Source organism: Sceloporus occidentalis, unplaced genomic scaffold, assembly GCF_023333645.1.
Source record: "Sceloporus occidentalis isolate IW3139 unplaced genomic scaffold, rSceOcc1.0.p SCAF_157, whole genome shotgun sequence".
In the NCBI taxonomy this organism is placed as follows: domain Eukaryota; kingdom Metazoa; phylum Chordata; class Lepidosauria; order Squamata; family Phrynosomatidae; genus Sceloporus; species Sceloporus occidentalis.
Window position 1 is genome coordinate 1,415,446 of NW_028317137.1, and position 126,650 is coordinate 1,542,095.

Sequence of the window (126,650 nt, forward strand, 5' to 3'; positions counted from 1 at the left end):
GACGTTGCCATGAGCTTTCTCCGCGGCGTCCCTCACCCTTTGTAACCTTTGGATGTGGCGGTTGGTCTCGAGAAGCGCCTTCCTCAGGCCGAACACGGAATGCTGCGCCTGTCTCATGTAGGAGAGTGCCAGGGAGTCGCACTTCTGGGAGATCAGGTCCCGGTGGAAGGGTGGAGGAGCCGCGCGTTCTTTCTGTAGGCTCTTGGAGACGCTCTGAGGGCTCATCAGCCTCTTTTCGGTGTTTGATGGAGCGCCGGCGTTAAAGGGGAGCATCTGCAGGTTCTGTGTCAGCCGTATCGTCCGATATGAGGCATCGCGCCATGAGGCAGAGCCCACCGGCCGGGCCGCCATAGGGACTGAGAAGAAAGCCCCTTAGTGAGCCGCTAGACAAAAGAAATAATAAAGTCTTCCTAACGAAAGTCCTTGCATAGGGGGGCATCCCTCGGGTGTGTAGCACCCTGGCACCTGCCCCAGGTATACCCAATAAAACGAGGGATGGACATCTCATCCAGTGAGCTTGTCCTGCTCGGGCTGCGCTGGCCCTGTATAATGTATACTTAAACTAGTGCGATGAAACATGGCATTAAAGGGACACTGCAGCCATCATCAGCATTTTAATGAATGGGCCCTTTAAATCGTTATGGTGTATTCAGCAAACGTACCCGCTCACTAAAGTGCATGCGCATTGTACTCACTGCCAGCCAGCTCCCTCGCTGGCTCATGTTCCAGGGGGTCTAATGAGGCCCCCAATGTGTATAGAAAGCACTTCAATAAGCAGACAGTGGCGTGGAAGGGGTGCCCGCTTCAGCAAACAATTGAAGAATACTTAGAAAATACTTGAATATGCGATCCTCAATGGGGCAGCGGGGGGGGAACATTGGAGTGTCCCTTTAACTATACATTATACAGGACCAGCTCAGCCCATCTTCCAGCCACCCTCCATGATGTATACAATAGTGAGACTTAAAGAGGTCCTGCAACCTTTTGTTATTGAGATGTCACCCGAAGACGTTGTGGGTCTATTGCTACAGAGTGAACCGGTCACCCGTGTCTTACCTGTCGTCAGCTATTTCCTCTTTGCCGCTGGCATCTGCCCTGTGTATCCGTCTCTTTGATGCCCTCGCTGTCCCTTCCCCCCGGATCTGTGTATGTGTCTCTCTGGATACCGTTGCTATGTACATCTTGTTGCTCTGTCCCTGTGTTATGATGTCATCACAGTGTCACGAGATGACACATTCACAGACAGGGTAATAAATCCAGTGGCGGCTCCCCCTCTATACAGTTAGCACGGTGTGCTGGTTCTATGAACCTTCTAACCCCGTGGGCTGACACTTTCTATAATATATATATATATATATATATATATATATATATATATATATATATATATATATATATATATATATATATATATATATTAGTCAAATTATACCTTTTACATTCCTGATTCTTGGGATCCCTAAGCAACAAGATTTCCTGGGCCTCGTCAAACACAAGTATTAAAATAAATTCACGATGAGGAGTGATCGGTTGAAAAGTCCGGTATTAACCCTTCGTGTGCCAGAGGGGGGTGCGCAGTTACGCTGGCAGTATTAAAGAGACACCCCAGTCATCATATCACATGCACTTTAATGAATATGATAGCTGAGAGGTCTCATTACATTTGCATGGAGTCTAGTATGATCTGCAGACCCCCCCCCCCATATGCATCGTTTTCTACTCTTCTACTAAAGTCTCCAATAAACGACCGCAATACAAATACAGTTATGTTTATTCAAATTGGATATATAAATTAGAACGTGTACTTTGAGTGCTCCCTAAACATCGATCTGCGACCCTGTGCTTGGATGACCCATAGAATATACATTTAGTGTCTGTTATTGCATGGCATGGATCTCATTATGTTGCAGATACATTAAGGCGTGCTGGATGTATGTAATGTGTGGTGTTGTAGTGACACCGTGTGGTCAAAATTGATATTGATTTTAAGTAATAAAAAAAACATAAAAGAAAATGTTTGTTCAAGACTTTTAAATTTAAATTGACTATTGATTCATTTTTTTATTGATATTAATTTCTCAAACTATTTTGAATTTTCTAGCAATTAAGATGCTACTATAATTTTTTTTCACGTGCATTTTATTTTGCACTCTTGGTCTCTGTATTTTTATTCTGAACCCCTAGTGGCTTCAGGAGGAATTGCAGTGAGAAAGGTCTCAGTCCAGAGTATTCCTAATTATAGTTCTTATACCTATTGTATGTATATATATATATATATATATATATATATATATATATATATATATATATATATATATATATATATATATATATATATATATATATATATATATATATATATATATATTACACATCTTATTTTCTGTAGGAATATATGTGATACCTCGCATCATCCTGGCTTGAGCAGCACAGAAGTGTAACTTGCCATCAATCATAGTTGAAAGCAGCAACAGTGTAAAAACAGTAAAATTTTCAGCATTTGCCCCCTGTGAGGCAATTCCAGCCATGTGGTCTACTAGTGACGCAGTCGTTGACGTAAATAAGATATGCTCAGGATTTTCCATAACATATGTACAGAAAGGCAACATCAAACAAAAGGAGCCCAGAAAGGATATAAATGCAGCCTGAAATTTTTGTTACTCGAGTCAGCAGCGGCATATTCTGGTCTAGTTGGACAGCAGCCCCTCTTCCATATAACAAGGGGCAGATCGACCTGTTGGGTGATCAGGCTCAGTGGCGTGTCGCTGCTCCATGGGCCGGCTACGGAGAGCAGAGATCTCCCTCGTAGACCAGTCCCTATACACTAGTCTGCACAGCCTCAATAATGAAGTCCATGCCCACCAACCATCCTTATCAAGGATTTATGATGTCCTACCTGGGTGCTCAGCTTGGAGGACAGAAGCCATGGAGGCAAGTGGTGGGAGGCAGCTGGGGTGCTGCTCTGGGTCAGGTTTAGCCAAGGTTTGTTTGCTAAGCACCCTGGTGGACATTTGTGGAATTGCAAGTTGAACACAAGACAACTTTAGGTGATGGGCCTAAAAAGGTTTAGACAAAAGGAAATAGTGGGGTGAGGAGAGGAGGTGCTGTTAACACCTAGTTATTTAGCCGAATGCACATAGTGCTGAAACAATGCGGAAAGAGTCCAGGAGCTGACAGTAGGAATACCAATACAATCTTTACTGAGGGATTGTGGGAAATTGAACATTTGTTAGTGTGAGAGTATGTTATTGTATGGTGGTAGACCGCATGCACGTACGCGTAAGTGTATGCTGGAGTGTGCGGTGTTAGCGTGAGTGTATGTGTGCCAGTATTTGGTGTCAGCTTGCGTGCGTCTCAGTGTATGGTGTTAGAGTATCAGGGGTGAGACTAGGATTAGTGGTGCGAGAGGGAGAGGAATTGCCTCTGTGTATATATGGGTATGGCGTTAGAGTGAGAGAGCGTTAAAGCGAGTTTGTGTGTTACTATGTATGTAACTAACCCTAGGCTCACCTCTGTCACCACTACTTGCATCGTGGATGATCATATTAAATGAAAGAGACACTCCAGCAGGGAATGAGTGAGAGTGCCGGAGAAACACAGAAGAAATAATATAGCTGAAACGAAGCAGAAGTCTGAGGGTCTCTTTGATGTTTTAAGCCAATCAGAAGGCAGGGGGGGCAGGAAGGCAGGTAACATTCAACCCCGAGGGCAAATCCAGTCACGTGGAGAAGTGGCCCAACAAATAATGTACCCAACCTACAACCTAAAACAGACAAACCTTCAGGTACTTGGCCAAAAGTGTATAAATCAGGGCAGTCGGGGGGGAAGTTGGCCGATGCCCCCCATTACCCCGTCTTCCCCTGATTTCAGTGTCTCCTGCATTTTAGGGACTGTGCCCACCCCCCTGCCAGCGAAGATACATTTTCTCCTGTGTCCTGGTCCACCAGTTCTGGTCTACGGATCTAATTCGGAAAAAGTTAATTAAGCGCAACAGTTTAATTTCAAGTAAGATAATGAGGAATTAAGGGCTGACGAGACTTCCTCCAGTGTTTAGATAATTAGTGACACGACACCATGTGCAAAAAAAAAAAAAAAAGTTTCAAATGACGGTGCGTGTGTGCGGTAAACAACTCATTAATTACCCCTCCACGGGCTTGTTAATTGGGAACTGATTTATGCTGTGAAAACGCATCCCTAAATGATATTTAAAGCTCTAATTAATTACCTTGAGGCTAATGAGGTGGTAAGAAGGTATTCCTTATAGAATCAATTTTCATCGCTGTCATTAGTAATGAAAATATTGACTATTGTATCTATTGTAAAATATATATTCACTATATAGGAGTATATTTAAATATAATATTAAATATAACATTAAATACATTTTAAAGTCTGTAATAAAGCTCTGCGGAGACTCAATTTATCTGCCTCACTTCATTGTCTTTTTATTATCTTTTTTTGGCTATTTTGTTTTATATATAGATTAGGAATATTTATTATTCTGTATTTATTGTATTCTGAATCTGGCTAATTATTTTCTATAAGAATTGTTTTAAAATGTAGAGCAGGGCATTAAATAAAAAAAAAAAAATGTAAACACCTTAAATATTGTGTTACTTTCTTTATTTTCTAATATTTTAAGGGAGATTTTTGATTGGTTAATTTGCTTTGAGATTCAATTCGAATATTTGGTTCAGATTCTATTCAAGAGTTGATTCGACCAAAAAATTGAGATTTACCTTCACTGTGTCACGTACAAGTAAATAGGAGATACCGTAGTCAGGTAGGACTCCAAGACAGAACAAGTTCAGACAAGCCGAGGTCAGGATTCCGGAGAGCAGGATAGCCGATAAACGTAGCCGAAGTCAGGATTCAGGAGATCAGGATAAACGAAGAACAAGCCGAGGTCAGGATACAGGAAAACAACGTAGTCAGGCGAGCCGAGGTCAAACACAGGAATCAGGCAGGTAAACGCTATCTGGGTGCTAGCACAAGGCATAGACGACCATCAGAAGGCAAGGTGAAACTGGTCTGAGGGGTTTAAATGGAGAACCGCGGAGGAAGTCTGAATCTCCCATCAGCCCCTCATGACATCACTTCCGGTGTCTGTGACTCGCGGCCATCTTGTGGATGGCGTAATCTCCCTTCATAAATTCCTCCAGTATGTGAGTTCGCCACTAGAGGTCGCGCATGCGCAGCAGCAGGACGCCGTGTACCAGGAGGTCTGCCTCTCCTGCGCGGCACTTCAGAGGAAGGCAGCGGAAGCGGCCTTGCGGTGGAGGGGGGTCTCCCTCTCCCTCGTGGTGGCTGCTGCGGAGGTGGCCGTGCGGTGGGGGGTCTCCCTCTCCTCCGTGGGGGCTGCTGCGGAGGTGGCCGTGCATTGGAGGGGGGTCTCCCTCTCCTCCGTGGTGGCTGCTGCGGAGGTGGCCGTGCGTTGGAGGGAGGTCTCCCTCTCCTCCGTGGCGGCTGCTGTGGAGGTGACCGTGCGTTGGAGGGGGGTCTCCCTCTCCTCCGTGGTGGCTGCTGTGGAGGTAATCGTGCGTTGGAGGGGGGTCTCCCTCTCCTCCGCGGCGGCTGTTGCGGCAACGTGGGAACCGAGGACAGGTGAGTAACACACTGGACTTTATTAATCAATTTTACCCGAGTAAAAAGGGATGAGACAGATAATTAAACTTGAGATCAAGGAAGCAGAATGACAGACACCTTAAGATTGACGTGTTGTATGATGGCCACTTTAAACCTAAAAATGTGTTACATATGTATAATCATTGTGTAATAATAGTGTAATTGTCTGGTAAATTATATTAGGTGACATGTTTGACGGCTGATCAATAATATTCAGTGATACTAGAAAAGGTTGTCCCCTATCTCCACTTTTATTGTTAAGATGAAAGGATTAGCAGGTAGCCTTTTGGATGTAAAAAAAACATCATCTCACAAAATTGTGATGATTACATTTGTACATTTGTTGGAAATTTGGCTCAAAGGAACAAACAAATGCCAAACATCTAGATCTTTAATGAATTTGTAACGGATTTAAAGCATAAAATCCAATTATTTGTATACCATGGGAGCAGCCATCTTAAATGTCATGCTTGGAACTAGATGATAGTTGAAGAGAGCAGGGTGGAAGAAGAAGAAGGGAGAGAAGGGTAGTTTTAATCAATCAACTTATGTTAAAGCTATGATGGAGAGAGTTCCCCGTATCTACAGACTTCGACTGCCAGAGAATAGAGTCATCAACTGCTAGAATGAAAGACAGCAGCGCCATCAACTGTCAGAATTACAGACAAAAGGCTGTGTTTTTTTTATTTAAAGTTGTATTTACGCAGCTCTTTAGCGATATGACCGACGCTTCTCTGTTTTCCTTTGTAATTCTAACCATTTGCTGCGCCCAAATATTTCCAATAGTGCAGGTTTTTACTTCCAGGGCAATGAAAGTGTCAATCCATCTCAATGACCCACCTGTGCTAAAGCAAGTGCCTCTCTGCCTTACACCGCCGGCTGATTTTGCCGCGGTTTGGCTATTTTCTTAAAACCTTAATGCATTATTAATGCCAGCTTCACAGATCAACGGATCAACAGACACATCTCCTAAACCCCTACCACCGGGCAGCGGAATGCATAAAATATCAACTTCACGAATAAATAACGAATAAATAAACTTCTATCTCCTGTATTACATGAGATTCAAAACAAGGCACCGAGGCTAGCCAGACACAACAGAATTCCTCGCCGTCCGTCTCATTAGGATGGAAAATATACAGTTCCTCCCGTGAATGCTGTCTAAGGAAACTGAATATAAATTAATGGTAAATATCTGATTGATGCAGAAATTAATCTGACGTCCTTTTGAAGTTAGGAAGGAAATAGTTCTGAGGGGTGCTGACAATAATAGGGAGTATTTTGGGTATTTTTCATACCGGGTTAGTGACGGCTGTGATGGGACGACCTGCTTCCTTCAGTCTGAGACCAAACACAGAAATGCCTGCGTAACCCCAAGTCGTTCATTTTGGGGTGATCCAGAGGGAGCGGCGATCCCAGGGTATCGATGGATAGCCCGGGGTCCCTAGATTGTTCGGTCCAAATAACATTCTCAGACTAGAAGGGCCAAAAGATTCTTATCTGCATTGAAATTCTTTGTTCCTATCTGGTGTCTTGAGAAGGTTAACACTGCTTGACCGGTGTCCTCTTTTTCAAGCCTGTGGTTTTTGAGGATATGAATATACATAAGATCTAGCACCGGGATGTGACCTGTGATGAGGACAGGGGAATATAAGGTGTCTGCTCATAATGGAAAGACTCATTGAAGTCATTGATACCTACGGAACGTTTAATGAAATGTTGGTCCTAAAGCCAGGCGTATGACTGATAATGTAAAATAATCATACATTCCACTGTAACTTTTTGGTGTCGCTCCTGGTTTAGTAATTGTCAAGAGAAGGACACCGAGGTGAGATGATCGCGTGAACCTCTTGAGTGAAACTCCCCGGAGAAAGGAATTGTTGTTGACACATTATAAAAAAACCTGGTGCTCGGATTCTTTAGGGTTCATTAAGGCAGGATCCCCGAAGTACGCAGGTGTGTAAGCGTTATTCTGTTATATTAAATACTGTGTGTCGACTTCATGGGCATCGGTAAAAATCACCCAACGTTTTTCTACGGACTTGCGGTTGAAGATAGGAGCTGAGACTCGGCTTCTCTACATTAATGAATGAAAGATATTTCATATAAAATGTGTTAATAGAGACCCGGCAGATCCTGGAGCTATTATAATAAAGGACAGGGAAAATAAACAACTGACAAGTTACAGTTACAATAATATCAACGCACATTAAGACAAACTGGTACAGCAGGGGAAGAGGGCCCTGCTCCGGTGAGCTTACAATCTATTAGGAGGTTCAGGGGGAACGGAAGACGGAGGGAAAATAACTGTTTGGGTGAGGAGGGTTTGATTGTAGCGAGGGTGGTTTGGAAAGTCGGTGGCCTGGAGATCTTGAAGGTGGGGAGGACGGTGAGGATTTATAGGTACAGCCACCCCCTGTCATATAACATTTATAATAAAATGATTAAGATAATGCTTACAAATAAGGCTGCTTTCTTTAAAAATAGCTAAAAATATTTTGCCAATCCTGGTGTCTACAGAATATTTAAAGCGTGTTCTCATGAAATAACTGGTTTGTCTTGCAATAATATTTCTTGATACAATTGTCTCCTGCTTGAAAAGCCTACACCATATAGATGTAATTGTACTCTTTAAATATTATATAACTCATTAATTACATATCTATTATTAATCCCTAAAATTTTGAAAATTGAATTGTAAAATGTTAAAAGTTTTTAAATCAATCCGAGCACAAAGAATTAGTATATTTATATTATAATACTATCGGTTCCCTGAACATAAAATCGTACTGGTTCAGGAAACTATCCTTTTTGATGCATGAAAAAAAATGTAATAAATGATTTATTTAAATGCGATTTAAAAGCACGGATCTGAAGCACAAATACTGGGGATTCCATCACCTTATGTGGCCATTTATTGCTTAGCGAACCACCTCGTCAAAGTACCCCAATCTTGGTGAGTCCTATGGAATCCGAACATTTGAAAACAGGAAGTAACGAGTACAAACGAAAATGTCTTCCCCCAGTCTGCTGAAAAACTGTTTCGAACTAAAAAAATTATAGATTTTGCATTTACATTTTTAATGTTACAAATACTAATTTCTTTCGGTGTGACCCGTGTTTTAGTTATACTTTCCCTGTAAATGGGTAGCTAAGGGTGAATACAGATTTAAACATGAGGTGATGCTGAACGGGTCGTGTTCTGGTGCAACTGGTCATAGTAGAGCCACAAACTAAAGGAGCCAAATAATCTGCCGTCAAATTTTGTAGTTTTGTAGAATTATGAAAGAAATTTCTATTAATGAGGTCGAAGAAGGTTTATACAGAGGGCATGAGCTGTACCTGCTGATTATTAATCATATTTGTATTGATGTGACCTCTCCACCTTCTCGTGTGTTACAGGGAGTATGCAAAAGTTGCATAATGGAAACCATAGCATTGTCTCCTCGTTTATCATCGTTGGCTTTGAGACCTTACGAGAGATGGAGCTGCTCCTCTTCTCTCTTTTCTCTGGCATGTACGTACTCACCATAGGGGCTCACTTAATAGTAATCATGCTGGTGGCTGTAGATCACCGCCTTCACAAGCCAATGTACTTCCTTCTGGCCAGCTTCTCCCTGCTGGAAGTCCTGTACACTACGGTCACTGTCCCCAAAATGTTGGATGCTCTTCTCACCAGGCACAAGGAGATTTCATATCCCTCATGCCTTACACAGTTTTACCTCCTCTTTGGCTTTGGGGCTTCGGAAAATTGCCTGTTAGCCGTCATGGCTTATGATCGCTACGTAGCCATTTGCCGCCCTCTGCATTACGCCACTTTGATGCCCAGCAAAACTAGCATCCGTCTTGCTGTAGGTGCCTTGGTGGGTGGACTGTTGGCCGCTTTTCCTCCTGCTGTCTGGATCTCCACCTTAAATTTCTGCTTCCCTAACCTAATAGACCACTTCTTCTGTGATTATGCCCCTCTACTAAAGCTCTGCTGTGACGATACGTCAGCTGGGGAGTTTGCTTTCATCGTCATGTCCTGGAGTGTTATTTTAGGCTGTTTCGTGCTTATCATGGTGTCGTACAGTCTTATTATTCTTGCAGTCCTTAGGATACCCTCTAGTGATGGACAGAAGAGGGCATTTAGCACGTGTGGCTCTCACCTGGCCGTGGTGTCCATCTTTTACGGCACTGTCATCTTCATGTACATACGTCCAACCTCCCACATTAGGTTTCCAATGGACAAAGTGATCTCTATCTTCTACTGTGTGGTGACCCCACTTATGAACCCAATTATATACTGTCTAAGGAACCAGGAGGTTAAGGGGGCTGCAAACAAAGCATGGCATCTGATCATGCACAACAAACATGACATCATGGAAGGTAAGAGGAAGATGCCCGAGAGAAGAAAGAAATTAACACACACGACGCAAGATAGTTCTCTATTTTCAGGGCTGGTTTTCTAAAATAAACAAAACATAACAATGCAATTTTGTATTTGTTTTATAATTCATTTATTATTCCTTCCGGCTTTTAGACACCAAACCACAAGCCTGGGCCTCGATAATTTTAGTGAATTTTCCCTTCTTAGTATGCTATACACTTACTATAAAAGTACTTCAACATTGTGCCATTCTTCATAAATTCTGGTTGTCCAGTCCCTAGAATAATTTGACACCTAAAATTATTTTAGCAACAATAGACATACCTGGGAACTTTCTCAGTAATCTGATGAAGCAAGGTTTTTGAGGGTTGGGGGTAAGAATGTTTGTTTTGAAAGTTTTCTTTTTACGAATTAAGAAGCCCAAAACATAAAATTTTCCTGGGTTAGCATGTGTGTGTTACTATAAGGTGTTAATATTTGTAAGCATGTGATGCTTGAATGTGTGTGTCTGTTACAGGTGGTGTTTGAGTGTGTAAGTGTGTGGTGTTAGCATGAGTGTTGGTGTGTTAGTATGTCATCGTATGGTGTTGGACTGTCAGAGAGAAGCCTTGTTAGGGGCACCTGGGAAGGGGAGAGATGAGCAGGAGAAAGGATGTGTGAGTGTGAGTGTACAGTGGTAGAGCGGGTGTTAATGCGAGATTTCCTGTTAGTATGTTCCTGTTAGACGCCACTAACCCAAGGCTTGCTGATCTTCTCATAAGGTATGCTTATTGGAGGATCTTAAAGAGGAATGATGGGTGCAGCAATGGGGCAGACTTGGGGTGAGCTGATGGGCCATGGGGGCCCAGACATTAAGAATGTACTGGACCCCAAGATTTCTGATGGTGGCCCTGCTCCCAGGTACCTTTATAGCACCTCTAGCAGCAGATCCTGTCCTACAATGTGTGTCCACCTTCTGGATGCATATGTCTACTTGCTGTAAGAGCTTAAACGTGTAGCTTGTAGCCATGTCCCGAGTTCATTCCTGGGCAAAGGTGCTGCTGTAAGGTCCCTTGGTTGACAAATAGCACCCCTGAGGATAGCACAGGGGTGTAACTAGAAGCCACAGGGCCATGATGCGAAAAAACTGCCCTGTGGGCCCCCAACTTCACAAAGCAACTTCTCCCACAGTGCCACCTTTGCCCTAAAATCTGGTCTGTGTCATTATTGCCCCAAACAACATTCTCCAACAAACACTCTGGCACTCATATGTAAACACACTTACACAAATTACACATCCTAACACACACACACACACACACTTATTCATACTCACACGTACATATTCATTCTAACACACACACACACACACACACACCCTCTCACACCACTCACACTAACACACACTCCATCTTACATAACTTACACATCCATGCTCACACACACTTATTCATTCTCACACGTACATATTCATTCTAACACACACACACTCCCTCTCACATCACTCACACTAACACACACTCCATCTTACATAACTTACACATCCATGCTCACACACACTTATACATAGACATCCATGCTCACACAGACGTATACACAGATGTATACATGCACATTCATGCTTGCTCACACACATGCATACTTTCTGAAGTATTTTGAACCAGTATGAGAAGACAGGAACAAGTCGTCACAGGGGTTGCCCCGGGCCCCCTAGAGGCAAAGACCCCCTTCACAGCCACTGGGATGGCACCTTGCAGACCGGTACCCTGGGCAGCTGAATAAATTTGGCCTTTTGGATCAAGTGTTGGGTACTAAAGTCTGTCAAACCTGATATTAATTAAACTGTGCCCAGAATTCCACCATGATTGAGTTTATTGAGGTTAGTGAAGAAAAGATCATTACTGTTGGCTATTTTCAACAAAACAGATAATGCTCTTCAGAAATCAGAGGCACTAAGGGACCTCATTAATTATAATGAACACAATGCAGCTCTCAATGCATCATCTCATCATAAATATGCCGATGTACATAGTTATATATATATATATATACACATATATATACAGCGTATCTGTGGCTGTTGGACACACTTATTGTATTTACATGCTCAAATTCTATGTGTAAGGTAAGTGTCTGATTTGGTGGGGTTTACTGGAAGAATATACATTGTGAGAATTAATATCTACTATACAATTTTTGGATGTGATCTTCAAAAATACAGCGAAAATGGTGCAAATGGAAAGGTTGCTTTATGGTGTCCGTGTTATAGCTGGTTGTTTTTTACTTTTTACCAATTTGTATCCTACGTGCGTTTCAACACAATTATCACCCGACTTATGTTCCTTCCTAAATTCAATATGAACAAGCGCAAGACCTACTAATATTCTGGTGAATGCAGGAGTGGGAGCAGCCATTGGAAGGAGTATGGACTCCACTTGGCCAGGCAGACAGCCGGCAGGTCCAGTTACCTGTGTTAGTTATAGTTCACCCCTGTTTATCTAGGGATAAATAATCTCAACACTCCAGTCCCCATAATCCTCTGCCAGCCCCACTATGGCTGATATTCCATTTTTTTTTTTAATCTTTTTATTTTTTTTAAATCTTTTTTATTTTTCTGGATTGAAGATTACAATGATCAGAGATTGAACTGTTTTTAATTCTATAAAGTGGTTACCCCAGTGTAAGATTTTGAAGGGAAGCTCCCACCAAAAGTTTTTATAAATAAAATGCGTTCAGGCAGCAGCATATCAGCCGTTAGTATGAGTTCTCGCTCTGTTATCTGATCCCCGATCTACTAGACAAACACCCCAAATCCTTATCATACTGCCTGTGGGAAACAATAGAATGGCTCAGTCTTAATTACCTGCTCTATGGAGTCTATGGAAGAAGGACTTCATTAGCATTGCCATAAAGTATCAGCTCAGTGTGGTGAAAGTCACACAAAATATCACATGACTGATAAGAATGGCCGCCTCCAGGTCTGCAGATAAAGGGGGTTTATTGGGACAAAATGAGATAAAACCAGGTTTTTGCCAATGTGTATTGACATTACTGCATACACCAATTAAGCATTGCGACAGCACAATTATAAATTAATTGGGATTTAACAAAGTACAGGAGAGAAGTTTATTTCAAAGGAGGAGAAATCTTAGAATCTACGCCTTATATAAAATCTAATCTACGCCTTATTTACAAATATACATTATATACATTAGCAGATCACAGAATTTGGCCTTTGTAGTAATCATACTTTTCGTCAGTAAACGACTACACAAGGTTTGATTTGTGAACAATGGCAATCTTATTAATCTGTTCTTTCTCCAACCATTATAAGGCCACGGGCGCTCGTGAATATTATGTCCTCTCACTATTATTTTATATTTCCCTCATTCAGGATACACATGAACCTCACATCTCCTTTTGAATTTGTCCTCCTCGCTCTATCGGATTCCGAACCCCTACGCATTCCACTTTTCCTCCTATTTCTTCTCATTTATCTGGTCACATTCTTAGGCAACCTAATGATGTTGGGCGTGATCGTGGTGGACCCACGCCTCCATTGCCCAATGTATCGACTCTTGTGGTGTTTCTCCTTCATGGATTTCTCCTTCTCTTCCACCACAGTCCCAGGGATGCTGTTCCATGTTTTATCCAAAGATAGAAGAGTTTCTTTTGAGTCGTGCATTGCCCAGGTATTCTTTTTCCATGCCTTTGGGAACAGTGAGAACCTGTTGCTCTCTGCCATGGCTTATGACCGATATGCAGCTATTTGCCATCCTCTAAGATACTCCGCACTCATGAGTACCCGTACATGTCTGTCCTTATGTGGTGGGTGCTGTATAGGTGCCTCATTACATGCCTTCCTTCACGCTATGGTAACCTCTCTCCTGGATTTCCCACGCCCTGCATTTCTCCCTCACTTCTTCTGCGATATCCCACCTCTCTTGGACATCTCCTCATCCGATACGACGTTCAACCAGCTTCTTATCTTCACCGAGGGCTCAGTCGTGGCTCTTATCCCCTTGTTGCTTATTGTCCTCTCATACATTCGCATTACATTGTCCATTCTCAGCATCTCCTCTTCCACTGGTAGGCAAAAGGCTTTCTCTACATGCGCATCCCACCTCACTGTCTTTGCCCTTTTCTCTGCCTCCGCTGTGTCCATGTACTTCAGACCCTCATCTACAAACTCAAGAAAGAAGGGCCAACCCGTTACTCTCATGTACACTGCGGTGACCCCGATGTTCAACCCCTACATATACTGTCTACGGAATAGCGAGGTTAAAGCAGCTCTTACCCGAAGGTTACTCAGAAAGAAGGCAAATACCGTATTGGCTCGGATATAGGCCGCCCCCGTATATAGGCCGCACCCTAAAAGTTTGGTGCTTTTTTTAAAGATAACGTTTTTTTCTTTAAAAAAGCACAAAAAAAACATGCTGCCACTCTGTCTCTTCCCCCCCCGAGATATGCTGCCACTGTCCCCCCCCCCGAGATATGCTGCCACTCTGCCCCCCCCCGACTTACCAGAGGAGACTCCCGGGTGTCTGGCGGGGGACATCTACGCAATACGCGTACACAACTTCCAGTGCTGGCACTCAGCTGATGTGTCGGCACCGGAAGTTGTGTACGCGTATTGCGTAGATGTTCCCCGCCGGCCCCGCAAGACACCCAGGAGTCTCCTCTGGTAAGTCTTGGGGGCAGAGGTAAAACTCACCGTCCGCACGATGCGCTTAGACAACCTCCCGTGCCGGCACCCCCCCCCCCCCCGGGAAAGTGCTGGCAGGGGAGGCTGTCTGAGCGTATCGGGGAGTAGGATGCAGGTCCCCTGCACCGCTGCGGGGGATCTGTATCCTAACCCTGCCCGGCGCCTGAGACTGCATGTCCTGGGCGTCGGGTGCTAGACCCCGAATATAGGCCGCACCCCCACTTTAAAGACTTAAAGTGGGGGGGAAAAGTGCGGCTTATATTCGAGCCAATATGGTAGTTAAACAAAGAATGTGTTAACCCTTGAAGAACATCAACATTCCGTACCAAGACAAAGAAATATTCTTCTTATCCGGAGACCATTTAGGTCTCGTGAGGTTCCTTCAGCTTCAGACAATACAATAATGGTGCCATTAAATACCCATTAAATGTGTTTTGTTTATCCACCCTTTATTTTTAAAATTGTAAATCATCCTCATGTGAAAAATAACTAAATCACTAAAATGTAAAATAATCATGTTATTGTTTTATATACACAAATAACTATTGTATGTGTTTAAAAATAATAGAATAACTGCTTCAAGGTGATCTATAATAATTTATTAATGTGAATTAAGAATTAAAAGGGAAATACACCATACAACAGAAAATATGCAAAAAGTATTAATATAAATATGTAATTTAATGTTGTTATGGGTAAATATTTTTTGAAACTACAGAAATAAATACAGAATGATGATAAGTTGTCTAAAAGCCATGACATTTCGAAATCGCGGCGTAGATAAAATGGGTACAAAGTACTTTTGCACAATGTTAACAAATTAAATCCATCCGCCGCTTGGTTTTTAAGTGAGAGGGGTGATAATCCATCTTTGGCAAGTGATGTCCACACAGACACTTTGTCACTCCAGAGTCCTCACATTGCACACATGGGATTCGGGGACAGAATGTAACAACAGCCGCTAAATATTTGGTTTACGGAATGGAACGTCTAATGAAGACCTGCACCTCATCTCCAGAGGTTGATCCCCTGAGTGCTCTCCGGACCCCAGGACTTGTACACTAAGGCGAGGGGCTGAAGAAGAAGAGAAAATTGTAACTCAGGTCTAGTCAAAGGGTCGGGGCAAGAGGAATACAATCTGTCAAAGTTTAGCCGGGAATAACATGGGAAACACATGGGAATAACATGGGAATAACCTAACCAAGGAAGCAGCCTGAGTACAGAGAAGAAGCTCACTGAGTAGCACAGAAGACGAGAATAAATTAGATAATTTTTCATAATGAAAGAGCTAAATGTATCATATATTCACCGTGTGAATCAGCATTACTCAGAGGGGGATTGGGCAGCCTTTGGGCAAAGTGAAAACCGCTAATTGCCGCTCTACCAGGCCATAATAGCAATATTTTTTCTGATGAAGCTGCTGGGGGTCCAAATGCCATCACTCATAGCTGATGCCCTCTCCTTTTTGGTGTTATCTGCTCTCTTGCTCTTCACTTCCCTTGTTCCTTTCTTTTTTCTCTCACATCTATGCTTGTCCTGCCCTACTTTCTGCGGGTTGTTGAACAGGTTGCCCAGCCTGCATTATTGGCTTCATATGTTTTGGATTCATATTTTGCCCCAGAAAGAAATTTAACTGGGATATGAAACAGCTCCTTAGGCTGGCCATGTATATGAACCCAGCAGACAGCTGTTGAGAACTAGAAACGTATGAATTCTATAAGTTAAGGACTGTAGACCAGGGCAGCCGGGAAGTTTGTGGAATTCATTATCCGGGGTTATTATGTGACCCGACCTGTAGTCATACATTTTACTGTAAGTCAAACTTAAAGGTAAGGCTTGGCCACCTGGTTACTCATCTGTTCCCTGACTGGCACCTTGGTCCTGTTAATATACAATCATCCCTACTCCATCTGCGTCTGTCGATCTATTCCCAACGCACCCTAATGGTTTATAATTGGCTTGACTGGGAGATGTCTTCCTCTGGGGTCTCACGCGCTTTATAAACCTGGACTGAGAGGAGACGCAGGATTTATAACTCCAGGTCTGAAGCTGGAACTAAGGTCTATGTGTCTCTCACCTACTAGGTATGTAGCAGCCTGGCATCCACCACAAGGACCTCCGTGTCATTAGACTACGTGGTGGTGGCAGCGGGTTCTGTCATTTTATCTGAGATCGCTTCTGCAGCCCTCTCTGTCTTTCCAATATCTTTCTATTCCATCTCAGTCTCATTTACAGATTTTTAGGTTTGAAGCATGCAGTTGGCTTCTCATCAGACTGCAGAGCAATGGGGTGGGTGGCATTAGTCGGATTTTGGTACTTGGTGATCATAATCAATATATATTCCCTTTGACCACAGAGCTTACAGTCTAATTTGTTCCTTCGGAATAACCCCCTAAAGAGGTTTCAGGAAGTTATTCCATGGCACTGGGCTGAACTCTTACCGGCTGTCAAATTCTATGTTTCTGATCTGTAAATGAAGTTAAACTAGAATTCAGATTTTGTAGAAGAAATGACTTTCCTTGCAGACTTGTGTCTGATGCTAAAATTGTCCGTATTCAGTTTCTGCCATATTTAGGAAGATAGGGCTGCCACATTATCCCAAATTCTTACCCCTGTATACAACATATCAATTGGTTCACTTAAGATTAATACAATAAGACTTTCTAACCAACGTATCTAACTGAATAAGGCAGTTAGAAGAATAATGGATTTCATTTACACAATTTCATTAATAAACCAATTTCTTGCCGTTTCTATACACATTATCGGGGCTTTTAGGGCTGTGGAACCCTGCGATACCTTCATACCCAGCAAAGATTCTGAGCTCCTGGAAAAGAGGGGCATTTGGAAAGCATGTCATTGTCTCACCTTGCCTTATTTATATTGTCATACTAGGCATTTGTGACCTATTCCTGGGGATGAGAGGACGCCGGTGGATGAAACGGAGACTGGTATTATTTTTCTAGTTTTTTTATTGATTCGTTCCGCTTTTCTTGCGACTCCTCTCTCATACTTGTCTTCATTTCTGCAGATTTTCCCATTTTCCCCATCCGCAGTTCCCCCTCTCTGGTATCTGTGTTGGATGTCGTGGTCCAGAATGTGATCATCTCCAGCATCTCACTGCTTCACGCTGGACATGGAAGGAATGTGACAATTGTCATCTCTTTACTTCATCTGTTTTGGGTCGTTCGGAAAGCGCAGCTCATGTAACCATCCTCTCTGTAACCTTTATTTTATCTCACGGTTAATATGACGGACTCTGTGATTTGGTTTGTTGGTTGGGTAACTTTCACTTACATTTTGTTTTCAGAGTTATTTTCTGGCAAAACGTCATCTATAAAAGCCTTTTTTGTTTTACTGTTTTGTGTCATGTAAAGGATGCGTATCATTCCATCAGACCTCTTTTAATGATGATATTCCAGAAGCAGACGACGGATTTTTATAACCCTTATTGTTCCATCAGACATGTCACCCCTTATCATGAGACCCTTTCTGACCCCATTGTTCCAGCCCAGTAAGTTGCTGCCGTAGATATGGAATTTATGAACCAGACGGCAGGAAGCTTCACGCTTTTGGGTCTCTCTGAGAAGCCTTACCTTCGCCTTCCTCTCTTCTCTGTCTTCCTGGTTGCCTATATCCTCTGCGTAGTGGGGAACTCTTTAATCTCCATACTCATCCTAACTCAACCCCAACTTCACTCTCCCATGTACATCCTGCTTGGCAACCTCTCTCTAGTTGACATTTGTCTGACGTCGCTGACCATTCCCAGAGCTCTCTGTGGATTTCTTTCCGGAAACCCCTCCATCTCCTACAGTGGCTGCTTCCTGCAGCTTTTTCTATTCCACATGGTAGGGAACATGGACAGCTTTCTTCTCGCTGTTATGGCCCTGGATCGATATGCTGCTGTCTGCCAACCGCTCCGTTACTCGTCCATCATGAGCAGAAGGACGCGTTTCTGCTTGGTGTCTACTTCATGGTTTATCGCCAGCCTCCATTCTACATTGTTCACTGCCATGACCTCAACCCTTTCTTATTGCGATTGGGTTGTCCATCATTTCTTCTGCGATGTCCCAGACTTGTTGATGCTCTCCTGCACAGATACCTATGCTCAACAGATGGTTGTCTTCATCGAAGGCTCCCTTATTGTCATGGGGCCCATGCTCTTTATCCTGGGCTCTTATATCTTGATCATCAGGGCGGTCTTGAAGCTGCGTACATCTGAGGGCCGGAGAAAAGCTTTCTCCACTTGCTCCTCACACCTCATGGTGGTCATCCTCTTCTATAGCTCTGTTATATTCATGTACTTTCGCCCGAGCATTCTCTATTCCCCAACATCCGATCATATCGTCAGCGTGGTTTATAGTGTCATTACCCCCATGCTCAACCCATTTATATATAGTCTAAGAAACAAGGAGGTCAAAACTGCTGTGAAGAAGGTGATAGGCCGTAGTAGGAAAAAAGCAGAGAAGTGGATGCAAAATGGAGAAAAGGAGGACTGTTGATGATGTATTTTGCCACTTTAGCCTACCATTTACCCAGTGCCCAAATTTGTCCAAAGGCATCCAGGGCATTAGGATTCCCTTTGTACAGCGCCGTGGAATAGGTTGGTGCTATATAAATTAATAAATGTTAACTCCAGTGCCGCCAGCTTGAATGTCCGTGTCAAGAGGACACAGGAGAGAAATTGTACCTTCTATGTATTTCTCACAATGCCCAACATAACCATCTGCCCCTTCATACTGTCCGTGCCTACTACAGAGACAACGTGCCTTCCTAACACCAGAATTGCCGGGGGCATTATTTTGGGGCATGCTACTATTTATTATTATTGTTACTATTATTTAACAAGACATTTTCACCTAGCAAAAAGAAAGTTAAAGCATCTTTTAACACCATATTTGGGCTGCTTGCTTTACATTTATACGGCAGGTACGACGAGTTACTCGGAACATAAAATGACTTGGAAAGCAGCCCCAATTTATAATAATTTGAAGGGGGAAAAATATATGAAGACTATGGGAGCATCGAGTTTATTATCCAAATAAATGAAATAAAATGATAAAATAAAAAGCGCCATCTGTTGTCTGGGTGCACGTTATATCTATTATTATTATATTCAGTGTCTTTATATTTGCTTTGCTTAGGAGCTATGCAAGTAAGTGTTGTGTGTGAAGGACACGTGCAAACGGAGGACCAGCAGAAGAAGAACTGGTCATTTCGGTCCAGTGGGCTGAAATTTAAGTTAAATAAACACATTTTCTTTAGATACTTGGACCGCTGTAGCTGCAGATATATGTGACTTGTTGGGTTTCAAAGATGAAAATCTGCATCGAAAATCGCCCCACCGATCCAGAAACGTCACATTCTAACCCGAATCATCCTTAAATGAGACTCTCACATGAGCCCAGGGCAGAGCCGCTGGAGGTATAATCTCATGATGCTCGCCATCTCTTCCTCCTAATTATCTTGTCTTATCTGTTGGGATCGAGCTCTCCGAGGGCAAGTAAGACATTTAAATCTGGAATCTCATCGCCCATCACACCTGACTCTGTTTATTTATTCTTCCGACGTATTCTTTTTTTTGATAGTCGTCTCCTAAACTCTCTGTAAAACTCTTGTTTCTTCCTCCAAGACACTTCTAGGCTATTCTGAATATTTTTCCTCGCATGGCTCCGACTCATTCGGGAGTCACTCCAGTTCTGCTCGCTCCGCTCTCACAGCCTTTACTGTGTTTTTCTACTTTGTGTTTATTTTTTTCGTGTTTTCATCCTTTTTATTAATTTCTCTTAGTACATATGCTTTTACCCTATGTCTTGGATCAACACTCTCTGCAAACAATTTTTTTATCTAAAAAAATAAGACATGCCTTTATAATTGCTGTTTTTAGTGAATATTTTTTTTGGAAATTGCAATAAAAAGGTGAGATTATTATTTAAAATGTTTGATATATTTTTGTATCCTAACAATAAAAAAATAAAAAAAAAATATTAAGTAGATTATAAAATAAAAAATCTTAAGATTTTTAATTTATTAAAATTTTTAAATAATTACAAATGACATTAGAGGAAATTAACACCATTTTTTTTACATCTTAGAAGAGGAAAGCAGAGGCTGTCTATGTAGGGTAGGGGGTGGCTTTGATCTAATTAAGTTATAATTAAAGTCTCTGAATGTATAGAGCGTACGTATTCCTGTGATCTCTATTACTAATAAATTCACTGATGCTTTCAGCCAGTGCGTTCATTCCATGTGGCTTACAAAATGTATTTAAAAAAATTAAATAGCTGGCAATAAGATCTATATATATATATATATATATATATATTTTACACATTAAAGAAGAAAATAATAACTACTGGAGATGTTTGGTAAAGGTAACCAAGAAGAGACCGTCAGGTTAGAGACGCCATCTCCCATTGGCTACACACAGGTCTGGCTAACTCGAAAACGTCTGTCTGCTACCAGTTCTTTGTTCTGTTCCCTCTGTCTTCCCCTCATTCACGATACTCGTTCTTTCTCCGGTTCTTTCAGCGATGTTCTTCTCAAACTCTTCCCTTCGCTACACGTTGCTGGGATTTTCCGATTTCCCTTTCATGCAGCTGTACCTGTTTCTGATTTTCCTGATCATGTACCTGCTGACCGTCCTGGGGAACCTTGTTATTCTGTCCTGTGTTGTGTTCGACCAACGTCTCCATTCCCCCATGTACTACTTCCTTGGTAACCTCTCGCTAGTGGACATCTGCTTCACCTCGTCCACCATCCCCACCCTGTTATCATCATTCGTGACGGACGCACGGTCCCTCAGTTTCCCAGCATGCATCACGCAAATGTTTAGGTTCATCACCTTTGAAAACCTGGAGAATAACCTCTTAGCTGTCATGGCCTACGATCGTTACGTGGCAATCTGTAGCCCCCTGCAATATACCAAGAGGATGAGGTCTAGCTTGTGCGTTGCGCTGGTGTTCACGTCATGGGTTGGAGCTTTCGCACACTCCCTTCTTCACACAATCAAGGTCGCCGCTCTGGAGTTCAATGGCGTGAAGCAGATCAGCCATTTCTTCTGTGAAATCTCTCAGCTCCTGTCTATCTCCAGTTCAGACACCAGTATTAACTTCTTGCTCATCCAGACGGAAGGGGCGGTATCGGTTGGCATCCCGTTTATTTGTATCACGATGTCCTATACAAAGATAGTGGTGGCCCTTGTCCGGTTGCGTTCAAAAGGTGCTCAATTAAAAGCCCTGTCGACGTGCTCGTCTCATCTGACCACCGTGTGTCTCTTCTACGGGACAATTGTGTCTGTTTACTTCCGTCCCTATGCCAGCTCCTCGGGGGTGGGGGAGAGGGCAGCAACAATAGGATACACGCTGCTCACTCCAATGTTAAACCCATTCATATACGGGCTGAGAAATAAAGCAGTCAAAAGCGCAGCTGGGAAGGCATGGCAGAGGAAGCTTTTGGCAAACTAAATGATGTATAAAGTGAGTGTGATTACTCGGGAACTCTTGGAGTTTTGTCAGGAGAGTCCGGGGAAGAGCTGCTTCTCGGGGCCACGGCTGTAAATCTCTGGGTTACCGGAGCGGCATTTGGCAAACCCACTTCCCTGTTATTCTCCACCCACTCCTATACAATTTAATGGGCTTGGGGATAGCCTCGCCCACATATGTAACTAGCCCCACCCACATACGAGGCTCCACGTAGCCTGAAAATTCCCCGGTATGCCGACGACAAGGGAAAGGCCAGTGGTTCCATCCCGGTCCTCAAGGCACAGCCAGTCCCGGCTTTTGTCCTACCTTTTGTAATAGCGCGAGGGCGTTAGTAAATCCTGCTGCGTTGGCAGGACTGGGTCGGTGCAGGCAAAGTGTCCGTACCTGGACCCCAGGGCCTATGACAAGGCTTGTGGAAGTCATTGCTGCTTATGGGGCATTTAGTTAAATGTCCTTCTAAAAGAATGGCAATAACAATGTCTTGGGCTTCAACCAATGACCCATGCTTTGTAGGTTGGGCACTCAGCTATTTTTTTATATTTTTTTTGCATATTTGAAATATTATCCCTATTAAAGAAATTAGCATGAATGCACGGAGGACAATGAACAGCCACCAGGTGCACTCTGTTACATTTTAACGTGTGAGGCACATGCGCGGATGCGGGGAGCGCAGAGAAACTCATCCTCACCGAGTTTGGCTAACGCTTAATCCTCACCCCCTCAGCTCTCTCCATGTTCAACTACAAAATGGGTACAACTTTCTGAACATAAGGAAAAAACACAATGAATGGCAACAAGCAATATTTATTTCGTGCACCGATGAAGTCTGCATAGAGCCAGACCACAATACAAAACTTGATTAACTCATTGCTATTAAGTGAACCATTTTGTGTACTATCAAAACGAACAAATCTTCCACTACCCCCCCCACCCCCGCTGCAATTTGCAGGGTTAGAAACCAGGTGGAAGAATTTAGAAGCCTCTTTCTTTTTTTTTTTTAGAAGTAGGGAGGGGGGACACTCGTGGTGACGGAAATAAGAGCGGAGAGCTGGGTGCCAGCGGAAGGATTTCTGCATACTTCCCAACCGCAAACGGGCAGCGCTACTGAGCATGTGCATAATTCTGCGCGTGCGCACATTCTCCAGTGTCCCAGACACCAAAGAATGAAACCGGGAGATTGTGGGCTCTCAGGAATGTCCCACACCGAGCAGGACAGTTGGGAGGCATGATTTTAAGAGCTGTGGCCGCCTAGCCTTTGAGTTTTTGTCAAACATCATGGAAATTTCTCTATTTGCATAAAGGTGATCCGAGACATGGAGTCTGCTCCGAATAGTCCACGGCCCCTTCAAAGTGCTCAGTATCTGAGATTTGTTAATAATAACAAATTTTTAAAAATTCAATGTTTACTTTTCTAAGACAATTTTTCTTAAAATACTGTAAAACTAATGTTTAGTAAAAACCATCCCGGGAAACGTGTCCACCTGCCAGACGGCCCCGCTGTGCACACAGCGCTAGATAGCGGCTCCCACCCCTACAACACAGACAAAAAAAAAAAAAAAGACAGCATTATTGCAGATACTCAGCGCTACTGTAACTCGTTTTGTAAGACAAACCGCTCTATACTTGTTTCCGCTCGCACACAAAACATACGTGATGCATACGTGTAAAAGTTTAGTTACAGAGACCGTTAGATGCCTCAACCCTTTCGTGCTTCGGGAAGCTTGCAAGAAAATATTTACAAAAAAAAAGTACCAACAACCCCTTACTGAAAGTTCTTTCAGATGTTTTTTTTTTTTAACGCATTCATCCCCGCAGGGTTTTAGGAAAAGCTGCAGTCCCACTGATAAACCCGGCAGTCACCATGGAAGCCAATTGTAACTGGGATACAGTGTCTTTGATTTGGACCAACATACCACACCAAGAGATTTGAAGGACTCCGTATTCCTCTCTGCAGAAGCCCCCCTGGCATCCAGTTTTGCCCCCCGTCTCTGAGCACAATTCCCATGGACAGGTGATTAAGTCTTTACTTTTAGAATCCTTGTTAGAGAGGTTATGGTTATTGACAAGTTTTGTTGATGTCCAGGAGAAAAGCTATGGTATGGTCCAAACTAGAGTCTATCACAAGGACCTTTGTGGGCAATCCTGGGTTAGGGGTCCTAGTTCCACAATTTAGGAAAACGATATCTATTTGTAGGTCCAACAGGCCCCAGCCCACCTCTGCCCCTTGCAAGCGTCCTTATGTTTCTGGAAGCAGCTCTCCACCCTGAACTTACGGCCACAGTCTTCACAGGAGTACAGGTTGGCTCCGTGGGTCTTCATGTGCTCCGTTAGGTGGTGTTTGAGTTTGAACTTTTTGTTGCAGACGGAGCAGCCGAAAGGACGCAGACTGAAGGTAAGCATGATGTGCCGATCCCGCTTCGGCTTCACGGCAAACCGCTTGCCGCACAAACAGCCGAATTTCTTTCCATCCGGAGCCGCCACAAGCTTCACGGGCGCATGGATGGTCTGGGCTTGGAGGGCATGGGCAATGATCTCGTTGCCATGGAGGTCCAGAGGCTTGGAGAGAGTGAACGACTGCGGTTCGGTGACGCCGTGCAGTTTCCGCGGCAGGCAAAGAGAAACGTCGGAGGACGAGGGTGTGGGGGGAAAGACGAAGCTCAGGTCGGACGAGTACTCGGACTGCATTTCTGCCACCTCAAAAGCCTTCAAAAAGCGGCTGTCCTCGTCAACCTGCTCCTGCTTGATGTAGAACATTTTAGGGCTACCTGCAGAAGAAGAGGAAGGGAGGGAATAGGAGCAGCCAACAGGGATAACTTCTTCCAAGGCATTTTCTCCGCTTTGATTGTCTTCCTCTTCCTCCTCCTCTTCCTCCTCCTCCGAGACCCTTACTTTTATCACCTCTTCATCGTCGGAGCAGCCCAGTGATAGCGGCGCGGGGGGCAAATCATCCCTAGGAGGCTGGAAGCTGCTGCTGGGCGACTGGCTCTCGCTGGCGCGGCTCGACCACGACTGGGGCGGGTGAAGTTCTCTTTCCTTCAGGAGATCGGAACATCGATCCACCACTTGCCACATCTGGAGGCCGCTGGCTACCAACAGATGAGAAGGCAGAGACTCCATGTCCAGACATAGCCTCCCGGAGTAGATGAGCTGTAAGAGGTTCTCAAAGGCATCCGGCTGAATGACGCTGGGGAGGACCAAGCAGCTGGTGTCGTTCAGGAGAAGCTTGTCGTGAAAGTACGGCGACGACGCGGCCAGGACGGTTTTGTGAGCGCGGAAAAAGCGTCCTTGAACCTGGACGGAAAGATCACAGAATTTCCCCTCCAGGCGCTGTTTGTTGAGGGTATCGAGCAGCACGGAACTGTAATGCGGAAAGTCTAAGCGCACTCTCTCGCTGCCAGGCATGGTAACGTCTAAAGACAGAGAAATGAGACAGATAAACACGGGAGGAACAAAACTTTCACAAAGCCGACAGTCTGCGGTACGGCGGCTCACATTCCCGATATCAAACTCGCCCGTTCTAGCCCCAAATCTGAAAAAGTGGCGTTATCACCATAGCAACCGACAGAGCATCTCTGCTGCTTGGACCATTCCAGCTTTGCCTCGATGACACGGCCACGTTTCCAAAGCTCGCATGCAACCCCCCCCCCAGTGACTTATTTCAGACCGTTACGCAGGAGCTTGCGATCAGACGGGATGTGTGACCGGAAACGCGCCCCCGGCAGCGTGCAGACACCGCGGGGCTGACACGTCCGTTCAGTTTAGTTTTAAATATTTAAATACTGTCAGCAAATATTATTTTATGCTTCGGGGGCTTAACCCGCAGCTCTTTGCGAATATCCATATGGCAGCTGAACGCAGGGACGCAGCCTGTAATACGCCCATATTAATGCATTTTTTTAATGGCCAGGTGGTAATTATTGGTATTTTGGGTTTTATACAGTCTTGTATAAGACTGGCCAGGTGGCAACTTTACTGAAAGGGTTAACACAAAACCATTAAGTGACAGAGCTATAGATGTGTGTGTATATATATATATATATATATATATATATATATATATATATATGCACAGAGGTACACGCCCACAGCCCCATACCCTGGCCCCACCCCCGGTAGGTGTATATATAGTGTGAGTACCGCGTATACTCGCCCTCAGTCTACCCCCCCGAGCCGTCATTATTCTCTCTGTTACCTGATCCCCAGCAGCGCCGAATAAATCAGCCCGAGACTGCAGCCGCCACGGGGGCAAACATGGCCAAACCCTGGGAAACGACAGCGGGACGAACAGGAAGTAACCGTGGGAAACGCGACACGGGACAAACATGACCAACCCACGGAAACGCGTCACAGGGAAGCGCTGCGGCTAACGGCGGGGGGGAAACAAGGACGGAGATACAGTAACCGGGCGAGCAACCGAGGAAAAGAAAACAAGATAACGATATTTAACTGGCCGAAAGCGGCTCACTCAGCGGACCGGAGGAGACTGACCCGTAGGAAGCCATCTAATAGACGCGAGGATGAGAGACAGCAGACGAGCCGCCACAAGGACAAACAGCGACTAACCATGGGAGAGCGGCAGGTGGACGAACACATTAACGGGGCTGGATATAACAATAACCCAGGGGCGTACCTAGAGTATTTGGCACCCGGGGCGGATCCTGTAAGTGGCAACCCCCCCAAATGTAAAGACATCTACAAAATTATGTTGGCAAGAATATTTATTGCACCAATTTGTAAACTGTATGTCAACTGTAAACAACAAGAAATCTGAAAAAATAAATTAATAACTTATAAGTAAAATAAATACGTTTAAATAACATTTACTGAACATATAATAGTGCTTTCTTTAATAACCCTCCAAAAAAACCAGCGTCCACATTTCCCACATAGAACCTGACCAGCACCTAAAATCATTTATTCTTTCACACAAATTATTTACACATTCATTGATGCATTCTCACAAATTCATTAATTCTCTCACTCATTCACACAATTCATCCACACATTAATCCATTCATTTTCGCTCTCTCATTCTCTTTATTTCAATATTCTTGCTACCCCTTTTTTTCTGCCCTATCTACCCATTCTCACCCCCTTCTGCCCTATCTACCCCTTCTCACTCCCTTCTCCCTATCTACCCCCTATCCCCCCATCTCACTCTCTTCTCCCTATCTACCCCCTCCCCCCTTTGAAGTTCACTTACCTTTAAGGAGTCCTGTGGTGGGAGTGCAAGGCCTCTGTCTCCCTGCTCTGCCACTGTATGGAACAGTATAGAGTGATAGGCGTTATGATGTACTTTAGAGCATAATTATATAATGAAAAAGACATTGGAAATGGTACAGCATAACACCCATCACTCTCCCACACTTACCAATCCACACATACCATTCCACAGATTCCACACATACCAATCCACATTTACCAATCCACAGATTCCACACATACCAATCCACACTTACCATTCCACAGATTCCACACATACCAATCCACATTTACCAATCCACACATACCAATCCACAGATTCCACACATACCAATCCACACTTACCAATCCACAGATTCCACACATTCCAATCCACTCTCACTGAATGATTTCCTACCTTTCCTCTTTTCTTCTTACAGCAGTCAGCTCCTTTTCTTCCTCTTCGCTCCTCTTCTTCTGTGTTCTTCCGGTTCAGAGTGCACGGACGGCGCTGGGCGCGGCTTCAGTGTTGTGCGCCGGGATCTGACAACAAACCCCGGCGCACAGCAGCAGTTGCCGCGAGGGAGCGGCATCGGAGGTCTTTAACAGACCTCCGGCTCCTTTGAGTGATTTTAAGCCGGTTCAACATGCTTAAAATCACTCAAGGGAGCCGGAGGTCTGTTAAAGACCTCTAATACCGCTCCCTTGCGAGCCTTCTCCTCCAGCGGCGGACATTACTGTCCATCTCTGGAGGGGTGCCGGCAAGTTGGCACCCCTCTGATGAGCGGCACCCGGTGTGTACCGCCGCCCCCCGCTAGGTACGCTACTGCAATAACCCCAGCTCTGTATATATTAATATAATCCCCCAGTGCTGTATATATTAATATAATCCCCCCGCGCTGAATATAATAACCCGAAGTGCTTTATATAATAATAATAACCCCCAGCGCTGTATACAGTAATATAACCACCCAGCGCTGTATACAGTGATATAACCCCCAGCAGATTATACAAAGGTCTGCTCCTGGGAAGACATTCCTGGTGGAATAAGTCAAATGAAGAATGGTTGAGGGGAGGGGGGGGGCAGCAGTTTAATGTTGAAAAATGCAAAGTAATGCACTTGGGACCTAAAAACCCAAAGGCAAGATATAGCCGGTGACAGCCGAAGAGAGAGACCTGAGGTAATTATCTCCGAGGACGTGAAGGTTGGAGGTGTCAGACGTGGGGCTACTACCGGGTGACCCTACCGTGACGGGCGTGAAAACTATCCCTTAGACTCAGTCTTTACTCTCCCCGCAGGGCCCGGAGCCCCTACATCGTAACCCAGACACGACCCCAAATGTTACTCGCTGTCACCACCAACTTCTATTAAAGGTTTTACAAATACCTGAGGAGGCTTCGGTAACCCCCCGAATTACTCGAATTCTAGAGAAAAAATGTATAATGCAGATTAGAAACATTGTAACGAGATAAACCCGCCTATCCCCAAAATCTATGAATGTAAAATCAGAGCACAAAGACAGAAATTATTAATCTATATTTAATGTGAGCAAAAAGGGTCACAGAGACAAAAAATAACGGTAAAAGAGACACAAAAAGTATAAAAATAAACACAAACAAAATTCTGTGGGACTCACCAGATGTAAAAGTCCTTTGTGAAAAGTCATGGAGGAAATTCAAAGCGCGTCCCTCGGATCCCCGTTTTTATAGGAATTGCCCATTTGGTGGTACATGGGGGGGCGGGGTGTAGCCCGGGGGCGCTTTATGGCACCCTGAATGAGCAAACCTGGGAACTCTTGGGGTTTGACCCGGAGAACTCAACACCCAGATCCTCGGGGGCGCGGTGTCTCTTTTAAATGGGGGTGTTTCCTGTGATGCCAGCGGGAACGCCTCCGACATCAACGGGCCAGCCCACTGACAGCGGTACGGCCCTCTGACGTCAGGGCAGTCCTGGCCGCGTCCAGCCAGGGTAGGCTCCGGGTACAGATCGCTTGTAAGTAAGGCGTTCAGGCCACTGACCTTACCTCATTGCAAATAATCACACCGGTAGGAAAGAACAGCGGCCCCATGGGGTACACATAAGGTTGGCTTTACTGTATCTGTTATAATAAACTGTAAAATGAAGTATTTGGGAAAAGTGACAGATCTACTATCAGACGGAAACATATACATGAATATATAAAATGCACACATGCAATGCCTCAGATTTACCTGCAGGGGTCAGCACTGCTCTTATGTACATTGAGAAGCTATAGGATCAAACAGCTGTAGATGGAAGGATCTTGCTCTTGCAATCCCGTGCATATATTATTACTATTATTTATTGTTTATATAGCGCCATCAAATTCCGTAGCGCTGTACAATGGGTAGACAGGACGTAGCGAGCAGTATGTAACATAACAGTTTGACTTACAGAGACAACAGCTGAGGAGGGCCCGGCTCAAAGGAGCTTACAATCTAGTCTGTCTATCTATCTATCCTGCATCTTCCTCACTAATTAGGAGTTTACCAAGGAGGGCAATAAGGAGTCAGAAAAGAATAGGTTCATCAAAATGTTTGGGGACATACAATCCCATAGCCTGCAGCTGGATGTGTGTATGCAGGGGTGCAATACTCAACAGCTCCTCATTGCTATGTATGTTATTTCCGTCGATTACTATACTTTATCAGAATCGCCCGTGCTGTTTAGTTCTTTGTGTTACATTGAACATTTTTTGCTTAGAATAAAACTTGTGTATGCGTAATATTCAAATTCTTTTTAAGACTTCATGAAAAGGTTTTCTATGGCTGAGCAGCTGCACCCAAGCGGAAGGTCACTGTGCACAATGCCAGGCGTCAGCTGGAGTGGTGTAAAGCCCACCGCCACTGGGCTCTGAAGCAGTAGAAACATGTTCTCTGGAGTGATGAATCACGCTTCACTTTCACAAAGTGTGATGGACGAATCTGGGGTCAGTGGAAGCCAGGAGAACGCTACCTACCAGAAGAAAGCCACCTGCCAGGATGCACGGTGCCTACTGTAATGTTTGGTGGAGGAAGGGTTATGGTCTGGGGCTGTTTTTCGGGGTTTGAGCCCCTTAGTTCCAGTGAAGGGTAATATTAATGCTAAAGCATACCAAGACATTTTAGACAACTGTGTCAACTCCATAATAAGGCACATAGCTTTGGAATGGGAAGTCCAACAAGCTCATATAGGTGTGATGGTCAGGGGCTGTTTTTCAGGGTTTGGGCCCCTTAGTCCCAGTGAAGGATAATTTTAACGCTACAGCATTCAAAGACATTTTTACAACTGTGTCAACTCCGTAATAACGTACATGGTTTTGGAATGGGATGTCGAACAAGCTCGTATAGGTGTGATGGTCAGGTGTCCACATACCTTTGGTCGTTTTGTGTATATTAAAAAAAAAAAAAGGACCTCCTGCTCCTCCGCAGAATCCCTCTATGTATTTACAAGGGTGACATCCAAGAAATTTAAAGGGACCTCTCAGCTATTATATGCAATGTAATATAAAAGTGCATATGATGGCTGGAGTGTCTAACTGCTCCATGATAAATGAATGAGCGTATCGCTTCGTCAGGTATATGGGTGTCATAGAGGTAACAAGCCAGTTCTTTCGCTTTATCTCCCTTATTAACGGTGGCTGCAAAATAACCCCCCCCCCAAAAAAAAAATCCTGTAGATTTCCCACAGGCGTTAAGAAATAATTTTATCATAACAGGACATGAAACGAAAACTGTTACGTTGACAGCTAATAGCTTTTCCATTGATTTAAAAGGAATTCTAATTATGATCTGATTTGTTTATAATTCATACATATGAAAGCCAGCGGCAGAGAGATAATTTCATGCTATAATGAGTTAAAACAGAGAAAAAATAAAGCTCAAAACGCTCCCTTTTACCAGTAACAAGCGATGGGGCTGGAGAAAATAACGGCATGATGACGCTCTTTTGGTGGGCATGCGCATCGCTTACGAAATTTTGAAAGAAAATGTTTTTCTTTGATCTCCGGATTATTTCAGGGTATACAGTGTGGCTCCAAATATTGTAGTAATCGACAAGATCATATTCACTGACATTGACTTAACTTAAAGGAGAAGTCCCATGAAAAAAATGTATTTATATATATATATATATATATTGCTTGAGTGATTAAGACCGAGCCATTCTATTGTTTCTCACAGGCAGTATGATAAGGAGTCGGGGTGTTTGTTAAGTAGACTGGGCTCAGATAACAGAGCGAGAAAGCATGGCTAATATGCAGCTGCATTTTTTATTCAAAAACTAGAATGGTTTTAAAAGGAATGTTATTTCTAAAAATGTATTGTGATGTAATAATATATAATCTGATGCTACTAATTCTAAACATTAGAACTTGAATTGAATGCAGCTTTAGAAGTAGCATTCCCAATGCTTATCAGTCCCCTAGCCTTTCCCAGAAATAATTACCTATTAAATCATGTAACATTTTGCCTCATTCATCATTTTTCCCAGGAACAGGTTGTTGCCATAGAAATTGAAAAGGCTTTTGATACATTTTTGGGTTGTTTTTATTTGAAGCCTCGGGGGGGGGGGGGGGGAATAGAATGCCAGATCTGCTTAGCACAATTAATGATTTGTCTAAGTGGAACAGCATCTTTAATCCAGTTTTACATTTTATTTGTAGCATGACCCAGCAGAGGAAAGTGTAGCAATATATATATATACATTATATATATATATATATAAACAAATACAAAACGGAAGCACTCACCTGAACTAGCATTAATTATAAGGGGGTGCTGCTGAAGACCAAAATCATACACAATCTCTAAATCAGCGCACACACATCAAATAGATTATAAACTCTCATGACTGTAGTTAAAGCTACTTAAAAACACCTTTCTAAGATGACAAAATTGGAGTTTTAGTCACATTATATGGCCATATTATGCTAAGCCCACCACTACGCCAAAGTATTCCAATGTAGGTGGGTCCTGACCTAAATACTGCTGCTTATATGGAGCTAAATCTTTGCAAGTACATTGCTTACCAGGAGCCAAAAGGCCTTCCTAAACACAGACACTCCTGCAATGTATAGTTTCCAAGGACCTCACAAATGGAGCACCTGTGGTGGGGAGGTGAGTGCTGCCTTTTTGTATTTGTTTGTATTTGAAGCTCTGACCAGGCTTTTGGTTCAGCTCCCCTCCCCACCATTATACAATAATCATCAAATAGCTGTTTGCAAAGAAAAATGTGTCCCAATCTCGATGTACTTTTGAAAATTAGCATAATTAAAAGATCTTAATTAAAAGATCTTAACCCCCCGGTTACTGATATCCCCAGCATTCCAGCTGAGAAATACAATCACCTTAAACACAAAGATTCTCCGGTGAGAAAAATAAAATGAAAAGGATTAAAGGAGATAAGGGGGGGGGCATTCAATATTCAATGACTGGTGGTTTTGTATCATAAAGTAATGTGCCCCAAAATGTGTGCACAATTAACACAAAATAAACTCCGAGTAAATATAATGCATTCCATCTGGTTGTCCTTAGGAGGGTCCGTCCCTCTGTGGGACCCTTTCTCCTCTCTCCCCTTTCTCCTCTCGTTCCAGGGCTGTCCTCGGGGATTGCGGTCCCTTTTTGTCTCCTTCATGCTCACAATCTCTTCATCAGTGAGAGAAGAGGAGCGCTGGAGTGTGGCGTGTGAGGAAGACAGCTAAGCAGGAGTACTGCAGGCCCATCCTAAATTTGGGACCTGGGGCTGGAGTCCTTCTTGCCCCTCCCTAAAGGCAATCCTGTTGCAGAACAGACCTGAGTGCTGTGGTGGGCAGGTTAAGCCTTGCACCTTCTGCCCCCGGGGGATGCAAGTAAAGCCAAATGGCCCCATCAGCCCCGGCAACATATGAACCGGCACACATATGAACACACACTTACACACATACACATGCTTACACTTCCTCATAATAACTAACAAGCACTTATAGACTCCTGTTACACATCCATACTAACACACACTTACACATCCATACTAATACACACTTACACATCCATATCAATACACACTTACACATCCATACTAATACACACTTACACATCCATACTAACACACACTTACACATCCATACTAATACACACTTACATATCCATATCAATACACACTTACACATCCATACTAATACACACTTACACATCCATACTAACACACACTTACACATCCATACTAACACACACTTACACATCCATACTAATACACACTTACATATCCATATCAATACACACTTACACATCCATACTAACACACACTTACACATCCATACTAACACACACTTACACATCCATACTAACACACACTTACACATCCATACTAATACACACTTACATATCCATATCAATACACACTTACACATCCATACTAACACACACTTACACATCCATACTAACACACACTTACACATCCATACTAATACACACTTACACATCCATACTAATACACACTTACACATCCATACTAACACACACTTACACATCCATACTAATACACACTTACACATCCATACTAACACACACTTACACATCCATACTAATACACACTTACACATCCATATCAATACACACTTACACATCCATACTAATACACACTTACACATCCATATCAATACACACTTACATATCCATACTAACACACACTTACACATCCATACTAACACACACTTACACATCCGTATCAATACACACTTACACATCCATACTAACACACACTTACACATCCATATCAATACACACTTACACATCCATACTAATACACACTTACACATCCATACCAATACACACTTACATATCCATATCAATACACACTTACACATCCATACTAACACACACTTACACATCCATACTAACACACACTTACACATCCATACTAACACACACTTACACATCCATATCGGGTTATCCTCAAACCTTAATCAGTATAAGGTACTGCAGCACATGTACGTCAATGGAAGTTCAACCCACAAATCTTAGTGTCTTAATAACTTTTAAAACCCAGCAGGAGGCTCCATTAAATTTTATCTCACGGGCCGTGGAACTGCGCATCAGATCTACCGCATGCAATCTTTAGGAAAAACAGCGTGTTTTAGTAATACACAAAAGTGTCAACTGTTATCTATCGAGGGCGTGTGTATTATCTCTCATTTATGTTCTATTTATCTTATATTGCGCATGCTTCGTGTGAAATAAGTGGCTATATTAATCTGGAAGTTCTGTCACGTTAAAGGTTGTTGCACGTTTCGTTACATGCTCTAGATCCAAGGAACAGATAGTCCCAACACGCTTATCCGTGTTATCTGACATGTTGTTAATGGAACATCGATGACTTGCCCATTTCCCGCGTTACAGAAGGACTCCGAATTCTCTTTTTCTTAAATGTTTTATATTTACACATAACGTCAAAAAGAACCAAATACAATCAGAATATCTTTACTGACACATTCATTTCAGGGCAGGCAGCTCCTGTCACCAGGGTGAAGAGGGGCCCTGCGGGTTATGGCATCGACCTCTGATTTGGGTAGAACTACCCCCTTCCCGCCTCCCTCCCCATCCAACCGCAAGTTCCATGCGACCTTTGAGGCCAAGGTATTTGTAATCTCCCCGTGTCACAGGAAGCGGAGTTAGATTGTAAGCTCTTTGGGCGAAGGACATCACTCGTTCGGCTCCACGTGGATTGACAGGTTTAGCGAAATAAATAAAGTTCAATAATAATAATAATCATACAAACTGAGCGATCCTTAGTCTCCCAGATCAGCTGCCCATGTAAGGAGGTAAAATGTACGATGTACCTGTATAACCAGCTGGAAGGATTCATCCCCAACCCCTGCATGAGGCTTCCTCCTGGAAGCCACCGGCATCTCTTGCTCCAACAAGCTGCATCTTTCTGGAACCATTAGAATGCCTTCAATCCCTGATCTCAAAAACAGCCGTGTTCAGGAAATATCAACCGTTCTTGATACCAACAAGCTACTTTATTCAAGAACCCCATACGTCTTTACTATCCTCACTAGGACTCTTTCTTCACTCCAGCAAGCTGCTTTGTTTGAGACCCCTAAATTTCTCTTACTCCACCAAGCTGCTTCATTCTGGATCCATAGATATCCCTCACTCCACCAAGCTGCTTCATTCTGGATCCATAGATATCCCTCACTCCACCAAGCTGCTTCATTCTGGATCCATAGAATTCCCTCACTCCACCAAACTGCTTCATTCTGGATCCATAGAATTCCCTCACTCCACCAAGCTGCTTCATTCTAGATCCCCAAACACCTTGTGTTCCTTATTTCTTGCTTTTACACAATCACTTTCCTTCCTCTCCGTACACTATGGGCAATGGGGTTTGTTCGACTCTTTCCTGCACCCTTTCTACCATGATTTCTTTTGTGTTCTTTAGTATGTACATACATTTTCTTCCATTTGCCCTTTCATTCTCTCTTTCCAAGCCTTCTCCCTATTTCCCATGTGACAGGAGTCGCCTCAGCTGGTTGGCTCATGTGAATTTTTTTTTCTCATGTCACACAGAACAGAAAAGTGGGAGGATGGGGGGGGTGAGGATATATGGAGAGGTAAAAGAAAATTGATTATATTGGTAGAGGGAGATTTTGGGTGGAGGATAAATGAGAAAGGAATAATAAATAAAAGATGGTGAGAGATGTGAGAAGTGGAAATATGTGTGTGGTACAGTTGGGGGGTGTCCCCTACAGTGCAGATCTGTCAGTGCGAATCCCAGGGCCTCGGACCTGAGACGGAGAGCTTGGAGAGGGAAGCCAGGGAGACAAAGGGATTGGAGGAAATTAACAAATGTTTGGAGTGGAGGAAAAAGAAACGGATAAGCAGAGAAGACCAAGGTAAACTCAGGTGTAGGGCTCGGGGTTACATTAGGTATAGTTCAGTGCGCTGTCCCCTTCTCTCTCTCCTCTCAACTTCCCACATGTGTTTGGGGGTCACACAGATTGTCGGCCGCAGGTCTGGACGGCACAGAAGGAGGGGGTCAGAGTCAGGGTTGGACAGGAGGATCCCGGCCCCCCCACCCATTAGGCTCGTGGACAGATGCCTCAGTGGGGAAATCCCAATCTCCCCTCCTCCTCCCACCCAGGCTCGTGGATGGACCCCTCAGCTCCGGTTAGTGATGGTCACTTGAGTTTAGAAAGTCTCCATTTTCTGTGATTTGGAGTCGAGGAGGCAGAGGTGGAAGGGCCCCATTCCATGGACTCGCCAGCCTCAGACGCAGGTCTGCTGAACCCACGGAGGGAAACTTCTTCTCCTGTAGGAGCAAAGATGGAGGTAGAGCTTACTTACTAATGTCACGTACAGATGTAAATTGTTATATAGAATATATATATCTATACCAAGATATATATAGAGTACACAGACAGAATTCACACTCACTCGCAAAACTACACAGCTATTTAAGAGTATACATACACATATACATAGCACTACATACTAACACCAAGAAACCGTACAAAGGAATGTTAACTATCACGGGAGGCAAACACGCAAACAGAACACAGAGACCCCATGCAGCATAAATTTATAGAAATGGAACGATTACATTCCACGGGAGGACTATTTCCGTATATCTAGGGGTAATACTGCACAACATCGCGGTCATTCTGTTGGAAGAGAGACCTCTCTGTTGGTGTGTCAGGGGCTGTATTTATGGTGTGGGGTAACTGGTCTCAGCCGTGCGTCTGTGTGTAGGGTAGATTATGGACGTGTGATTCCTCCCCACTGCCGGGTAATTATCCGTCTTTCGTCCTTGTTTACCTGTTTCCAGCAGGTGCTGCCGAGAGAATCGGTGGGGCTGGGGCATAGTGGTGTAGGGGTAATCTCTGGCTCTGGGTGGAGTTCCCTCGGCAATCAGCCGCATCCGCCGATGCCAGGTCTGTGACACAGACTCTGTGATATGAAGTCAGCACAGGGCATACATCAGAGACATAAGCATGAGTGGCCCCTAGTTATAGGGGGGCACCTCCAAGAGCCGAAGAGCACCCCTCCCCACTTCAGTAAGGTATGCAGGTAATGAAAACGGGGGACAAGGTGGCAAGTGGGATTCGTACATTAAACCATCTGATTGCCAGAAGGGTGTTCAATGCACCTGAACGCAATGTGTTGCTCACCCCTCTGGCACTGGAAAGGTTAGTGGGGGGGGGACAAAAACTGACAAGAAGATTACAAGAGGGGCAAGGGGGTAAGAAATGATAAGGGTAGCAATCATCACATCACATTAGCAATGGATAAGATACACACAAATGTGGCAGAATGGAGAGTTTGTCATCAGACCGGAGGGTACAAGGGGAGAGAAGAAAAGATGTAACATTTTTCTTTAACCCTACATTATCTCACCCAGTGAATGGGAAATACCAATAAATCATTTAATAAATAGCTGGTGGACATATAATATACGAGTATGCACATGGTACCTAATGTGATAAATGGTAAGGCGGATCATACCTGGGAACTCTCTGGGTTTGCCCCATGGGCTCTGGAATCACAGTTGATTACTGATCCTCTGGGGCAGTCCTTGATCTCCTGGGGAGTGGGGAGTCACATTTGGTTCGGCCCTCTTCCACCCCCTATATAACATGTATTGGGCTAGCGCCACCTAGTGGGCATCCTTGACATATTGTGCTTGACTTGCAAAGCAAGGGGTACAATGGCTGCTCCCTCCCATTAAAGAGCAGGAAGGGGGGTAGTTTCAGACGGGCCATCTTGGGGAGTTCCCAGGTATGAGGCTGATATAACACACATAACAATATATAACATATACAAAATGCTAATAGAGTCATATCAATTTATATAAAATGACGTAAAAGAAAAAGTAAATCAACAAACAAAGAGCAACTTTCCTAGATAATGTGATAAATGTAAACCTTCTGACTGCAGAACATTCTTCTCCTAACCCTCGTTTCTGTTCATTTTCCCCCACTGGATGGGGCAGTTACTGTCAGATGTGCGGCTCCTGCTAGTGGACTACAAGTCACATAAACCTCTTCTACCCGCAGAGCCACAAAGGACTTTTAAGTTTCCCGTAATCCTTTGTGGGAATATTTTGTGTTAATAAGCCAGGCATGTTCTGCTTACGTTACATGCCGTACCACAAGCTGGCACTCTCCCTGCGCTGCTGGCTAACAGGTGGCACCAAAAAGCCTGGAGGGAATTCTGCCCCCTCTTCTCATGACTCAAGCAGCCCACACATCTGTGCTGCTGCCGGGTGCCCCAGGGCCACTGTCATCAGGCCCTTCTTCAGCAGCTGAACGTTATGCAACATTCACCGGTCTCTGTCCCGTTAAAGGTAGAGCTACCGTATATTTAAGTCAATTCTTTATTTCCTCTAGGACTCTTCAGCGTCTTCCCTCGTGAACCTGAAGCCTTCTGGAGCTCAGAACACTGCAGCAATGTTGCCGCATGCAGCGCCTTTGTGTACGGAGGGTGCGCATTGCCAATAACGCTGCAAATTGTGCAATTATTATCGCCAATACGCGACTTCCTGTAAGGGTGTCTGATGTCATCATCGGTGTCCCCGGTTAGGCCACCAGGGACAAATGGGTTCCCCCTTTACCATTCTTGGAGTTTGAGAATGATAAGCAGCTCCAGGAACAAAGGAAGCTAAATACTAGTGTAAAACCTGAAAGCAGCCACAGAAGAAGAGGAGAGAACAGACGAAAGGCCAAAAGAATGTACTGCGGCACTTTGAGAATGGACAGGGACATTCTCTGCAGATCCTGGACCACTTTGTGGTCGCCAGGTCATCTTGCCTAATCATTCTGATGGATAAACTTGTGCTCTGCATGTTGATGGCACAAGGACTGGCCTCAGACATAACTAGGCATGTACGGAATCTGTACATTCAAAAATACCCCCATTACCCGGATACACATGGACATCAAGTATCTCCAAAGGAATTTCTCATCATCACTAGTGCCACCTCAATGTTCTCACTGCCTCCTCATATGTCCTTTTCAATTTCTTCTCTGGAACGTCTTCCTAGATATTCAGTCCTGGGTTAATGGGAATGTGACTATTTTCCCATCTAGGCCAAAGTGCCAAGGGGACCTATAGAAGGCTTAGTGAAGCCTGAAGAGGACTGGTGCAATGGTGGCTAGTTGGAAGAGAATTTTGTCCGTTCTGAAAGTTTATCAGTGGAACTTTAGGGGTAATACAAGAATGTCACCTTTCAAAGCTTTTTTGGGGGGAAAAAGTTCCGATACTATCTTCCCTCTACCTGGACTTGCCGACAAAATATCAGAAGACAACTCTCAAAATAAGGGGGCAAGCATCAGAGTTCCTTACAAATTCTACTAGATTTCACTGTTGTTTTTTAAACTATAAATATTCCAAATCTAGTGACATGAGAGAAATCTCCTGTTCCTTCTTTTACAACAAACGCACACCAGTTGGATAGCAAGTGGCTACATGTGATATCCTCCCAAATGTCCGCACGCCACCTAATTATCATGAATTCGTTTCCATAAGGTGACAATGCGTGCCGCAGTGCTGTACAGCAGGGAATGAGATGAGACCAGAGACGTGGAGTGGCCCGCAGATAACACCGTATCTGTGTGGGTGGGTATGTGTGAGATGCTGTGTTGCCCTGGAAACCTTGGAAAGTTGCCCCTGGATGTGACGTCTTGAAGTGGAAAGAGTCCACTGGGACCAGGGCTGTACTTGGTGATGAGACATTGTAGACAGAGTCATTTAAAGCACCAAGACATGCCCAGGTAGCCTTCTTCTCTTTAAGTAGACATAAGCCCTACACTAAGAACTATGCATTTGGGTGTAAAAAATAGAAGGGTATGAGATCCTGATTGTAGGGATCTTGAAGGCTCGTGATAGCTTAGACCTAAGTGACAAGTGCCTGTTGGGTGGATGGTGGGTGCATGGAGTAACCTCCTGGCTACTGGATGCAACAGCCTTTAAAAAAATATATATACGGTGTCTTCAAAACCTTATGGAAGGTAAAAATAGGGCAAATGTTGACCAAAGTATAAATTAAGGTGGGAGAACTGGGAGTAACTTGGGATATGATGTGGTGGGTTGAAGCTAGACATGGCCAAGTTCTTTCAAGCTGAGCCAGATATCAGGGCATGAGCCCACACTGGCCCACCAGTATGAGACCTAGCACTCCGTGTAACTGGTTGAGTTCTGCCTCAATAAGATGTTTCTATTTCTACAATAAGGTCTTTACTTTATGCGGCAAAGTATCTGGTCCAGACTAGTGACATAGTGTTATCCCCATAATGTATCATTTCCACCTTCACACGGCAGCCAGGTATGGTTATTGGTTGTGTTTTTTGTGTTGTCAGGACATTGCTACCCCCTTTGCATGACTCAATATTTTCCTCCCACGTCTTATCTTACCTACTATTGTATGCAATGGGGGTGATGACATCATTAAGGAGTGACTGTGGCAGAAGCCAATTGAGTCACTAGAGCAGGATCTCACAGAATTGACCCAAAACCATATACATTGCGGGATTTTTTTCAGGGGGAGCAAAATATCACCCCCAACTTCCTCTCTGTCACCCCAATACCTTCTTACCTCCTCCCCATTGCCTACCTTTATTGGCTCAGGAAAGGGTTTCCTGGTGGGAGGCAAACATTAGTTACCCATTAATAGGAAAAAATATATGACCAGTAGCGCATATGCACTGGTGGCAACAGGTGATTAGAGGTGGTTGTTCATAGCAGTATACCTGCCATCTGTCTAATCACCGGCGATTAGGAGCTACTAGGCTGTGGGGTCTGGGTTGCCACTGGGGGATTAACCAAGCGGTTGCAATACAACTCCCATCATCACTACCAAGACAATGGAATGAGTTATAGTCCAACAGGACTCAATATTCGTAAAAGAGGTCTTCTCCATTGTACAAAAAGGAGTCAGTTAACAGTGTAAGTTAGTAAAGCTGCTGTAACTAAAGTTTCATGATAGTACGTAGAAAAATATACGCAACAATATAAAAAATAAATAAAAAGGAAAACCCGTCTAATATTTGGATGTAAAGGAAAACGTAACCATACTTAAAGGAACATAACACAAAACCTGATAAGCAATTCTGTTCAGTTAATTATACCCTGCGTAACTGATTGCCAGCCTTCAAGCCCCCAACCGGACCTAATATGAAAATCATGTTATACATGAAACTTTTAATGTACACTGCCGCTCAAATGTTTGGGGTCACTTAGAAATTTCTTTGTTCTTGAAAGAAAAGAAATCCAGTTAATATTAAAAATGACTATTGTAGCCGGAAATGGCTGATTTTTAATGGAATATCTTCATAGGGATACAGAGGTCCTTTATCACTCCCATCACTCCTGTGTTCCAATGGCCCTTTATCACTCCCATCACTCCTGTGTTCCAATGGCCCTTTATCACTCCCATCACTCCTGTGTTTCAAAGGCCCTTTATCACTCCCATCACTCCTGTGTTCCAATGGCCCTTTATCACTCCCATCACTCCTGTGTTCCAACGGCCCTTTATCACTCCCATCACTCCTGTGTTCCAATGGCACGTTGTGTTCGCTAATCCTAGTTTAGGTTTAAACCGTTTTGGCAATCATGCTACAGCCAGAAATGTCCTTGTTTTCCATGGAAACTTTTGAACGGTAGTGAATATCATAATCTATATAATGTATGTCATAATATACATTAAACCCCCTATGTATATCAAACATTTTACATAAAGCATTAAACCTTAACTTCCTATGTATATTACGCAATAAACTCTCCAGTCTCATTATAACACAATGGGAATGTAATGATGCAGACGAGACGTAGGTGATTTAATGGGCTCCCTACCTACCTTGACGATGCTTAAATCCACCTTACTCTTCTGCTTACTAACCTCTCCCTCTTATTGCTGTCCCTCTTCATTCTTATTATAATCTGTTTCCCCTGATCATCACTTTTTAATGGTCCCATGTGAAAGACATTATTCTGTAATCAGTACAGCCCTGCAGTATGCATCGTTCAAACGTGGCCCACATTAAGGCTGTGATGTGGTTACGATCCTTATTTCCTTGCCGTCTGCACTGACTCTCTATATGTTTCACATGCTCCTGCAAGGTTCCTACTCTCTCTCATTCCTTGATACATCTTTCTGGCATAACCAATTTCCCTCTGTGACCTTCTGCCAGCCACCATTTATGTGGCCTCTTTCTCTCTTGCTCCTTGTTTTCCTTTCCTACTCTTTGTGGTTTATTCACTAACGTTGAAGTTTGCAGGAGAGTCTGCAGTTTCTTCTTGCTGACTATACTATATACAACATGAAGTGAGCTTCTGCTGCAGGGAGGGCTTGGCTGACCCTGGATAATGTATAGATAAATCAGTGAGATTTCTTAGAAACATAGAATTTAGATTGTTTACATTCTCTAGGGGCCAGCTCCGATATTTTGTGTAGAAGATACTTTCCAGTGATGACCCTACATCACGCACATCATAAAACCCCAAATTCCATGCAACCGCTTTTTTTTTTACATCCCTTGACTCAATACTTATCCCTCATACTCTCACCTAAGATGGGAGACAGAGACAGGGTGTGATGACGATGTGACACAGAAAGGCACAATGACATTGTAATTTCCACCTGAGCCTCGATAAGTCTCCTCTTCATATCGATGGGTTCTTGGGTGTGATCCTTCCTGATCTCCTCCTCCACCAGCATCAACCTGCAGGAGAAACAAAGAAGGCCGCTGAAAGCACCACCATCTGTTTGTTCCATGTGCTTGGAACTGCTCGTGCCCCCAAAGATGACCGCAGTATACACCGAGGCACGTGTGTGTGTAATATGTAACAACACAAACACCAGATGCCAGGCCGTTCATACAGATAGCTCTTGGATGCACAAGCATTGGTGCACCATTCACTCACATACACTAGAAAATACAGGGAGATCATTCTAGAGCGGTCAGCCAGACCATCGATTAGCAGCTTCGGCCTGCTAAAGGCGGTGGGAATCGTAGTCCATTCAGTACAAGTGCTGGAATTACCAGTGGGCGCTACGATAGGATGGGTTCCCAGGCATTTATTTCTCATATGAGTGCTGTTCCTGCGGGAAACTTAGTTATTTGTAAAGGATTTTGGCCAAAACCTTTTGACCAGCCAGTTCATATGACTCTTTTTACCAATGGAGGTAGCTGTACACCCTAACAGCCTGTAGTCCACATTCGAGCGCTTGGCCACAAGTCCTAGCCGCCCGCAAACCGCATGTTACATTCATTCTCCCCATCTGGGTTCCATGAGTTCCAAGAAATAATCCCCTGGAGCATGTATGATGGACATGGACAATCTCCGAATACCTTCTGTGGCATGAGGTGGGTATTAAGGATTGCCGCACTTTGTCACCATCCCGAAGTCCTGCTTCTAGTAAATAAAAAGCCGCGTTCTTCTATTGCGTTCCACAAATTGCAACCTGCGCTCCCGGGCTAATAAGTGTGTGGTTGTTATCTGTCTGTGGGGGTGAGAAGGGATTTCTTATACCGTGCCCGGTGTCACATTAGTTAAGCCTCAATATCTTGGTTTCTTGGTTTGCCGTGTTGACTGTGGCCTCCTGAGAAAGAGTGATTACTTCAGCTGACGACCATTTCAATAACATGTTGGCTCGCTGGAAATTGTTTTATTGCCTCTCGGGCAGTCAGGAGGTTAGAGGGATATTTCAGAGGGACTCATCTGACAACAAGAGGTCAAGCTCTGAATCTACAGGAAACCCAAAAATGATTTATCTAACGTTGTATCAGGAGAGGTGGCAACAAAGATTGAAAACCTATTGGGCTAAATACTAACATTGCGAGGCTTGTGAAATTGAGAATAAAAAGCATAACAAAAAGCAAATTGTGTTCTATGGCTCTTTATTGCGCGCAGCTGCTCTCTCTGCTTGTTGTGTTTTCTTATCTTTCTCCTTGCTTTACTTGTTTCTCGGCACACGGCGCTCGCTGGATCTTGGAGCGCTGTCTGTTCAGAGAACACCTCGCCGCTACCTCCCTACCTAGACAGTCTGAAAAGATCTCCGGTTATGAATGTGAAGCTCTGGAACGTCCGACCGCGTGTTTTAGTGTCCAGACATTCTGTTCTCTCGACCGTGGCCGCTGGCTGATGCTGACACTGGGCTTCCCCCATGTTTGTTACACTAACCAAAGCTAAGTAAATAGTTTTGATATCTTTTGACATTATAAATCACATATAATTGCATTAACGTGTGTCTGGTGTTACGTTTTTTCGGGATGTGAACTACTTTGCGGCTGTAAGGTATTTTCCGCCGGTTTAAACCTTCCTTGTACCTTTTTTTGCCTCACTGGCCCAGGCTATGGGCACCTATGGCCACTAGAAGTACCAGGTCCCGGAAGACTCAGTTTATGATGATGGAGTTGGGTTGGCCTTTTGGCTTCCATGGTCCCCTTGAAGATCTCAGTGGTTCCCCGCATGGTTCTTCCAGGGAGGAAAGGAAGGGGCTACATAAATCCTTTGGGGAGTGCGATGTAAAGCACGATACCTCTGACTTCTAGTCTAAATCACATCTCCTAGTACAGCACAGAGGAGATGATCCAGATCATGCTGGTCTTGGATCTCCACCTTGCTCCTGAACCATAAACCCCAACAACTTGTTTCCATTTTCCCAAGCCTCTTTTCTTTCTTATGTCTCACCTGACATTCTTTAATGCAATGCGGCTCGTGTCACACATTTCACAGGGATAGTCTTCTAGTGATTGGAAGGTCTTTAACATGGGTAGAAGATCACTGTTTGGGCGCCTCCTGCAGGCCTGCGATGATACTGCGCATGCTGGTTTTGGTACTTGGTATTTCCCTCCATCATGATGGATGGATCAGTCTCTAGCTCCTTAATTATGCCTCTCAGCAGTGATATATGTGCTATGATAATTACGGAGACGCGATTAGCTTGTTCGTTCTGTCATTCTCATTTGCTTAAATGGTATCTTTTGATGTGCTGTATGGCTAGGTAAAGTTAACCCATTGTGGCGTGTCCTCACACTCACAGCACTGTCTCTCTCCATCATGCACACACATACACATTATACACACATGACCCTCTGGTGTATGCTACATGTGGTTTGTGGCTAATCACCAGGCATATGAGAAGGGAAGGGGTTAAAGAGATGTGCGCAGTAGGATTATAATGTGTGTAAATTAGGGAACCTAACATTATAAAGGTATTATAGTTTAAGGAATAAAATATTACAACCAGATTGGGGCGAAAGAGGTGCCTGAGATATCCCAATGTCTCTCCTTGGAATATATATATATATAAACCCATAACAATGCCTGATGTGTCTGTATTCATGTATATTGATAATTTGGACATAATAAATAATAATAAAAATAACAGGGGTATTTATACAGACTGGGGCAAGCCTCCTCCATCATTATTTTAGTAGAAAGCAGCAGGTAGAGGGTTAACCTTCATGCCACCCACAACTTGCTGGTGTGTGTTAAATAAATCCTAATCCTTTCCTATGTTTCTATAGAATGTGTATAATGGAAACAGTTTGTTTTTTTCAGTATATATATATATATATATATATATATATATATATATATATATATATATATATAACACAGTTATAAATTCAGATGGTGCATTTGGGTTTTCTGGTGCAAAAGAGACAGTAATTGATATATATATATATATATATATATATATATATATATATATATATATATATATATTGGGTTTAGAGAAGGAACTCTGTACGGGTTATATATACCACGTAACAGATATGTACAGGGTAACTTTATACTCTATTATGCTGTTAGGCTCTGAGGATGATGTGTTGGGTTCTCGAAGCTCTCATACTAGTAGTGTTGCATTTCTTGATATATTATTGGGGATATATAATGGGAAGTAACTGGCGATTAGGAAGGTACAGTTCCTGCGGGGATCCCAGGACCTCTGGATCCCACTTTGCCCTCCTCCCCCCAGTCCCCAGAAGTAATTAATAGAGTATTTACCATTTCTAACCTGTTTATGATGCTCTTGATCTGCGTGTCCTTCTCCATTTGCTGCTGACGCAGGCGCTTTTCGCTTATCTCCAGGCGGGACTGGTATTGCTGCAGCATTTTGTTAGTTTGTTCTTCCTGGGTGAGAAGGCGCCTCTCGTATTCCTCCAGCTTCCGATTTGACATCATCAACCGTTCTTTTAGGGAGTAAATTTCCTCCTCGTACTCTTTGACCTGGGGTGGGGTGGGGGGTAAAGGAACCAGAGACGAGGTGGCAGAGAGGAGGAAGAGAAAGAAGATAGAACATGGAGAGAGAGAGAGAGAGAGAGAGGATTGGGAAAAATGGATACGAGGGACATTGGCATGGAAAGTAAGGTCGGGGGGTCAGACAGAGAAAAGAAAGGAAGATGTGGGGAGGGTTAGAAATTAAATGGGATTAGGAGAGGGAGGTAAAGAAATACACGAGTAGCATCAGATACTCTCACCCTTTCAAGGCGGCTCTCGTCCATGGATTTAGAATACTCCTTCAGTTTGTACTCCTCCCGTTCTATGTGAGAGCTCTCGATATCGGCAGACAGATGGGGCATGTTGGACACCCAGGCCACTGTGCGTTCTGAGGCCGGAGTGACTGGGTTCAGGGTGGACTGTGTGTGGGAATGCTGCAGAAAGATAGACAGACAATGAATGAGAAAGAGCGCTTTAGAAAATGAATGAAACGCTAAAAGACATATTTTAGTCAGGGCCAGCCCTGTCACGTAGTATATGGCTGCCTGCGCTGCTGAAGTTGTAGAGCATGCAGGAGGGGGTGAAGGAGACATAGTCTGCGTTGGGTAAGGTACCTGCTTGGTTATGGTGGGTTTTAAACCTCCCGTGTCCTTCTCGACCGACTGTTGCCTAACTCGTGCTGCTCCGTACATGGGTTCTGGGCTCTGCAGGAGGTTGCCGCTGCTAGGACGGGGTTTGTGAGCGGCCTGTACCGTCAGCTGCTGGGACTTGCCCCTGTGTAGGGGAGGAGGCTGAGAGTCCTGCCTGCGTGGCACTCCGGGGCCAATGGTGATTTGTGGAGGGGAAAGCATGTGTTGGAGATTATCCTGGAGGGAAAGCTGCCTCTTGCTGCAAAATAAAGACGTACACAGTAAACAGAAAATCCTTCCAAAAAACGAAAACATATGAATATACGCATTCACAGGAGGTCTAAATGCAGCCCTTTGTGGTTATTCATGCCTAATACTTGATGCAGTCTTGTATGGATCACACACACACCATGTGCAAAGCTGCAAAACCTAATACAGTTCTCCAATCATCAACATCAGCATCTGCTAGTATGCTCTGTTGTCCAGCAGGTCCATGTACGCAGCAGTACCAGTTGCCAGTAATATCTGATAGAGTTGGGTGAACAGACTATAGTGCAGGACAAGCCAAGCTGGGGCTGAGCCAGGCCCAGTTCTGTCTTCCCGAGCATGCGCGCTAGCAAGGCCAACCCTACCACCGGTAAGGAGACACATGTATGTGGACAAGGACCCAATGAAGGATGGGGATGAATTGCCTAAGCTGTTTCTGTCTCAGACTTAAAGTGGGCTCTCCCAGTATTAGCTACGAGTCCTAGCAGCCCAGCTCTTCATACTTGCTGGCAGGGTTTATGGACCACCGACCATTATCAAGACTTTCTGCAGCTGTGGTTCTCCAAAAAATATTACGGTGCATCAATGGCATCCCTTCCAAGATGGCCAAACAACAGCGTGTATTACTTTTGGATTGGGCTGGTAAGATCCTCAGTGGCATCAGCTTCCGTAGGCAACGACTGAATACAATTACAGCCACCAAAAAGCTTTGGCACGTAATACGTGGCTAACGAATGTCCAGTGTAAATTGTTTCATTACATTTTCATTAGAGGCACTAGAATAACTGTGGCAGATTTTGGCACCCAGTCTTGCCAATGAACGCTGAACTATGGTGATCGTTCATATTTTTCCTCTAAGTGTTTATCATACGTAGCCTCTTTTGGCTTTTGCAGAGGTTTGGTGCCGAGGACATGATCGCATACGTTCTATAAACAGTTCCACACACACACACCAGTTCCATTCTTACCCATGTACTATATATTTGAGCTTTGTATAGAAATGGCATATTGGTTGAAATGTTCTCTCCTATAAGTGAATGTGTGGGATCCCCCTCCTACTCTCCCCATCTGACAGTCCATGCACCCTCATTTGCCCCCTAGTGGGGCGGGTACCTGAACTCTGACCCCTGCCGGCTGAATTCATCGCTGTAGCTGTGACTGTGGAGCAGGTGCTTCCCGGAGCTCAAGTCCTCGCTCTTGCTGTAACCGTGGAAAGGGGCGAAGGCGTCTGCTCCAGGGTCCGGCCTGTGAGGAGCCGCGTGAGGGGGAGGTCCGGTGGGACCGTCAGGGGCCATGTGGAAGAGCGGGTTCTGGAAGGACAAGGGAATGCGCAGCTGCTGAGCCGAGAGCCCGTCGGTCGTGACCCCCATCTGACTGAGCCGCAGACCGGCCGCAATGCTGGACCCGCTTCCCTGGGAGAGCCGGCCTCCCGGGCGTAGTCCACCAGATATGGAGGCCTGGCTGGAATTGAGCAAGTCCCCTACAGCCTGCAGGTTGGACACACTGTTCATGCGGCTGTCCTGCAAGTCTAACATGGACACGCTCTTGTTGACGCTTAGCATCTTCTGGTCCGGCTCTGTGATATCCGAGCTGCTGGTGCAATAGGCAGGCGAGGAGCGTGTGAGGGGACGACGTGACACAAAGAACATGTCCTTGGAGGACTTATCCTTCGTTGGAGAGGGGAGACGGGTCATGTCCATGGAGCTGAGGGAGTGAGAGACACGTTCGTTGGAGTAAAAGATATATATTTAAATAACATATCCCTAACCAAATAATATCCCGGAACAATCACGTCGCTGAATGGTAGTCATTACGTCCATGAAAATGTCTACGTTCTGTGGATACGCTCAGGATCATGGAGCTCTTCCCTCAGTCTCCCTGTTCTTTCCTCCTTGCTTCTGTCTCTATCGCTGTTCATTCCCAATCTGTTCTAGCTCTCCCTGCTGTTCCCCTACTTCCTCCAGCTGTCTGCTATTAAATTCCCTCAATTTCCATGGTTTCTATCTTTCCTGCCTCTCGAATCTCATTGAGACGGCTGATGTCACACACAAGGACCCGGTTACTTGCTACTAGGAACTGTCCATGCGTTTTAGGTCAGTGGATGACCTCGCAGGCCACAGTTTCTGGTGAAATAGAATGAGGAATCTTCGTTAAGTGATGACTCCATAACCCCCTTCATAATTATTTCTATCATGTGTGTATACCTGTTGAGGTCTCGCGCCAGATAGCTTTGCATCTCAGCAGATGGCCCCCTCAGGATGACGGGTTTGGGGGGTGGCAGCCTCTCTTGGTGACTTGGCTGTCTCTGGATGTGGGGGTTCCTGAGCGCAAGACTGATGTCGTTGAGAAGGCGCGGAAGAGGACCCAACTTTGCGAGGGCATCCTGGGGTTCGATGACACAGAAACTGATATTATGGAAAAGGGAAGTAACATCTCAACAAGAGAAAAGTGAATGTTGTACGTGGTCAGCGTATGGTTAAACCTCTGTAGGGAACCCTATAAACGTGTGATACATTGGAGAGAGCTCCCTCCAGGACATATGGTCCTTATCCTGGAGAATATTCTTAATGCCAATATATCCACCATTTACTGGGGCCAGAGTGCCAACTTACCAAGCCTTAGTACCTTTCCCTTTACTGACCTACGGAAGAATGGAGGCACGTACCTGCTTACCAAGCATGCACTCACCTTGCTAAGTTGGGGGATCACTTCCCAGAGCAGAGCATGCAGGGTACTCAGCTCCCGCCCTAGGTCGATGTAGCCCTCGAAGTTGCTGCTGTTGGTGAGCGCATCCATGTTGGAAATCTCGTACAGGAAATTCTGCATATTGGCCAATTCTGCCTCCAGGAACTCATTCATAAAGGACATGTGTTCTTCCTTACTGCTGAACCTGCTGAGAGGGGTATCTCAGTACTGATCTAGAAGCAGAGCAGTAGTTCCACTGTGTCACCCTGAATAGAGAAGGCCTACTTACCCCCACCCTGTCTCTCAGTCTGTTGTGTCAAGTGTAGGACGTAATTGTGTAAAAGTGCAACAGGTGATCCCCTACTACCAATGAACATCACAATATATACTAGGCCCATGAGCTTTGATTAATGAACAAAAAGAAGATTTTCTGCTCTTCTCCTGCCAAGTAAATTTGTGTTCAGTTCGTTCGTTGTAGGGAAAATGATACGCTGACAGCATGCAATAATTTGATGACCATCTTGAATTGGTTCCTAATCACCAAGTTGAACGAGCTTCAATTGAGAAGTAACTAACTCTTCAGATAAAGAGCTAACAAACCCTCTGGACAGAAGTATCCATTAGAAACATGGATAATCACTGAAGTGACTCTGCAATCGGCAGTTACGTTCAGCAGGCATTCTAAAGCCAACGGGACTCTGTTCCAGGCCACGCTTGTTCAGCTTTACACATCGAGAACTTGCCATACTGTATCTGCCAAATGTTGCCCAAGCTCAGTCAATTTATCACCGTGTAAATATATCTAATCAATGAGGGTTAGTTTACATGAGATCGTATGCATGCGCTATGTGACGGCAGAGGAAGTCATGTGGAGTCTGTAATGATGTCAGGGCATTGTCACTTGCTTTCTATTTCCCCCCAAAAAAGGAAAAGGCCATGGTGTCCCATGTCCCACATAACCTGTCTGAAGCACTCATTTCTGTTAGTAGTGTCTCTGTCCCAGCACTGTGTCTCTATGTCACAAAGCCCCCCCCCCCCACACTGCCCCTACTCTCACTTGAAGTTGAAGTTGGCCAGGTTCTGGATGACCTTAGCGATGAGTGTGAGGGTCCTAGATGTTTGCTCATCAGGGTATTCCTGCATCAGGCCGAAGAGGCTGGGGGACATGATGGCCGGACACAGGAAGCGGAGGAAGAGCGAGGCACTGATGAGTCGGTCTGCGATGTCTTCCCTGCCGCGCTCTGCACAGCGCATCCTCCAGGACGCAAAGACCTCCTTCAGCTCCCGAGGAAATACGCTAAGATGCCGGGAAAGTTGGCAATGAAGAATACTAGGGCGAGGAGGATAGAGTTTACTGATTAGAACCGAAAGACATGACCAAGAACTTACCAATGGGAGTTGAAGACTTTGCAAAGTGCGAGTTCACAGCACATCCTGAGATTGGCCTGGTGATCGGGCAGTACAGAGGGTGGACAGCGCATGGGGTCAACCTCACAGTCCTCCTCCGACTCATACAGAGCCCGAATAAACTCACCTGGGAAGAGAAGAATGCAGGGATGGAGAAGGAAGAGCCAAAGAGAAGGTGGGAGAGAAGGAAAGACAGCAGGAGAGGAGGACATTCGGAGAACCGAGGGGGGGAGCTTTTACCGATGGCTTCCTTGAGGTATCTCTGTCCTATCAGTTTCAGATACTCCTCTATGGCTTTAGTTGCAAGTGTGTTCTCACGGAGAATAAGGTGCTCTCTGTCAAGGAAGCGATCAACCTCTGTCATAGCCATGTCCGAAAGAAAATCCTAAGGATGGAGGGAGCGGAGGGAGAGAAAAAGTAGGGATAGAGACAGATTGAGAACAAAAGGGACAGATTTAAAAAAGCCCACACCCATACATGCACAGGGTCATACAACTGATATCTGGAGTATGTTCCTAAACGCGTCTCTTCTATACAAAGCCAGACACATAACAAATGTTAGAAACAGATCACAGTGTGCAGGAGTGAAAGCGTGGTGGATAAGTGGAGGAGCCTGCCAGCAGATGTGGTAGAGGTTAATACATTGAGGGGATTTAAACACGCATGAGATCGGCATACGGCTCCTGAATCTAAGACGAGACCAACGACTGATTAACGGTCTTTACAGCAGAAATAATGAGCGACTAGACGGGCCAGAACGGTCTTTTCGGCTGTCAAATTCTATGTTTCTCATAGAAACAACATGCTTTATACATAGAGTTCATTAGATAATAATGTTGTTATTATCAGACAGACTAAAGTGGTCTTAGACAATGCAGAACCACCATGCGAGAAGATATTTGGGACCCAGCATGAGCAGGTACCATAATTAGAGGAAGGCTGAGTCTACACGAGTGAAATGCCCAGGAGAATAAGGGTAATATTTATAGGGCGCTTTAATAGACCAGACAATAATAGCAGATAACCTGCCGTCGGGGACAGTCGGCCGAGGAATCTGACGAATGGCTCAATAGGGAGGAATATTTCCAAAGTAAATAATAATCGTTTAAAATGTCAACTTCTGCTTGCTTAGGAAAGATTGAACACACACACACACGCACACGCAACACACACACACTGACATTCTGTGTCCGCCTAAAATTATTTTACAGGTAGCCGTACAAACAACTATATGTTGGCTATTAACAACCTTCAGCCAAAGGGCTTTCCTGAAGAAGTAAGATGCAGTCTGTGGCTTCATGGCTCGATTATTGGCAGCGCGGCGGTCCTTCTGATTATTGAGGTATTTACTGGGGCCTCTAGTCTGACGCCCAGCTATGTAATCTAGGTCCACCTTGGATGATTGCTCCTATTTTGCTGATCCAAATGGAATGGAGGCATAGTCCATGGTTCATGGCCGACTTTGGGGGTATATCATTACCTCTGTAGGAACTTAAATGTCTTCATCGCCATCAGTCAAGGTTCTGTTCTTTGTTAATTCTGTCCGTCTGTCATATATTAACGGCACTTGAAAAGGTCCACAGGTTCTAAACACATTCCATCTTTTATGGTGACACTTCCAGCATGAGGTCCTTCAGCCGAACCCAAGCAGACCTAAAAGGGCCGGCATACACGGGCGGAAATATGCGGGGTGACCAACTTGAGGAGCTCACCGATAGAAGAAAGACGGTATTTTGTCCCTGTTTTTAATTTAAAAGGTAATTGGATATCAATGTTTTAGTAAAATGTAGTCTTCATTTGAAGTTGACACTTATTATCGGGCCATCATCGATGTAGTTACAGAAGCTTTTAAGATCTTGGAGGTCACCACTTCAGAATGCAGGTTTCTCAAGTACGATCTTCTCCTCATGTTGTCCACCAGAAATAAAACTGGTAAATTACTTAATCCCATCCAAAACAACAAATATGACTGCTTGGTGTCCTTTTTTCTCTTCTATGCAGGAGGACAGGTGAACCAGATAAGCCCAGTGACAGAATTCAGTAGGACTTACATAAGACATGCGAGTCATGTCAACTTTTATGGGCAAATGGCATTGACTACTTGGCTGCAGCTCCACTACGCTCTACTTGAAGAAAGATGCTTAGCGCTTTACAAATTATCTCTATATCTACATTCTACCTACTCGTTCCATTGGACCGTAGGTTCGTGGTTCACTCCATCATGTGGTCTTGATATACATTTTGAAGAACAAACAATGATACCACCCGGAACACACATCCCGAAGAGTCAGGGTATGGAATTCCAGAACTTCAATGTAACGTTCCGGTTCCTTCTAGCGCGGTCCATAGATTTCTCACATTTATTTCTTTGTGAAGGAAGGCGGTAGGTTTATTTTCCCCCAGCGCCGATGACAAATTTTCACAATGCAAAATGTTCTCGGAGTCTGGAAGCAGCTCAAAGTGCCAGCTGTAGAATTAGTCTCGGGAAGAGAAGCGAATTGATTGTAGTTGTTATTTTTTTATTTTTTTTCCAGATACCTTTTTGTGGCCAAGCGATGGTTCTTTTGGGCAAATTATATGATATGAAATTATGTAAGGCCCGTTATCATTACGAACATACCTCCTGGATTTGGAAACGTTTCATATTTGTATCTATCAGAGAAGTTCCAAGGCATGGCCAGGTGCCACCAATTAAATAGTAAAGTCGAAATCCTGACGTGTCCAAAAATACAATTCCAAACATAAGAGTACGATTTGGTGTTCATAGGATTACAATTCAGCTTTTATTTTGGGGTGAGGGGGCACCAAAACCTATTTAGTACCAGGTGGAATAATCAAGGGCTTTCATAGCAATGCCCTGCCATAGAATAAAGTCGTAAGGAATTATCTTCCTAGCCTGAAGAACATATATATGTTGCCAATAATTACTGGGATGGTCTCACCTGGCATTAAAATAGGAAGCTGTCACATTCCGTTGAATAGAATAAAACTATGACGCAATCATTACCGTGACATATGATGTCATGAAGGAACCAGGTCTTGCTGACGCACATGACCCCATGATCTAACTCCTCACCATCATCCAAAGGCAAGGACGCGTTCCGATGATATTAACCGATTGATATAGATTTTCACAACGCTTTTCAACGTGAAGCAAGATCGATCTATCGATTAATCCGCACCCTAAACGCGTGTCGCCTCTATAAACCGCCTGGAAGCCATCATGTGAGAGCCGGCCGGGCGAGCAGCTGTACCGCCAGCAGTTGATACATGTATTGGTTAACTGGACTGGATCAGAGAGCAAGCTTTAAGACTGCATAGACATGCTAGATGCAGGGCGTAATTAGCCTGGATCATTATTAGGCACACAAGGCCCTGACATTGCATCCATCTCAATGGAGCCCAAGGACACGGAGCCCGGAAGTATTTATTGCGGAATCTGCAATAATTACTGGCAAACCTGCACCAAACGACACATTTTCTTTAATTGGGAACACAGATGGTGGATTTTATTAACTCATACCTACATATTTGGCCCGCAAAAACTGATGCCCCTCTTTTCTAGGAGCTCCGAATCTTTGCTGGGTATGAGGGTATCAGAGGGTTCTACTGCCCTAAAAGCCCCAATAATGTGTATAGAAACAGCATGTAATAGCTTTTTAAAATACATTCTTCCCCTAAATGCCTTACTTGAGTACATAAACAGCTAGCATCAGTGACAAAATGACCTAAAACATCTTGGTAAACACCTGACCCCCCCCCAAGTGGCCCTCTTTGAGCCGCAGGTAGGTGCGGGAACATCCGTTCAGGAAAGTACAGTCATATAGTTTTGTCAAAGCGAGGACAACAAGGCCTAGAAAGCCTAGGTCACACTGAAAGGGTAGTAGATAAGTGGAAGAGCCTCCCAGCAGATGTGTTTGAGGCTAGCACAATGAGGGGATTTAAACATGCATGGGATCGGCATACGGCTCCTGAAGACGAGACCAACGACTGATTAAGGTCTGACTCTTGAGACTAGATGGGCCGAATGGGGCTGATCTGCCCCATTGCGAACATTACAACATGTGTGTCGAAAGCCATTCTAGCTACACAACAGACCAACACAAGCTCTTTGAGCAGTTCCCTCCTACCCATTGTACAGCGCTACGGAATATGATGGCGCTATATAAAACAATAAATAATAAGAACATCTCCTACGTCCTCTCAATCCAAGCTCACCGCCCCGGGAGATGCTGTCAAACTTTTTTTTAAGTTTAGGTTTAAAAATCTATTTTTTGGAATCCAAACTGTTAAGTTACTAAGAAAATTATGCTAAAAATGATTAAAGTAAGCTCCAAACCTATGGAATCGTCAAAAAGCTGCATGGATACCATAACACATACTTATATATTATATATGCATTAGACATAGGAATTCCACTGCTTTAACCCTATCATCACCTGTCTGTGTCCCTACAGATATGGCATTATGCTCAGTGGGGTATGTCGGACGGCTACTCCTACAAACTAAGGCAGAACGTCCTTCAACAATATCATAAACAGACAAAAAGGGCATTGTTAATAAGCCTGGCGGGTCCCGGGGAACCTCCGGTGCAGCTGGCGGCTACATTGGTTATACCCACAGATGACATGGGGCATCAACCACCTGTGGGGTTAAAGGAGTTATAACTAATTCACCCAAAAAAATATATAAATATTACCTCCCATTCTCTTCTCCCCACTTTTACAAAAGCAGACAGAACAGGCTGCCACCGAAGTGGGACAGCAGCTTTAAAAATGGGAAAGATAATTGAACGGGGAGGAATTATAACGCCTGGACAGTAAGGGTGATCTCTAAATGGGGTGGCTTTCTAATACATGTATAATACTTTGTAAGACCTGTCACTGCCGTCACGTTATTTGGGGTGAGTGCGATATTTGGGGGCTGATCCGCTTAGTCTTACACAGACTACAGATAAGTACCTTGGCTTTCCCCGTGCTCTGTAAGATATGCACCAATGCACAGGCCACCTCCTCTTTGCTCTTGACACTTAGCACCGGCTCCAGCACGGCACACAGCATCCGGTAGTTGTTGGTAACATACTCGGCAAACTCCTTGTACAGCTCCATGGGGAGGATGCTCATGGTTTGGTATCGGGATTTTAGGCGTATGGAGGGGCAGCTGCTCTTGCCCTTGTACGAGGTGGGTTGGGAGACCGGGTACCACTGCTCCACAAAGTGGCGCCCGCTTATGCTGGCGATGGGCACGTTCACCATGCCCACGTAGTTGCTCTTCTCCTTGCGGCGCTTCTTGTCCGTGTCCTTGTACAGGTGCAGGCGCAGGTTCCGCACGGCGGGCAGGTTGTTGAACTCGAAGTGCTCTCCCCAGAAGACCGTCTCGGCCCGGGCCTTGCTGGTGGTGCGGGCGTACAAGATGTCATCCAAACACAGCTCACAGTAGTAGCGCTTCTTGGGGGGGAGGTCGCGGGCTTCGATGATCCATAGCTTCAGGACGTTATCCACCCGCCGGCTGTTATCCTGAGAAAAGGGGGAGAGTGTGAGTGGGCGAGGGACACGAATCCACAGTACGAACCTACCAACAATACATGAATACAATGTAACATCTGGCTGGATACTATACCGTAATAACATATAGTCATTATCGTACATCATATATATATATATATATATATATATATATAATTTCATATTTAATAGATTTCCTAGTATATTTATTATATTATTAAATTATTTATTATTTATTTTTATATTCCATGCATTAAAGCTCTTGCGTGGTTTTTTTTTGTGCGCACACCCACTGTGGTTTGTACTCATAGGGGGTTACGTGTGCTTAAAAGGTGGTCTTATGCTCATGGCGACCAGTGGAATGTTGCTAGTGATTGCAGCGTTCCATTGGTTGCCATGGTGATAAATCCACTTTTCAAAGTTTAAATCAGAATCATTTTTTTTATGCATAATCCCACTGTTTATTTGAATCTTCATAAGCAGGGACACAAAGAAATTTGTGGCAGATCGGCCCCAATCCGGCCCTTAATCAGTCGTTGGTCTCGTATCAGATTCAGTAGCCATATGTCTATCCCATGCATGTTTTACACCCCCCCACACACTGTATTAACCTCTGCCACTTCTGCTGGAAGGCTGTTCCACTTATCTACCACCCTCTCGATAACATGAAAATAAAATGAATTTAAGACACCTGTTTTCATTGTATAAACTACAAAAACTCAGATTCAAACAGAGCTATACTAGCTGGCAGCCGAACGCTGGGCATGTGCGCCACGCTGAGCGGCACTTGGCCAATTTAGTTCAGAGAGAGTGATATTTTTGAGGCCCAAATGGTTATACATCTGTTGGTTCGGAGTAACGTGCAGGGGGCAAATGTGGCTTCAGAGCGGAAAACCAAGGGCTAGACTGCAGTCTGGGGGCTACGGACTGGCAAGCTTGACACGTGCGGGGGGGGGGGATTTTTAATCGTTTCTCCATGCAGGGGTGTCCAACCTCCAGCTGCTGCAGGACTACATCTCCCATAATGCTCTTTCAGCGAAGGGGCTGGCTGGGGGGTATGGGAGATGTAGTCCTGTAGCCGCAGGTTGGACACCCCCGGCCCTATGCATTCCAAGTGGAAATTACAGGGTGGGTTTCTTGGACAGCCGATTCTTTCTGTACATGAAATATGTTTATTAACAACAATCAGCCCCAGGGACACCATTTCTGCGTACAAAGCAAAAGGGCCCTGTATAGACTACACTTCACGCATCTGCGAGCACAACGAAACAGCGCAGCGCTGCTAATTAATACATGAGGAGGGCTATATATAGTATACTGTATTTCCCCATCATATAGCACAGCTTGACACGATGCGATGAGAGCTCGGCTGTACATTACAACATATTGCATAAAGTAACATACAGTATAATGCATCACTTCAAAGGCTTCTATAGAAAGGACATATAATTCCCTACAAAAGCCCGGATCTATGACCTCACGCTATACTATGACATCAAACTGCCCTGGAATGCTCTCCTATCATACCGAGAGATCACTCACAGGCATGTTATTCCGGCTTTTTGACCCAAAGTTATAAAAGGAGCATTGAAGCGATGTGAAAATGTTAATTAATTAACGAGGAGCGGTCCCAGGAGCTGACGTCCCATCCATATCAGCGCATTCCGTGCAGCTACAGTCCTGTAAAGGGGCATCCCACACTACGGGAGATACCGAACCAGAATGCTCTTCAGCCATTGGTCCACACATCCTGTTGCCTAACATCACAATAATCTCCAGTAGACGAAATGACTACCAATTAAAACACCCAGTATGCTCCTTAGACGATTGCAAACATCCACTCGGCACTGTAGGATCCTAGGGGCCACAAGTTCGTAAATCCCTAGCTGTCCATTGGATAATGACCCCCCCCCCCCGGGAGCATTTAACTCATCGCCATACCTGGGAACCTTCTAAATGAGGAATCCGTGAGACGCGTGAAATATTAACCCTTTAATAGCTCATTGTGAAGAGTCTATGGAGTGACTTACCAGGTGTATTAACTGAATAGTTCTAATAGGCGTCCTCATGGAAACCTTGACTTGTTAGTTAAAGATGCACCTAATGGAGTCACCTGTGCTCAAGCAGCAATGTCATAATGTACTGGTAGCAAAAGCAGTGTAGTATAGGAAGCAGTCAGATCCGGACTGTTTGATTCTCAGAATCTGCCCCTTCATCCTGAGATTGGGGCAAAAAAAAAGCTGAGACTTGGGGGGGCAAACCCCGAGAGTCCCCTGTAGGGTCACCCCAAAGCTCTCTGCCCCAGCTGGATAACATGTGACGGGTCCCCATAGATTGTCGTTTCTTTTCAGCACCACGGACAGCGGTTATGAAGCTAACGTGACGAGAAAACTTCTGGATTGCCTGTTTTACCGAAATAGCTATTTTTTGCACTGCATTTCTACGAATTTTCTAAACAGACATCTTGACGCCAAGACAACGACCGTAAAGATGATGGAAACTCAAATGAGAATTCACAGAATCAGAGAAATATTTAAGCGGCGGAATCGTTTTCAGAGCTCTACGGAATGGAGAAAGTGTGTGTTTGATCCACCAATCTATCTATAAAACCCCATCACGGAACGAATAAATATAGTGGGAGGGGGGTCCCTGTCCTGCCCCGATTCTCTGGCAGTGGGACAAAGGGTCGCGGGAGATGGGGGGTCCGCAACCCCTATCCTATCCCCATAGGAACAATAGGGATATGGAAAGGCAAAATCACCAGGGGTCAATTCGCAAAAAGCATTACAGAGCTCTGTACTTTATAACACCCCCCCTCAAAGCTCTGTACTTTATAACACTTAACTTAAAGCTCTGTGCTTTAGAACTCTCACTATTAAAGCTCTGTGGTTTATAACACCCCCTATTAAAGCTCTGTGCTTTTTAACACTCCTCTTTAAAGTGTCCTCAAGTACCCTCAATCCTGACCTGATCCTGACCAATGAAATGGCCTTATAAAGCCAGTAGGACAGATACACCTGTGCACAAGCAGGGGCATAAGAAACCAGCATCCAGAATGGTCATAAACTCCTCCAAACCCGCTCTACAATAGGGTATTTGAGGACCAGCGTAGAGTATTCCCCCTCGTTCCATCCGCAGTGTGACCTCTTTTTGTTTGAAGGGACATCATAGGGTTAATATAAACCCATTACAATCCAGATGGAGTATTCTAAAGGGGTGAATTGGGGGGGGCACATGAGACTTTATAGGCGGGGGGGGACAGGGGGCGTATAGGGGGGACCTCGGGGTTTTGGGGCGTAGGACCTGGTACTTGAGCGGCAGATGATCAGGAAGATGGGACCAACCTCTGACTCATGACTTGTAGTCTTGTCTCGGGATAATTGTAAGTATTCTAGAGGAACCGCTTAGGATGGCTGAGGGTTTTAGTCAGGCGTCCCTGAATGACACGGAGGGAACGTGGTCACCACGGAAACAAGATAAAATAGCAGAAACTTTAGACTCTGTCCTCAACAGGTTAATGCGTGGCTCCCAACTGTCCTGCTTTACACAGGGCAGTCCCGATTTTGCCAACCATACTGCGCATCTCAATGTACAGCGCTACGGAATATGATGGTGCTATATAAAACAATAAATTATAATAATGTGACACGCTGCCTCCCAAGTCCCGGCTCGGGGGTAGAAGTTGGGGGGTATGTTAATGTCTGCGCCCCGGCCTCAGATTTTGTAATACTTGTAGCTTTAATTAACCCGCATCAATTAGAAATGTGCTAGTGAGGGCGGCCATCTTAGCTGTTGGTCACGAGATCTGTATCATTAAGTTGCTCCTCCCCTTCAGTGGAAGCTGATTGGTTCTGGCAGGTGCAGAAGGCGGACTGAGGAGAAAGGATGCGGGGTCCAAACAGGAAATGAACTCATTGCGCGTTTTCATCAATAAATCCAATTATACGCAGAGAGATTTCTCGAGGAACAAGGATTAAAGGGGCCGTCCATAGCTGCCAACAGTCCAGAATCTTGCCAAATTGGGCACTATATAGATGGGGCTGCCTGTCATGCCACACCGCTACCCACACAACAGCGTTATACATAACAACACTTCTCTATCCGGCATATAACACAGCTTCATACACAATATATCCCTGTATCATGTAACACAACGTTTGCATCACAGCTCTGTGCAGTGACATCATTACACAGAACATATAACCTCGCTAGTGCTTAGCAGGGCTTTTCACTCGTATGGACTGTTCTATACAGAACGACAATGTTCCATATGATAAAACCATTGCTCTGTGTACAGCTTATGCTATGTCACGGTCTATAACGTGTTGTGTACAGTAGTATAGTGTTTTTTCTGCATATTATTAATAATAATATAATAAATAATTATAATATATATATAACCATAGAATGTGATGGCAGATAAGAGTGGTTATTACTGTATACAGTGCTGGGGGTTATATTACTGTATACAGCACTGGGGGTTATATTACTGTATACAGTGCTGGGGGTTATATTACTGTATACAGTGCTGGGGGTTATATTACTGTATACAGCGCTGGGGGTTATTACTGTATACAGCGCTGGGGGTTATTACTGTATACAGCACTGGGGGGTTATATTACTGTATACAGCGCTGGGGGTTATATTACTGTATACAGCGCTGGGGGTTATATTACTGTATACAGCGCTGGGGATTACTGTATACAGCGCTGGGGGGGTTATATTACTGTATACAGCGCTGGGTGTTATATTACTGTATATAGCGCTGGGGGTTATATTACTGTATACAGCGCTGGGGGTTATATTACTGTATACAGCGCTGGGGGTTATATTACTGTACACATTGATAGGGGTTATATTACTGTATACAGCGCTGGGGGTTATTACTGTATACAGCGCTGGGGGTTATATTACTGTACACACTGATGGGGGTTATATTAGTGTACACACTGATGGGGGTTATATTACTGTATACAGCGCTGGGGGTTATTACTGTAATATATATGGGAAAAATGTATGTGTACAATAATTGGATTAACCATCGAGATGCATGTTTATAATACAGCTAAATTCAGCACAATCCATGATGCCATACTGTATACAGAAGGACTGTGGTATACAGAACCATATGGCTCTATATAGCCCAGGCCTTTATATTACATAGCAAACCTCTATAAAGTTATTACAATAGTTATTTATATATTGCAGGTATTGACAGAGGTGTAAAAGGGACTACACAGGTAGTAACACAATACAGCACACTGCAATCGGAACATCACATTAAACAATTCTGTATTGGGCATAACAAAGGTCTACACACAGCACAGCACAAAGTACACTTACAGCACAGACACAGCGAGTACAGCACAGGACTGTATAACACAATCTGCCACACACTTATCCCTGTACCTTGTTTGGCTTCACCGCCCTCTGCAAGTTCTCGATCCATTTGTCCCTCTCGGCAGCCGAGCGGCAGGCGAAGCACTTGGTGCCGGATGCCGTGGTCACCTAGACACAAGGTCACACAGTTACAAAGCCATTAACAGCTACACACTGACAGCATACTGTGCTGCGCTGACACAGTGACCCACAATCTCCCACCTCCACCGGGTGACTTCCACCACAACCTGAGAAACCCAATCTATCTACCCATCTCACAAATGGTGACCTGCACAGGTAAAGTGCTGCCCTGCAGTACGCGGGATGTATAAACTCATGGAAGGGAACCAATTAGTCAGTTATACATCCTCCATACTGCAGGGCAGCATTTTATTCGATGTGGTCACCTTACCCCCGTCTCTCTCATGGCCGATGGCCCTCTATGAAAAAAAAGATTACCTCAAAACAGAACTCCTGTCCCAGGATGCTGCTGTGCACCGGCTTCACCACAGAATCCTCATCCAGCTGCAAGTCCAAAGCCTCCGCCGCGCTGCTCGGACTCAGCAGGGACTCGTGGGAGTGCGACTCCTTAAACGCCTGCATGAGGCGTGCCCTGAGGAGGACAGACAAGATGAGGGGCCGGAAGGGCCAGAGCTGTGTGCCAAGAAACGACAGACGTGACGGAGCTCTAGCTGTGCCTTGGGATGGACGGTGACCGCGCGTGATACCGTAACAAGCACCCCAAGAACGGGGAGAGCCACCAAGTGATGTGAGGTGAGGAAGTAGGAGAAACCCCAAGGAGAAGTTCAGATGATGCTTACAATCGTGTCTAAGGTGATGTCAAGGCGTGAAGCGGGAACACGTTGGAAGAGGAGGCCTAAAACTCTAAGTAATGAGCAGGAGGTCAGGGTACGGAGGGAGGAGACCTCACTGGTGTTGTGTGGCATGATGGACGCCATGGATGGAAAGGGGAGGAAGGAGGTGAGATGTATTAAAACAAGGAGGCCAGAGATGTGGAAGAGGAACGTGTGAGTAGAAGACACATGGAATCGTGGGAATTCCGGGAGTACGTGGTAGGGGAACACAGGGTTCTCAGTTAGTAACACGGGGTAGTTAGGAGGATGACGGTCTCACCTATCATGGTCAGCACTCCGAAATCGCGGGAGGATCTGCCTGAAGCTGCTGGTCCTGTCCAGTTTGGGCTGACTCTTTGTCCTCTTTATAGAGCTCTTCAGACGACGACTCAGGAATCCCTGCTGTATGGAGGATGAGAGCAGAAGAGAGCGACATCGTTCAGCAAAAAAGTACCAGGTCCAAACGGTGCGGGGTATATCTGGCACATGAAGAAGAGGTGGGGAGGATGATGAGGGGTAGATTTTGGGCAGTGAGGGTTATTTTTAGACTGGCCAAGATGGGAACCCATTATTTGTGGATTGAGAATGGAATACTTTTATAACGTTTATGTTATATGTCCTAATTAAAACCAATTACGCGACTATTCCAACCACAATCTAAGTTAAGTTATTTCTCCTCTCCGGAGGAAGCTGATTGGCTTTGGCACCTTTAGGAGGAGGAGTCAATTGACGAAAGGTCAGAGCAGGGCATTATTTCTTTATGTAGCTTTTGAGGTTAAACGGCCCCCAAATCTTCTGCCAAAATTCTCTCAATCAAAATAATTAGAAGTTAATGCATATTTATGGATTTTTTCAATTATTGGTTTTATTTTTCGGTATCTATGCAGTTACTCACCGACGGTCGGAAGGGCGCGGTGGGGGGGGCGTCCATGCTGTGCTGCTTCCCCCCTGGGACGCTTTTCCTCCGGGAACGGGCGAGGTGAAAATCTGTGAAAAGTAAGAGAACTCATTATTTATATAAAGTGTAAGGTTACACATTTTTTTTTTCCATCAGTGGCACACTCCACTTATTACTGGACTACAACTCCCAGCATGCACTGAGGGTTCCCCAGTGCTGCATTATCCCCCACCCCCTTCCTATTTGTTCACACATTTAGGGCTAGCTGTCTCCAAAATGCACAGGGAATTCCACATCGGCTACCACAAGGGTAGATAAGTGGAGCAGTCTCCCAGCAGAAGTGGTAGAGGGGGTTAATACAGTGCCCTCACTAATTTATACATGCATGGGATAGGAATACAGCTCCTGAATCTAAGACAAGACCAACGGTGACTAAGGCAGACTAGAGGCAGACTTTAAGGCAGACTAGAGGGGCCGAATAGGGCCGATCTGCTGGCAAATTCTATGTTTTGCAGCCTCCCTCACTCTTTGGGGTCACAGTTATCGTAAGCGCTCGGTGTCACTGTGCCCTCCCCCAAACCATTCCCTCTCTGACCCCTCATTCATCCACCCCTGCACATCTTTTGTAAGTGTGCAGCTGCCATCCACAGAACGTCAGGATGAATGAAAACAAAATTCACAAAAAAACTGTTACATAAAAACACAGAGCTCGCCGGCAGATCGGCCCCGTTCGGCACCCGACTAGTCGCCCATTTCTACTGCTGTAAAAGACTCCGACCTTTATCAGTCATTGGTCTCGTCTTAGATTCAGGAGCCGTATGCCTATCCTATGCATGTTTAAATACCCTCACTGTATTAGCCTCTACCACTTCTGCTGGGAGGCTGTTCCCCCTTTTTATCACCTCTTAGTAAGGTGAAACTTCCTTCCATTACCACTAAGCCTCAGACGCTGTAGTTCATTCCCTCGCACCCAGCACAGGTGGGTATGGTACACAGGTATAGTGCACACAGTTCTTTACAAGGGGACTTTGTGATGTTGTGTACATAAGAGTTATATCTGAACACACACAGGCACAAAATGACATGCGTGGCAAAAATCAGCTATACAGACGTGTATGAGGGAATACTGACCCACACACTAACGCACGCTAGTGGATATACTGTAAAACGTGACTGTACATGCGCTGACACATATACACTAATACATTATAGTATTATACAGAATTTTGTGACATGTTTTTTTGGCAGCACCAATATTATTTTCTTAAAAATAGCACCCCCCCCTCCTTTTTGGTATGTTCCGGACCCCTGTACATGGGTATCAGCACACGCAGAAAGCTGTATATAAAACACACCGAGATCTGTGCGAACGCCCACACAGACACATTGAAATGCGACGGCTCGCAGCGGTGAAATCATTCTATACGAGTATATCATCCACCCACACAGCGCCGTGCAGCACATACAGGTACCGTACATACGAGCACACGTACCCACATACATGTACATGCGCAGCCTGGCGCCTTACAGCACAGCGCACACGCATCACCCACAGCCCTGCGCGTCACTCACATCACACTCAGCCGAGTGCCTCCCCACACCACGCATCTCCATGCATACAGCCAAAGGGCAGGAGCTTAGTAACTGAGCACAAGATATATATTATATATATTATATATATTATATAGAGAGTGATCCTTCGCAGGCCGCGTTACATCTTATGTAACAATCTGTGCTTTCCCATTCCATATGTCCCTCCGCTAGCTGGATGTGTTCTGCTGTACATAACGCTTTAAAAATCCATATATATATATATATATATATATAGGAGGACCCTATAGCAATCTTTAGACAGACCGCAATCCACATACGTGAACAGCTATGCAGCTATACTGTCCCCCGGATACAACAGCCGTAGGTTTCAATCCCCTACACATAATATACTGAAACCCCATATTCCAATTCATTAAAGGCGAAAGACATACATATATAGCATTATATGTATACATATATAGGTACGGATATGTATGTGTGTGTGTATATATATATATATAGGACATATACATGTGAATGGAATGTTTAAATGCAAATGCATACATCCCCATCTCAAGTCACATATACCCCCAGCTGTTGACATACTAACTTATATAATGCACAAACACCACACAGATACAAACAGAATCGCGCAGCCCCCTCCTCACACCCCACCTGGCTTCTCTCACCTCAAGACCCCGTGAATCCGTCAGTTTCCATTAGATTTCATGGTGGAAGCCGTGAGCTGCGAAGGGTTAACCCCAGATATAGAGTCAGGAGAGCTCGGGGGGGCAGCGGGGCGAAAAAAAGAGTGAGCGTGCAGGTGAATGGGAGGGCAGGGAGCGTACGGGGGAAAATTGGAAGGGAATGTGAAGTGCAAAAAGGGTGAATGGTGTGCAGTGCTGGGTGCCCAGTGCCCCGGAGCGGGGGGTGTGGAGGGGCATTAGAAGGGTGAGCAGTGCAGAGGCGGACAGGAGGTGAAGAGGGTTCGTTGCGGTGGAGCGCAGGCTAAGCAGAGCATGGCGTCCGGTGCTGCACCCCCGGCATGTGCAGCGCAGGTGTGGAATGAGAAAACTGTGCACGGAATGAGGCGAGTGGAGTTCAGAGGGTGAGGTGAGAGTGTGCGGTGCAGCTTATGGCGGGGCGAGAGAGGCCTCCACGTTACCCAGCTCTCAGGACCAGCGCGCGCGGCATCCTTCCGTATTCACAGGGATGTCACTGTGAGCGTGGTAACTAGGCAACAGTGCGCACGCCCCCTCCTATCACAGGGACACGCACGGGGGGACCGCTTAACTACTTCGCAGACAGGGAGGTGAGGTGCATGACGGAGAAGAGATGGGGGGATCGCATGCGGAGCCGAGGCAGGGATGGGGGGAAAGAGCAGCATAGATAGACGGGGAAAGGAGATGGAGAAAAGGAATGGAGGTAAAGGAGGAAAAATACAAGCAAAGCTACGGTGGGGCAACGGCAGTGCTAAAAAGACAGGAGTCAAAAAGAGAAAGGGGGAAAGGAGAGGGGGAAGGGGAAAGATGGAGAGAAAAAAAGGAAAAAAGAGGGAGAGAAATGAAGAAGGAGAAAGCAGAGATTTGGAGAGAGAGAGTTGAGCGAGCAACCTCTCTGTTACTAAGCAACTGTGCGCGTACCCTGTCCTATCACAGAGAGAGGCACGGGGAGACCTCTTAACTCCTTCCAGACACAGAACCAGAGGAAGAGAGAAGGGAGGAGAGAGAAAACGGGGAAAAAGAGGGAGAAGAGGAGAAACACCAGAGAGCGAGGGAGAGATGGGGGTACAGAGAGATGAAGGGGGTGAACTGGGATGAGAAAGTGACAGAGGAATAAAGCAGAAGCGAAGAAAGAGAGAGAAATGGAGAGAAAGAAGAAAATGGAATGGAGGAAAGAGATGGGAAAGGAACACAAGCGGAAGGAGATGGACGGAGGGAGCAGGGAAAACAGAAGGGAAGGATTTAAGGAAATAGAAGGGGAGGGCTTGGCAAATATCACTACACTGCATCACTGGATATCAGCACACTCACTGCATCACTGGGTATCACTGCACTCACTGCATCACTGGGTATCAGCACACTCACTGCATCACTGGGTATCAGCACACTCACTGCATCACTGGGTATCACTGCACTCACTGTATCACTGGGTATCAGCACACTCACTGCATCACTGGGTATCAGCACACTCACTGCATCACTGGGTATCAGCACACTCACTGCATCACTGGGTATCACTGCACTCACTGTATCACTAGATGTCACTCACTCCATCACTGAGTATTACCACACTCACTGAATGTCACCACACCATCACTGGGTATCACAGCGCTCACTGCATCACTGGATATAAAAGAAAACACAGTATCACTGAATCTTAGCACAGTTACTGTATCACTTCATGGAATCATATACATTGTTAATTGATAACATTGATATAATATGCATGATCTAACAGATTATCCTACACACTACATCAATGGATGATATTAATAGCTCCAATACGCAGTAGAGCAGTACACTGCACATCACTGGATCTTATCACACACATTGCGTTACTTATTTTGCGTGTTTGTTTAGTATTACATTATTTTGTAATAACAAAGTATTATCACACAGCCGATGTCATGGGTTATCACCTGATGTGTTCTTTCACTGTATATTATTAAGAATACCTGGGTTAACAAACCATGGGCCTCCATTTTGGGGGCCCCCCTTCCAGTTTTACATGTGGGGTCATTTATCCCCACAAGAACCTACATGTTCCGGCGGTATTATAAGAAGGTATTATAGCATCGACCATATAACTGGGTGCCATCACACCCGCACACTCATGTAATCACTGCATGCTAGAACGGAATGGCATCACATGCTGTTTCACATGATATTAATAAACCCAATCAGGGCCATCATCAAGGATACAATCATTCCAGCCATATGGAGCACAGCCTCTGGAGCGCTGGTGACCCCCCCGCATCGAGCACCAATTAGAGTTGCCATGTCGGCCATTTTTTATTTCTGGGACACATTTAATTATTACATGTTGCTGGGCACCTGCTACAACGTGCCTGGCTTGAGGATGCACTAACATGATTGGGTAATTGACTTTCTTCTCCAACACTCTATTGGGACACCAGTGTTGGGGGTGTGGTTAGAGGAGACAGCCTCCCGCCCACCTTAACCAACATGCCACCTTGCGGTGCCCGGCAGCAAAGGGCTGTGAGGAGGCCACGGAGGAGCTGCGGCTGCTAGTCTACTGGGGTGTCAGGGAGCTACTGGGGTGTCAGGGTGCGTGTAGTACAGTGCGGCTGTGTCAGTTTTTGTATACGATGAGTGAGATTGTGGAAGGGGTCACAGCCCTGGCCTGCAGCACCTCGGTCTGTACCAGTATCTGCACCTACTCCACTGAAACGCAAAAACATAGGCTTTGACGGCAGATAAGAACCACACGGCCCGACTAGTCTGCCCGTTTTTTCCTTATGTAAGGGATTCAAACTCCTATTAGTCCTTAATCCGGTCCCATAGTGAGGATAGCTTTATGTCTATCCCACTATCTCAGCCTCTGCCACTCCCGCTGGGAGTCTGTTCCATCTATCTACTACCCTTTTAGTAAAGTAAATGTTTCTTACATTACATTGAAGCCTCTGACCCTCTAGTTTTAGAAATGAGCTCTTGATCTAACATTGCGCCTCATTTCAAGTAAGCTTCTCTCCTGTACTTTGTTAAACCCCTTTATGTATTTAAATGTTTCTATCCCATACTGAGATCTCTCAGTCTTTCCCAATGATCTTTATCCTGCAAACCACTTACCATTTAAGTCGCCCTCCTCTGAACTCTCCCCAACGTGTCAATATCCTCCTGGGCATGGGGGTCTCCAGAACTGTCCCCAATACTCTAGGTGAGGTCTGACCAGAGATCCGTAAGATGGCAGAACCTCCTCTTCCTGCTACTAACGCCTCTCACTATACAACCCAGCGCCCTGCTTGTTTTTTCCCCACACGTCATTGCATTGTCTGCTTACCTTTAAGTCCTCAGAAATAATTACTTCTAAGTGCCTCTTTTCCGTTGTCCCTGACAGCTTTGCCAATGCTACATTCTGCCTTGAGATTTTTAGGTCCCAAGTGCATTACTTTACATTCATCAACATTAAACTGCAGCTGCCGCACTCGCAACAATTCTTCTAACTTACAGAAACATTTGCCATTTGAATTGTTCCACCAGGAAGGTCTACCCTGTTACAGACCTTTGTACCACCTGCAAAAACACACCTTACCATTAAGGCCTTCTGTAAGACCACCAATAAAAATACTAAAAAGTACAGGTCCCAATACTGTCCAACTGGATATGATTACAAAGCAAAGATATTATCACACATATATCCCTGGTTATCACCATATATCACTGGTTGTTATCACGCACATATCTTTGGTTATCACACACACACATATCACCAGTTGTTATCACACACCTACAGTATCCCTAGCTATCACACACATATCCCTGGTTGTTATCACAAACATATCCTGGGTTATCACACACACACACATATCACCGGTTGTTATCACACACATATCCCCATTATTATCAAACATATCCTGTTATTATCACACACATATCTCAGTTATTATCACACACATATCCTCCATTATTATCACACACATATTCCCATTATTAATACACACATATCCCCCATTATTAACAAACACATATCCCCCATTATTATCACACACATATTCCCCATTATTATCACACACATACCCCCCATTATTATCACACACATATCCCCCATTATTATCACACACATACCCCCCATTATTATCACACACATACCCCCCATTATTATCACACACATATTCCCCATTATTATCACACACATATTCCCCATTATTATCACACACATATCCCCCATTATTATCACACACATACCCCCCATTATTATCACACATATATCCCCCATTATTATCACACACATACCCCCCATTATTATCACACACATATTCCCCATTATTATCACACACATATTCCCCATTATTATCACACACATATTCCCCATTATTATCACACACATATTCCCCATTATTATCACATACATTTTCCCTTGTTATTATGTTATTATAACACACATATCCCCGTTTACTATCACACACACATATCACTGGTTATTATGACACATATATCCTTCATTATTAACACATACATATCAATTGTTATTATCACACACATTTTCCCATTTATTATAACACACGCATTTCCCGTTATTATTGCACACATATCTCCTGTTATTGTTGCATACAATTCCAATGTTATTATCACACACATATCTCCCGTTATTATCACACACATATATCCCGTTATTATCACACACATATAACAGATTAACTGATTATTACTACTCACATATCACCGCTTATTATTAGTTACATATTGCCAGTTAATTTTCTTTTTATTACACATATCCCTGGTTATTACTCTTTTTATTACATACATATCCCTGGTTTAATTTTAAACCACCAGTGTATACAGAAAGGTGGATCTTTCCTTTTGTTCCCAATGAAGATTACTAAAAATGACTCGTCACCTAGCAGGAAGGTAATAATTAAATTTACCAAGAAACGCTTTTTTCCTTATTTATATAAAAATATACACAGATCAGCTACCTCGACTATCCCCTACATTTTTTAATTCGGGTCACTATATTAGTGTTATTACGCACATGTATATATATATATATACGTAAATGCGCGCACAGACATGAGGGGGTCTCCTGACATTCACTGGGGATGATCTCGGAGGAAGGCGGTCGGGAGGCTAAAAATATTTTAATTAATATCTATGCACAGAGTTCTCCCCGTCAGCTGAGAAAATGTGTCACGGCTTCCCTCCTCCTACCTGAAATCCCTTGTCTCTCTACGTTCTTTCCCCCCATATCTTCACTCATTTCTTTTTTTTAATTGCGGAGTTGTGTTTTACTCTCCCTTTCTGAACACGGAAATAGAAACACTGGGGGTTAGGGTTAGATCAGGGTGCACAATATTTACGGAAAATACATACACATCATGGATGGCTGCTAACATTCAGCTCGGGGGGGCAGGTTTAGTTGAGTGTCCCTTTAATAAAACGACATATTTAGTAGACAGCACCCTCAATGGCCCTACCTGCATTTATAGAAAGATCACGTATAGAAAGACTGTACTAGGAGCACAGAAAGGATCCGCTCTATACAGAAATGCTTCCTGACTCTAGATTACTCCTAGTGTCTATATGTGGAATTGCAAGTAAAACACATCCCAAAACTCCAGTTTTCACCCAAAATCAGAGCTGGGCTAGACTCGGACCTTAATCAGTCCTTGGGCACATCTTGGATCCAGGAGCTATATATGCCATGCATCTTTAAAGTCCCTCACTATATGAGCCTCTACCACTTCTGCTGGGAGGCTGTTCCATTTGGAAGAAGAAACAAAATTTGGAAGAAACCGGCGAAAACAGAATTTTCTGCACATACATTCTGAGTTTGGGTCGATGATATGTCTTTTTTTCCCCCCTCGTTTCCCAGAACCCTCCCCGTTCGAGTGGCAGCCCCATGGAGGGAGTCTGAATTAGAATAAGATATTGTAGCAAGGTACACAGACTCCTATTTACTCCTCGCTGCCTTGTTCCATGTTCCCATGGAAACATTTTTAACAGAAACTCTCCCAAACATTATATAACTGTATGGGCATTTATAGAGAATCTTGTAGAGAGGCAACGGCTTGGTTTATAATTATCACAAAAGATATTCGAGATATTAACCCCAAATGTGCCTGCTTGGAAGCTGGCAATGGACCCTTTCTTTTTGGGGGGGGGGTCTAGGAAGGGTCAATGGGAAAGAGGGAATGAAAGGAAAACCGTTTGGCTGCTTACTGAATTACAACTCCCATCATGCTTGTAGAAAATGTAAAAAATAAATAGGGGGAGCTGCGAAGAGGCAATCCGGGGAAACGAAGAGGAGAAAAAAGAGGGTAGTAGATAAAAAGAAAGGAGATAAAGGGAAGATAAAAAAGGGCAATTAGGGAAAATACGCGTGAATGAAAACATGTGCGGAAAAGAGAGAGAGAATTAGGGACAGAAATAAAACTGAGTTACATACAAGGGAGAGATGAGAGGGAGGGAAAAGAGAAAGATGAGTAAGAAGAGAAATGAGATAGAGAAAGGAGGAAAAAAAAGAGTGTGTGGGAGGAATAGAGAGGGGAAGCTGAATGAAACACGACATAAAGTGAACAAATGGGGAGAAGAGATGGATGGAGAGGAAAAACCTCAAAAGTAAAGCAAGCTATGTGGGAGAATTAAAAATACCGAGAGGGAGAATGAATGAGTAGGGACAGGGGTCCTCTCCTCCCCCGGGATACACCAGGAATCCCCCTCTCTGCCCCTCTGCACCTCACTGGCAAGGTTTATTTAATAATTAGCTGTAATTAGACTGCAGTAAGGGAAGACACGGAGGTGTGTGGGAGGCACTGGAGAGAGGGAATGAGGCAGAGAGAGAGAAGGGGACACATCTCTGCTGATTAGAGCCTTATTTCGGGCTTCTCTCTCTCTCTCTATTGCTACATCTTTTTTCAGTCTGTACATCTGCTCCCCGCTACTCCTCACTCCGCTACCATCCCATCTGTCTGAAGTGCTAAGTCGCTGCCTGCTCTCTCTCTCTTTCTCTCTCTCACCCAATCACTCTCTTTTCTATGTGCCTTTTGGTCTCCTCTGTGTAAGCGCTCACTCTCGGTGAGTATGTCTTCCTCTCTCACTCTAACTGCATCTTCCTGAACTCTTGCCCGCCATGTTGCCTTTCTAAATCCTGTGTTTCTCTGTCCTTCCCAACTACCCATTGCCAACTCCCCTATCAAAGTTGAAGCTCGTTCCTACCAAGTGTCCCTATTTAAAGAGGGCCAGTCACTCTTTGATATCCAATCCTAAAAGACCTAGGGGCACACACACCTCCCAATGATGACCTATAGGGCTGTAGAACCCTGCAATACCCTCATACCCGGCAAACATTCTGAGCTGCTAGAAAAGAGGGGCATCCCGGGGAGGAAAGAGGAACCTGGGGACGTCCCGCGCTCCTGACTGCGCATGTTTAGTTTATGTAATCGGGAGGCAGATAGATGGGAAGTGAGCAGAGGTGCATAGATTGTTTGGAACTCAGTTTGCTTCACTGGCCCTGAAAATAAACTGCGGCATTGATAGTTCTGTAAGACATTTAAAGCCCCCGGGCTTCATGGCGTAAACACGCAGGTCCTAGGGGAGCCCAGTGATATTCATATTGCTATTTCTAGCCTCAGAAGGATCCTTTTTTTTTACTGGAATCGTGAGATGGGAATAATGTTCAGGTGATGCCCACATCAAATCTAAGCTTGGGGACGATTGGCTGGTTAGTTTGACCCATATAATTGGGAAATTAGCTGAAGGGTTTATTAGAGATCTTTCAAGAATATGAATTTAAGGCTCATCCCAAAGGAATTGAACTAAAAAAGAAGAAGTAGATGCAGGGTCCCAACAGAACATTTCAATCCATTAAAGGAGAAAGGATATATTTGGATCCCAAACCGGCGGAAGACGAGCCAGATCATGCGTAGGGCAATCTAGGTGCTTGACTAGGGTTCAAGGTGTTTGGGGAGGGGGGTGGCAAATGGCCACACGTCTATACACAGGTATGTGTATGAGTTATACATTGAACATGCCGGGCCACAGGCTACAGCCTAGTATGGGAGAGTTGCGGTAGGGACAAATTGCCCCATACGTAAAGCGATTTGGAAAGAGGAGTCTCAAATTGATTCCATGCCTAGGGTACCCCACAGAGTATGAGGTGGGTATGTCAGGGTTTTTGGACCATAAACGTATTATTCGTTCTGCAGATGGCTTTGGAATGAATGTCTCTGTGTTTTCAGATCGCAGAAGGACCAGGACAAACTGGGAGACTGGGGAGGAAGTGGCAGGTTTGCTTTAACGTAGATAAAGGCAATGCTATGCATTTGAGGAACAAGAATATACGTCAAAGCAAGGCTTTGGAGATGATTATGGACAAACGTCCATTCTGTTGGGACCTCTTCATCAAAAGGGTTTTCCAGAGAACACAAGATCGTCCACTTAGACATGAAGAAGGAATACTTTATTCTAAGCAGCATGTGTTTTTTAGTGTAATGGTGTAAGAGTGCGTGTTTGCTGCTGTAAGGGCAGTAAAGATATGGAATTCACTATCATTATTTTGTTGCCATAAAAGGTTCATAGTATTGAGATGGAACAGTTACTCAACTACAACGTTTTCCAAGAGGCTCTACTTTTGATCTAATGGCATAGAACCCATTCCTAGAAGAGATATATTCCCTCACGGGTATTTATACATCTTATTATAACGCATCCATACATCATTGTATCCTAGTGTGTACATTTTGTGGATCAAAGAAGCCAACTAGACAACTTAAGCTACAGTTCCACCTACTCTGCTAAATGTAACACTTTTCTAACTAAACGCATCATTAGAAACATCATCCCTATTCCTGCTGGATTCTCAAACGCTTCCCAGAAATAATTCGTTAATCGACTAATAGTTATTATTTTTGCTGGAAACACTTAATTCTCAGATGACATAAAAGCGGGCTGTTTTGGATCAGGACACGCAGCGTTATTACGGCTAACGGATGTGCTGTTGGCTCATTCCCATTGTACAGCGCTGCGGAATATGACGGCGACATGATAATCATTCTGGACATGTATGTGCTAACGTGCAAATGCAAAGACTGCATACATGAATGTCTGAGCACGGCAAATACAAAACCCCATAGCTCCCGGCGAATGAATTGCTGTGCTGACACTAAATGTATTTTATATGATCCTTTGAGATGTACCGGGATTGTTTTACATTGTAAATCTCCTAATTACTCAGGGCAGAAAATATTTTTTTTTTTGCTGTATGAGCAACTATTTAGTCCTTTGTGACAATTTATTACATGTTTCCTGGTGAATCCCATCACGGAGTGACATGTAGAACGAGCATTAACCCAATAGATCCCGCGGACCCCTCTGCGCCACTGCTGCATTCTGTCGCTGTTGGAGGATCTGCTGTAAACCAGAGAAAAAAAAATGATCGGAAGATTCATGGTTGCTCTGGAAGACGTTACGCCGTGGGGGAGCCGTATATGTGTGTTGCAGAGACCATCGGTAGCTTAGTTTTGACAAAATTATTGCCTACCGAAAAAAATAAACCACTGGGGCCTAAACCTCAATAAAAAAAAAGAAAGTGGGGGGTGGTTTATAATAAAATTTTAAAAAAAATGTTAAAATGTGTCTTTTTGTGGGCCTTTTATGTTTAATAAAAGTAAAAATATATTTAAAGTTTAAAAAATATATATAATAATAAAATATAATATATAATAAAATAAAAATATAATAAAATATAAGTTATAAATATCAGTAAAAATAATATTAGATTTCATTATATAAGAAATGCCCTTTATTTGCCACTGGGGGCTGCCATCTTTTGTAGCAGCCACGGGATTATAGTCACACCTCCTTTTTCGGGGAAACTGATTGGTTCTGGCCATACCTGGGAAGTTCATCCGAACCGGAGAAGCAGCGATTTACCTGAGGACTAGGGGTGAGTTCCTAGGTATGCTCAGAAGGGGCAAGAAGTGAGTAGAACCAGAGCGCAGAGCGAGCGAGTCCAAATGCTGCTCCCACTGCCCAGGGACTCGGTAATCGGATCCAGAACTCCAGAGGTTCTGGCTGGAATCTGGATACTTCCCAGGAATGGCTCTGGCAGCCATAGAAGGAGTACGAAGGTGAGTTCAGGACAATCTTGCCCTTGGTGATGTACGTGGTGCTGTACCTGGCTATACTGAGGGAAAAACCAATGGACTGGATGTATAACTTCATGATACTAAAGGCTCGGTGGGATTACATGCCGCTAGAAGTTTTGGATTATTTTTATATGAATTTTTTACCACAATTTCTACTGTAGCTCCAGGCTAATTGGTTGTAAGAACAGAAAGCCCGCGCATTAACATCAAGGCACTGTACGTTCCAGGAAAAAAAAGAGCGATGTAATGCTATAAATGGGGCTAGGCTCCTGATTTACGCTCCAATACCTATTTTTATACAAATCACCATTCATACAATGTTTAAGCAACCAAATTTACAGCATAAAGGTCAGAAACCATAATAACCAGAACACAATATGACATCTGCCATGATGTAACTTGAGATACCTTCTAAAGTGGAGGTATGATGTAAGCGTGAATCACTGTACTTGGGGCAATTTCAAATAAGCCCTTCATATTTTTTTTTTGTCCACATAAATGAACCCAATGAAGTCATTTGAGAGAGAAAAGAGGGGGCTTATGGTTATGAACATTGTCTTTATCGGTACCTCTCACCCAGAGTATAATTCTCTTGATGTGGACCTTCTGAGCCCCAGTAGAGTCTCTTGGGGGTGTCCTGTCTGCTTTAGATGTGGTCCAACCATATACCATTGCATGGCTCAGTTATTTCCCCCCATGTCACAATGTGTCCCCAGTACCGTGCTCGTCGGGGTGTTTCCCCTCCACGGGGACGCTGACTGTACGCCTCAGGAATTTGCTTCTGGCCGGATCACTTCTCCTCTCTCGTATCAACAGTGGGTGAACCTGAAGAGACATTATGTTTGTGTGAGAGGGGATTCAGGTTGGGGGCATTAAATCCAGACATTACTAGAATACAAATTAAAACACCCCTCCTGTACCATTGGGTTGTTTCTCCATATGGGGCACGGAGGTCATCCAAGAGATGGATGACCATGCTGGGAGTTGCCATTTGACCACAACCAGAAGACTGTCGTTGGCTGAGCATGCTTAGAGTTGAAGACTTAATACTTGCTCCATAAGCCTTTGCTTCCGTTAAGATTCAGCCATTTGTTTTCTGAGCCTGGCACATCCCATTATCTTGCCCCATCTCCCCGCCTTGCTTTCTAGTATGCCTTTAATACCCAAGCGATGTTCCCGATCTCTACTACTCCACTTTTAACTCCTTCATGCCCGCTCTGACACCTTATTTCTATTTTTTTTCCTTATTCCCTTATCTTTGCAAGTCCCTCAGGCCATTCTTTTCCAGAACAGAGGCGGTTAATGCCGCTGGCTTTGATCGCTGCCTCTGATTGGTGGAACAGATCAGGACTTCAGCTGACGGGTTAATTACAATAATTATCCTGTACAAGTAAAAGCAGCGAGTGTGAATATAGACCCACAGCGCTGGGCTCACATTCTCTTCCCTCTCCCACCTTCCCTCTCCCACCTTCTCTATCTTACCTCCTTAATATATATATATATATATATATATATATATATATATATCTCTCTCTCTCTCTCTCTCTCTCTCTCTCTCAAACATCCACCAACACCCCCTCTTTTCCCTATTTTTTCCCGGAATGACTCTTCCTCTGACTTTACCCATCCTTGCTTCCGTCTTACATCTGTTAATTTCCCTTAGTGACCTTTTCTTACCCCAATATTTTACCCTCTGTCCTGATATATTAGTCCAGCTACTGTATTTATTTGCCCCTCTGTCCATCAACTTCTGCCTCCAAACATGATGTTCACCCCCACCTGCTCGGTTTGCTATCTGTCTGACCTCCCCTCTTTTCCGACCCATGTCCTCCAACTTGTTACCCCCCTTTCTCCCTTTTCATTTGGCACCCATCGGTCTCTCCAAACTCGCTTGGTTATTCCTAAAGGCTCTGTTACCCCCCCCCCCCATATCTGCCTCCTCATGCCCTATCTATCTATTACACCTTATCTGCTTTATCTCCTATCCCATGGTCTCTCCTCACTACCTTGTCGGTGTTTCCTAACTCCCTGCTTGCCATTATCTTCTGTCCTTTATTACCCCTCCCTACCACTCATCTACTTGCCCCCCATATATCCTACCTATCTCATACCCCCTCCCCGGCCTCTGCTTTCCTCCCCTTCCCTCTCCTTGTCTCTGTCTCTCTCCCACTCTCTCCATCGCATGCTTATAGTTCCTCGCAGTAACAATGACAGGACAGGATCTGGGAGAGCAGCTTGCATTCCTCCCACATTCCCCCGTCCATCAGCTGCTTCGCTCAGCTCCTGCCTGGGGAGGGGGAGAGAGAAACTCGGTTCCTACTAACCTCGGCTTCCCTCTGCCTGCCGGACCACGACCCAGCCCTCCGAGGGCGGACGGGGATCCCGCAAACATAAGGCAGAATCCTACTAATGGATGCTCCGTTTAGAGAGAAACAGGAGGAGTCGCAGGAAGACATTGGATGCATGGAGCAGAAGTGACAAGGATGGGCTATATAGTGCAACTGGGGGGCATTTAAGGAGGTTATATTGAGAGTAGGGGGTATTCGGCATAACTCTTAAATTGGGGGTGTCTGACTGCAAGCCTGGAAGGCCAGGAATTTTGGATTTGTGCACAGGTATCACAATCAAAATGGCGGAACTCCATTAGCTGGCTTCTGTTGAAGAACGTAAATATGGAGAATTCTTAGCCTGTCTATGGCCCTCCAGGCCTGGGGTTTGGAGGCCATGTCTTCATTGGAGGGGTAAGTGGAAATTCCTATTAAACTAACAGAGCAGAGGGAGGCGTTTTGGGAAGGAGGCAGATGAAGAACCATAATATAGGTTGGGCTAAACCAGAGGTGGTGGGTGGCATAGGGCGTCCCCCAGTGGATTTGACGAGGACATTTAGAAAGGCATGACTTAAGAAGAAATGGGAAGACATGGCCAAGAACGCTCATGTGACTTCACAACCTAAACACTGCTTTACGAGTTCAGTCGTGTCGCTGTGAACTGGACAACACGGAAAAAATAAGATGCTGGAAATTACATGGCTGACGATACAGGCCGCCCGAGGACACGGTTGGGGAAGGCTGCAGAATCAGTGAGCTATAACAACGTTACATCGCACTACGGGGAAGCTACAGAGGGCAGTAATAATCTGCAGCAGGAGCAGTTATAGTTAGCAGGAAGAACTGTTCCATGCTGGAGTTATATGGGGAAACATCGGTTACTCAGGAGGGCATAAATCAGGTCACACAGGAGGTCCCATGAGGGGCAAAGTCAAGAAGCAGGAGACAGAAAGCCAAGAAGCAGGAGACAGAAAGCCAAGAAGCAGGAGACAGAAAGCCAAGACGGAGACCAGAGAGATTCTAAATAAATGGGGCAAAAGGGATCACGATCACAGACAAGACTTATAGTCCATCAGGTCCAACCATTCCACAAACCCATATTAGTTGATCCAGAAGAAGACAAAAAACCCCACTGAGACATCGTAAAGGGGAAAAACTCCTTCTTGGCCCCAAGGCAGTCGGACTCACCCTGGATCAATATCACCTTACCTACTTTTACTCGTGATAACCCTGCGTGCATTTCGTGCAAACGTTTTTTGGATAAATTGATCGAACTGGCCGACCCCACTTTAGATGGCAGTCTATTCCACAACTTAACTGCCCTAAGCAGTAAAGAAACCTTGGTCTCACCTCCTCCTCATCGAGCATAAGAAGCTGGTTTCCAGAGATGACACAGTATCGCGGGTTCCAGGCTGGGCGCTCATACGGAGAGGCGACGTAGGGCATCCGATGCATGGGAGGTCCTCGAGCATCTAAAGGGTACAGATCAGGAGCCGTTATATCTTACACATCTCACAGCCCTTGTAACGCTGTCAATATTTCCCTTTAAGGTAGACTCTCTACACTCCAGGACCCTGGGGTATCTACACATCAACTTCAGAATAAGAAAGATGCGATACAAATATACATCGGTTAGGGTGGCCACGTCGGCCATTTTTTCCCCTGATGTATGAAGAATGTATATATTACCTATTGAGTTTATGACAATCATTACCTCCAAGGTCCAGTTCAAATAACTTATCCTTATAACGTATCCGTCCCACTAACACTACAACGAAGACTTCCAAAACTCTTCGAAATATCAGAAAGATATACAAATATCCAGACCACCGGCAGAACGGCACAACCGTCAACATTAACCGGAGCATCGCAACCAAAGCTCATCAACATTGTGACATTTTAACTTTAAAAGATGCATTACTACCTGGAAATATATCAGGATTCCCTAATCATGGAAATTATCGATGGGGTTGATTTTGGTCCAAGAGCTTACGATGTCTTAACAGGCAGCTTATAGGTTGGGATATATTATAAGCAAACAACCTCTTTTTAGTAAAATATTAATTTAAATATTGTCATTTTATTAAAAAACATAAAACTTGACAACAGATCAGACCCATTCGGCTAGTTTTTTCAGCTGTAAAGATTCAGACCTTGGTCCCATAACCGTTACCACTTCTGCTGGGAGGTTGTTCCACTTATCTACCACCCAAAGTAAAACCTCCTTACATGACATCTAAGCAATGTGTCTATAGCCGTGGTGCAGAGAGAAGCTGGAACGTAAACTCCCTATGATTATTAGAAAGAATAAGAATAATCAAATAATAGTTTAATCCCAATTTTAGCAGAATAGGAAACTATTATTTTTTATTTTTTTAATATGATTCTTAAATTGATTGTTGAAAATAATAAGGCTAAACCAGAGAAGTGGAATCAACAGAACAATAAGAAAGCATTTGTTTTGTTAGTAGATGATCTACGAGTTGTATTATTGTGGTCTGGCTCTACCCAGACAGGCTTGAATGGTGAATGGTAGCCTCTTTTTGTTTACAGGGATTTCTGTAATTATGTCAATAAATCGATACTTAAATATCGAATAGTAAATAATCTACAGAATACACTTCAGATATGTTATGCATGATGGGAATCGCAGCTGTCTGAAACCGGTGGACCCTTGCAGGCAGCCGGAAGGTTAAATAATTCAGCAGGTTGGGTGAGCATGATGGGATTTGTCCATTCAAAGTCCCCCCAAAAAATATCCCAAACTATCGCTCAGAATAATAAGAGGTTTTCCAGGAGGCAGACATGTAAAGTGCTGCCCCCTGCAGTATGTGGCATGTATAACAGTTTCCTTCCTGCGAGTTATACGCCCCACATACTGCAGGGGGCAGCACTTTACATGTCCTGGAAAAAAATGGTCACTCAATTACATATACAGCCTAAGGCTCAGTATGATGACAGGTGACATGTATGTGTGTTTCACCTATATTAAGGAAAATATAATTAATAATATTAATAATAATATAATAATAGTATTATTATTATTATCATCATGCAGGGTAAGAGCTAGACAGAGGGACCAATAAAGATTCAGAGACTATTGATTGTTAGACAGATTAACAGACAGAATATCTAAATGAAGATATATTGATTTTTGCCATTTTTCCCCAGTTTCCATGCTTCACCCACTCACTAATAACCCAATTCCCCATGAATTAGTATGGGGGTGGAGGCATCAGCCTGGTACACACAGACACAAGGGTGACACCCAGTGGACAAATGGCATATTGTCAGTGAAGCATGAACTAATGCCTGATGGGTATATATAACATGCATGGACCTCTCAAAGCAGCACAATGTCCAGCATGTGGAGAAGAAGCATAGTGAAAGGGTTAACACAAAATATGGCAGGGCCTCATGTTCCCCAGGAGCCAGGAAAATGCAGGGCAATGGTTTGATTTTGAGAAGAAAGGGGCCACAGTCTGACCAAAAGGTGTGTGTGGATCACATTTGGCCTGGAGATTGTGGGATCACAGAATATTAGGGCCAACATTTATATCATGACAAAAAAATGGGGTGACATGATGTGAGGCTCCTGGGTTGGCCCCCAGGATCACATACGCCATGTCATGATCACTAGCGGGTTCTACATACTGAATGTTGAGGACCACAGAACTAGAGGAGCTGCAGAATTCCATGACCACAAGTTGAGTGGATCAGAGATGGAACGGGAGGGCCAGTGGACCACAAACTGGACAATTCCCCCCCCCACGGGGCAAAGTCTCAATTTCTTGTCTTAATATCTGGAGCCCGTCTACTAAAGTCTATAAAATGACGAGGAACCGGAGAGGTTCCTTCCCCTGTTTGAAAGATCCCTTCCCATTCATTCAGTTCCCTCACTGGCTGAAGAAGCAAGTGGCCCTCAACTTGGTCAACAGCGGCCCAGAGATACTCTGTACTGATCACGAGTGGGGCAGAGCTTCTTAATCAGTATCTCAACTGACTCCTCCGCCAGAAAACATACAGTTTATTACAGGACAGACCTAAACCGCACTTACATAACATAGCATTTACGGCTCACACGAATGTATCTGCGGAGACATATGGTGGTCTGAAGCGTTATCTATCCTCCATGTATAGATTAGACCCACCTAAAAAAGGGTTATTTGTTAATTCTTTCTCAATCCTATTAGCATAAACCACTTTAATCCACAAGTCATCTATATTCAGGTGTTCGTATCCCCACAATTTCAATATCACCTGCATGTATTTATATATAATATGCATATTACAGGTATGTTATTTATCAATGCAAAAATATAAACAGCTATACATAATAGTAAGCAGATCTCACAGAGAGAAGGGGGGGGCAATTATTACATGGGGTATCCGTGTGAATTCACATATATACATGTATGTTTTGATGTACAGATAGGGAGAACAAGGACAATATTGGAGAAAATGGAAAAAAGGGGGATGGGGGGCAAGAAAAGAGGATGGGGGAGAAGTGAGGGAGATGGAGGGCGAAAAGAGGGGAGGTGGGAAAAAAAGAGAGGAAAGGCAAAAAAAAAAAGCCAAAAGAGGGAGGGGGGGAGAGATAAATGGGGGGGAGATCTGGAAGGAGGGGGGAAAAAGACGGTTAGGGAAGGGAAATGAAAGGGGGGGGGACGTGGGGTGAGATGGAGAAGGCTTGAGATCAAGACATCCAGACTCAGAGACGGCACGGTAGCCGGAGACATACTAGGTTGAGAGAGACAAGAGGATATAAGGAGACATACAGGGGCGTCTCACCCTTGTCACCCTGAGAGAGCGCTCATTCTGCATTGTAAGAGACCGTCGTGTGATAAAAACTTCAACCTTATTCTGAAAACCCCTAAATATAGGAATTAAAGCAGCGACAGTTACCTAGCAACCAGCAGCGCTGACACACAACCAACCACACACAGACACACAATGACACACACACACGCTACCATGTATGGGCCTGGTGCTTCCTGCAGCACACACGCTGCCTGTCACACGCGCACGGGCACACAATCCGTGATACGACGACACACGTTACAAGATACACGAACACAGTGTGTGCCGCCACGGAGCACACAGTCCGTGATGCACACGAAACACACCAAGGCTGTCAGAGTGCGTGACACCATAGGTCTCGTCCCCTGTATGCAAATTAACGACACACAAAATCATGATTTAATTACAAATTTATGTACAATGGTGGCACAGGTTGGAAATCTGAAAACATTTATATGTTCCAAATACAGAGGAACGCTAACTGCCATCACGTTTCAGTGGAATAGGAGTTGTTAGACCACCTCTGCTGGAATAGGAGACTGCCTATCGCCTGTGTAACATAAATAACCATGCTGATATTCACTGCACTGTACGTCCCACTGAATGAGACTAGTCTGTGCAACAGAGCTCGCAATCTAAAGGCGGACAGGGTACATTTGGGGCATACGGATTTAAAGCGAAAAGAGTAGCTGTGCTGTTTAATTATCAGGGGGGGGGATACTGCAACATATATTGTTTTAATGGAGGGGTTGAAGCTTGAATAGATTGGAGAGATGAATGGGTGGTGGGGAGTAAGAAGTACAAAAAAGTCTGAGGGAATGGGAAGAGGTTATACAAGGAGACACATTTGGTTAGGGGCAGGGCTAGCCCCAGACGGCCTTTAAGGAGCAGGGGAAGTGGATGGGCAGTTGGCGTGGACACAGAACCTCACCTGGAGACTCTGGTCCAACCCAGCAGAGACTCACCTGGAGACTCCGATCAAACCCAGCAGAGACTCACCTGGAGACTCCGATCAAACCCAGCAGAGACTCACCTGGAGACTCCGATCTAAACCAGCAGAGACTCCGATCAAACCCAGCAGAGACTCACCTGGAGACTCCTGGTCAAACCCAGCAGAGACTCCGATCAAACCCAGCAGAGACTCACCTGGAGACTGCGATCAAACCCAGCAGAGACTCACCTGGAGACTCCGATCTAAACCAGCAGAGACTCCGATCAAACCCAGCAGAGACTCACCCGGAGACTCCGATCAGACCCAGCAGAGACTCACCTGGAGACTCCTGGTCAAACCCAGCAGAGACTCCGATCAAACCCAGCAGAGACTCACCTGGAGACTCCGATCAGACCCAGCAGAGACTCCGATCAAACCCAGCAGAGACTCACCTGGAGACTCCGATCAGACCCAGCAGAGACTCACCTGGAGAGTCTGGTGAAGCCTGGAGCAATCCCAGGCGGTGAAGCTGAAGTTTCTTCTGAAGCATGTGAACCTGTGCTTTAGGGACTGATGTTGCGAGTTCTTTTGTAAGGTTACATATAAGCCTTTTTTACATATCTGTACCAAAAAGTAGCGGGTAAAGATTCATATTGGGTCTTTTTCATTCTTTTTTAAATAGCTAATCTCTAGAGTACCAACAATAAATTAGAAACTATTTTTAACAGATTAGTGCAGAGCGGGTGGCGGTGCTGACAAGAGTCTCCTACTCTCCAACTCACCACATTTACAGAGTGGAAGTGGCTGAGTATAAGACTACGTTTCATATTTAAATCAGATCCTTGGATTGCAGATTTTTCCGTAGTCACAATTATTTGAAAATTGAATTTGCCCCCTAAACATAAACCTATAGAGAGGACAGAAGCATTAGAAACCTAGCTTTGGCGAACTGAAGGAAAATCGAACTCAATCAGTTCTAGGTACACTCACACACAGTTTTTAAGGAACTTGAGAGGTAGGTCTAAACGCTGTTTCTTCTATGGACTTAGGTGCCTCAGTTGCTTCTCCGGCACTCCATTTTCTTTGCGTTGAAGATACTACTTAATGGCTTTGGCTGTACGTTTGGGGTCGTTGCCATGCTACAGAATACATTTGGGGCCAATCAGATGCCTTCCTGATGGTATCTGCCTGAACTTCACAGCATTGAGGAAACCATTCATTTGACAAAACCCTCGAATCAATTTAAAGATCCTCCACCATGATTCAGTGTTGCCTTCAAACACACATTCATGTACCGCTCTCCAGCCAAATATTTGAGATCAGTCCAGAGCACCTGCTGCCATTTTGTTGCACCCCAGTTCCTATGTTTTCGTGAATAGTTAAGCTGCTTGCCCTTGTTTCGACGTCAGAGGTATGGCATTTGGCCACAAGTCTTCCAAGAAGACCTCTTCTGACAAGACTTCGGACAGTAGATGGGTGTACGAGGGTCTCACTGTTTTCTTCCACTGGTGATGGCACTGCTGGAAATCTTCTGATTGAGATGGGAAGTAAGCACGATGCGTCTTTCATCTGCTGCACTAAGTTTCTTTGGTCCACCCCAGCATCTATGGTCCTCAACTTGCCCGTTTCTTTGTCCTTCTTCAAAAGGGTTTGGGCAAAACATCTGGAAACCTCTGTCTACCTTGCAGAGACCTTCCCGACGCAGTATAACTACCTTGCGTGTTGTTGCCATGCTCAGTCTTGCCAACTGCCCTTCAGCAACCTCACCTTGTTAGTGAGTTTGGCCGTTCCTCAACCAGTTTTATTCTTACACAGCTGTTTCTGTTTCAGTTAATGATTGTGTTTCAACCTACATATTAAATTGATGATCATTAGCACCTGTTTGGTATAATTGTTTAATTATACACCTAACTATAGGCCTACAGAATCCCTGACTTTGTGCAAGTGTACCTAGAAGAATTGATGCTGTTTTCAAGAAAAAAAGGGCGATCACACCAAATATTGGTTTAAATTAGATTTTTCTTCTGTCCGCTCACTTTGCGTTTTGTTAAATGATAAAAAAAAAAAAACTAAAACTATCTGTTTTTGAAAGAATTCTTACTTTACAGCATTTTTTCATACTTGCCTAAAACTTGCCTAAAACTTTTTACAATACTGTATATTTAACTATATGTAAAAACAGTTTTAATGTCTAACCTCATCTAATATCTATATTTCTGCAATAATTTATAAACCTACAAAATAAACCACAAGAGGATGTCTCATACATGCTGGGATATATATATATATATATATATATATATATATATTATTTTCAGCTATATCTTTAAATGCTAAAGCACTTTTTTCCTCAGTGATCAGTGAAGCACCCAGGGTTTGCTTCACTGATATCTGCTTTAAAACTGGCCGTGGACTACACGCTCCTGAATTAAACTTCATATACATCCATGTGCATTTCATAAGAGAGTTTACTGTGAACAGCACGGAGAGGTTGGGAGACATTAATTTTTCTGATCATAGAGCAGACATGTCAAAAAACTGACTTCCAATGTTAAACGTAAAGGGTACTTTTAAGTGACAAGCCCACCTAAAGCATTCGGCACGACCAAATATCATTGTAGGGTCAGCATGGTGGCCGGATACCCTCTCTTATAATCTCAATTATCTAAAATGTTACATTCATCATCAGTATTCAAAGTGTTTTGTTACACAAAGTGTTAACAATGAAAATAGAAATCTTAAATATAATCTCCATCATCGTGCAGACGGTGCCATTTCCCATTTCCACCACTCATTAATAAAACGTTACGGCCGGCCTCGGGCTATAGTTACTCTGAAACCATTTTGCCCGTCATTAATTATTCCGTATCAAGCTACCGTAATCATTAAAGAAGAGGTGCGCCCCGAGAAGGAGCGCCTCTCGCCAAGCGAGCATCCGCCAAACTCACACCCTCCGCAGATTAACATTTCTCCAATCAGATGGAGCATTAAGAGTAAAGCGGAAACTGGAAGCAATGGGGACCAATCTGACCAGAACTGTTGAAAATGACACTTTCTGCCCCAATGCACCTATTATAACGTCTCCCCCCCCCCCTATACTGCCAACTGGGCATCGCAGGACCGAAAAGCCAGGAAAGCCCCCTCTGTGAACTGATAACAACAGCACTGGGTATTCAACTTTCTACGACACAGGAGTGCCTCTCTGATGTGTCCTTCTTACAAGGCCCAGTAGTTCTGTGGAAGCCAAATTCCTTTGTCCCTCAGTCCTCCCTTGATCTCCCTCTTTTCTAGGAGCTCAGAGTGTTTGTCCTGGGAAAACCTCTGTTGTGGGGTCAGGAAGGAAGGACGTTTTACAGAGAGGGAATGGAACAGCCTCCCAGCAGAGGTGGTAGACACCTTTGCTAAAAACATGCATGGGATAGGCACACGGCTCCTGAATCTAAGACGAGTCCAAGGACCAGTTAAGGTTTGAGTCTTTACAGCAAGAAAAACTGGGTGACTAGACGGGGGCAGAATGAGTAAATAAGGACATATAATATACCGCATTTAAATAACTGCTTTGGCAGATACAGAATAAGCCACGTTACGGCTTTGGTTGTATTTCAGGATGTTTTGATTATTTACAGATTAATAGAATTAAGAACTCTGTTTGCTGTGAGCTCTCCAAGCAGGATAGATATCGTTACATATGGGACGTTTGGCAAATTTACTGCCCCTGCCCACCTGCACTTGTACATACAAAGGGGCATCACACAAAGCAGGCAGTCTCTCTCTAGAGCCCATGCCACAAAGGAAGCACTCCCTGCTCACACTCCAGACAGGAAGTGTCCATGGACCAAACCACTTGAAGAAAACGGGAGGTGGAATCTCAGTTCTGCCTACCGTTCCCTGCAGGTTCTTGCCCTCTGATCACACATAGCTCAGCAATTAAATACAATCGGTGGGGTATGGGGTATTTCGGTATTGGATGTATCTGTGGTCAGAGGGGGGGTCAGAGTGTATCACAGGGTTCTACAGCCCTAAAGGTCATAATAACGTGTATAGAAATAGCAGGAAATTTACTTAAAATTAAATTGTGTAAATAAAATATATTTTATATTTTCCTCTAAATGTCTACATAGATGGCTATTAATAATAATTTAAATAAGTCTGAGGAAAGCCCCCTGGCCATGCCCCCCCCCAAAAAAAAATTAGGTGTTCTTACCTAATATATAAATATGGAAATATAAAAATAGAACAGAAATAATACATTGAGATAAGATCAGGATTTTGTCAATGCGACTTATATTACTGTATACAGCGCTGGCGGTTATATTACTGTATACAGCACTAGGGGGGTATTACTGTATATAGCGCTGGGGGTTATATTACTGTATACAGCGCTGGGGTTATATTACTGTATACAGTGCTGGGGGGGTTATTACTGTATATAGCGTTGGGGTGTTATATTACTATATACAGCGCTGTGGGTTATATTACTGTATACAGCGCTGGGGGGTTATTACAGTGTTCAGCCCTGGGGGTTATCACTTTATATAGCACTGAGGGTTATTACTCTATAGAGCACTATAGGTTATCACTGTATACAGCTTTGGTGTTTTTGTATATGGCACTACGGTTTATTACAGTTTATAGCACTGGGGGGTTATATTACTGTATATAGCACTAGGGTATATTACTGTATACAGCGCTGGGGGTTATTACTGTATATAGCGCAGGGGATTTATTACTGTATACAGCGCTGAGAGTTATTACTCTATACAGCACTGGGGGTTATTACTGTATACACCACCGAGGGGTTATTACTGTATATAGCGCAGGGGATTTATTAGTGTATATACCGCTGGGGGTTATGCTCAATGAGATCAATATTTAAATATAAAAGGACTTTAATGTCATGTAATGAGCAGGAATCCATCATCTCACCACAACTCCCCCTTTAGAGAAATGGCTCTATAAGAACCCCGGTAATACTTCTATTTGCACTATTACTTATTAAATAATAGATGTATAAAGAAACGAGGACACGGCTTGTCTGAAGGCAGGTAGTAAAGAAACGAAGGTGGAATTACATCTAATAATCCTCTTTGTGGATATGGTATTAGCCTTCTACTGGTAAACTCATCTTAAACTGCACTGTTTATATATTACGTGGTGTACTGCGCACCGGCTGCGGTGTGTATAATGCCAAGTACATAGAAACGTAGAATTTACCCATTCAGCCCATCTAGTCGCTCATTTCTCCTGCTTTGAAGACAAACCTTCACCAGGCCTGATCTTAGATTATGCCTATCCCATCCATGTTTAAATCCCCCGATGTATTGGCCTCTACCGCTTCCACTGGGAGGCTTTACCACCTATCTATCATTGTCTCGGTAATCTACATGAGGAAGAACAAGGCATCCAAGCTGAAAAACAACCATCAAAAGTAGTCCCAAAGCCAGCAGCGGATCAGGACAACAAAAGAGACCACCAGGGGCTACTATTCAGACATTGTAACTACCCATATGCCCATGTGGTATATCAAGCACTGTTGTAACCATGTAAATAATTAATATTAATCATTAGAAATACAGATATCCACCAATTCATTTACCAATGCTGAGCCAGACCACAATCTGCATTCATTAATCATATGAGAGGAATAAGGTGAGATGCTGTAGAACTATTACATTTTGGTGTAAATCCCACATTTTCCGGGTCCTGTGTCAATACTGTGATTTTTGTTTAATCAAGACCTTCACAAAAATACGTCTCATACCCCACGTGCCAAAAATAAGCACTTTTTGACGACATCACAAGCCATTTTCTTTATCTAGGTCACTATTTCCATCTTAGTATCTTTCTCTCTCTGTGCATGTCCCTAAAGAGAGACGGATCTCCCCAATGACAGCTTCCTGTAGCGCCTGTGATGTCATCAAGCTGCAGGTAACAGAACTTCCCTTTACACAAAATAATTGAAACCCTAACAAAAATAACAATATGACATCATAATCAGTATTTTTACACCCGATTACCTGAATTATGTTGGTATTATTTCTTACATACAAAAAGAACCATAGAATACAGAAAGAAAACATGGAAAGAAGTACATTTCCTGCCCTCCTGTCGGCGCACTTTTTAAACAATTTGATTTCCACAGATCTGGCATCAAACTCCCATGTGGAAGGGTAAGGGAACCCGAGCCAGCGTTACTTTCTGTGACCAAAAGCCCTAACAATAATAATAATAATTAAATACGATGTAAGTCCAAGCCTGCCATGATGATCAGGACTAGACGGAGGCATGGTGTAAGAGTGAATCCCTGTACGTGGAGTCAACGTAAAATAAGGACAGCCCATGTATTGTTCTCTTTGCATTGTTGTATTTGATCAATAATAATAAAAACATCCTAGTAAAACTTTATTAAAATATTTTAATGCATATGAGGTCCCTTTAAATTTTCTTGCAGTTCCTTGCCATGCAGCTGATGTGTTGGCACATGGTGTCCTTACTGCCAGTCAGCTCCATGGCTGCTCAACAAGCCCACCCACATTGTTGTAGGGACACCGCTGCGCACCTGCCTCCCCGGGGTGGTCCAACCTGAACTGGCCTGGTCCAGGTTGGACTGGCCCTTTGTGAACAATTTTGGACTGGCCCAGAGGGCAATTGTCTGCCCCTGGGCATGTTAGAAGAGCATTTCCCGCATGGCTTGAATGGTAAAGTGAAAAATGATGATGGACAATAGACCTCTATCTCTAATTTACACTTTACATAGAAAAGCGATAAGCCACATCAGGTAGTAACACGGCTCATTCAGGACTTCTGAGTGATACTTCTCCCAACTCTATCAGCCAGTCCCCTCTCTGTCACCTGGCTGAACTCCAGCGAGAACCCCACTCAATGGAAGCCAACATCAACAAGGCAGGACTCTCTCCATCTATCCAGACCAGATAAAGCCTAGACAGCGGAAGCCTCCTCTTCTGCACGTCTACAGCAGTGATCTGTCAGCATCACCAAAACAACTGGAAACGGGATGCATTCAAAACACGAGACAACACCGTCGAAATGAACTTAACCCCCCGCACGTGGGCCACCTCAAGGTAGAGGAGCCTTGGTGAGCCATAAAGACGGTGATGTCCATGCCACACGCGTGTTATGAGACCCGGCGTGAAGCTTCTCTGTCCAGAGGAACCCGGCAATCGCGTCACTTTTACGACGGCTTATTCAAATACTTATGGAACTAACGATCCATGGAAGAGATAGTAAAATCATACAGAGAATCTGAGGTCATCCTCAATCTGGAGCATCCACACATTTCATTGGGTTTAGTGAAAAGACAACATGCCATCCCCACTAAATATCTGGAGAAAGGGACCGAACGTACACAGATCTATGAAGTTGTGATAAATTAGAGCGTCTCACCCCCTCTGTATTATGGAGAGAGACAGCTTATGTCTTAGGACCCTGGGATATAAAGCAAGAGACAGAGCTGATGGAATTGGAAGCGGATGGAATTAAGAGTGTGAAACCTAAAAGCAAACAGCGCTACCAAAAACTATATATAAATAAGGAACGATTGTCCATTAGACAGCAGGACGCGTTCAAATATAAAGACAGATAGAGAACGAGACTCGGGGAAAGGCACTGAGAGCTAGATTAACCGAGAATATATTCAAAATAAAGCGTCGATTAATAGCAAGAGATATCAGGAGGAGACGCAGAGCTCGGATACGTAACGGACTCGCGATAAATACTCATTATGGCATTTTACCCCATACCGTCTAAAAGAATTGATATCATAACCATTAGAACGGCGGATCAACGAGCCGCTTCTACAGAGAACCCCATAAGGATGACAAAACAACCGGGAACCGTTAGCAGAAGTGATAATATACAGCCAAAAGTTAGAGAGAGAGATATACGGAGAGAGAGGGAAATGGAGAGAGAGAGAGATATATATGAAGAGAGAGAGAGGGGAATGGACAGAGAGAGAGATATACGGAGAGAGAGATGGATAGAGAGAGGAACGGAGAGAGAGAGATGGATAGAGAGAGAGAGAGAGGAACGGATAGAGAGAGAGGGGGGAACAGAGAGAGAGAGAGAGAGAGAGGATCAGAGAAGAGGAGATACCGTTACATACAAAGTAGCTGACAGGCGCAAAGTTTGAGGCATCCATAAATAGGGAATTGGAAAGTAGAGGATGCGGAAAACGGGTTTTTAAATGATAGAGAGCTGCGGACCAGAAGAGATGACAAGTTAAAGAAAGCCACCGATGCAGGGAGGACACAGAAGTGCAGGGGGGTCTTCGAGGGAAAAAAAAAAACAAATTTAGGGTTTCAACATACATCCGGCAAATGTTTACCTCTGAAGGGCGCATAAAACATCATTCCACAGCTAAGACGTGAATCTGAACATCGAAAATCCCCCGGAGAGAACGACACCGGGAGAAGGAGAGGAGTTTAATCACATTGGGGACAGAGATGATGTGACTGCAGGGGAGAGAGATGGAGACAGAGAGAGAGATGGATTGAGGGAGAAAGGGAGATGGAAGGGATGCTATTAAGGTTAATAGGCAGAATATACATTAAATAAATACACATATAAATCTATGTACAGGGAATGCACGACGGGGAGGAAATACAATGTGGAGGATGAAAAGGTACGGAGTGTTTAATGGATCAGGAAAGGAGGTGTTGGGATAAAATGTATTTACAAATACAGGCAGAGATGGAATGGAAATTATAGCGGGGTGTTCAATTTAAATGAAAGAAAAAACAAAGGAGCAATAAAATGGGGGTGTAGGAAAAGAGGAGAAATATGGGGGAGATAGATAGATAGGGGAAGAGGGGAGGAGAGGAGGAATAGTCTAAAAAAAAAAAAAACCCAGGCCGTCAGATTTTGCAGCTGGATATCTAGAGAGAAGGAGGGGGGAAGAGGAGGGAAACGGGAAAGATGGAGAGAGCGGAGGAGGAGGAGGGGAAGGATGCTCAGAATGAGATGCTGCATCAGATAGAGGAGGTGGAGAGGATGGAGGGATAGGAGGAGAGATGAAAAAGGAGAGAGGAGGGAGGTTGGAGGAATGTAAGTGTGAATGGAGGGAGGAGAGATGAGGAGAGAGGGGAATAAAATGGGACAGGGCGAGCTGCACTAAACAGTGTTCTCCAGCAGGCCACGGGGCAAGACACTCCATCCTCACTACAGAAAAACCACAACATACGACGGAACGCATTCCCATCACCGACAGGAACGATGTGTGGCGGACCCCGACACCGGATACAACTACTACCCTTTAAAAAAAAAAAAAAATCCCCCCCAAAAATAATTAAAAAATTGCCCATCAGGCAGAAAGCGTGTCTGTTAAGTCATTAAACATAGCATCGGTGCGCATGCACAGCGCACCCTAACACTGCCGTGCACTAAGGCTTTCTGATGCATGTGCGCGAGTGCATGCTCAGATAATGGCAATAAATGCAATCTAATCACTATATGTATGTATGTATGTGTGTGTTTATATATATATATACCCTTTTGTTTGCGCTTATGGTCATGTTACACACATCACACATACCCATTGTACAGCGCTGCTGAATATGATGGCTCTATATATATATATATATTTTATGTGTGTATATATACATATATATTTTTCATTGGACTACAATGAGCACAGCAATGTTCATTGTTTGCATATGTGTGTGTGTGTGTGTGTGTGTGTGTGTGTGTGTATATATATATACATATATGTGTATGTATAAATATATGTATGTGTATATACACACATAGAGACCAAGAGCATTGCTTCTCGTATGTTCGCTTGGCACATGCATGTTCACATGCAGCATGTACAGGTTATGCAGGTATGATAAAGCCTCCATACACAGCGGCGGGTTGTAATGGAGATTGCTGCAGGATTCGCCGTCCGCACACAGCACACACCGGTTCTGTCACACACAGGGCATGCACAAGCGAACAACCACGACGCATGTGTGTGTGCATGTTCATGCCGTAGGCGTAGCATGTAAATATACACACATGAAACGTCACCCCGGGATACAACTCCCATGGTGCACCGTTGCTTCTGGCTGCAGCCTCTGTCTCTGCGTCAATGACCTCAATAAAGTTGCGCGAAATGACATATTTCCTGTTCCCATAGAAACGTAACGGGTGCCATCTTACTTGGGGCGTAAACAAAAAGTGTCAGGCTCAAAAAACGGAAAGGAGGTGTGAGAGCTGAGTGGGAGGTTGAGGCGGGCGCCATATTTGTTGAGGCGCTTTCACGTCAGGAATAAGCAGATAAGGTTCCGGGTGAAAGGTCACGGCTGCCTTCTGTCTAGGTAAATGTGCTTGCGGTTTGTAGTTACTAGAGTCACTGTAACTTTGTCTTCGGGTATATGTGGGCATTTGAGTGATGTAATAAAATAATAATTATAATAATTTCACTCTGGCCCAAAGGTATAAAATCTCACGTAAATCTTTATGTAGCATGTCCACTATTATTATTTGTTATTGTTTTATACAGCACCATCATATTCCGCAGTGTTGTACAATGGGTAAACAGGACATGACTTGTGTGTATCTATCTATATATATATGTGTATATATATATATATATATATATATATATATATATATATATATGTGTGTGTGTGTAATATGTTATATGTTGTGTGTCCATGTAGGTAGATATGAGAATATATAATTAATTATGAGTAATTATTGTTATAGAATTATATATATATAGATATGAGGGATTGTAAATTTGGAATTTAATCTCATTTAATATATATATAATTTCTATAGGTGTATTTTACATTTTAAATACAGTATATGATGTATAGGATCAGCTTACTTTAGTGTATAATGCTTTGGCCTTGAGAAAATCTGCATAAAAATATGACCCAAATGAGAAAATGCCTTTTTTTCCCTCTCATAAGACTATAAAAAAATGGAATTTAAAGATGAAAATGAAAAATGTATCATTTTTGATCGGGAAGAGAGAGTATTAACATCTTGTAACGGGTAAAACTAAATGGTGGGGGGACAAATATCTTTTCTGGTTTCTTTTGAAACTTTTAGGGAAAACGCCTAAATTGAGATGATTTCTGCGGGTATTAGAAAGTCGGAACACAAAAAGATACAAGAGGGTTGATCGTCCCTCTCCTGCCGCACAGAAGTCTCATTAGTGGAGTCCAGAGAAGGCTTTAAATTGAATTTCATTTGGGTTAAAAGGCAGTCTCTCTGATCCAGCTCCAGCCATGAAAAGTTCGACAGGACTCGCCAAACTTGGGGTACTTTGGCGTAGTGGGGGGCTGAGGGGTATACGGCCGTATAGTGTGGCGGTATCCCCAATATTTACACCCTAGATGAATGCCGTTGGCTGGGTGCGCTGAATTCCTACTTTGTTTTATTAGAAAGTTGGAAAACTGTGTAAAAAAGTGCGTTCCTGCTGATGGTATAAATAATGCCACCGACTGTAGGAAGGAGGGCAGGAAAATTAGCTTTTACTCCCCCCCCCCCCAGTGTACATGCATATGTACAGGGGTCTTGCTGAACCCCGCCCCCTGGGGCATTTGCTGAGCCAGCGCTGGAGCTGACTAGGGGTAAGTATACATCTGTGTGTGGGGGTGATTCTGCGGGATCTTTACGGGCACTTGTGGCCCCCTTTAATAAAAACCCAGTCCTGCAGGAGGTCAGATCTAGAACCTTTTCTAGATTCAGCACCGCAGCCGGCTGGACAGCTCCGCTTGGATCTCGCTCTTGTGTTTGATGCGGAACTCATCTCATTAATAAGTAATGAAGCGGTTATCGTCTCGCCCTCTTCTAATCTCCCGCTAATGAGGTGTCAGCCGGTGGCTTCGTTACAGGAGAGCAGAGTCCTGTCGTTTACATCGCTAGACGGTCGGGCGGCAGAATGTCTGCGTGTTAGAAAGTAACGTGTTCATCTGAATGGGGTATGAATAGGAATGATAGTAACACATGCTGACGGTGTGCTCCTAGGTCAGGACTCTACAGAATTGGCACGCTGCTGCTTGTGCATGCGCCCTGTCTCCGGATCCCTGCAGTGCTGGGCAGTGATAGCGGCTGGCTGTGTGAGTATAATCACTAACCGCTGTGTTTAAATATATATAATTAGACCCCCAGAGGAAACTAGATTTAATGTTTCAAAGACTTGTCTCTGTAATTCCTCCCCACTGTGTGTGCGGCTCGTGTATAAAAAGGGAGGAGAACGCATATGGACCTTTATGTGCGCCTACACAGGAGAATGAAGTATCCACTCACTGTGCAGCTTTAATTAAGTTGCTGTTCCTGTCTGTTAAAGGGTTAATCTCCCATTGTGCCCCCAGGCGGTGCTGCTGTGTATGACTCCCCTGTTCCTGAGGATTGTGGGATTGCGATTTTTCTCGATGGCTTCCGACGCGTACGCAACAGGATCGCTCTCCGCGGCCTACGTCACCTGCCCTAATGACAAAGTGGCCAAAGACATAGCCCGGTATGTAATACGGGGGTCCCTTATATCCGCGTAGGAGATTTCCGTAGTGTGTTGCAAAATGGGAACTGAAAGGACACATATAAGCTTACCTCCCAACTGTCCCTGTTTAGGAGGGACAGTCCCTCTTTGGACCCAAGTCACAGCTTGGAATGCCTGCTGGGTACATGGGACATGATAGAGCCTGTGCCTTTTAAATCATCTTGGCGTGATATGTGTTTTAGTGATCCTGTCACACACATAGTACATGGGTGGTGTTCCAGTTGAGCTTATGTCGCAGTCCTCTGGGAACACAGATTGATTCCCCTGTCCGCGTGTGACGTGTGCTCGGTGAGATTCCCCAGAAACTGGGGGCCAGACCCCGATGTGCTTCGTTTACAGATACGTTACTGGTTTTTCTGCAGGGGTCTGGTGGAGCGGAGGTTGGCGGCCTGCGTGAACGTCATACCGCAGATAACATCCATGTGAGTGGCGCTCAGGTCCTGTCTCCTTGCCGTATGTTCTCAGGTCTCGCTTTCTAACCTGATGATGTGAGGATCCCGTAGAGCTGCATTGAAATGATTCTACATAACGTGACAGAGGTTTTCTCCGGGTGCTCTGTTTGGCCGTCTGTCTGCCTGTGTCTGTGTGTCTGTCCGCGCAGAGTCCGTCAGGCCTATCTCTGTCCTTGTATCTTTCCCATCTGGTCTCGTTTTCCTGTTTTTTTTCCCGTAGATATGAGTGGAAAGGAAAAATAGAAGAGGATAGTGAGATCTTGCTGGTAAGAGTCCTCTCCCACCTGCCAGCACCGGCAGCACATCATAAAGCTCATCTCCAATCATATTAAAACAGACACATCAGTAAAGAAAATGCATTGACCTATCAGAGGCTTAGATGTAATGTAAGGATGTCTTGGTTTATTGCGAGGGTGGTAGATAGATGAGACAGTCTTCCAGCTGAGGTGGTAGAGGGCAATACAGTGAGGGAATTTAAACATTCATGGGATAGGCATATGGCTCCTGCAAATAACCTCCGGTAATATAGAGACAGAGGTAGGGCCCTGTGTGAAAGACAGCTGATTAGATGTGTGTAAGTGTACTCTATGTTTCTATCACAGTTTCCATGCCACTCACACTCACCTTTTTTTTTTTTTTGTATAGATGATTAAAACCAGAACCTCCAAAGTTGCGGCTCTGACGGAGTACGTCAGGTGAGGGAAGAGATGATGTCGGCTCTTTCCCTGCGCATGCTGCAAGGGCTGGGGGTTCCATATACAGAATTGCAAGCAAATGCATTGGCCAAGGCAAAACTGGTTATAGTTGTCGGCCTCGGAGGCTGGTGATATCACTCCGTATCTCATGCAGATGAATGTTTACGTCACCGGTGGAAAAGTCCATCCAGAATATTCAGTCCCCCGTAGAAGCCCCTTTTAAAGATGTCCCTTTTAAATAGCGTTTTCTTTCAATGTCTTCAGATCGGTTCATCCGTACGAAGTCTGTGAGGTCATCAGCCTCCCCATCGAGCAGGGGAACCCCCCGTACTTGAAGTGGCTCGCAGAGACGGTTCCCGAGTGACGTCTGCCTGATGCTGCCGTAAAGTAAAATAAATCTGTTTATAATCCGGGACGTCTCAGATATGTGTGAAGATCTCATTACATTAAACTGAGAGATCTCAGCTGTATCGTATTACTCTGTCATATGATAAATAGACCCCCCTCGTCCCATGGTATGATCCAACTAACCGCCATCATGGTAAGCGCAGTAATGGTGGCCATATCAGTAACAGAGCCTCTTGCAGCGGCTGCTGAGTCTGTCAGTCGTTGTGTGGCAGAGCGTTGTTACATTGCTTGAGGTCTTCGTAAATGCAGTTGGTGCCAACAAGTAACTCCATTCACTCACAGCCATTTTTGTTATATGGTATATAACACACTACACTGACAGACATTCATTCACACAAGATCACAACTCACAGACAATCAAAGAATGTAATATAACAAAAGAACAATCATATAACAGGGATTACAACTCACAGCACTCACAGACAATCAGAGAACATAAAAGAACAATCATATAACACAGAGCTCAACTCGCATAACTCACAAATCGCAATTGACTCAAAGTAGGAGACGCACAAGAACACCGCGCTCGGAGACGGGCACTCACACGCACAGACACAACTAAGAACTCACATCACTCACGACTCGCAATCAACTCAAAGTAGCAGACGCACACTCAGCCCTCAGATTAGCACGACTAGTAAAACTCACAGGCACTTTCATGACTGACGCACTCACACTGGCGTGCCTCACACCTCACATTTCATTAGCCATAAGTCCCGAGTTCCTCTCCCGGCTGCAGGTTCCTCCGTCTCGCACTAGGGGGAGCACTAAGGCTGCCAGCAGAAGGAGGTGACTATGGACTCTATCCACTAAACATTGAGTTGTGGTATGAACTCTTACTTCACTATTATTTAGGACTGAGCTGACCCTGTATAATGTATAATTCAATGGGTGACGAGACTGAAGGAATGACAGATTTAAGTATACATTATACAGGGCAGCCAAGCTCTTAGTGCAGCAGAAGCTCGTAATGTACATCGAAGTCAAGGAGCTGAAACCACAACTCTCCTGCAAACTCTCTCTTTAGTGAATAGACACACAATGCGGGGGTGCTGCCCCTAAACTCTGTGTAACTCCAACAGCAGAGGGCCGGAGAGAGGGTAGAAAGGGCCAGATGCATACGTTATATGAGGCGGGTGGAAGCTTTCTGGATAGATAGAAAAAGTACTGTTTTTACTGTTTTACTATTTTTGGTTTCGTACCAAAACTTATATTATTGGCTCGTTGGTAATTTAAAGGTGCTTTTGCATGAAGAGTGTAAGCGAACAGCACAGAGCCGAGACAGTAATAAATACCCCGTATAAATGCCCCTGCGGAGTATTATCTGCTCCGTTTATAGGGGAGCTTCAGCTTCAAAGCGTTTGGCGTAACTGAATTTATTTAAATCACCGCGGCTTCTTCGGTTTTTTTAATAGTAGGAATAGGTTTGTAGGCGTTTGGTTTAAAAAGGAATATTTTACCCCAGAGAGAACAAATAGTTAATTTCTTAACTGCCCTCCCTTCTCACCCCACACTTACTCAAAAAGGTTCTGGAACCAGCTTCCCAGCAACTTATAGAACCAATTAATTAATGAGGGGAAAAAATCTCCAAACAGGAAGTGAAGGTGACTGCTCCGATGGTATACTCATAAAGAAATCTCCACAGGAAGTGAAGGTGACTGCTCCTATGGTATACTCATAAAGAAATCTCCACAGGAAGTGAAGGTGACTGCTCCGATGGTATACTCATAAAGAAATCTCCACAGGAAGTGAAGGTGACTGCTCCTATGGTATACTCATAAATAAATCTCCACAGGAAGTGAAGGTGACTTCTCCTATGGTATACTCATAAATAAATCTCCAAACAGGAAGTGAAGGTGACTGCTCCTATGGTATACTCATAAATAAATCTCCAAACAGAAAGTGAAGGTGACTACTCGTATGGTATACTCATAAAGAAATCTCCACAGGAAGTGAACGTGACTGCTCCCATGGTATACTCATAAAGAAATCTCCACAGGAAGTGAAGGTGACTGCTCCTATGGTATACTCATAAATAAATCTCCACAGGAAGTGAAGGTGACTTCTCCTATGGTATACTCATAAATAAATCTCCAAACAGGAAGTGAAGGTGACTGCTCCTATGGTATACTCATAAATAAATCTCCAAACAGGAAGTGAAGGTGACTGCTCCTATGGTATACTCAAAGAAATCTCCACAGGAAGTGAACGTGACTGCTCCCATGGTATACTCATAAATAAATCTCCAAACAGGAAGTGAAGGTGACTGCTCCCATGGTATACTCATATAGTGCTTAAAGACACTTATTTTAACCTTATGTAGGTTTATTTAGTGCATTCAACTGCAAAATGTAGGGTTTGGGAAAGGGGCAGATCTGCTTTAATGTGTTCTTTTTCTTATGGAGTACCAATTAGAAACAGAGAATCTGCCGGCAGACCGGCCCGTCTAGTAGCCCGTTTCTCCTACTGTAAAGACTCAGACCTTAATCAGTCGTTGGTCTCGTCTTAGACTCAGCCAATGTTTAAATTGCCACTTTAGCTAGGAGGCTGTTCCACCTATCTACCACCCTCTATATAAAGTAAAACCTTTATGATTAGCTCCATCAGCCAAGGTTTTCAGAGTGTTTTTGGGGTCCTAGAGAGATGTACCCAGAACCCGTTTAATAGAAGATAAGACGCAGAAGACCCAGGTCTCACTTTTTATATCATTACTGTCCCACAAACACCACATTGGACCAGAGTTTATCACAAACAAAGAAACCTGATTCCGTTTTATGTCACAGCTGCTCAGCAGAGAGCTCTTGACCTGGAATGTCTATCATCATATATGGTCCTTAGAACCCAATCCCACATCGTGGCTCTCAAAAGGATGAGATAAAATAGACAAAAAAAAGAAACCAAAGACTTTTTCCTCCTCTTATAGTAAGACCATCCCAATTATAATGCAGTCTCCAGGATGTGACATTGTAAGTAACACGTGACGGACAAGAAGCATGAGCATTGCTATGTACACGCGTGTACAGAGTTCGGAGGGGACCATGGAGCTATGTACAGGAAGCGGAGATCACGGAATCCTCAGAGGACACGCATGGGGTTGGAAGGAGCGCTGAGAATGCGTGTTTACGTCCCTCTCCGGCGTGCCTTGCAGCTCTCAGAAGATGTCTCCTCCACCGCACTCCACCAGGTATTCGACTGTACCCTGCGCTGTCACCCTACGGGCGAGAACGCGTTGGTTTTGATCGGATGATGCCGGCCATTTACATGCCCCCGGAGACGAGGAGGAGGAAGGCTGGGAAGGAGAGATCCATGCGCTGGCGAGAACGGTCTGGGAGGGACCTGGGGTCATCTCCAACATCCCCGAGAACTGAGGAGCATCGAGGGCTTCAGCAGATACCTCGCTGTGGAAAGAAGAGGCTTTCATAAACATTCACTGATAGACACGTGGAGAACCAACAACCGCCGGCACACAACACACTGAACCCCCCTAGAGTGGGGTGCGCAGCTCTGGAGACCCCCATCTCCGGGGGGATAGTGACGTTTCAGAGAGAGTTCAGAGGAGGGCGACTCGAACGGCGCATGGTTTGAAGAATAAAAAGTATGAGGAAAGATTAAGGAAGCCTTGTCCGGCTTGGGGGATGGGAGAGAGAGATTTAAGTACATAAAGGGATTTAATAAAGTACGGGAGGAAAGTTTATTTCAAAAGAAGGAGAAACGTTACAACAACAGACCAAAATCTAGCACTAGAGCAGGGGCGTCCAACCATCGGCCCTCCAGCTGCTGCAGGACTACATCTCCCATCCTCCCCAGCCAGCCCCTTAGCTGAAACAGCATTATGGGAGATGTAGTCCTGCAGCAGCTGGAGGGCCGCAGGTTGGACGCCCCTGCACTAGAGGGTCGGAGGGTGAGATGGAACAGAAGGAAGTTTTTCTTTACTGAAAGAGTAGTAGGTAAGTGGAACAGTCTCCCAGAGACCAACGTCTGACTAGACGAAGCCGATCTGTATGTTTCAGCCGTTGTTATTTTTCATGACGTCTTTTCACCGACATGCATAGAGGGTTAGAAGAAATCAGCTTATTCGCTTTCTTACCCGGACTGCAGGGAGGCCGCTACAGATCCGGAAGTGTTGGCAGACGGATGGAAGGAGGCGAACATCCTGATGGGGGAACTGGAAGAAATTCATATTATTCATTCTAAGTCACCCAAGGTTTTGAGTAACCCCAACACCTCCATTTGCCCCTTTGCTCTGCCGAGCCTTATTCACACTTAATTTAATTCATAAAATGCAAAGTCCTTAAGGAGGAAGCCAATAACCAGGCTGATCATTTTCAGGAGCACAAGGCTTAGCGGACAGATCCCCGTCATCGCCATGGTCTACCTTCAGCTTGGTTCTACGGTCCTCACCTCTGCAGACACCGCGCTTCTGTGCGCCGGAAGTTGTAAACACTACCACGGTATCCCAGATACTCCTGGTGAGAGCTAAACGAATTCTGTACCACCTCCTGCAATCGAGACAAACGTGTCAGTGGCCTGAGGGGTGACGGCGACTAAATACCTCATCGCTGATGTGTGTGATCGCCTCCCGCATATCATCATGAATAAAGAACATTGCTGCACGGGGTAGATGTCCGACTTTCAGGGCCACACGCGCGACCCAGCAAGAAATCCAACTCGCTGACAGAACATTTTAACTGCAGTGATACAGAAGTAGCTCCTCTGTGAAGTCCTTTACAGCATGCAATAGCTTATGGGCTTTGCCAACTGCTGCCTACCTTTACAGCGGCCATAAAGAGCTACTGTGTGATCTTATCAGAGACAGGGATGTATCAGCATAGGTGTCCGTGTCCGCCATCGCATGCTTACTTACTTTACTATGCAAGAAGAACACGCAGTGCCTCCAAAGCATCCTTCACTTCCTTCCTACAGACATGTCACATGTATTAACAGAACGTGCAATACGCTGGAATATCCCCTTTAAATCCCAGGTAATCTGAAGCCCGCAGGAGGCTGTCACTGTCTACTCTTTATCAAAGAACCAGAATAGATGATCTGCGGCCCCCAAAAAATCAACATATTTAGAGAGGTCTGCGCTCTCGTATATGAGATCTTTGGGGGGTGGGGGGCACATTGGTCCTGTTTCCCTGATTTCAATATCATTGAATAATGAATAATATCTTCCTAAAAGATTACCTGGGGTCCAATCTAAACCTTTAAACTTCATATGGACGGCGAGAAGGGTGGCCGTCCAACAGGAGCCGTCTCAACATGCAACAAATGACTCGCTGACTGTTTGCTGTTTAAATGGAAGCTTTAGCTCGTTATCAGAGCACGGAAAGCAGAGGATCGGATCAGTTCAGAAGGAAAGGTATCTCCCAGAATAAGGTACATTGAGGTTTGAAGCAGATGGGTATATACCGTCCCCCAATAATGCCACAAAGCTGCAGGTATATCGCCCTCTGTATGGAATAACGGGTGTATTTAATGCAGTTTGCGGTCTGAAACATCGCTTACCGATGTTCTAGCCGGCAGAAAGTATTTGTCTCTTGGATATGAAATTCAAACTTCAAATCCCAAAGGGAGTATCAGTGTTCTGTTCCTTGGATGGTTTGCAATGTAACACGGACAGCAGATGAAACACGTATGGTACGTGACTGTCCCGTGTAAAGTTCTAGATGGGGAAACGTGACCCTTGTCATCGTTCCGGGGTAACCTCCCATAGAATTATATCTCAGGAATGGAAACATATTATTTAGTTCCCAATAAATGGAAGAAAATACCTTTTAGGTGAAGGCGCGTTTGTCGTTACCTTGGTAAGAGCTCTGCGCAGCCTCCGCCTCTCCCTCCGGGTCCGCTGCTCTATGCTCCGCGTTCTCTTTTGGTGTGGGGGTCGTTTCAGGACCCGCATCCTCCCTGAAAGGGAACTGCAAGAGATCTTTATATCCGCTCGCTGGGAGGGGAAGGGAAATACGTACTGCAGAGCGATGCACGGTATGCGTAAAGTGAGGGCCGGTGGGCTTGTGGCGGAGCGTACAATGCGCGGCAGCAAGCGGCGGGTCGGGGTCCCTCACCTTACGCAGGGAGTGGGGCTTCTCACGTCCGTCTCGCGTAGCCTCAGCACGGTGTCTGGGTTCTGCGGCGCTGGAGGTGGGACGCGGCTCTGCAGCCCAAACAGACACTTCTTCTTTTTTATCTCTTTCCCGGAGATAAACCTACGGGGGGCAAAAAAAATCCCCCTGTACACTACAGGATAGAATAGATGGATCCCACGACGCTCCCGAAGTCACGAGTTTCATGTTCCTCTGTTCGATAATTTAGGAACCGGAGTATGAAACTATAATGTGCGAAGCTCGGGTCAACTGGGGCTAAAAGGGTCTGTTTAATGCCCCCTCTAAAGAATACATATTAAAGTACTCTATGTGTAACCCAATGCGCATCCTTCCAAAATGAAAAAAAAGAAGCACTTACCTGACCAACAAGCTGCAGCTCTGCTGCATCAGCTGCCCTACTCCATGGTAACAACATTAGTTTGAAGCAGCCAATCAGTGGCGGGAAAGAGCTCCAATGAAATCAATGGGAGTGCTTGCTGCGCATGTGCATGAGGGGGTTAAGTATATCATGTGTGGGAGATGGGGACAGCTAAAAACATCTGCACTGCAAATAAGGGGGCCAGTAGAAGGAGCACAGGGGGGGGATTTGGCATTTGAAAAATGGACACCATGAAAATCTAAAGGGACCACACAGCTGTCACCTGTGCTAAAGTACATATGATGGCTGGAGTGTCCCTTTAACTGGTCACATATAAGTCAGTAAGGGAATTCCTTGGGTGCTCGCATTTCGACAAATACTCGTCGCGTCCTTACCTGTCCTTCTGGGCTGTGAGAGCGTGCAGCAAATGCGAGTATCGCTCGGCCCGCGGGGTGTCTGTGAGCTGAACGGGAGAGGCCGTTAGAGTAGAATCAGGAATGAGGAGTTTGTGATCAGCGGACGTGTTGAAGTCACTTACCTCGCCCAACACTAAACTCTCCCAGTTCTCGTTAACAAAAGACAGAATTTCTCGTTCAAAGTCAAAATATTTCTTCTTACAACAAATACTTAGATGATACAAGACGAGGTGTGAGACGTCCACCCTGCGGGCGACAGAGGAAAGGATAATAATTAGAATAAAAATAATCCAGACCGCGAGCGACACGAGAAATGGTTCGTCTGATACACGTATGTTCTACGCAAGACCACCCAGCCATCCATCCATCTCAGAAGGTATCGCACCCCAAATTTGTCTGCCGCACACTCACCATCCAAGGGGGAGTCTCCAGGCGCTTTCTGGACCTCTGGTGCAGACGGAGCACTCAAACACGTAAAATCTGGGGGGGGGGGGAGACACGGGAGTGAAAAGTGATAGAAAAATGTCAGGAGGAGGAAGAGAGAGAAGTGAAAGCATACAGAATGGAAGGGGGAGAGGTGAAGGAAGAGAGGGGAATGAAAAAGAAGTGATATAGAAGTGAGTGAGAGGAGATCAGGCTGGTTAGTGAATAAGGAGAGTACAATGCTAAGTTCACTATACATTATCACTATCATTAAAACGCACGGACCACGCTGGGGTTACGATCAGCGGGTGGTCATACAGCCGACGAACAATGCGTTTCTTATGTTGATATATTATATAGAATCATAGAATATGCCGGCAGATCGGCCCCATTCGGCCCCCTGTTTATCCTGCTGTAAAGACTCAGTCTTGTTTTAAACCAACACAGAAACGAATGAGACAAACACCGCCTGCGTCAGTATGCGATGTACAGGGAGGCCGCGCATGCCGGGGATACGTACCTGTCTCCGTACAGCAGGGGTTTGCTCAGGCACTGGGTGCAAGCCTCATGAAACCACTGTAAACAGCGACAGCACTGCAGCATCTTCATGTTCCATCTAAGGGAACAGAGATCTGTGTGTATATTTACATGTGTGAATACATACATGTACAACCGCGGCACCCCTGAGCCAGTTCACCCAGGTCCCGTGTTCCTGGAGCCATACTTACTCTGCGGCACCCACCCTCTCCCTCGCGTAAACCACCCCCAGTCCACATGTTACTTACGCCATACTTACTCTCCAGGCCCCCCACAGTAGCAGTAACATTGCTGTTTATTGGTCAGATGCAGCGGATCCCACTCTAAAGACTTCAGCTGATAGGGAAGAGACAGCTTCATGTGCAGCATAGACCGCGCATACGGGCCTTTCTTTAGAGCGCCACCTCTCTGCAAGACACACGGGGTTTAGGTAAACAAGCCCTCTGATCTGCCCCGGCCATGGGCGCCCACAAACAAGCAGGTACCTTGGTGGCCACGGCAAACACGCACTGTCTGCACATCCAGGAGCTCCCTGGACAGTCGGCGTCTCCTGGGACGTTGGGAACGTGGCATTCCTGGTGGTACGCTGTGGGCGCAAGCGCACGGTTAGAGCGAATCAAACAATAGCAGCGACAAACACGCAACGGGCTCTCGTCTTACCGTGTTTACATTTCCCGCAGTGGACGAGTTTGTTGTCCGGGGAACACGCCTGTGAGTTGCACACGCAGCACAGCTGCTCCTTCCCGGGCACGGCAGCTACACGGCAGCAGGAGAGAGGAGCCGGTTAGAGCGCGGGCCAAACGTTGGGCTGTCTTTCCGCATTACGCACCTTACTCACAGATCATACAATTTTATATAAAAACATATTTTTTGCACGGCTTGTCGATGTGGATGAGCATGCGCGGCCTTTTACACACAGTTGCACCACGGGATGTGTCGTTACACAGCATCCAACGGAAGATTTGGGGTTGGGTATTAAAAGCTACAATTTTATTTTTGCCCAAACGATGCTAAAATTTCCTGGATTACACTCTAGATATTATCGGCGAGCGCTTGCCAATAGACGATAAATGCCAAGTTGGGGCAAAAAGGGACGGAAAAAAATGAATGTAAATTTAAAATGTATCCATCAAAGGACATGTCATGTGATGTCATACTTAAACTGTAAGCTAAAAGTTTAGATAAGGGGCAGTCGCTCTGAGGGTGAGACCTCTGAGGTCCCGAAAGCTTGTGTGACGTTACGTGGTGTTACTAAAAGGTATCAATAAAGGCTGCGTCTTCTTGTTGGCTGCTATGGCTACAGAGTATCCATCTCCATAAAGAAATAGGGAAGAAAATACAATTTGTGGTCATTTTCTTTTATCTGCATCCTTGGGAAAGGCTTTTGCGGGATGAGAAGTGGCCGCTTACGAGGGAAGATGTCTTTCCACAGGACAGAGAACTGAGAGTTATCCTCAAAGCGGACGAGACAGGTCTCCTGAGCGCTGTCCACCTGCGAGAGATACGAGACATCCCAATGAGGGAGCGGCGCAGATATGAACAGGACTAGACAGGCAGATCCAGAGAGTCGGAAGGTGGAGAAGAACGGGGTGAAATGAGGTGGAGGGAACAACAGATGGAGGAGAAATGAAGGGGAGAAAGAATGAAAAAAGAGCTAATGAGGAAAGGGGGCTTAAAGGGACAGTACCATGAAAAATAAAATATTAACAATTGACAAATATTTTTACATATTTTATTAAATATAATGGGTGCAAATGCCTCTGTGACACCAGTAGGGGGTGTGTCTTATTACATCACGTTGTCACTCAGCACCGAGGCTCCGCCCAGCACCGAGGCTCCGCCCAGCGGATTGTAGCAGCTATTTATACCGGTAATAGTGAATTCTGTAACTCTGCAGTGTCTGCCGAGATTATTTTGCTGCTAGTGTCCCTTTAACAAATCTCCTGTCCTGAAGAAGATGCTGGGTGCATAATGGGTAAGATCAGGGGCGTTAATACAGTCCCAGCGTGAGTTAATAATGACGCACTTTTAAAATAACAACAATAAAAATAATGACAATAACTACAACAATCATAATAATAATAATAATAATAAGCACCTTTATCTTCGTGGGAGCGGTATATGTCAGACAGAAAGAGATACAAAGGTATGAATGAGACCCATATGTTAAAATAGAAGTACCACTAATTATATAATACCACGTGCAACATTCTTTCACACACACTACCATTCAAAAGTTTGGGGTCACTGAGCTGTTTTCATGAAAAACAAGGACATTTCTGGTTGTAACGTAATCCACCAATTAGCCTTTTAAACTTAAACTTGAATCAGTGAACACAACGTGCCATTGGAACACAGGAGTGATGGGAGTGATAAAGGGCCATTGGAACACAGGAGTGATGGGAGTGATAAAGGGCCATTGGAACACAGGAGTGATGGGAGTGATAAAGGGCCATTGGAACACAGGAGTGATGGGAGTGATAAAGGGCCATTGGAACACAGGAGTGATGGGAGTGATAAAGGGCCATTGGAACACAGGAGTGATGGGAGTGATAAAGGGCCATTGGAACACAGGAGTGATGGGAGTGATAAAGGGCCATTGGAACACAGGAGTGATGGGAGTGATAAAGGGCCATTGGAACACAGGAGTGATGGGAGTGATAAAGGGCCATTGGAACACAGGAGTGATGGGAGTGATAAAGGGCCTCTGTGCGCCTATGAAGAGATTCCATTAAAAAATCTGCCGTTTCCAACAATAATCATTTACCCCGTCTGCACTGGATTTCTGTTTTCTTAATGAAACTTTTAGACGGTATTGTGTGTATATATATATATTATGTGCTATTTATTTGTTAGCAATCGACTTAGTGATACTTCCTAGTTGAAGTAGGAGAGGAAGTATGAGTTGGCATAAAGGTTGATCCCAGTCACCTTCTTGATTATTCCGAGATAGAGCAGTCCGTCCGTCCAGCGCGCCAGGACATCCTGACCTTCCCAGAAACGAGCCAAAGTCTGAAAGCGTGGCCGTTTCACCAGAGCCGGCGTCACCCTGGGGCTGGCAGGCGTTGTACGGTTATGCCGGGTCGGGGGCTCCCGTCCCTCCATCACATTGTAAAACGAACCTGCGGAGATGGAGGAGAGAGAGAAAGAGAGGAGAGAGGAGGCGGCTTCTGGAAAAGCGCGGCTTAACATTCGCAAACAATAGATGTTACTGATACGGCAAATAATTAATAAGATGTTGCGGCTACCAAAGGGGACCAAATACCAACAAGGCTGCAGGGTTCACCGCTGGAATAACGATAGTGAATCGGAACGATCATGGACTAGGTTAAAGGTGCTGTTCCACCTACTCTGCTGAATCTACCATTTGAAAACTCAACGCAGATTTAGAAACAGTATTCTTAGCGCTGCTGAATGCCCAGACCCTGCCCGGGAAATCATTCTGAAATCAAAAATTCAGTCCGATTTTGCGTCATTCATACTTTTGCAGGAACCACTTTGATGTCACGTGACACATAAAGCAAGCACTGATGTACTGCTGCCATGGAAACCCAAAAAAGGCTTCTTAAAAGTCATGTGATTAGACAGAGTAAAGAATAAAATGGCAGATCTGATAAGGGTTATTTGCTGAACGTAGCAGAGAGAGCAATAAATGTCTGTCTAAATGGAACAGCACCTTTAACCCTGGTCCCCCGGTGTTTTTATGTGATTATATATATATATATATATATATATATATATATATAATCCTTTTCACTAAATACCAAATCACGTGTACTTTATGAAACAGCCACAACTCAAATCCAACCAGGGGGATTACGGTGAAAATGAGTGTAATGACCAGCGAGGCGGACTCTACTGCGGCAAGAACGTTCAGAATTAAGATTAAAGAACCTGATAACGGTCGGTTACTGAATAATAAACATACATCTTCTCTTTGTAGTTTGATTTCTTCCAGCGCTTTGTACAATGGGGGTAAAACTGTGGCGGCTCTGGAATCATTCTGCCCTTTCAGTGGCATCTCACTTATGACATGTTACGCAGCCGTGATGACATCATGGCTCTGTAACATGTGAAATATTTACCCTTTAATATCCGCAGTGAAGATTCTTTGGAGCGACTCGCCAAATAACTCTAATACGGGCCCTCATGGAAACTTGACTTGTCATTAGGATAGACATGAGTCACCCGAATTCAAGCAGGGATATATGATCACAAAAGGGTAGAATAGAATGGAGTCGGCTCCAGACCGTGTAACCCTGAGAATCTGCCCCTTCCGCCTGGGTCTCTGAAATTGGGGTAAACATCCTAAAACTCGGGGTCAAACCCAGGAGTGGTGACTGGGAATAGGGCGATATGATTTAATGCCCGCTGTCCATTAAACATATATTTATGATAAACATTAAGTATTTCTTTATTCTGTGCTCAAGTATGGATTTCCTTCCACCCCGACCTCTCTGGAGGACCCAACACCGATTAAAATAGTTTATTACATCCGGGAGGATAAGGAGAGGTCGGGTCCGCGTTGGATTGAACTCAGGTTTAGGCAGGCGACACATTCTCTGGAGTCCGATCGCTATCTTTATCAGCGAACGCGAGCCGGAGCCGAGGGCATCAGAGCAGGCGATTAGAAAGAAACCCGAGCAATTTATCACCACTAAGCGGCTGCAGCCCGTAGCGAGCGCCGCTATAAATCCTCTCGCAAACTATACGATATAAAGATGGTCAGCGATTAGCGCAGAACTGCCGAGTCCTGTCCACACGATCATTAAACTCCCACAGCTTCAGGACATTACAAACCAACAAGTAAATTACTTACACGGCTGTCACTTATTAACGGGTTACAATCAGAGCCCCCAGATTAAGAGTTTGGGATCCAGATTTAAGGGTTAATTATCCTACTTGGGACTTATTCCCACCACCTCGCAGGAGCCTTAAATGCGTGGGGGGGGGGGTTTAAACATGCATGGGGTCGGCACAGTGATGAATTTACCTTTGGGGCCGCCCTTGGACCCTACCTGGGAACTTCTGGTCTCCGGCTATGCAGAGCCTTCCCTTGCGGGATGCAGCCATTTAAAGGAAAAATGGGCAGGGAGCGGGGCATGTCAAGACCCCCCTCCCGCAAGATTCGGGTCTTGACCCAGAGAACCGGAGCTTCACCCAGAGTTCTCCGGGTCAAACCTGGAGGGTTCCCAGCTATGCCTACAGGTACAATAATGGCGTGCAGCGCCTATAAGAAAGGGAGCGCTGGGCTATGACATCATATCCGAACGCGCAGCGCCTTTTAATGAGGCTTATGGAAGCTGCCGCCCCATGCACCGGTCGGCCTAGGCCGTGTAGGCTTATGGCTCCTGAATCTAAGACGAGACCAACGACTGATTAAGGTCGGAGTCTATAAAGCAGGAAAGATGGGCAACTAGACGGGGCGATCTGCGGGCAAATTCTATGATGAGGCCCCACTTATTAGGTTAATCAAATAATCCACAGACTAACATGTTATTAATATGAACACCGGTAAATAACGCGTTACTTAGTACTCAACCCCCCCCCCATCATCATCATCATCATCATCTATGGTTTATTACAGTCTCTGGACTGCGGTGAAGTTTGGCAGAAACCCCCCACCCATAATCCATGCGCTGCATGTAGCTCCGTGTAGTTTGATAGCGTGTTGGGTGAATGATTACCGCATGATCATACAAGCAAGACTGTATACATCCACCTGAAGCAATGGTTGACACATGCATTACAGCCTTGAAATGTGGTGTATTAAAGGTGCAATCCCACTCGCAATAACTCGCAGCACGCAAGCACTCACATCTCTTTATTTTCACTCCATCCAAGCCATCGTTAAGCCATCCAACCAGTTCTAGAACACACAGGCCACAAATCAAGCAGTATTTGGGTTTTTTTTATATACAAGGATTGCACCTTTAATTGCTTAAAAAAAACTTTAATATATAATATTAAAAAATATGAAAAGAATTTAATGAAAACAAAAGTGATGAGATGCTTTAAGCGAGTGGCACACAGACATTTATACGCTAATTACGCAGACCGATGACGTGACAAAGGAACACGGAACATAATTATTATTGTAAGACCATAGAGAGGAACAGCAGAGGCCACGGCGGTCTGTTTTTTTTGTTACAATGACTTTTCGCCCCTTAGCACGGTTCCCGTTATACTTTTCACACGGACTCCCTCCTCTAGGCTGCGATGTGATCTCTCAAACGGCCTGCATTTTATTCAATGTTCCGGACAGCAAAGCGTTCTAGATTTTATTTCTAGAAGACCCCGGAGCGATATATTTCGGCTTTCTTCTTGGGACCTCCTGAAACACAAATTCTCCTTTCTTTACACAGATCGGAGGTTACAGCGAAGGCCGTTGCTAAGGAGCCGCAAACTCCTTGACTACCGCTAGATTATTATTTTGGAATTATTCAACCTTTTTTTTTGCAACTTTACGCATAAAAAACAAATGTACATGTCTAACATATAACTAGAATTCGCTATTCCTGTCCAAACTATAAAAGGGACAGTTTAATGTCCCAACACCCCCGCTACAGACAAATGCATGCTAAAGCACTCCGAGTAACCCTCTGTGAGCACCTAAAAAAAAGAAAGCACCTGAAGTAGAAGCTGCAGCCTTGCTGCCCTCCTCCTCCATGGTCCAACGATTCTTGCCGCACGATGGCAGCCAATCAGCAACAGGAACGCGTCCCCATCACATCCTCAACAGGAGAATATTCTGCACATGGGGGTCCAAAACAGATCCCCCCCCCACAGCAGTTTACCAGCCAGGGCTGGAGCTGCCTAGTGGTGGGAATTTCACATACACTTTCTAACTAGAAGGGGGGGGGGGGTAGGGGGCTGCATTCTGCATAATACTGTCTTTATAAGGGGGGGGGCATCAAAACACTTAAAGGGGCCAGAGCTATTAAATGCATTGAAGTGCACGATGGCTGGAGTGCCCCTTTAACAGAGAACAACAATATGCAAGCCTCCAATACTCTTCTATAGAGTTACATTGCATTGTCTTGCCCATGACTGGTTAACCCCTTCCTTAGCCAATTACCCCACGCACATAGCTAAATAAGGCGCTATTTCCTTTTTTTTGAAGAATGTGTGAAAAGCAAACATGCCCCAATGCTTTTATTTTATTGCAATACCACACGGCCTCCCTCTCATGGTAATTGGCCTCTCCTGTTCCTCTCAGACGGCGCTTCCCTCACCCCGGGGTCCCCTCAGCTTCCTCCCCCGGCTCCTCCTCCTCTTCCACTCGCTGTCACTCGGTGCCTTCCTCTTCTCCACACCCAGGGGGGTCCGGCCAGTAGATTACGCTCTCTCGTTCATTCCTCGGGCCGCACCTCGGCCCGAGTGACGCAGCAGCCTAAAGGCAGGAGGAGTCAGTCAACGACCGCGGCTACGTCACCACACCCACCCCCGGAGCCAGCCAATCGGAACGATTCGAGGAAATAAAGGGTTGGTCGAAGTTTTACCCCTTTTCGCAAATAACAGGGCGGGGCAAAGGCGGGAAGACCTGTCAGTTGTAGTAGCCAATGACTGTGCTTAGAGAAGAAGGCGGGAAAACCTTAATAAATACTTTAACCAATCACAGAAGGGATGATAGAAAAAAAAGCATTGATTACCCGTCTGCAAATAACTGGGCGGGAAAACTTCTGTCCAATCAAAAGTGTGGTCAGTGTAGACTGGTTTCCATTTCGGTGCTTTGGGCACTTTCTGTTTTAGCGTGTCTCCGTTACCTCAGGTAACGGGGGGGGAGCAGGCAAAGAGCAAAAGGTTCCATATTAAAAGGTACTGAGGTACTTTATATACATGGAGTAAAGCAGGATTCCATGATAGAATTATAAAGTGTATTGTTTTTATATGCAATTAACATTTGCTGAGGGCCTCTAAAAAAAGAGGGCATTGAGGTCTCGTAAAGTATGAGAGATGTATAGGTCACCATAAGAAGAATGTACAGTTTCTTGACAAAGAAAGTGAATTTACTTAATTAACTCCTTAAGGGTTTCTTGCAGGGATGATATGGCTGGGTTTATTTTACATGTATGTATATGCACTATATAGACAAAAGTATTGGGACACCTGACTGTTACACCAACAGGGGCTTTTATGTACTGGGGTGCAGCCCTGCTAGAATAGAAAGGGGGAAGATTGGGGAAGACCCCTTTCCATTCCAGCATGACTGCGCCCCAGTGCACCAAGCAAGCTCCATAAACACATGGTGAGATGAGTTTGGGGTGGAGGAACTTGACCGGCCGCACAGAGCTCTGACCTCAACCTCATCGCGCACCTTTGGGATGAACTGGAACGGAGATTGCGAGCCGGGCGTCCCGTCCGACATCAGTGTCTGACCTCACAAACGCTCTACTGGATGAACGGGAAATAATTCCCACAGAAACTCTGCAACATCTTGAGGAAATCCTTCCCAGAAGAGTGGAAGCCGTTATTATATTTGTATTTAGAATGTGATGTCAGAAAAGTCTCTGTTGGTGTAATGGTCAGGTGTCCCAATATGTTTGTCTATATAGCGTGTGTTTGCATGTATTTTACTTTATCAATGTACAGAGATTAACTTTGGGGTCTTCTATGACCTCAGAGATCTTTATAAACACAGGGGAACTGTCATATGACTGGTAACATCACCAGTAGGATTCCTCTCAACAGCACTCAGGGGCATCATATGGGGACCATCTTTGCAGCCCTATGACAGCTGTCATTAAGCTTTAGCAAACCCAAGTCCCCTCCGCTTTGGATTCTCTGGTGACATCAGTGATGACTTCACTGTCAGGAAATGCCTCAACTTTTGTTCAGGTATTTAAAACCCTGGTTAATGTAACGGAGCTCAGTTACAGCACTGTCACATTCAATCTGACAGCTCGAGGACAGAAATATCATCCATAGCTGTCAGAAGGGAGACCAGGCTATCATTTGGCAAAAGGGGCATGACATGGGGGATATATCCTTGGCCCTCAAGGACCATTTATTTTGTTACATATCCTCTCTGTTCAAAATGGCGACGGGGTTATTGGGACACTACAGTGTCCAAGGGAGCCCCTAATAAATGCACATGAAAGTACTTTGTAAGTAGTTTCATGCATTGTTATTATACTTTATTTATAAAGCGCCGACAGATTCCGCAGCGCTGTAAAAAGATGAAAATGTTACAGATAACGACAAGTACAATACAGCAATTGACATCAAGATACAAGAGGAATGGAGGGCCCTGTACTTACCTTAAGGAGAAGCTGCAGGAAAGCGATCCCGTTGAAATTGATGGGAACCCTTTCCGTGCATTCCCTCAGGTGCCTGGAGTGTTCCATGACCCAGCCCTGGAGGGGACGTACGGCACGTACATCACGTGCGTGGGAATGCATTCGGCAGAATACATCTCCTTAACAGCAAATGGGGGGGGGTGCATGTATATGGAGGGATTCTGCATCTGCAAGGGCAATGCTCTTTAATGTATAAGGAACTGTCAGCTATCATATGCATTGCAGCACACATGATGGCTGGACGGTGACTTCAAAACATAGACCTGAAAGACACGTGACCAAAGACTCAAGATATCCACTTATTAGATATACAAATCCATATATGTAAAAGATACGGAAAGATGGCTGTTCTGCTGTGTGCGCGCGTATTACGTATAGTGACGCCATGTTGTGCAGTTTTATTATAATTCAGGGCTTCGAGTAATAAAAAGACCGGTTGATTAACGTGACCGTTATAATGTATATCCAGATCGGTGCAGCACAGCTACAGCTCGCCCCACTAACGCTCTAGAGATGAGCGGCAGACCGACGCCGGAAGCGGAAGTGACGACCTGCTCGGAGTGGGAGAGCGTTTGTGTGTAGACGGGATGGAGTGTACGGCACCGGGATGAGCTGAGAGCCGTATCCTAACCGGAAGCAGACGGGAGAGATCCAGGTGTGTGTACCCTGAGTACATGTATGTGCGTTATCCCATGTAGTCACCGTCATGTTACATTATAAAGATGTATTATGTGTGTATTTTTTTCTGTTTTAGTTTCTTTTGTCAGATTCCCCCCCCCTACTGTTGCTAAAATTACCAGCAGGGTAAGGGTCATTTAAAATAAATATATATATTTATTTTTTCTCCCCCATGCCTTGTGATTTTTAGCATTGGATTTATTTGTTAAATTGTGTATGTGTATATAATTGAAAATATATATATATATATATTAAATATATATCATATTAAAAATAAATAAATGGCACTCACACACATTGAAGTCTTGGTAAATAAAGAAAAAAAGAGAAATTGGCATCTCATCACCAGCTGAATCTAGAGACCTTTATCAAGAGCATCATATTATGTATTCTAGAATTTCAGCAATGCAAAGGGTTAAATTAAAGTGAATACAATATCTTGGTTACAGATAAATGACTGCATTCAAAGATTTGTATTATATTTTGTATTTGATCTGAAGATATTTTATTATAGATTGCATTGTTTGTTTGTTTTGGGTTTTTTTCTCCTTCGGTCACAGGAAGGTTGCTACTCGCTCCGTAATTAGTCGGGGGTCACCCTACCTTGGCACTAGGTTGGCTGTATAAGAAGAATAAAGCAATGCTTAACGTGAAGGAGGAAAAACCCCAGCATCCACATGGACACGAAGAGAAGCATAAGAAGAGGAAACGGGGGAGACCGCTGGGGAGCACAAAGAAAAAGCCCATGGTGAGAATAAAGCGGTCGGGGGGGAAGAGAGGCAAATACAGGCATGCTGGAAAATGTAGTAGAAAAATATGTTTAGACGTTAAGGGGATGATCAAGGCAAACAGTTATTTTAATATTTGTACAATACTTGTGAGATCATGAAAATGTTGGGGGTTTTTTTTATGTTGAGCGAGAACATACGCGTTCAGGTGAACACTGTTTGGTTGTAGAGCAATTAGCCCACACGTTAGGTTTGGTTATAGAGAATAATGTATAGAAAAGACAAATCTAAAGGGGACATAGGCTGCGGGAATAAACTGTACGCTGAATTCATCATTTTGGGCATGAAGAATGGGAGACGCAGAGGGGTAAGTGAGATATTTTTGGAGTCGTGGCCACAGATAGTGTACAGCAGCTTGGTTAATAGAGATCGACGCTTAGACCTGGGGAAATAAATCACTGCCTCCCTCGTAGATTTTAATGAATAACACAAGTGTTGTGATATTACAATAGTACATATTGAATAAGTACTATAGATACACACAGAACTATAAGCTTGCGCATAGGACCCCAATACCCCACTTCGTTGTGGGGTCTTTGTGAATATCTTTAATTGGCATTTGAAACGGGGTAAGAATGATGGTGGCATATTAGTTCATTCATTCATCAGATACGTCTTTGGACGAGAGGAGATGGTTTTGGGGAATGGGGCAATTGCCGTAGCTGTTCTTAGCAGCATCTTTCTTATCTCTGCAGCTTGAAGCCGAATCTCCATCCACTGAATTTGTAGTTAAGAGAGGGAGAGGAAGACCGCGGAAATGTGAACTGGCCCACCTAAACGGGATACTGACCAGCGATGGAGAGTCGGTGAGAGAGAGCAGGGTTGGGGGGACTGGAGAGAGTCAGTAGGGTGCTCGAGGAGGGCGACGTATAGTTCGCCCTGCAGATTGACATTGATTACATAGGCAGTGTGTAAACATGTAACGCTGTATAAACATGAACCGATCCCAATATCCTGGAATAAGTAACACCCATCAGCCATGATGGAGCTCTTCCTTATCTTTCTCCTTGCTTTGCTTGTTTCTTGGGGCAATGGTGTTTATGGAAATTAGGGTTTGTGCACAGCCATTCTGTACTCAATAGTGGTGTTGGTTGATACTTACACAGGACTAAGTCAATTCTCTTTTGATATCTTCCAATAAATCACATACAATTAATTTCATGAAAACGTGTCAGTTGTTGCATTATTTTGCGATCTGCATTCCTTTGCTGGGTATTTTCCTCGTTGGCTTACAATCTAATTTTTCACTGCCAGGCCCCAAAAAAGGGACGCGGTAGGCCTAGGAAAATACAGAAAATGGAGGAAAGTTCTGAAGAGGTCAGTCTCCCCCACTCCGTGTCTAACTTGCACATCCCTTTGTCTTACCAATCTTACTCGGTTTCATTAAAAAATCCCGTTTCCCTTCCTCATTATTATTTATTATTTTTATTACTACATGGATCGCCAGCAGTGGAAAGTACAACGTTAATAATAATAATATTACACTTGATGCAGAAAATGAACATTAACAAAGACATTCCTATGGAAGGAGAAGAGGACTCTCTTGTTGGTTTATAATCCGTTGTTTTTTTTTGGGTCCCTGTTAGTCCTCCATGAGCTGTGTTGATGTTTCCCCTAATCCCATGAAGACGGAGGATTGCTACGATAGTGATGAAGATATAAGTGGGTCCAAACCCCAGAAAAAAGAGCTTAGAGCCAGCACCTCAACAAGGGCCGGGAAGGTGAGACAGCTTGTTGGTTTAAGTGGGACCTGGACATGCATATATCATGAAGCTGCAACTCAATGTATAGTGAAATATAACGGAAGCAGCACCATTTGCTTACTTGGCTATTTTTGATTCCTGTACCGTGTCTGAAGCTATCCATGTTAACATATCCCACGATATATTTTACATTGCACAGAATATTCATCCCATTGGTGTATTGCCTCAAAGGGGCTGGGCCCAGACTGGAACCGGAGAGCTCCTTCCACCAACCAGAGAAACGCATGGGTCTCAATACCCAGGCTGGGGAACTGATGCAGCACCTGTGAGCTGGGTTCCAGGAGGTAAGCGCTATATGGCTTATTCCATTATACAGAAGTAATCAGTAAATCATAATAAGGGCATAGATCATCTCTATCTCCAGTAATGGCAGAGTTTACCTATCCTTACCTTACCATCTGCCACCAACAATAATCTGGTGTCGCTGATTTCTACAACATATCCATTTCCTAAAGCTATTCTTTTCGGGGGGGAAAAAAGCATCGACATACAGTGTGTGTTTATATATGTAAATATGTATGTGTCTGTAAAAAATGTATACATATTCCATATTTTTTTTGTGACTTCAGGGGCCATTGACTCGTCTGCGAATACAGTGACACACTGGGTTGTTGAAGAACCCCAGGGCCCGCAGCAGTGTCCTGTGCACGCAGAAGGACACGAACAGCATGAGTTTAGAGAGGATCTCCTGCGTGGATTGGCTGAATTACGGTATCAACTGACACGGGAACTGGCAGCCGCAAGAGGGGAGATGCGGGAAGGGGCTGAGCTGGTAAGAACAGCCATCGATGGGGTATCTGCTGAGATTCGCCGGCTTTGTCTCCTGTTACAGCCGCTAATCACAATGCTGACTTCAGGGAATGGGATGCGTCCTCAACAGAACTCGTCCCCTGCCAGCAGCACGCTTCGCCCGCAGCAGGACACTCCACCTAACGACCCCCCAAGTGCCACTCAAGAAGGTCCACACTCTGTCGACCCCATTGTCCCACAGGATACTATCCATAATGTGCTACAAGTTAACACACCTTCTGGAAACACAGTCGGTCTCGGTAATCAGGACTCAGTTCCCACTAAATGCCCGAGCCCCTCACATGAAGACGTTCCATGTTCCTCGTCTCCAGACGACCATCACCAAGATATGCCCCCTGTGAAAAGTTCCTCAACGACCATCAACAACTTCAGCAAGTCGCCTGAAGCTTCCCCCGTGCATACACCGGATGACCATCAGCCCGCAGTAAAGCCCGCTACACCTGACACCCCAAAGCAGCAAGACATTACACTTTCTGAATATCAGCAGAATATATCGGATGCATTGAGTTGTCTATCAAGTACCAAAAGCAGTTTATGCCAAAAGCTTGAAACGTCTACCGAAAACACATCGTGTCCCTCTGTAGATAGTAAAAATTCCCCCAAATCTACGAGCCCACCCAGACAGATCATGCCAGCCGGCCAGTCCCTGGATGAGCCTCCGCAGGATGCTGGCCCACCAACCAATAACAACCTCTGCCAGGTTCAGGACGAAACCCCGATCTTATTGGCTAGCCAAGCTGTAGGTACCGCCGTTTCATTGGGTGACGGATCTCCTAATACAGTGTCGTATCCCTCGGCCAGTAACTCTCCTCTGCCAGTGCAGGAAACATCAATGTTATTTACGCATGTTGCAGAGGAAAGCCTTGGAATGATGTCGGATAACTCTGTGCTGTCGCACTCGGCAGCTACACTGTCCCAAGACTGTATCCAAGTGTTACAAACCAACACCATGATGTCAGAGGACTCGGCTGTCATGCCACAGGCCCTTCCGCCATCACCACACATGGGTACAGCGTCACTACAGTCGGAGAGGGATGTGGCTCTGATGCTATCACAAGACTCCAAGTCGCCGGTATCACTCGCTGACTTCCCATCCATGAGGCCGGCAGAAATGGACGCTGGCTTTCCTCTGAGTTAACGCACGGGAAATGTTTCTGTATGAAATGCTTTAAATTCCGATGAGTTCAGACATACGTATCGATGATGTCACACCCCCCCCCCCGTGAATTTATTTTAAAATTCTGGTTATATTGTTGAAATCTGCGGCTGGCCGGCCTCGATGGATTTTTATACGTTTGTGACTTGCTTTCTCATGAAACGTGTAGCGTGTTTGTGTACCATCAGCGTGTTGTACAGAACATAACTTTTATCATTCGGTTTATTAGCAAATAAAAGTTACAGTTCACGCAGGACTCGAAGACATTGAAATAGTTTTTGTTCCAAGGGGGGGTAGTGAGGTGGTGAGCATCTTTCGGAAGGTGACCCAGGGGCACTGAGACCCTGACGCAGCTGTCATGCACCAAATTACAATTCTATATATCAGATTATATGCTTAATCTAGCTTTGCTTTTACCCAGATCGCAAACATTTCAACCTGGTGGACCTGTGTAGAGCAGAGATATCGCGTCCGGTTTAAGAGGGTTGTGAGATGATGGGGGGGAGGTGATTTGGGGGCCGAGCTCCTAATCTGCTTTCTGCTGACTTGGTAAGTGCGTCTCGCGCAGGCAGATTAGCGAGTGGCTTCTCCAGTGAACAGCTGCTGCTTGTCTTCTGCTCCTCTATCCTGCATGTTGGTCCTTGGTTATCCTGACACGCTTTGTCCTCCTTCCCAATTTTCTCCACCTCCGCACCGTCTCGTCCCGGGCCAGTACAACGCTTGAATTTACACGTAGTCCTGAGTCTTCCTCGTGCTACCTGTCCGATCTCCGACTCCCCGACCCTACCTTATGGACTCCAGCAGCAGTGACAACGAAGAGTCCTCTTCGCCTCTCCTAGCTCAACATCCTCCTGATGAAGAAGACTTTGATGATGAAGATGCGTTTGCAGTCCTCGCGCGGGCGACGCCGTCTCCCGATTCTGCCCCGTGGCAACAGAGAAGCACGAAGATGAAGATCGTGTACGTGGCCGATAGGATATTTCTGACGTGTCTTGCCGTCTTCTTGCTGGTGTTAGCAGGGGAAGTGGCGTACGTGGTGTACCACGCTGTGCCGTGGGTAGCCATGGCCAGGTGGCTGATGGACTGGCTGCTGATGCAGGAAGAGATGGAGGAAGAGCTGGATCTGTGACTGTGAGGTGAGAGGAGCCAGCGGTGCAAACGTTACTAAACGCACCTTTGGTGTGAATACACAATATATGGTGTAAGCGCTGTGTATCTATTACATGGGCAACTGGCTGCTATCCAATCGGGGAATCAGGTCTCATATAAACAGTATAAATACACATGTTCAGGGCGGATCTGTCACTTTTTTGTTTAGGGTTCTATTTGCTAACTAAATCTATATAATTGTAAATTAGATTAAAAAATAAAACCCCGCTTTACGTCTATACGCCATCGTAGACCCACGTTCTCTGGATCTTCATGATTATTCCTTCCCGTTAAGTCGTGTCTCTCCTATCGCTACGTTGTTTGTTGTCTCAAAAACTTTTGATTTGTTATGAACCTATTGGTTTATTATGATTTGGGTTCACAAGAAGGTTGTGAAACACCGGAAAGTGCCCCATTAATCTGATTTAAACATTTGAGCCCCCCCCCCCCCCCGATGAAGCCACCATCCTGAGTATTAAAGGGACACTGAGTGTGTTGGTAACCAAATGTGTTGGGATCATTTGAGATGACGTGGCCAGTACTCACTCCACCCAGTGAGTGCAACCCGCTTTGGAGCATAAATGCGCATGTTTTCCGATACAAATAAAGTCCATATATAATGTAAAGAAGTAGACGTAGGTTTGATTTACCATTTTTTTCCATTCCTATCTATAATCTCTTTATCTCCAGACCGTTGTTCCACGGGACGCAGCACAGCAAATGGACAAGCGTGAGGACATCTCCATCAAAGTCTTCTGCATCCGCCAGACATCTACCGGTCGTGTATCCAGAACCAAACACATCTCTTTCTTTTCACTACAAAACTGAGGTTTTATTTGTCTTATTTTTTACGATTATAAATTCCGTAAAAGGATTTCCAGAGCCCCGATAGACAACCTTCATTCCATCCAGCAGGCAGAACCATAAGATAGAAACCAGGAGCCTCAGTCCACTGGAGGCTATAGATGTATTTTCACGTTCATATAGATCTATACGTTCCATCAGCGAAAACACCGGATTAAAGACAAATCTATTTCTTCGTCTGTTCAGAACAGTCTCCGGAAAGGAAGTTATCTTTATAAAGAAACTATTTCCCGGTCTTCTAATGCATCACAGGATCATTGCTCTAAAGTGCAGAATAGTTCAAAAGTTTGGGGTCACTCATTAGCTTCTGAAACTTAAACTCGGATCAGGGGGTGATGGGAGTGATAAAGGGCCGTTGGAACGCAGGAGTGATGGGAGTGATAAAGGGCCGTTGGAACGCAGGAGTGATGGGAGTGATAAAGGGCCATTGGAACGCAGGAGTGATGGGCGTGATAAAGGGCCATTGGAACACAGGAGTGATGGGAGTGATAAAGGGCCATTGGAACACAGGAGTGATCGGAGTGATAAAGGGCCTTTGGAACACAGGAGTGATGGGAGTGATAAAGGGACGTTGGAACGCAGGAGTGATGGGAGTGATAAAAGGCCATTGGAACACAGGAGTGATGGGAGTGATAAAGGGCCATTGGAACACAGGAGTGATGGGAGTGATAAAGGGCCTCTGTACGCCTATGAAGAGATTCCACTAAAAATCAGCCGTTTCCAGCTACAACCATTATTTACAACGTTAACCCCGTCTGCGCTAGACTTCTGATAATAATTTCTTGTTATTTTAATGGACAAAATGTGTTTTTCTTTCAAAAATAAGGACATTTCGAAGTGACCCCAAACGTTTGAACGGTGTACGTGTGAACAACATATACAATAAAAAGAAAAGTGACGATGCGTTACCATTAGTGAGCATCGCTCCACATAACTGCTGGGGTTGGTCTTTGCTGATTTTTTACATTTTCTGTGCATTTCTTTTCTTGTTCTATTAAATATGTGTATGTCCCATCTTTTCGTGAACCACGACCGCAGTTACCCATAATCGCCTTCGGACCATTCTAGACTGCAGAGCCTGGTGCATCAATTTGGGGATAACCTGTCTGGGGGGTCTTTTCATTTGTAGAACTTTATAGACAACACAGGGGTATCACTCAAGTTTATTTTTTTACAGTCAGGGTAGTTAGGATTTGTTTTTAATCAAACTGAGTAACTATGTAAGTAAAACCAGTATTTGCCTCCAGCAGCTGGAGCCGAACTGATCGGCTAAACCGGTGATCCTGCCGGTGTAATAGGAGGGGGGTGTTTGTTGAAGCCTGAGGCTTTTCCAAATATTACCCCATTAATAGCCCAAACAAGAAGTAACAGCAAACCAACGAAGACGCTCACGAGGCCGACAATCACATGACCTGAAATCAGCAGATTGTGTCGAAGAACTTCGATAGAAATCAGTATCGCAGGCAAACTCCAGCAACAAACGATCGCGGGAAGCGGCTTGCCGCGGTTAGGATGTGATCATAGACATCCCCGCCCAGCGCAAAGGCTCCATCGCGTCCACTTGCTAATAGACTGGCCACGATAAAATGTACAATCCTGAGAAAAAAAACATGTCAGGTGGTGAACCTGCCCTGAAATTAGTCACCTGTGGTGAAGCAGGGGCTGTCAGTAGTGATATAGCAGTGAAAGAGATACCAGATGGGATGTTCAGCTCATTACAAGCATTTTTCTTGAAATATTCCACTTAGTTTTGTAAAGGCGGATGTAGCGCTGGATAAAAGTTACAATAAACTGCGCTGCCCCTCTTCTCACAGAGAACGGCGACATAATAGCCAAGGGTTCTTATTACTTTTTATTTATTAAGCGCCAACAAATTCCGTGGCGCTGTACAGTTTAAATAGGGCCGTTAACGTATACATAGCAAGTATACATTAAAACTTACAGACGTAGTGGCTAGCAGTGTGGAACCGGCTAATGCGCCCTCTCCCGAGGTCATTCTACATCTCAAGAACCTCCTTGTGAATTCTAATAAGAATTATTATTTATGGATGTCCTACTGCGCCAGGGCAGGGCATGAGTGACCGCACGCTACAGCGGGCACACCGGAGCGGGAGATCCTGTGAGGCCTGACAGCCAGCAGCCCACTAGGCATTTGCCCGATGTGCCAGGTGGCCAGACTGTACAGCGCTGATTGTCAATCAATTGAATTAATAATAAATAATAATAGGCGGGGCTCACAGCCCTCTCTGTGTTTTATACACAGCGTACACCTGCATGTACCATGTAAATAATGACAGATACATGCGGCTTTCTAACCCTTCTTGCGCCAGGACACGTCTGACCCTCTGACAGCAAATTACACACGTATGCAAACAGTGACGATAATCCCAAACATGTGTCGCTCCACGGTACACTTCCGGTTCGGATCAGTGTTGTATTTCCGGTTTATCTGTTCTCGCGAGGCTGTGAGCCGGATTGCTTTGTGCCACGTCTGAGTGGTACCGGACACTGTGGAAGCGGCGGCGCAGGTAACGCCAGGGCTGGGACCGTGCGGGCAAAATAACTTAGTGTCACCGGGACCGGCTATTAGAGAGCTAGAGAAATACAGCATGGGCATTACTGAGCCTCACAGGGCACCGTACAGCTGGGCATCACATAGAGTAATGGGCACCATCAGTCTGCCTCACAGGGCACCGTACAGCTGGGCATCACATAGAGTAATGGGCACCATCAGTCAGCCTCATAGGGCACCGTACAGCTGGGCATCACATAGAGTAATGGGCACCATCAGTCTGCCTCACAGGGCACCGTACAGCTGGGCATCACATAGAGTAATGGGCACCATCAGTCTGCCTCACAGGGCATCGTACAGCTGGGCATCACATAGAGTAATGGGCACCATCAGTCTGCCTCACAGGGCACCGTACAGCTGGGCATCACATAGAGTAATGGGCACCATCAGTCTGCCTCACAGGGCACCGTACAGCTGGGCATCACATAGAGTAATGGGCACCATCAGTCAGCCTCACAGGGCATCGTACAGCTGGGCATCACATATAATGTCCTATGCAGACTGGTCATTGGTGCAGCTCATAGATACGCTTTAGTTATCTGTGAGTTTCATAGGTACCCAAAACACGCTGGGCACCGGATGGGCGAGCTTCATACATAGAGACTGGGCGGCAGTGAGCTTCATGATTTAGACAGATGGGTTAACTGGTACCCCACGGACTAAGCATCGGTCTCACAAGACCCCACGAAGGTGGGGGAGGGGGTCAGGCAGGTTACTGCAGACGCAGGAACAGATTTTAACTGTAGAGGCTTTACGGATCAGGCGCTCACCACAGACCAAGAGACTATTAATCATGAGCATTATCTGTTGGGAATTTAAATTCCTTTTCTAAAAAGTAAACAATTGAAGCTTCTGTGTGATTTGTGGGTTCGTCTTGTGTATTAAGGCGCGTCGTTTAAAAGCATTGATCGTGTTTACGGATGACGTGTCCTGTGGAACAGTGCGTATAAAACGGTGATGTGTACATATCCCAAATCAGGACACCTGGCAGCTTCCCATAGAGCAGATCCTTCACAAGGTACAATGTCTGCGAACGCGGCTCGAAGCCTTGAGTATAACATCCTATCACAAAGTTAGCA

At 44.7% G+C, this 126,650-nt stretch overlaps 8 protein-coding genes across 10 annotated transcripts in view; 4 read left to right on the plus strand and 4 right to left on the minus strand.

The window, feature by feature from the left end:
* LOC149280374 (tektin-like protein 1) overlaps positions 1 to 351 on the minus strand; it is a 2,822-nt gene extending 2,471 nt beyond the window's left edge. The window contains exon 1 of the mRNA XM_089500625.1: positions 1 to 351. This exon is cut by the window's left edge and continues 66 nt beyond it. Coding sequence (XP_089356751.1) covers positions 1 to 351 — 351 coding nt within the window.
* An 8,681-nt stretch (positions 352 to 9,032) lies between these two features.
* Positions 9,033 to 17,888, plus strand: LOC149280375 (olfactory receptor 6F1-like). The gene is made up of 3 exons (XM_089500627.1): positions 9,033 to 9,993; positions 13,817 to 14,062; positions 17,710 to 17,888. Exons 1-3 carry the CDS (start codon positions 9,033 to 9,035, stop codon positions 17,886 to 17,888), a joined length of 1,386 nt encoding a protein of 461 aa, XP_089356753.1.
* A 323-nt stretch (positions 17,889 to 18,211) lies between these two features.
* LOC149280376 (olfactory receptor 1L4-like) lies at positions 18,212 to 19,180 on the plus strand. The gene has a single exon (XM_089500628.1). It carries the CDS (start codon positions 18,212 to 18,214, stop codon positions 19,178 to 19,180), a length of 969 nt encoding a protein of 322 aa, XP_089356754.1.
* A 2,031-nt stretch (positions 19,181 to 21,211) lies between these two features.
* Positions 21,212 to 22,144, plus strand: LOC149280377 (olfactory receptor 1f45-like). The gene has a single exon (XM_089500629.1). The coding sequence runs from the start codon at positions 21,212 to 21,214 to the stop codon at positions 22,142 to 22,144; it is 933 nt and encodes a 310-aa protein (XP_089356755.1).
* A 2,202-nt stretch (positions 22,145 to 24,346) lies between these two features.
* On the minus strand, positions 24,347 to 25,564 carry LOC149280378 (zinc finger and BTB domain-containing protein 9-like). The gene has a single exon (XM_089500710.1). The coding sequence runs from the start codon at positions 25,562 to 25,564 to the stop codon at positions 24,347 to 24,349; it is 1,218 nt and encodes a 405-aa protein (XP_089356836.1).
* A 10,927-nt stretch (positions 25,565 to 36,491) lies between these two features.
* Positions 36,492 to 80,318, minus strand: LOC149280379 (ras/Rap GTPase-activating protein SynGAP-like). 3 transcript variants are annotated; one of them, XM_089500569.1, is made up of 19 exons: positions 80,208 to 80,318; positions 77,250 to 77,355; positions 64,167 to 64,258; positions 63,552 to 63,673; positions 62,877 to 63,030; positions 62,448 to 62,546; positions 56,496 to 57,050; positions 51,775 to 51,919; positions 51,517 to 51,661; positions 51,185 to 51,424; positions 50,131 to 50,332; positions 49,647 to 49,825; positions 48,556 to 49,146; positions 47,161 to 47,434; positions 46,807 to 46,980; positions 46,344 to 46,555; positions 42,957 to 43,038; positions 38,538 to 38,542; positions 36,590 to 36,626 (listed from the first exon to the last, which is right to left on the minus strand). In XM_089500569.1, the coding sequence occupies exons 1-19, from the start codon at positions 80,310 to 80,312 to the stop codon at positions 36,590 to 36,592; spliced, it is 3,519 nt and encodes a 1,172-aa protein (XP_089356695.1). In that variant the 5' UTR covers positions 80,313 to 80,318. The 3 variants fall into 3 exon arrangements, with proteins under 3 accessions (XP_089356693.1, XP_089356695.1, XP_089356694.1); XM_089500568.1 differs by having other exon boundaries at positions 49,605 to 49,825; XM_089500567.1 differs by lacking the exon at positions 38,538 to 38,542 and having other exon boundaries at positions 36,492 to 36,632; positions 49,605 to 49,825.
* A 10,156-nt stretch (positions 80,319 to 90,474) lies between these two features.
* On the plus strand, positions 90,475 to 98,610 carry LOC149280380 (protein CutA homolog). The gene is made up of 6 exons (XM_089500630.1): positions 90,475 to 90,516; positions 96,915 to 97,060; positions 97,462 to 97,521; positions 97,772 to 97,817; positions 98,197 to 98,246; positions 98,511 to 98,610. Exons 1-6 carry the CDS (start codon positions 90,475 to 90,477, stop codon positions 98,608 to 98,610), a joined length of 444 nt encoding a protein of 147 aa, XP_089356756.1.
* Positions 98,611 to 101,805: 3,195 nt separating this feature from the next.
* Positions 101,806 to 109,597, minus strand: LOC149280381 (PHD finger protein 1-like). The gene is made up of 14 exons (XM_089500695.1): positions 109,424 to 109,597; positions 107,903 to 107,984; positions 107,153 to 107,248; positions 106,978 to 107,078; positions 106,752 to 106,900; positions 106,476 to 106,571; positions 105,944 to 106,012; positions 105,655 to 105,778; positions 105,512 to 105,579; positions 104,720 to 104,860; positions 104,458 to 104,572; positions 103,056 to 103,153; positions 102,742 to 102,819; positions 101,806 to 102,052 (listed from the first exon to the last, which is right to left on the minus strand). Exons 1-14 carry the CDS (start codon positions 109,595 to 109,597, stop codon positions 101,806 to 101,808), a joined length of 1,638 nt encoding a protein of 545 aa, XP_089356821.1.
* Positions 109,598 to 126,650: the final 17,053 nt, after the last annotated feature.

What these genes read in the sequence shown, in the direction of transcription:
- LOC149280380 (XM_089500630.1), top strand. Translation starts at nt 90,475, where the DNA reads ATGACAGCTTCCTGTAGCGCCTGTGATGTCATCAAGCTGCAG. An exon ending in GTGGCCAAAGACATAGCCCG is followed by an intron (nt 97,061 to 97,461) that starts GTATGTAATACG and finishes GTTTTTCTGCAG; the next exon opens with GGGTCTGGTGGAGCGGAGGT. An exon ending in AGGATAGTGAGATCTTGCTG is followed by an intron (nt 97,818 to 98,196) that starts GTAAGAGTCCTC and finishes TTTTTTGTATAG; the next exon opens with ATGATTAAAACCAGAACCTC.
- LOC149280376 (XM_089500628.1), top strand. Translation starts at nt 18,212, where the DNA reads ATGGAATTTATGAACCAGACGGCAGGAAGCTTCACGCTTTTGGGTCTC.
- LOC149280378 (XM_089500710.1), bottom strand. Translation starts at nt 25,564, where the DNA reads ATGCCTGGCAGCGAGAGAGTGCGCTTAGACTTTCCGCATTACAGTTCC.
- LOC149280379 (XM_089500567.1), bottom strand. Translation starts at nt 80,312, where the DNA reads ATGCATCGGATGCCCTACGTCGCCTCTCCGTATGAGCGCCCAGCCTGG. An exon ending in CCGCGCCCTTCCGACCGTCG is followed by an intron (nt 63,674 to 64,166) that starts GTGAGTAACTGC and finishes TCCTCCATACAG; the next exon opens with CAGGGATTCCTGAGTCGTCG. An exon ending in AACCCACCATAACCAAGCAG is followed by an intron (nt 46,981 to 47,160) that starts GTACCTTACCCA and finishes ATCTTTCTGCAG; the next exon opens with CATTCCCACACACAGTCCAC.
- LOC149280375 (XM_089500627.1), top strand. Translation starts at nt 9,033, where the DNA reads ATGCAAAAGTTGCATAATGGAAACCATAGCATTGTCTCCTCGTTTATC. An exon ending in CAAACATGACATCATGGAAG is followed by an intron (nt 9,994 to 13,816) that starts GTAAGAGGAAGA and finishes GGTGCTGTATAG; the next exon opens with GTGCCTCATTACATGCCTTC. An exon ending in CAGCATCTCCTCTTCCACTG is followed by an intron (nt 14,063 to 17,709) that starts GTAGGCAAAAGG and finishes TCATTTCTGCAG; the next exon opens with ATTTTCCCATTTTCCCCATC.
- LOC149280377 (XM_089500629.1), top strand. Translation starts at nt 21,212, where the DNA reads ATGTTCTTCTCAAACTCTTCCCTTCGCTACACGTTGCTGGGATTTTCC.
- LOC149280381 (XM_089500695.1), bottom strand. Translation starts at nt 109,597, where the DNA reads ATGGAGGGACGGGAGCCCCCGACCCGGCATAACCGTACAACGCCTGCC. An exon ending in GTGGAAAGACATCTTCCCTC is followed by an intron (nt 107,249 to 107,902) that starts GTAAGCGGCCAC and finishes GCTGCCGTGTAG; the next exon opens with CTGCCGTGCCCGGGAAGGAG. An exon ending in GAAGCGCGGTGTCTGCAGAG is followed by an intron (nt 102,820 to 103,055) that starts GTGAGGACCGTA and finishes AATTTCTTCCAG; the next exon opens with TTCCCCCATCAGGATGTTCG.